This window comes from Emiliania huxleyi (assembly GCF_000372725.1).
Source record: "Emiliania huxleyi CCMP1516 unplaced genomic scaffold EMIHUscaffold_39, whole genome shotgun sequence".
Classification (NCBI taxonomy): domain Eukaryota; phylum Haptophyta; order Isochrysidales; family Noelaerhabdaceae; genus Emiliania; species Emiliania huxleyi.
Genome location: NW_005199045.1, coordinates 83,940 through 212,784, shown reverse-complemented (window position 1 = coordinate 212,784; position 128,845 = coordinate 83,940). Strand labels below are relative to the sequence as shown.

Genomic DNA, 128,845 nt, shown 5'->3' with positions numbered 1-128,845 from the left:
GTCACGCGATGCGACTCATTTGTTGACGCAGTTTGCGGCTACTTTTTCTGGTAGCAGCAATTGGAGAAACGCGCGCATCTCTACTAAAGTAGAACAAAAAAGTAGTCTCTTAGCATACTGTTCGTACCTCATGCATGACGTAAGCTGCGAGGATGCTGTAGCCTTCACTTTCTGCGTGCCTGAGCTGGAAAGATTCACGGATGCACCCCGGTCGAAACAAACAGTTTTGGCTGTTTTTCGGCGGAAAAGACGTTTTGGGGGGGGCACAATGTTCGTGATTCGGTTTACGGAACACAAAGTTTTTGTCGCCCGATCCCGGATCCCGTTCCTTCGCCCTGACCATGTGGACGCTGTCTCTCCTCCACCTTTCCCTTGGCCAAACAGGAGACTTCCTTGTCGAATCGAACCTCAGGAGGGACGCCGCGTCCCCGCGGTACGACATGAACTGCGTCAACTGTTCCGAGCTTTGCGCGTGGAGCGACCACCAGCCGGGGTGCAACGGCGCATACGCCACCGCAATGGGGATGAAAAGGGAAAGCTGGGCCGATGCTGAAGGCACAATGAAGGTGTATCCCGAGGGGAGCTATGCGTGTATCGCCTGCCGCTCCTGCAGGCAGACCCTTTACGGGCAGCCGAAGTTCTGGTGTACTCTCTAGAGCTCTCTCACACCCGCCGTCCTGTCCTCTCTCCACCGAGGCTTTCGTTGCCGACTCTCGGCGGTGCTGCTCTCACCCTGCTTGGTGCCGCTCCTTAGGAACTTCCTTGACGTCAACGACGCCACCGACAATGACTGGGATTCCTACCACACGATGGCAAAGGGCCTCGCGGGGTGCTACTATTCCGTCGTTTCGAAGTACGACTACGGCCTCGTCTGCGATGAAAACACGAGGACGCTCGACGACTGGCGGAATACGCACTCGTGCCCCTATACTGTCGACGGCTCCTACTACGAAGGCCCATATCGAGACTGGTCATACGAGTGCGCCAAAACTGCCCAAGCGTCAAACCCTCAGGAAACCAGGTGCAAAGGTACGCTCGCGGACTACGCGTTCGGCTGGAATCCGCATGGCCTCTGCCACGTCTTGCCAGGGCGCATCTTGCTCTCGACCCAGGAGTCCTGCGGGGGCAAAGACCCGAGGAGCAGCACCTGCGCAGGCGTGTGTGTATGTGACTCCTCACATTCTACTCACACACACACACTCACACACACACGCACACATGCACACACACACACACACATACACACAGACACACACACACACACACACCACACACACACACACACACACACACACACACACACACTGCGCAGGCATGTGTTCGGACCCGCGCCAGCAAGACCTGAACATGTGCGCCAACGAGAACCGGGGCATTTGCGAGGCCCTGATTCCGAAGACAGAGCTGAGGCTGGGCCCGGATTCGGATCAGTCTGAAGAGGAGCAGGCAGAGGTGTGCGGGCGATATGCTGTCAATACGGGCAGGTCGATTGAATTTTGTGTCCTTTACTACCCGTGGTGGGACAACTACCGTGCGCATTGCGGTCAATTTTATCTCGCGCACAGGACGTGGTCATACAAGTGGGGAAACGGAATAGCGATGGCGGGGAGAAACCCTCCCATCAAAGACGACGCGAAAAACCTACGCGAAGCATCATCGGGGGTGGAGCGGACCTCCGCTGATAAGGCGACTTTGAATGACTACTCGGTGAGAAATGCATGGGGTGCCACCGGAGTCCGCATGAGTTACAGCTGCCCGGGCTATCACAACGGAGTCAGCTATTTCGTAAATGACCGACGAGCTCTGCCCACAGTGACCGCGAACGCTGGACTGACAGATTGCCCTCTATTCACGCACAACCCAGAGGGGCCCTTTGCTCGCTTGCTCGACTCCCTGAGCGAGGAGCAACAGCCGCTCCAGAACTGCAACCTCGCTGCCTCCGCAAAGCCAACGCCAGGCTGCGCAAAAGGCTTTGACAAGCAGCACCTGTGGTGCACCAAGTATCCAGATTGCCAGGAGATCGATGTGAACGACGAGCAGTTTGGTGTCAGGTTCATACCAAAGTCCTTGAGCACTGTGAACGATGCTCTTGGTCAGCGCACAGGCCGCTCAGGGTTACATCGACCGTCGCCGGACACACCGACCATCGGCTGCGTTGGGGGCGAGACTGACACAAACTGGTGCTGGGGCGTCGCCCCTTGTCCCCAGAAAGAGCACGTCGGGGCGTCCACCGCGTATCCGAATCCGTTAATCTACCCGCCGATGCCGCCGTTCCCCTCGGACCCCCCTGCCCCCTTGCCCCCCCCCGCTCCCCCGACCCCCCCGGCTGCGACGGGCAAAGTAGCTCGCGACCCGTACGTGAACTTTGCGTTTGGAGGCTCTGCGGACTTTCGCGGCCGCCACGACGCGCTCTACAACTTCCTGTCCGCGCCCGGCTTGTCGGTCAACGTCAAGACAGAGGAGGCAATCTTCTTTGCGCATCACGGCATGCTGACGGTCAACGGGACCTTCTTGACGGAGGCGCATATCACGGCGCAGCTGTCCCCACAAAAGCTCGCCACTGTCTCGTTCTGGGCGTCCGAGCTCGATCCAACCAACTTTGGCTGGCGAGTCATCAACGGGACCTGCGTCGGTCGCCCCTTCCGCTTCGGCAACCGCGGCAAGAAGAACTGCTTCGGCCTCAAGATGGCGATGGACTACTCGAGCGCCACCTTTGAGCTGGGCAACTGGACGGTTACGGTGAAGGGCGTGCCGTCCTGCGACACCGGCCACGACTGCCTCATCAAGGGGCCGGCGCACCGGATCGACGTCGGGATCACCGCGCGCGGCGACGCACCGGCCCGCGACAGGCCGCACGGCATCATCGGCACGCGGCTCGCGCTGCCGTCGCCGGAATGAGGAGAGTGATGCCGCGCCTGACGCGCTCGTTTCCTGTAGGCCAATCCTTTGCCACGCCGTCTGTGGAACGCAACGGCAAGCACGACCACTACCCAATTGCGGGCGACTACACCACCTCCGCCCAGGCTGAAGGCGCCATCGAGGGCACGGCGTCGGAGTATGAGATGCCGAGCCGCCACGCGACCGGGTTTGTCTACTCGCGGTTCAAGGCGGCAAGGATCGAGCCCGACTCGGCAGGGTTTTCCGGGAGCATTGACGCGTCATCCATCGAGCGCGTCGACGACCCCCCCGCCGAGTCGGAGCCGCGCCGCCTCGCCGAGCACACGAGCAGCGCGTGATTGCGCATGAACCATGTGTGCCGACATGGCCACCGTTCAGCAGCAGGTCCAGCGCGCTCAGCAGCTTCTCCGCGCCAACCTCTCTGACAAGGGCTGTGGAAAAAGAAATGGACACCTTTAAGCACGAACCCTAAACGCTTTTTTCTTGCCCAGCGACGAGCATACGGGCGTTACGCAGTGACCCAAAATGTCCAGCTCAGAGGCACACCTCCGGAGGCAGGCCGCCGCGCGCCGGCGACACAGCTCCAGCTGTCGAGCTGACCCGCAAAAGTCCTCTCAGAGCGGGGAAACTGTGGACACATGCGTAAACAAAGGACGGACGTTGCGCGACACATGCGTGAACAAAAGATAGGACGTTGCGCACCGACGACAGGGTGCAAGGGCCTCTCTACTAGACCAGTACTCTCGCGACATGCACAGGGCCTCGACGGTCGACACGGCTCTCGTCGAGCCGTGCGTGACAGCGACCGCGAGGCGTCGAGACTCGAAATCTACTCGAGGAGGCACGTGAAGTTGGCCTTGCGCGAGTACTTCGTGCCCTCGTCGCCGTTGACGATCAGGGCGTGGCGCGTGAGGCCAGACGTTGTCTGAGAGCGAGGTCACGAGCCGAAGCGCGCCGAGGTAGCCGAAAAGGGCAACTTCCTCCTTTGTCCATCCAGCGAGCGCGTTGAGTCCAGGCACACCAACGTTGCCGAGGACGTCGTTGACCCAGCCGCCGACCCCCTTAGGGATGGAAAAGTAGTACGGGAAGTTGCCGAGGCAGCCAAACGGGTCTTTGCCACTGTAGTGATCCTCGTAGCTTGCCATCTTGCAGTTGGCGATGGCCAGCTTGGGCGGGCAGGCCTTTGGGTGTTTGAGGAGCGACGTGCGCACATCGATCGCCTTGCAGGAGGGGAGGGAGGGGGGCGGGGGGAGGGGCGGGTGAAGTAGGGGTGAAGTAGGGGTGAAGTAGGGGGTGAAGTATAGGGGGCAGTCAGAGGCGCGCCCAGATGATGGGCAGCGTGATCCAGACCACGGTGAGGGTCACATCGTCCTGCGCCGTCGTCGTGCCCCAGAAGGGGTTGTTGAGCACCTTGAGGCCCTTGAGCGTGCACACGAGCGGCTGGCCGGCGCGCTGGCAGTAAGTCATGTACTGCATCAGGTACTCCCACGGCGAGATCTTGTCCCCCCCCAAGTTGGGCTTCGGCGGCCACGGCACGTTCCGCACGTCCTCGTAAGTCTTGGGTTCGGGGATCGACAGGTTGCGGAAGTCGTAGGTCTCCGGGTTGTTGTCGAGGATGTGGTTGAGGACGTACAGGGGACGGACAGCCTTGCCCTTCCGGAGTGCATTAGGCTGAAAGTCGGGCGGCTGCACGCCGAAGCAAGACGCGAGCGAGGAACCCATGAAAGCCGACCCTGGCTCGGGCTTGTCTGCGTACGGGTCGAAGGTCCACGTCCACGGGGCCCCGGACGGATGCCCGCCGCCCACGCAGCTGCTGGCATCCTTCATCCACGGGCCTTGCCCGTAGTTGTTGATCATCACAGCTGCCTAGACAGTCAGGGGAAGCAGGGGAGTGAGAAGCAGCATGTGCGAGCGAGAGACAGCCGGGAGGGCACTGGCCGCCTTTGAGACGCCCTGCGCGATGGTGCCGGCCAGACCGGTCGTCTCGAGCACGCCGCCGTCAGAGAAGAAGCAGCGCGTCGGCTCGCTGAGCGCTTCCGCGTTTGGCTTGGAGCGAGCCCACCTAAATCCCTAAATCCGGGCAACCAATTAGAAATGCGACCGCCGGGCCCCGGGCGGCGCGCGTCTCGTCGGCCACGTCCCTACCCCCAGGGAGGGCGAACCCAAACGGGGACGTGTTTTGGCAGTACATGCCCCTTTGCTCGGGCTGCTGCTGCGTGGCGCGAGACGAGCTCGCCGACGAGCGCTACTACTCGCAGTACCTCGACGACGACGCGCGGGATCTCGACGAGGCCCGTGGCGCCGCCGCGGCAGACCCGCCGCTCGAGCTGGCGCTCGGCGACTTTGCTCCGGTGCGAATCCTGGGCGTCGGCGCCCACGCGCGCGTCGTGCTCGTCCGAGCCCCGGGCGGCCAGTCATATGCGATGAAGCTGGCCAGCGACGACCCGACCGGCGCTCGGCGCGCGATTGTCGAGCGGCGCGTGCTGCAGCGGCTCCGCCACCCATTTGTCGCGCGGCTGCACTCGAGCGTCGCCACGCCGAGCTCGATCGCGCTGGTGCTCGAGTTTTATCCCGGTGGCGAGCTGTACGACCACCTGCGGCGCGAGGGCTTCTTCTCCCTCGCGCGCTCCTGCCTCTACACGGCCGAGGTGCTGCTCGCCGTGCAAGCGCTGCACGCCGCAGACGTGGCGTACCGCGACCTGAAGCCGGAGAACATCCTGCTCGACGCGCAGGGCCACGCGGTCGTCTCCGATTTCGGCCTCGCGCGCGAGGGCATCTCGCGCTTGCCGGACGGCGCGCGGTCGCTGTGCGGATCGCCCGCGTACATGGCGCCAGAGGTGCTGAGCGGCGCGGGGCACGGGACTGCAGTCGACTACTGGGCGCTCGGCACGCTGCTCTTCGAGATGCTGACGGGCGTGCCGCCCTTTTACCACCGCGACCCGCACCGCATGAGCCGCGCCATCCTGTACGACGAGCCAGCCTACCCGCGCCACCTCAAGTGGCCGGCGCGCGCGCTGCTCCGCACGCTGCTGCAGCGCGACCCCGCCCGGCGGGCAGGCTCGCCCGAGGCGGGCGGGCCCGCGAAGGTGCGGCGCGCGCGCTTCTTCCGCCGGCTCGACTTCGAGCGGGTGCTGCGGCGCGGCTACACTCCCGTCTTCGAGCCTCGCCCGGACGCGGAAGCCGCAGCGGGCGAGGGCGACCTCGACCTGCTCGACCTCGAGGAGCTGGTTGCGCGCCAGGCGGCGCAGGCGGGAGCCCTCTCGCCTCTGATGTGGCGAGGAGGAGGAGGGGCGGGCCGGTGGAGCGGGCCGCCACCGCGTACCGTAGAGGCAGAGGAGACGAACGAACAGACCAGAATTAGCTAGCGCCTTTCCCTGTTACCTGTTAGCTGTGTTCCCGCGTTCCCGCCTGCGCGGTTTCTGCTCTTTCTCTGTTTCGTTTATAATTACTTTATTCACGCGAAAGCTACACGGCTCACCTATGAAGAGTACACTGTACAGCGGCTCGTCCATATCCTCCAACGCTCCATCTACTGTACGTAGTACAGAAAAGCCCGCACACACAAACTGAAAGCACAATAAACAGGCTCACGCTCGGCTCGCGCCTCATCGGACATCGCTCATCGCGCCCCGCCGCCCCCAAGGGGAGGCCCGCAAGCCGTGTGCATGGGTGTGCGCGCGCGCCACCACAGCCACCACCCTCTCCACCTCCAACACACGAGACGCGCAGCAGACGTCGAGCCGCCCGCGGGGAGACGCACCGGCGTGCGGCGACCAAGTCCGGGGCTCCCGCCACAGAAGAGAGCGAGCTGGCGGGAGCCATCAAAGTCTTGCCCGTTGCCGTGCCGCGCTCAACCTTCATGTTTTTGATCTCGAGCAATCTCACTCACGCCGGCCAGGGCCCAGCCGGAAGGGGTCAGGCCCGATCGCGAGTACTCCGCCGCGGCCGCCTTGATGTCTTGCGGCGTCGCCTTCTTGCCGCAAGGGAGCACGAGTCGTGTGGGGTATTTGGCGCCCAACCGCAAGTCCCAACTCGCAACCATCTTGGCCCTCACGAGCGACGCCTCCTTCTCGGCGATGGATGCCAGAACTTCGGGTATGTCTTCGGCGGCGATCCAGTGGAGGGTGCGACGCCCACTCCCCACGTGCGCGCGCAAGGCGGCACCGATGTCGTCGCCGTCCATGGCGGCGCAATCCTCGGATTCGCCGGAAAGCCCGACGAGCGCGACAACGGCACCCGGGGAGATTATGTTGTGGAGCGGACTCGCCTCGCCGGTTGAGTGAACCACGGGTGGCCTCACGCCGTGCTCGAACTGGACATCCAACTCACCCGCTGGCAGCGGCGTCACCTTGAGCCGTGCACCCGCCATCGACCCGAGGTGTGACGCCACGCGCTGCCAACGCGTCGCCAGCGCGGCGGCGAGCGGAAACGTGGAGGCAGCGGTCGAAGCAGAAGTGCCGGTCGGTACCGCCTCAGCCGCACCCGCCGACTGACCGAGCTCCTCCGCCGCGGTAAGCCTGCTGCCATTGCTGCTCTTACGACTCGAGAAGGAAAGTGTCCGCCTCGAGAAGGAACGTTCCCGCCTCGGCACGGGCCACCCCTCGTCGGTGAGCACCTTCTTTGCCTCCTTCTTGCCCTCCGCATGGAGCCACGCGCCGGAGTCGTGAAGCCGGACGCGGCGTACCGCGCTGCGGCGGCTGAAGCTGAGCTGCTGGCCGAGCTGGCTAATTTCCTTCGCCAGCTGGGTCTTGAACGAGCACTGGCAGTTGATGCGACAGCACAGGGGGCAGAAGCCGAGGTCGCGAGCCGACGCCTCGCTCTTTGGAATGGAGCAGCGCAGGGAGGTGCCGGCGTGGCCCAAAGGAGGATGCGCGAGGAGGAGGAGGCCAGACGGCAAAGGCACCTCGACCAGCAGCGGAGGCACCCAGTCCTCTGGAACAAGGAAGCGCCACCAAACGCGATCCTCGGGAGCTACGCACGCGAAGCACGACGTCCTCTCAAACGGGGCGGGAACGCCGGCATAGCCCGCTGGATCATCCGCGGCTGCCTTGCTCTGAACCGCACCCTCAATCCACCCAATCTGTGCTTGTAGTACCCACAACCGGCTGTCATCCGTCGCGCCTTGAGGAAGAGAGGCAGAAGTGAGGGGGTTGCCGGCGGGCTCGTTGGCTGGAGCGGTGTCCATGCTTGTGCAGCAGCCGAAGCTTGCCGCGGCCCAAACCGGCGGGCGAAGACGGGCGAAGGCGGGTCAGTCGTTTCATCGCCCCGCCCCCCGTTGTGTTGTACGTACGAGCCAAACTCTTTAAAATCCCATCAGCGAGCCCTCGGGGCGCGCTCCGCGAAGAGAGGAGAGTTACTGATACAATGATCAATGTTTCACATGTCACATGAGAGCTTAGACACTTGAGCACTGGATAGGGTCGATTCCGCATGGTACGGGACCCCTAGAGAGAAGAGCGTTTGTTTGCAGACGTATCTATCTCGACTTGCACTTGCGTTTCAATAGAGCGTTAGAGCCCCACATGGACAAAGTGTAAGAAGCGGCGAGAACACTCAGGATTTTTAGTTTTATTGAGGACAAATAACTCCCCTCGCACATCTCGATGACGACACACTCAGCTTCGCGGTGTCCAAGCAGAGCTGCTTGTACTGCTCCACCGGCGCCTCTCGAGCAGGGTGAAAGCGCGATGGCCCACCAGACGCCGTCGAAGCCGAAGACCCTCCGACCCCTCAAGCAGAGTAGCCTGCCCGCTCGAGATCCGCCCTCGCCTTCGCCGCCATCGCCATCGCCGTGTCCCTCTCTCCGCCTTCTCCCTGCTCCGCCAGCTTCTCGAACTTCTCGAGGCGCGTCTGCAGCCGCGCGATCTCCTGTTGCTGCGAGTCGCCCCGTTTGCCGAGCAGCGCGCGCGCCGCCTTGAGCAGATCGCCGTCCATCCCCGCCGCCGTCGCCTCGTTGACCGCACGCGCGAGGTTGAACAAGTCCGCCTTGCCACCCACCTGCGCACGGCGCAGCGCTTGCGAGAGCATGGCCCCCTTGACGCGCGCCACCGCCTCAACCTCCATCTCCGCGAGCTTGCTGCGGGCCGCACCCACCTTCGCCGCGTCGACGCCGGCGGCCGCCGCACTCTCAATGGCGCCCCTGAGGCTCTTTAGACGGAGCGCGTCCGTCGACTGCGACCCTCCGCCGAGCACCTGTGCAACGGCCTGCTGCAGTGCGGAGCTCAGCTCCGCGTCCGCCACGCGGAGGGGAGATGCCGCCGCCGCCGCCGCCGCCGCCGCCGCCGCCTGCTCCGCCGCCGCCTGCTCCGCCGCCGCCTGCTCCGCCGCCGCCCGCCCTTGCGCCTGCGCCGCTGCCTGCGCCTGCGCCTGCGCCGCCGTCGCCCCGGCCGCAACCTCGGACGCAGCCGCTCTCGCGCTCCGCGCCGCACGCGCCACCTGATCCCGCTGCGCCACCGCGGCGGCGGCGGCGGCGGCGGCCTTCGCCTTTGCCGGCTCGATCTTGACATCGACGGAGTACTTCTTCTTTGCGAGCAGCGCGCACGCCTCGCGCATCGCCTCGCCCACCACGCCGATGCTCGCCGCGTCCTCAACGAAGTGGACGAGCTTCATCTCCTCCGACCGACCGCCGATCTGCGCGCGCCGGAGCGCCATCTGCAGCTTGACCTCCTCCGCTTCGAGAAAGGCGACCAAGCTGAGGTCAGTCAAGAGCGTGCGCGCCTCGCGCAGTGCAACCTCGCCCAGCCCGGCTGCCGCGGCCGCCTCGACCGCCTCAGCGAGCGGCTTGATGCTCTTGATGCTCGCGCCCTCCACCGCCCGGCTGAGGTTAAGCCGCGCCTTTTCACGAGGCGAGAGGCGGTCCTCGGCGGCGGCGCGTTCTTGCGCTGCCTGCGCAGCAGCCCGCCGCCTCGCGTCCGCCTCAAGCTGCCTCGCACGCGCCTCCTGCATCGAGCGCTCCATCGCCTCGAGAGGGTTGGTCGCCCATTGAAAGAGGGTCGTGAGCACGTCGGTTGTGGGTGGCGGCCTGTTCTGTGGCACCGGAGGTGATGAGACGGCCGGAGCTGGTTTGCGAGCATCCGCCGCTGCAGCCGCCGCCGCCGCTCTCTCAAACGAGAGCAGCTCCTTCCGCAGTGGCGCCAGCGACAATGCACTGACACCCACCTCTTCAAGCGAAGCGATTGCCGACTTGATGCTCGCGATGCGCGTTGTCGTCGACTCTCCGCTGTTGACGCCCATCGAGATGCCGCAGCGGGGGAGGCGGTATGCAAACGAGACGCCCGTCGCAAGCGTGAGAAGCATGAGCATTTCACTTAATGACACCAGCCAGCCGGTGCCAATGAGGTGCTCTTCGGTAATTGCGTGCGAATTCTCTTTTTCATCAAACCCGCAATCTAGGTCGGGGCTCACTGGTTTCGGCCCCGAACGGCGAAATTCTTGCTACTGACTGCCCACAAAACAAACAAAAATTCCCTGCCCACCCCTCACGCACACGCGGGCACACGGAGAGCGCTCATGGGCTCATGCTTTGGTGGTGACTGTGGTGTGGTGGTGGTGTGGGTGGGTGGGTGGTTGGGTGGTTGGGTGGGTGGGGGGGGGGGGTTGTGTCCGCTCCTGTCCAGATCCGAGCTAGGCCCAGCCGCTCTCGCAAGGTACGCCATTCTCGTTCAAGGGCGTGAAGAAGATGCGTGTGCCGACCGCCGCGAGATCCCAAAATTTGGCGCTCGATGTGATGCCGTCGGTCGGCACCATAGTAAAGGCGCCATCGGTCGCCTCAAATACGCCCTCGTTGGGAGAGAGAGAGAGAGAGAAATCGTTGGTGGGAGAGAAGTAAAGAGTGGACGTTGCCTCGCAGGCAACAACCCCCCTGCATGCTTGTTGTTGCTGTTCCCATTGCTTACCGGGACTACGGAAAAGGCGTCAATTGTGGTGTCGAGGACGCCCACGTTGGCCTCCCCCAAGAGGAGTGAAGTAGACGGTGGTCCCGAGAGCTGCGGCCGCAGAGTATTTAAACCCACCGTTCAGGCCTGTCATGTCAGGATTATCGGCCATGGAGCTGGTCACTGGTTCGTCGCGTCTTTCCGAAAAAGAAAGAAAGAAAACAGACAACCCAAGGGAGGGATGGGAAGACGGCACGCCGCCACCACACAGGGATTTTAAGGAGAGGAGTGTGGTGCTAGCCGTCGCCCACCCTATCCCTTGGTCGTCTGCCTCTTTCTATCTCCCTTCGCAGTCCCTCACCGATTCTCGCTGCAACCTTTATGCCACCTCGCGGTCGTCCCACTCTCGTCGTTCTCCCTCCTGTCGCTTCCTCCTCTGTCGCGTCGTTCTCGTCTGCCTCGTCCTGCGACGCCGCCGCCGCCTGCCGCTCCCTTGCTCTCGCGGCTTCTCTCTCCTTTCGTCGCAGCTCTGCTCACCTCGCGGTATATTTTGGCCCCTCGAGTTTATCGAGCTCTCCTCGCGCAAGGACGACTCTTCTTACGCCCACTCCGATCATTTGCCGCCCAGTCATATCGTTGCTCAGGTCCACTCTCTCTTCGAACACTTGCACCTCCACCGATGATGTTGGCGCTGGGGCCCCCTTCGGGTGCATCGTTACATCTGACGACGGGATAACCTCCACTGGTGTTTCGTCTTCCTCGGAGTCTTCTTCCCCGGCTTCCTCCCGTTCAGCTCTACGCTCATTTCGTTCAGCGTGGCTCACCCTCCATGCCGTGAACAGGCGCTTTATCCATCCTATATTCTTCTCTCTCTCCTCTGCCCGTGCCTTGGTCTTGTCGTTGTTCGCACCCATGTCTGTATGGCGATCGAGGCTGCCTTCCCCACTACCTGTAGTTCACTCGTCACCTCTCCTGCGAGCTCCCCTCTCTTTCTTTCTGGTATGGAGTCCGTGAGTGCGGGCAGCGTGCAGGCAATCACGGGCGCTATTTTGTCGTACTCCTCTTCGGCGAGCGCTCCGAATCTAGAGCCCATTGCCTTTAAGGAGGCTGCCCTCGCTTGTCTCAGGAATGCGGCTGTGTCTTTTGAGTCAGGCGCCGCCCGTTCGACTCTTGCTGTCGCCCTCGCTGTGTGTTTGTCGAGCTTCCGCATGAAGTGACGCGCCTCTTCCTTATTTCCAGCGCAGCTGCCGCTCAGTATGTGCGCCAACGACGCCTGTGGTGGCTCACTGTCTTCTTGTTTCCAGTCGTCCCAGTCTCAGTTCTCCGAGTCTCCTCCTTGCCTCGCGCGCCTCTTTTGTGGCCTCATCCCTAGCCGCTTTGCACGCTCTGCATCCCCAGAACGCACTTCTCGTGGCGGGGCCCCTCATTCCTCGTTTCTTTTCCCCCTCTAGAATACGCCTGTGGTGTGCCCCGTGTGGCACCCCGACCTGTTGTCTCACCCTGGCCCCCAAGATCGTTTTGGTCGTCACATTGTGATCCCCGACGTCGTCAAATGTCGCCCGCCTGTCCTTTCCCCCGTTCTCGTCTGGTATGTGGTAATCTCATCTTATTGTCCCATCGATGTTTGAGGCTGGCTACAGCCACTTCGCTCCACAACCGTCCCGCCACCCCTGCCGTGTGCGATCCCGGCCTCACCGTCTTTCGATATTGCTCGCACACCCACTCGTGCGCGCTCTTACACATGTGCCCGTACGTCCGTCGGTCCACTATCTCCCTCTTCTCTGTGTCCTCTGCCGCCTCCCTTCGCACCGTGTACATGCATGGCCGCGTTCGCACCGCGTCCCGCACCGCTTTCGAGGCGTCCTCCGTGTCGTTATTTCCGAGGTGTGCTGTCGCTACTGCGTCGGCGTATGCGTTGCAGGCTATTCCCACATGCGATGGCACCCACACAAAGACCACCGCCTCTAGCTTCGATCTATAGTACGCAATCGCCTCTAGGAGACCGCCTCTCTCCCAGTCTCTCAGGCCTTCTGGCATCCCTTTGCGATGCGCATTCTCAATCTGCTGCAGCGCAGGTTTGCAGTCGCATAGTACTAGGCACCGTCGCGCCTGCGCGTCGCTCGCGCTCGCCATTTTGCGAAGAGGTATGCGAGTATCGCGTACATCTCCGCGTCTATCACCTCCCACGTGTTCGGCAGCTTTCCTCCCCACATTCCCGCCCCAAACGCTGTCCGTATCTCCCCTTCTTCACAGGGTCCGATTCCGTTGGGATCCTTTACCTGTGCGTCTCCCGGGACGCTCTTTCCGAATCGTGTCGGTCCTTCGAACACGCCGTACGCCACCGGCACGTACTTTCCATCCTCCGCCATTTTGTCTTCATGGTCCTTTCCTCCGTCCGTCGCCGCAAAGTGTGTGAACTGGTGTGAGACGTGCAGTGCGAGGCATGTCTGCGCTACTTTCACGTTCAGGGCTCGTTCCCTTCCCCGACCGCAGCGGCTCGCTGTCTTTTCCCATCTTAATTCGCTTTCCTTTGCTGTCCGTCAGCTCTCCCCCCGTCTCAAATTCGTCGTATCGGAGCAAGAAGCGCGTTAAGGGGTCCTCCTGTAGCTCCCCTACTCTGATCGCGCTCGCTCCGTATCCGTATCCCACGAACAGCTCGTAGCCTTCTTTCTGCAAGTTAATGTGTCTCTGAGGCGCCCCTTCTGGGAACAACGTCTCATCCGCCCCGAGGCTCCCCTCCTGTCGCTCCCTCTCCTGTCTCTCCATCATCTTTCTCACCGCGTCCTTCGTGATCTTATTTTGCTCGGGTATCTCCTCCTCCCATGTCGCGTTCGTATCGAGGCCCGGGGTCCCCTCTAGCTTTATCACTCGATTGTCCCCGTCTTCTCTCGACCCCAGGTGCGTGCCGCTGTCTTGCGCCGGTTTCTTCCCTCCGAGGTAGAGCGTCCTGGCCTTCCCCTCCACTCGGATGTCCGTCCTGGTTCGCCCTTCTTCGAACGTGTGTTCTGTCATGTTGGGTCCGCTTGTGCACACCCCGTTTACCTCCCCGCTGTATTCAACGAATCGATCGAGCACATCGCTCCACGACGGATCATTACTCTTTCCATCGCATGTCTCTAGTGCTCTGTCTCCTTGTGCTGCCTCCGGCCCGTGTCCTGCGCTCCCTAGCCGACTGCGCTGCTCTAGCCACTCTCGGAAGGACGCCGCGTCTTTCCGATGCTACGACATCTTTGTTTTCTTTCTTTCTTTCTAGCACGCGCCAGTTCGCACCTGTGTCGAGCCTGTCTGCTGTGAGAGAGACTTGTGTTGTTTAAATTCTTTCTTTCTGGTGCCCTGCGGAAGGACACCCGCATCGCACCCCTCCACACCTTTGCAGCTCGCTCTCCGTCGCTCTCTAATTATGCTCTCCACGATCGCCACGTGCGCCCTCCCGCCCACACCCTGCCCTCGCCACACCCTCCCTCCCTCCTCTCCGCCCTTGGGCCTGGTCGCAAGCGGCAGCACCTGCCGGTGGTGGCGGCGGCGACGGCGGCGACGCTCGCTCACTCCTCCAGCCGCCGTGCCCGAGCGCAGGCCCTTTGCGCTCAACGCCGGCATGCCGATGGCCAACGCCGGCCGCGTCGTCTCGCCCGTCATGAAGGCCAACATCGTCCTCGCCGACAAGGAGGCCGAGGCCCGCATCATGGCCATCGTCGACGCCGAGCCAGGCAAGACAAAGTCGGCTGCCATGTGCAGCCGTATGGCGGCGGAGAACCTCGACCGCATCCGCGACGAGGAGGTGTTTGCCCGCTCCCACTCTCCGCCTCGCGCCGCCTCGCGCCGCCTAGCAAAGCTCCGTGCCGCCCGCTCCCCGTCCCTCAGCTCGGCTGCGCGGCGATGGGCCCGCCCTTCACGATGCCGACTGGCCTCGGCTGGGACACGTCGACCGAGCCCAAGAACCAGGAGGACATGGTCGCCCTCGCCAAGCGCCTCAACCCGGTGGTTGGCTTCTGGGACCCGCTCGGCATCGTCGGCGACGACACTTCGCCGGAGACCATCGGCTGGTTCCGGCACGCCGAGATCAAGCACGGCCGCGTGGCGATGGCGGGCTTCGTCGGCTACTGCGTCCACTCCAACGGCATCACCTTCCCGTGGAACATCCAGGCGCCCCTCCCGTGGACCTCGATCACGTCGGACCTGCCGGCCATCGCCTTCAAGGACATCACCGCCGCCGGCTCGCCGGGCGACATGTGGGACGCCCTCCCGACGGCCGCAAAGCTGCAGATCATCCTCGTGGTCGGCTTCCTCGAGATGCACGGCGAGAACTCGCTCGCGCTCGAGGCGGACGGGCAGAAGCACTACGTGCGCGGCGGCAAGCCGGGCTACTACCCCTCGTTCAAGGGCCGCTACCCGCACCCGGTCCCCCTCGACCTCTGGGACCCCTTCGGCTTCACCAAGAACATGTCGCCCGAGCGCAAGGAGAAGGCGCTGCTCGCCGAGGTCAACAACGGCCGCCTCGCGATGATCGGCATCTTCGGCTTCATCTCGGCATCCAAGGGCCTCATCGTCCCCGGCCTCGACTCGCTCGGCCTCGCCCGGTACGGCGGCGAGTACATGGCGCCCTTCACCGCCGCCGACTCGGCCCTGCCCTACGTCGCCGACATGGTCAAGCAGATCGGCAACCTCGGGTACGCGCTCTAGGGCGCGCTCTAGGACGCCTCCTGTCGCCGCTGTGTCGCGCATGGGAAGTGGGAGGGGTATCTCAGTAGCGCCGGAGTTCGGCCCCGTGCGCGCTGCCGCCACTTTCCCCTCGCATCGCGTGTGCGGCGGCCGACCGCGGTGAGAGTACCGGTCCGCCCTTGCGTTTTACGCGAAAAGAAGAGAGACATCATGTGGGGTCGGGCTGGGATCTGCTGCACTCCAGGCTCCATCTCGGTAGAGGGTGCGCAGCGTCCTAATCTAAAATCTGAGGATTCAGGATTCAGGCATCGCTTCAGTGAGGCCAAAGTGAGTTTATGGATGTGTGAGAACGGTACGGGACACGAGGAGGCACGCGGATCGTCTCGTCGGTGACTCTGCTGCACGCCGTTTCAGAATTTTTCTCAGCGTGAGCGAGACGTCTAAGAGTGCCACCGTCGGGTAGGACGGGTCGACCCGGAGTATCAGAGTAGCCGTCGTGGTCGCGGCGAGCAGCGCCGGCCACTCCGGCGCTGCGTCGGCAACGTGGGAGCATGTCCACCGCCACTTCGCGGTCGCAGCGCTGTTGTCGCCCAAAACGCCGCTACGTACCTTTTCGGGCAAACCATCGAGCTGTGTGTCGATTTCGACTTGACGGCGGCATGAAGGCATCACGTCTCCATGCCGCCGTCAAGTTGGAGCCAGTCTGCGGCGACCACAGCGCTCAGAAAGGTACATAGCCAGCTTTTCAGAGTCAAGCGATTGCGCGAAATCCCACACTGGTGGATTTTGGGGCGCTGCGCACCCCCTAATCTCGGAGCCTGGACCCTGGTCTCCCTCCGGCTCCGGCCTCCGCCGCCCACCGCCCTCCCGCCTCCGCGCACGCTCCAGCTCCACTCTGCATGTCAGTATACAGTAACTCTGACACTCTGGTGACTGGTCTCTCTGCTGTGGGCATGTACGATGATCGATGTACGAGTACGTAATTTCGACCGCCGAAAAGTCTCGCCCACTCGCGCTCCACACACCACACGCTCTCCAGACTCCACTCTCCACCGACCACCGCGCACCGGCAAACCTGTGTCACCCGAAATCCATATTGTCACTCTTATGGTTTTTTTTGCAAATTTGCGAAGTGCGGCTTCGGTGTGCATTTTTGCGGCTTCGGTGTGCATTTTTGCGGCTTCGGTGTGCATTTTTGCGGCTTCTTGGAGCACTTGGAGTGCAGTTATCAACCTCACATCCAGGGCCGGGGAGCTCAGAAGCGCACCCAGCGGGCCGGATGATCGGGATCGGGTTACGGGCTAGAGAGCCCTAGCCCCGGGGGTGCGCGTTCGCAGGGCCATAACACGGGTCTCCGAGGGTTAGCCCCGCGTACCGGGTTTCCCCTTAACTGCAGGACGCCCCCTCTACTCGGAGCTACTGATCCGAGAATACGCACCATCCCCACGCGATCCCTTACTCGAAGATAATACGAGAATACGCAGCTGCGAGGCACCTATATAGAAAGTGGTGCACTAACCCCGAGAAACCCTTCGGGTCACTCCTCATCGCAAACCCTGTCAGCAGTCCTCCTCCGGGAATGTACGTAAGAGCCACATACATTGAAAAACAGGATGCTAAATTTCGGCGGCTAAAAAGCAAAGGACGGGCACTTTTGATCGGCAAAGCAAAGTTGGAGTAACGGCGACCGCGTTCGCAATGAAGTCGAGCAGCTTTACTTACTAGGGCACATCGGATGCCCACATGCATTACCATTAGCCATCACAATAATCAATAGTATGTTGTATGTACGGCTCTCTACACAGACCTCAGACGGGGGGCCGACCCCGAGTCTGCACACACCCAGTCTCCGAGGCAGACCGAGGGCCCCACGAGGGCGAGGCAGCGCGCAGCGGCCAGCGCAAGGGACCCCCCCCCCCCCCCCACACACGCCCCAGCGTGCAGACGCCGAACAGCGCCCAGCGATCGTGTCCCGGAGACGGAATGCGGTTGTAGTTTAGCAAAAAGGAGCTCGGCTCCCTCGGGTTGGCCCTGCTCTCACGGCGAGACGCGCTGGAGGAGAGATTCCGCCTTGGTAATCTCGCCCTCGGACACGCCGGCCACGCGCGCCCTCTCAATCGCGCCCTTCAGCTCGGAGACCTAAAGGGGGGGGCGGGTATCCGGGGGAAGACAGGGAGAGAGAGAGAGAAAAGAGGCGGAGGCAAAGACAGAGGGAGCCGTGGTGAGCGCCGCCTGCGACGGCGCGAGGCTTCCGCCGCGGTTGAGGTACCGCTGCAAATTGTCGAACGCCTCTGTCCGCTCCTGCTGAGATGAACCGCGAGAGATTAGCCGAGGTTGGTCGAGGTTTGCAAATAGATCAGAGAGGCGGTCCGCTCCTTCTTGGACCGCACGAGCGCTGCTTGCTCCTTGGCGACGCGCGCCGCCTGGGCGAGAGGGGGGGGGGGGGGGGGCCTTGACAATGCGGGGGGCAAGAAATAGTGCAAGCAGTGCGAACCTCGTTGACGATCCTCGAAATCTCGTCGGCGAGCTCGCGCTGCGCGGCGCTGTCGTACTGCCGGTCCGGGTGCCACTGGACCTATGCACTCGGGTGGTCGGGACGTCACTGGGGAAAGAACGGGACAACTCTCGGAGAGCCGAGCGAGGGGAGTCCCCCCCCCCCCCCCCCTCAAGCTCGGCGCGGGGTTCCTCGCCTGCAAACCGCGCAGAAAACGCTTCCGATCCGCCGCGGGCATCGACATCGACCGACGCACCGACTCACGCACCGCCGCTATCTCAGCGGCGATCTTCTCCGCAGCCTTCCTCTCCGCCTCGGCCCTCTCCGCAGCCGCCCTCTCTGCCTCCGCCCGAGCCGCCGCCTCCGCCGCCAGCCGCGCTGCCTGCGCCCTCGCCGCCTCCGCTCGCGCCCTCTCCTCCTCCTCCACCGCCGCCGCAACCGCCGCCGCCCGATCCACCTCGGCGCGGTTCACGCCTGCAGCGCGCGCTCCGTCAACCGCGGCGAGCAGGCTCCTCAGCTCGCCCGCTGTGCCGCCTCCCCCTTGGTCGAACCGCCACAGCGCCGCGCTCAGCGCGGCGCTCGCCGCGGCCCGGCCGGCCGCCGCCTGGGAGGCAAGCGCCACGAGCCCCTCAAGCCGAGAGGAGGATCCATCGAGGTCCAGCTGAGGGCGCGCATTCTAGCCTCTCTCCTAGTGTGCGGTCTGGCCAATCTCCTACTCGTCTTCTCGCGGCGAGAAGTCTCTTGTGGCCGCCGCCTCGCGCGCCGCCTCCCGCGCCGCCGCCTCTGCCGCCGCCGCCCCGGCCCTAGACAATGCCTCCGTGGCGACAGACTCGGCGCGCGCCACATCCTCGGCCGCCACACCCGCCGCCCGCGCGCGCGCGATGGCCGACTGCAGCCGCTGCAGCTCGACCGCCGAGCCTTCGCCCCGCAAGGCGACGGCGCTCACCGCGGCGGTCAGCTCCGCGATGCTCGCCGCCCGCTGCTGCGCCGCCTATCCCAACAAGCCGTGATGGTGGGGGGGGCAGAGCGGAGTGGGAGAAGGGCGGAGATGAGGGGAGCAACGGTAAGGGGGTCGGAGGAGAGAGCCAGGAGAGAGATACATACACAGAAAGAGAGAGCGAGCTGTCTCTGGAGAGCGGTGAAGCACCTGTCGCGCCGCCGCCGCCTTTGACTCCTCGCTGCGCCGCGAAACCATCTTGGCGAGGGCGTCCCACGGCGACTCTGGGAGGCCCGCACCCAGCGGGGAAGAGGGCGCCGCTGGCGCCGCCGGCGCCACTGGTGCTGGTGCAGCAGGCCGCGCTGCGGCTGGAGCCGCGTCTCTGTCCACCTCGCGCCGCAGAGCCGCGAGCCGCTCGCGCAGAGGCGAGAGCCTCCCGGGCGCAACGCCGTCTGCTTCGAGGCTGGCCACCAGCGCCTCGAGCTCGCCCAGCTTTGCGCGCTTTGCATCCGCCGGCGACGCGCCGGCGCCAGAGCGGGGAACCGGAGCGGCGGGAGAAGGGGAGGCGCCTGAGGCGGTGCCCGCCGCTGCCGCCGCAGCGGCTTCATCCGCCGCGGTGGGCTCCACGTCGCCAGCGACGATGGCATCGAATCGCGCCTGGAGGTGGCATCGAGAGGGGGCTGGTTGGCAGGTGAGGCGAGCGCGTGTGGAGTGGTCGATGCCGCCGTCTGAAGCTGAACCTGCTGCCTGAGGCGGGCAGCCACGGCCGCGTCCAGGTCCTCTCCTCTCCACGTTTTGACCGCCCCGGGCTTGCGCGCCACTGGCGGACGAAGGCTGAACGGATCGTCGCGCTTCGCTTCCTCTTGCGGCGGCGGCGGCGGCGGGCGTTTCGCCGCTGCCGCATTTTCTCGGGCGCCGGCCGCGCCGTCCGCCTTTTGTATCGCGACGAGCGACTGCATCGCCGCCTATGCTGAGGAACGGGCGTCAGGTGGAGACGTATTTCATGACCCGAGTATGGCTGAACGCGCCAGGGCGTGGGCGAGAGGGTCAGAGGCGTCCGAGCAGATGCTCTGCACGCGGCCGCCGGTGCCGAGTACGAAGGAGCAAACTGGCGACGCCGGTAGGTCGAGCGAGCGCTTAGCGAGGCTGTTTGGGTCGTCCACAAACCGGACTTTACCAAACTCGCCGCTTGAGGCCGGCGAAGCGCCACGCGGGCTCCGAACGGCGACAACCTCGACATCGAGCCCGGCCACGGCGTCGGCAACGCGAGCCAGTGCGCGCAACTCGGCGTCGCACCGCTCGTCGCTCTCTATGAAGGCCACCACGGCACCGACTCGGTCGCTGTCCCACGGCAGCCGGTCGAGCTGCGCAAACCTACATCCGCAGAGCAGTGATGGCTTCTTCAGAGCATCCGGCGCGGAATCAGAGCGAGACAAGGGGCGAAGGCTGGCAGCATCTAGTGCGCAAACTCGAGGAGTGGAAACTCGTCGCCGACGGAGAGCGACAGCACAGGCGAAGCAGCCCTTGCAGCTCGCCTTCCTGGGAGGCGCTTTTGTGGCGTGATGAGGGACGAGAACAAAATGATGCCGCCGAACATCAGCATGAGGGGTCGGAAATCGCCAGCCTTCTTCGCTGGCACCAGGCCGGCACTCCAAAAAAAAAACTTTTGCCCGCAGGAAGGACTCGGCAGGCGTCGCCGCGCCGTCGCAGAACGAGGCCGAGGAGAGCGATGAGTGAGGTAGAGCCAGAGGAGAGCGATTAGGCAGAGAGAGCGCAGAGGACGACGGGGCAGGAGAGAGAACGACGAGAGTGGGACGACCGCGAGGTGGCATGAAGGTTGCTGCGAGAATTGGCGAGGGACTGCGAAGAGAGATACCCAAGCACCAAGGCGCAAGGGTGGGCGACGGCTAGCGGCACCACACTCCTCTCCGTAAAATTCCTGTGTGGTGGCGGCGTGCCGTCCTCCCATCCCTCCTTAGGTTGTTTGTTTTCTTCCTGTCTTTCCATTCGTGTATTATACGATGAGTATCAGGGGCTCGAGGGCGCGCAGCGCAGCTGGGCAGCTGCGCGGTGCCGGTGCCGGTGCGGCACCGCCATCGGGCCTGAAGCGCAGCTCGGCTATGGCGTCATAGACGGCTCGCCTCGGTGCACGCCCCCGGCGGCCACCACAGGGGGCCAGCACCATCGGCGGCCACCTCGAGCAGCCCTCCGTAAGACGTCGTATTGGAGGCGGCATCATGCGCCTCGCGGAGAGGCACGCAGCGGCACCGCGTCGCAAGCATCGCCCATAGTGCGTCGTTGAACGGCGCGAAGAAGGCCTGCAGCTGCGCGCGCGTGCGATTGAGCATGTATCGCAGCTGCCCCGAGGTGCCCCTCGGGCGCGAGCCGTTGCCGTAGCGCTGACGGCTGCCGTGGATGACGCGCTCTGCTGCGCCGGCGCGAAGTGACCGGCCGATGATGAACTCTGCCGTGCGCCGCAGCGCTGCGCTCGCGGTGGAGGGGGCGGAGCTCTCCGTGGCGACGTGCGCCTACGGAGCAAGCGTGGGCGCTCTCCGCCGTTGCGAGTCTGACGGTGGTGCTGCGGCGTTACGCCTCAAAGCGGAGCAAGAGCATCTGGCGGCAGTCGTAGGTGGCGAGCCAAGCCTCGAGGTACGCCACGTACAACGAGCGCGCCAGGACATCCTCGTACCCCCCCCCGACCGCGCGCGCGGTGCGCAGCGCAGAGTGCCAGTCTGGCGGGCCCGAGCTCCCCCTTGCCTGCGCCATCGACTGCGCCCGGCTGAGCTCACGCCGGACCCGGCGGTCGAACGCCTCGGCGGTCCTCATGGCGGGTGGATCTCTCCGGAACACGTAGGCAAACTGCGAGCGCGCGCGATCGGCAGGCTCGCGCAATATGGCGAGGAGCCTGGGCGCGGGGTGCGGCGGCGTTTGCTGCAGCGGCGGACGGCTGTCAAACAGGCCGTAGGCCTATACACGGGTCTCGGTCAGCGAGAGGTTACCGGGCGAGAAGAGGGCCCGACAAGGCACACTGGCGTGCCTGGCAGCTGGCAAACGTGCCTGGCAGCCCCGCCAGTCGCATGAGCAGCGGGTGCTTGTAGCCGAGGAAGACGTCGGCCGAGCAGTCTGTTGGGCGGCTTCGCAGCTGGAGCATGATCTTGCTCAGACCCGCCTCGGCGCGCCTGCACCTGACCAGGCCGCAGACAAGAGGACGGGCCAGATCACAGCGGGGCGAGAAATCTGTGTCTGTGGGTCTATGGGGATGCTGCCGCCGCACCACGCTCTGTCCACTTGCCGAGGCGAGTTGTCAACCGGCCAGAAGTGCACCTCCTTGGGACGTATGCTGAGAGGCTCGCCGAGAGCATGAAGCCAGGTGGACACGGTGGTGGTGCCCGCCTTCATGGCGCCGATGACGTAGAATCTAGGCACGCACCGAGTCTCGCCACCACGCGGCATCGGGCGGGCACGCGTAAGTTGTGGAAGGGACGCGCGAAGAAGTTGATTCGAGATCGAGAGATTGCACGTCAGTAAAATTTCACCTGTGCATTCCACTCCGCCCGCTCCCTCCCGCTTGGCGCCCATCCCGCCCTCCCCCCTCGCCCTCCGCCCCTGCCCCGGCTGGCCTGGGTGGCACCTCCTCCTCATCACGCGCCAAGTGGGAGGGAAGTGGACGGGGCCCTGAGCCGACCTAGCCGCCAAACGGAATGGGGCGCCCAACACGTGCCGGATTACTGTGCCTTCCCCGGGCACAGCCTTTCGGTTCGTGAAGGGTCGGTGCGTGTCGTGACCTCCTGGAACACCCGTACCCCCGCACCATCTCCGTCGCTTGGTTGCTTAACCTTGCCATCACCGGGAGCGGCCAGGGCTTCATAGACTCGGTCGAGAGACCCCAGATTGGCATCCATGCCTTTCTGGACAGGGTGGTAGCTATTGGACAGGGTGGCCCGCCACAAGGACCCCAGGAATTGCGACTCGCCGCTTTCCTCCACTGTGATTTTGTGTGAGCTCTGTGTCTTGATTTGAGAGAGAGATTTTTAGCAATACCAAACAACTCTAACACGCACACGTCATTTGGGGCCTGGAGCCCTGTTCACGCGCGCGCGAGACGTGCAGACAGGGTTGCCAGGTGAGAGCGAATGGCGCGGTTCACGCCTCGCACAACAGAGAGAGAGATGCGCTCTGCATGGTGGGACATAAAAGAGAGCGAGTACTTGGGCGAGTAGGCCGTGCGGTCAACGCTGCCGCGCGCGACTTTGCGCGCGAGGCGGCGCAGCTTGAGAACGGCGGTGGGCGAGAAGCCGCCGCCGAACGTCTCGTGGAGCAGCAGGTTGAAGTTGTTGCGCTTGACAAAGATCGCGTCGTGGTAGAAACCGCGATGCGCCTTGACGTAGCCGTGGCCGGTCTTGTGGGAGAAGGGTTGGCCGGGCTGCCCGCGCGCCTTGCAGCCCATGTTTAGGCGGCGGGCCTTCTCTTCGGTGTTGCCGAAGGCGTAGGAGTGGCCAACGGAGGCGGGCGTGCCGCCGCTCGAGGCGTTACCAACGCCCGCCGAGGAGGTCTTGAGGAGGGGCGTCCAGAGCTTGACTTCACACCTCATCGCATCCTTCTTTCTGTTCTTGATTTGCCAACAACAAACCTAAAAACAAAAACAAAAATTTTCCTTGTCCCCCTTCTTTTTAAATGTACGACTTTTAGCTTATTGGGAGAAAGGGGATAGTGCGCTGTGTTCTCTAGGCCCCTAAGGGCCCTACGCGCGGCGTGAATGTGGCTACGCCGTACTCGAGTTCCTTGGGCGGAAGTTTTTTCGCGCGCTCCACCTCGATCGCAGGGCGATTCACCATGCGACTGGGCGTTGGGACCCTCGTCTTCGCTCTGGCGTTCGGCTCCTGGCTCGCCTGCCTGCACCACGCGCCGACGGGCGGCGCCGGCCGCGTGCTGCGTGTGCTCGATCACACTGGGCGAGGGACGACGCCGCTGCCGCTGCCGCTGGCTGGGAGAGAGGCCGCTCCGCCGCCCTTCGACCTCGACAGCCCATCCGGGCTTCGCGCGACACTGACTCTAGTGGCGTCGCGAGGAGGGTGGTCCTCGGAGCGGCCCGGCATCGCGGACATCGTCCTGCTGACGAGCGACCGCCGCGGCGTCCGGCTCGCGGCGAACACAGCGCTCCAGCTCCGCCGGTTCGGCATTGCGCACACCCTCGTGCTAATGGGCGCCGAGGCGGACTGCGGGCACGCACAGGCGGAGTACATGTGGCTGGCGGCGGGCTGGAGCCGCGGGCTCCGCGGGTTCGGCCGGTACAAGGGCACCGGCTTCTCGCAGAGTGACGTGGACCTCTGGGCGCTCTGGTCCGCAAAGTGGCTGGTGCTCGCTCGGCTGGTCGAGCTGCGCGCCTCGGTGCTCGCGCTCGACACGGACATGCTGGTGCTCGCCGACCCGTACCCGCTGCTGCGGGTGCGGCGCCGCGATGAGACCGACACGCGAGCGGAGCCAGACCGAGCAGCGGGCCGCCGCACGCCTCACCGCGCATGCATGCCGCGGCTCAGGCGCCGCCGCTGTCCCGCTGCTCCCTCGTCCTCCCCGCGGAGGGCACCCGCGTCAACCTCGGCATCATGTACGTGCGCGGCGGCGGCCGGGCCGGCATGAGCGGCGTCGCGTCGGTGCTGTGGGACGTGGCGAGAGCGGCGTCGTCTCGGAGGAGCCAAGGGCGGGGGCGCTCCCGCCTCACCCGCCTTGAAACGGCGTGCAGGTGCGCCGGCTGCGGCTCTTCCTCGAGCAGGGCGACGAGTGGCTGCTCCGCGACGCGCGCAGCGGCCGCACCTCGTTGCAGGGCCTCTGGGACCAGGGCCTCTTCACCGACGCCATCCAGTCCGCCATCCTCGGCCGCCACCTCTACCCGTACACCTACCTGCAGAGCGACCCGCGGCACGTGGCGTGGAACCGGACCGGCGGCGGGCTCGAGTGGCCCGCCCCGGGACAGGACCGCGCGCCAAAGGCGGTGGCGCGCCTGCACAGGGTCCAATGGCGGATGCCCAGGGAGCGCGAGCAGGGCGACCCGGCCTGCAGCGGCAGCTGGCGGCGGCCGCGGTGGCTCGGCGACGCCCCCGCCGCCTTTCGACGCACCTGGTGCGAGGCCGCGCCGCGCTGCACCGCGCCCGCAGCCCAGGCGCCCAGCAAAAGGCCCTCGCCCCCTAGGCACAAGGCGGAGCCGCTGCTCTGGGGCCGGCTGCACGCCCTGGACCCCCTCGCAGGGCTGGGCCCCACCGCAACCAGCGGCGACGGCGCCCGGGCGGTGCAGCCGGGCTTCTTGACGCCGACCGACCGCTACCCGAGGCGAGGCGGCGGCAAGACCGCCTCGGAGGACGAGGACGGCGAGGTGGCCGCCGCGGCGCCGGCGTGGTTTGCCTGCTCGCCGCCCCACGCTGCCGTGACGGGCGGGTGGGCGGAGGCGCGTCGCGGCGGCGTCGCGTGCGCGCTCCTCCACCTCGTCGAGCTGCGCTCGCAGTTCGTCGCTTTCCGGTCGCTCGACACGCGCAAGGCCGCCGCCTCCTCCGTTCTCGCGTGGCGCCGCCTCCGTTCTCACTCCGCTGCGGCCGCGCAGGCGAACCGGCCGTACGTAATGGGCGTGTACGGCTACCTGCCAGTCGACGAGCCATCCCTTGCCGCGCCGTGGCCGCCCCCCGGCGAGCCGCTTCGGGCGGTGCGGCTGAGCGAGGCGCCGCCGCCCGAGAGTGGCCTCTGCGCGTGCCGTCTTGGGACCGCAGGCCGCGCGACCGCTCTAGGCGACGCTGCGAGCAACTGGCGCCCGCCGCGGCATCGGCTCGCTCCTCAACGCGCTCCAGCTGCTGCGCGCGGTGGCGGCAGCCACCAACCGCACTCCGGTCGTGCCGGCCGTCGGCTGCGACGCGCGCTGGATACAGACCTCCGCGGGCGCGCAGTTTGGCGTCGCCGACGACAGCGTCCTGGTGCGGTGGGAGGCGGACCTCTCCGCTCCTCGCTGCCACCTCGCGATGGGCGGCGCCGAGTGCTCCTGGCCGCACGTGTTGCCCGCTTGGTGGCCGAACGCGGCTCGCGCGCTCCCTCCCTCGCCAGACCGCGCCGCTGCTGCGAGCTTGCGCGCGCCGGTTGTGGCTGAGTACGGTGTGCCGGCTCGCGGCGGCTTCTCAGCTGGGCGAGTCGTCGCCCTGAGCGCGGTGCGATTGCGAGTAGGCACCGCGGCGACGGCGGTGCGCCGTCCCCCCCCCCCCCCCCCCCCTTTGCCCAAATGGCAATGCCGCCCCACCTTGCCGCTCACGCCTCTCTAGGTGGCCGACCCAGACCCCGCGACCGCGAGCTGCAACAACGGTTCCGCCGCGGAGCTGCGGCAGGGACTGGCGCTCGCGCTAGACGCGCCCGCCCTCGCCCCTCTCGCTGCGGAGCTGGCCACTGCGCCGCTGGTCGAGATCCAGCCGGATTACCGCGGCGCCGCGGCCTCCGTCGCCGCGTCTTGCTGGCCATCGGAAAACGCGGGTGCCGCCGCCTTCCGGGGGAAGCGCTGGAGGAGCGCCCGCCCGCCTCTCGCCCGCGGAGACCGCCGCTCGCTCGCGGAGGCTCCCGCGCAGCGGGACACGGCGGGCGATCGGGCGCGGGTCTGCACGATGCCGGCGTCCCTCTCGCTCTCGCCGGGCGGGGTGGAGGGACCCGCCGCCGAGCGCAGAGAGCAATCGCTCCGCGCGCGGTGCCCCGCGTTCTGGGCGGCGCGCGGGCACGACCGGCACGACCGGCTGGACCGCATGCACAGGCGGAGGCCGACGGTGGAGCCGTGCACCTGACGAGCGTCGTGTACGCAAAAGTGCGAGGGAGAGGGGCTTTAACCTGTATCCTTATGCGGCGTTCCCCGCACAAACTTTCAAAGGGGGGAGAAAGAGGGAGATTTACTTCAGCCCACAGCCGTCCTCTCCTGCACGCTGCGCACACCTGCAGGCTCAGAGGTTTCTGTGAGGATTTTGGGCGCTCCAAAGTCACGTGTGTGAGTTCGTGCGCTGTCGTACGTAGTTTGTACAATGCAGCCGGTCAGTCCAATAGGTTGTACAGCGTCGCTCTGCCGGACTCGCCACCCAGGTATGCGGGGTCGAGCGAGGCCCCAAACACGCCGGTCTCCTCCCCGAGCCGCAAACCCGCGGTCAAAGCGAGCGCGACCGCGGAGGCAGCGACGAGAGACTCGAGCCAGGGCGGCCTCCGTGACCTCTCGCCTGCTGCCCGCGCCTCCTCCTCGGCCCTGAGCGCGGCCTCAAAGGCTGCGGCAGCGCGGGCCGACTGGAGCGCGTCCTCGTCCGAGAGGAAGGAAGCGAGGTCCCGCCCGAAACGGCGCGCCTTCTCCCGAGAGAGCGCCGCCGCGGTTGGGTCCGGCTCCACCAGCGGCCGGGCGGTGGCGGCCTCCGCCTCCGCCGCCGACCCGTCGACCGCGACCCGCGCCGACATTGCCGACATGAGGAGAGCCCAGGCCGCTCCTGCGCTGGTCGTTCCCAGCGCAACCGAGGCCACCCGCGCCGTGTGCGCCCAGCAGTTGTTGCTGACCAGGTGGAGGTCGGCCGGCCGCTGCAGCGAGCACTCCTCCGCGGCGTCCGCGCTCGCCGCTGCGGAGCCGAGGACACACATGCCCCGAGCGTCGGCGGCGTACAGCCGCCGCCGCTCGCCCCTCACCGCTCTGAGGGAGAGGAGCCGTCTCAGCGTGGCCGCCTCCGTCGCGGCCTGAGGCACAAAGTCCCACCCGACGAGGCCGCCCTCGTCGCGGTCCATGAAGAGCGCCGAGTGCACGCGGAGCGCTCGCGGCCCGCCGATCAGCGGCGAAAGCTTGAGGTAGACGAGGCGGCCCGAGGGCGGCGGCGGCGACGCGGCGGCGGCGGCGGCGGCACAGAGCAGCAGGCGGAGTGTCTGCCTCGTGCGGGGCGGGGTGCGCGCCAAGGGGCCTTGCCTGCGTCGATGCATGGGTAAAAATTTACAACACAATTCCTCCAGTACCCGGTGTCGTGCGAGAAAAGAAAGAAAAGACACAGACCAAGGGAGGGATGGGAGGACGGCACGCGGCCACCAGGATGGACTTTTAAAGATTCGAGAGAGCTTTCAAGATATTTCGTGGAGTCTTTCCCCACGTCATCGACAGCACGGACGCGACAGTCGTGAGATCCTCCCGCAGACGTCCCGCAGGCGTGCCGACATCCACCCTCGTCGACAGGACCGTACCTAGGCAGGAGCTCATTGCTGCTCTTCACCCGCACAGCCTCGCTCTCACTTGGCTCAGCTCGTATCCACGCGGAGCTTTGAATCGCCTGCGTCGAACACCTCCCGGTAAAAGAGAATTTGGCTGCGCTCGGTTGACGTTCACACTTTCGTGAGGTGTGAGGAAAAGTCTACACCGGCCGCCGCTGCCTCCCAGCCCCGCTGAGCACTCCCACGTCGAGCAGGTTGTACTGTATTTGCTCACCGACCTGCTCGACCAAAATATCCATGGTTTTCGTTCTGCTTGTCGCTCTCCAGCTGCCCCTCGCCAACTTCGCGTCGGCGGCCGAGGCCGCAGTCGCGAGCTGCTTCACGCCGAGGCTGGCGCAGACGCTCGTCGCTTGCAACCCGAGCGTCGTCGGCGGGTGGCGCAAGCAGAGCGTCGTTGTGCTGGATGGTGTGCTCGGCCGGGAGGTGAGCAAGTAGCAGCGAGTGACACCGCCCCGTTTCCGCTAGCGCTCGGTGCATCCTTGCAGGCGTGCGAGCGGCTGCGCTCTGAAGCCGAGGCGATCCGGAGCCGAGGCCTGCTCGAGCGGGCCGAGTCGAGCGGCGACGTCATGGCGACGCAGGTGACGCCGGACGACGACAGCATGCGCCGCGCTGCCACGACGCTCACCGCGCTGCCGAGAGCGATCGCCCGTGCGGTGGGCCGTCGCATCAACGACGAGGTGAGGGGGCGCCAGGCGTCCGGCGAGGCCATGAGCTGCCTCGTCGAGGATGGCGCGCACACCAACAAGCTGGCGGTCGTCGAGACGGACGGAGGCGCCTACCTCAAGCACGTCGACAGCATCCTCGCCGGCGGCATGGACCCGCGGAAGCTCACGGCGATCTACTATTTGAACCCAAACTGGAGCGAGGCCCAGGGCGGACACCTCCGCGCCTGGGACGCAGTCGTCGTTGGCGGCGACGGCGGCGAAGCAGGCCCGCCGGCCGGCGGCGACGGTGCGGTGCGCGTCGCGCCTCGAGGAGACCGGCTGGTGCTCTTCTGGTGAGTTCTGCCCCCCCCTCTAGCCCTCGCACCGCACCCGCCTCTCCCGCCCACAATCCTCCCGCACCGGGCCTCAGGTCCGACGGCCTCGTCCACGACGTCGAGCCGCTGCGCATTGCGAGCGAGGCCGACCACCGCTGGGCCCTCACCACCTGGCACCTCGCCGCCGACCCAGCCGCCGATCGCTCGCTCGCGCAAGGACTGGACCCGTGGCTGGACGTGAGACACTTTGGAGCGCCGCTGACCAGCCTGACCGCGCCTGCCCGCCGCCTCGCAACCCGGAGCTTGGCCGACGCCTGTGGGAGGGCGCTGCAGGTGATGACCAGGAGGTAAACCCGACCACAAAAATCAAAAAAAGAAAGAAAGAAAACGCACACCCCAAGGGAGGGATGGGAGGACGGCACGCCGCCACCACACAGGGATTTTAAGGAGAGGGGTGTGGTGCGCTAGCCGTCGCCCACCCTAGGGAGTCCGCCTCTTCCTATCTCCGCTCTTCGCAGTCCTTCTCCATGTCCTCCTCTGATTCTCGCTTCAACCTTCGTGCCACCTCGCGGTCGCCCCCTTCTCGTCGTGGTCTCCCTTGTCGCTTCTTCCTCTGTCGCGTCGCTCTCCTCTGCCTCGTCCTGCGACGGCGCCGCCGCCTCAAAAATCAAAATCTCGATTTCCTCACTTGAAAACTTCTTTTTGCCCTCGCCGTCCTCGCAGGACTGGGAGTCGCTTAATAGGCGGCTCCCGTTGATGTCGTATAGCGGGCTACGAGAGTCGTGCCTGCGCAGACGCAGAGTCGCTAAGTGGGAAGTGCTGGGTAAGTGCCAGAGCCCCCCAGTGTGCCCGCGCTCCCAGATCCCAGTCGCCTCCCGTGCGGCGTGCGGTGCGCCCAGCGGAGCGGTCTGAAATTATTTTTATTCCCCCGCGCCTTCTATAAATTGAGTAGACTACATCGCCTGGTCGAAATAAATAAAATAAAGGAGACCTCTCCCGGACAGATGGGCGACGTCCGACGCACGAACCCGAAAAGAAAGAAAGAAAACGGACAGCCCAAGGGAGGGATGGGAGGACGGCACGCCGCCACCACACAGGGATTCTAAGGAGAGGGGTGTGGTGCTAGCCGTCGCCCACCCTCGGGCGTCTACCACTTCCTATCTCTCTTGGAGCACTTGGAGTGCAGTCATTCTCTTCGCAGTTTCTCACCAATTCTCGCAGCGACCTTCATGCTACCTCTCGTTCTTCCGACTTCCCACTCACTCTCCTCTCTCGTCCTCGTTCTCTCTCTCTCCTGCTGTTTCATCCTCTGGCTCATCGCTCTCCTCGGCCTCGTTCTGAGACGCCGCTGCCGTCTGCCTTGCTCTCGCTGCTTCTCTCGCCTTTCTGCGTAACTCCGCCCTCCTCGCGGCACGAACCCGAGGCAGAAAGAAAGAAAGAAAACAGATAACAAGGGAGGGATGGGAGAACCCGATAAATAAATAAATAAAACAGACATCCCAAGCTAGGGCTGGGTCGAGGACAGACACGTCCCCACCTTTGCAGGATTTTGCAAAAGCGAGGGGGGAGGGCGCATCGCGGCGCGGAGAGGGCTGGGCACGGGCACAGGGGGTCTCTCTCGCATAGGATACGCACTCGGCGGCACGAGGGCAGGGCTGGGCGTCCTATTTGTGCTCCCCTCCGTATCCCTCGCTCTTGGGCACTATTCCTCTGACCACTCATCAGAGGGGCTTCTAGGCGATCGGCCGCGCTCCGGGGCAGGGCTGGGTAGGATGGGCTCGGGCCACTCGCCCGTGCGGGTGTATCCCTGCATGAGCCGGATGGAGGCCTCGACTGTCCCTCGCGGCAGGCTCTCGAGCAGCTCGAGCAGCTCTCCCGCCGCCACCGCCGCGTCGTACTGCTCCTTCAGGCCGAGCGCGCCGCAGACCCTGCGGACCGCCTCCTGCTGCACCTCGTCCGATAGATCGGTGTCATAGCCGGAGGAGTCGGCGGAGGACGCCCGCTTGGCGGGCGGCGAGTCCGGTGAGGGAGAGCGCGACTGGCCCGAGGGCCCGCCGCCGCGCGCCGACAGCGCGTTCTTGTCGACGAGCCGGGGTCCAGCATTGGCGCGGCCGCTGGCACTGCGGCCCTTGCCGCGCTGCTGCTGCCCGCGCTTCCTTCCCGGATTAGGGACAGTGAAAGTGCAGCCGCGCCTGCACGCCGCCGCCGCCGGCGGCGGCGGCACGCGCGCGGCGGCGGCCGGGCCCGCAGGCGCGGCGGGCTGGCCTCCCGCGGTGGCACCCTGCGGGTGCAATGCGGCTGCGGCGGCGTACGTCATGTTGGTCGCCGGCTCCGCAGCTGGCGGCTCGGCGGCAGGGGCTGGCGGCGCCGCAGGGCTCGCGCTCGCGGGCGGCTCCGTGGCCTGCGCCTGCCGCTCATGGCGGACCGCGCGCTCGAGCTGTGAGTGCGGGTGGAGCTGCACAATGACGTCGCCGCTCTGCGTCGCGGTGAAGGAGACCGAGTACGGCGCGTCGCCGTCGTTCTTCTTCTCCGCGTAGACGAGCGCGTAGTCGCACACCTGTCGTTGGTGGTCAGTGAATATGCTCTCCGTGCAGCGCTCGGCGGCGCCGACGCGAGCAAATCTCCTTCCCATGAAGAGTCCGCTTAACTTGTGGTACCCGAGGCACAGCGCGCGGGGAATCAAAATTCTTTTATTTTTGCACGCGAGCACCGCTCGACCTCAACATGTTCGACGCGCGCAGCGTGCGGCGTGTGAGGCGCCTCTTTTACGGCGACGGCCGGTTCGAGCAGTCGCTGGACGTCTACGCTCCTGCCTCCGCCAACACGCCGCTGCCGCTCGTCATCCTCGTGGTGGGATCTGCGTGGCTCGGGCACCTCCGGCTCGTGTACGGGCCGACCAGCTGGTGGAACTCGTCCGGCCCGCGCACAGTTGCCAGCGCGGGCGCCGTCTGCGTGTGCATCCGCCACCGCGGTGCGTTCCCGCCGCCGCCTCCAGCCGCGGCCAGGGCGGGTGCCCTTCTTGGCAGCACTGCGGCGCGGCTGTCGTGGCTCGGCCTGCTGGCGCTGGCGCTGGCGCTCTCGCGAGGCGTCGCGGCGACCGTCGGCGGCGGCGGCCTGCTGCTGCTCCTGCTGAGAGCGTGGGACACCGCAGCGGTCGACTCCGCAACCATCGAGGAGATGGTTGACGACGTCGCGGCCGCACTGGCGCTCGTCTTGCGGGAGCGCGACGCGCTGCTCCCCGCCGCCGCCGACCTCTCCACCGGCTTCGGGCTGCTGTCCGACTCGGCGCCACGCCTTTCGGGCCGCACCTACTTTGGCGGCTACAGCTCCGGCGCCCACGTCGCCTCGAGCTTGCTGCTGCCGCGGCCCCCATCCGTGCGCGCCCGAGCGCGGCACGGGCTGCCACTGCCAGCGCAGCTGTGCGACTGCGTGCTCCACATCAGCGGCGTCTTTGGCGGAGGTGCGCCGGGGTATCCGAGGACCCTCGCCTCGGTCGTGTTTGGCGCTAGCGACGGGCCGGTTTTGCCCTCGCCCGCGCTTTCGGCGAGCCAGCTGCCGGCGATCCCGCAAGTCCACGTGCGCGCCCTGCCCCGCGCCTGTGCAGGTCCCTCCGCCCGGGAGACACCCGCCGCCCTCCGCGCCGTGCGTCGCAGGTCCGCTGCACCACCGAGGCCTTTGGCGCCCCGGTCGTCGAGAAGGCGATGCAGGCGGTGCTCGCCGCCTCGCCTTACGAGGAGGCGGTCCGGCTAGCGCGCATCCCGCTGCGCGTGCACCCCGTCAGCTCGAATCACTGGGGTATTCTGTCGTCCGCCGGGCTGCGCGATGCGATCGCGTGGGAGCTGGAACGCGAGGTTCCCAGCGCTCCGGACGGCAAGGCGGGGCACGACACGGCCGCGGCTGCCTTGGCTGTCGCGCCGCCGACGCCGCGGACACGACTCGAGTTGCGCCGGAGGCGCTGACAGGCCGTCTGGGGGGGCACACAGTCGCGCAGTGACAGTGGTCGCGGAGAGACGTATGTGCTGAGTGTTGTAAGAATATCCGAGCGATACACAAACCTCGCGCCCCGCGCTGAGCAGTCGGAGATCTCGCGTGCAGTGTGCAGCGAGATATAAAGAGGGCGGCCGCCGCGCAGGCGCAGGCCGCAGCCGGACGACGACGAGCGACATCCGTGATCCGACAATAGGGGGTGCGGTGCGTACCAAAATCGCAAACCCTGTCAGCAGTCCTCCTCCGGGAATGTACGTAAGAGCCACATACATTGAGAGAGAGACACAACCCCCTCTCTCTTTTCTCCCAGTAAGCTAAAAGTACGTATGCCTGGCCCTTGCTAGCGTGTGGAGATCTTCACCTCACCTCACCTCGCCCTAGGCCGCCCTTCTTCGCTTAAGCCAAAGGGCGAGGCGAGGCAGGCGGCGATGAGTTTGGCGCGCGCGTACGAGGCGGGATCGATGGCGCAGTGCGCGCGCGCCGCGCAGCTCGCGCGGGCAACGGAGAGGGGGCGCGCCGACCGCCAACGCTGCGCCATTGGGAGCTGAGGCGCGGGTTCACTTTTCGATGTTTCGCCTTCGGCCCGCGCAACCGTGGCGCACACGTGAGTAGGCAAGGAGAGTTGGAGTATTTTCTTACCGTTCTACTTCGCGGAGGCTGTCCAGATACTGGGATACTTCGCAGCAGGCCTCGAATACTGGGATACTGTGAAAGATTTCCCTGTGAGATATGGCGCAGTAATAATACTTCAATACTCCGAGTTGGTACCGCAGATACTTCGATACTCGTGTTGACGCACCCGGTGAGTATCACAGTACTCGATCCACGCCGGCGAAGTATCCCAGTATCACAGAGCTAAATGCCAAGTAATAATACTGCAATACTGGGCGCTACTTGGTCCTCCAGCCCCGCCGAGTATCCCAGTATCCGCATCAGAGATGGCCAGTATCCAGCAGTATCCCGCAGTATCCTGCAGTATCCTGCAGTATCCCAGTATCCGGGGTCGGCCCTCGAGCGATGCATTGCACTGCGGCCGCAGTCGCACGTCCAGCAGCGGGATGCGAGGCAGCAGCTAGGTGGGGAGGGATTGAGCCAATTGAGCAGCGTGGGCAAGCGAAGACTGCCGTAAAGTGTGTGCCCGCGCCCTGCCGGCGCAATGGTGTAAACGCGTGTGCAAGGGCTGGCGGGGTGGGAAGGCGGCAACGGAACGAGGTGGGCGAAGACGGCTGAGGCGCCAGTGCTGGAACTGAGGGAGAGTGTCGTGGCAGTGCACTGGTGCTGGTGCTGTGTGGAGAGGAAGACCCATATCGGGGAGGCGTCACGGCCAACATTGAGCGCAGCAAGGTGGTCACGTCCTGCGGCGCACGCACAGGAATCATAGTATATCACACAGCAGCTGTGCCGTAAAAGGGTCCCAGAGCTATCTCGGTGGCTAGGGGCGCTGGATTGGCTGGGCGCGTCAGCTCCCACAAGCGCACTGCATGCGATATCAACGTTGTGATGCAGCGTCAGCCTTGGCAATAGAAGCTTGGCGCCGGCACGCAGGAGCACCAGCGTCTGCAGCGCTTGAATGGCGTGTGCAAACTTTTGCATCTCAGGCGGCCGGGCGTCGCGGCGCCCTCTCGCAAGTGCTGTGACCCAGGGAGGGCGCGTGAAAGTGATAGAACGGTCGAAAAGTTCGAGCGTCATTCATGTCGCCGAAGTTCCTCCTCCCGCCAACCCCAACCAGCCCCGCACGACCCCAATCGGCCGCACACCGCCACACAGCAGGCTCTGGTCACCGACACAACTCTTTGCTTGGCGCCGGACCGTCTCGAGTGAACCCACCGGTGTGGGCGCCGCCGCTGAGCATCACGGCAAACGGGTGACGGACCTACACATAAACTGAATCACCTCGGCCGACCATGCCGCTGCGGCCGACGATGTCGGATGCTCTCGAGCACTCTCCAGCGCCGGGCGCGGTCCTGACACAGCCGGCCGTGCTTCACCGCCGCTGTTCAGCTCGGATCGATCCTTCTCATGCCCAGCAATCGCCGCCTCAGCATCCTCCTCTTCCGATTCTCGTTGCTCTTCTTGAGCGCAATCTTCAAGCCAAACAGTTCTCACAAATAGCCTCAAGCTCAAACAAACGCATGTCACAGAAGCCTGTGTATGCTGGTCCTCTTTGAACGATCCGCGCGTGAGGTAGCATAGGGCCTTGTTGGCAGCAGCCAGCTTGTTGCGCTGCTTCGTTGCGATGAGCTGATTGGGATCGCAGAAGTGCATGCCAAGCACCGCCACGATCTTGAAGCAGAACACATCGCAACCGCATCGTCCGCACTGCCATCGGCATGCCGCGCCCGCCGCTTCGCCGCAGCCGCCTTAAGGCACGCATAGCGGCAGCACATGGTACGGTGCGCGTACTTGAGCAGGAGTTGCGCGCCGCAAGTAGCGCACTGGCCCTGGGACAAGGCGATATGGCGTCGTGCGCGGCATACGTTGGTCGGGACGCGTCCAGGTATTTTTCGGGTAAACCTGGACTTTTGCAGGTCTTAGGTATATTGTTGGCAAATCAAGACACAGAGCTGGACTTTTGCAGGTAATACTTGGCTATCGCACTGTTGACGTACCGGCGGCTAAGGCCGAGTAGCCGGTGTTCACAGAGCTCTGTGAACACCGGCGAGAGATTTTTCTCTCGACGTTTCTTCTGCGAAGAAACGTTCAAAACACTCGGTGTCGAAACACCTCTCCGACGCGCTCGACTATAGTCTGCGGGATAAAGCACACAGTTGGGGGGGAAACTAGATTTGGGTAGGTGAGCCGCAAACCAGCATGGTGTACATTTTGAGTTTATAGTAGGACCGTGCACCCGATACCCTATTTATTTGCGGTATCTTACATCTGATTCGATAGCTCGTCCTGCGTGCTGAGCCCCGTCTTTGCCTTGTCCAGAAAAGCAAGCACGGCTGGTGCCACGAGCGGTGAATCCCTGAACGCTGCGTGACCCGCCCCTGGGCAGATGAGCAGCTCGCTGCCGCTCCCTGGCAACGAACTCAAGCTATGATACAACTGGAGGCTGTGGTCCAACCGAATGAACGGGTCGCGGTCACCTGCGACCACGAGCGTCATCACGGTGGCCGCCGTAGCCAAATCTGAAGGATCCCACTGTGGCTCGTGCTGCCACATTGCCGTCAGGGCCTTGCCCGGCCCCGCCGCCCACGCGTCATCGTCTGCAATCGGGCTGCCCTGCCGGAACTGCGCCCACAGGTGCTCTCCGAGAAAACTTGGGCCACGGCAGCGCTGCCGACCCGACGGTGCCCGTCCTGTCCCCCACCCCCTCGGCAAGCCCATTCGTATGGAAGTGGCTGCCAATGCAGCACACAGCGGCAATGCTGACCCCGTCGCTCCTTCCTTGCGACACGCCCTGCTTCATGGCGGCTGCCAGCGCTATGATGCCCCCATAAGAAAAGCCGACCAAGGCGACAGGTCCAGCCGGGAAACCCGCTTCCCTGTGTGCAGCGGCGACCACTTCCATGACGTCGTCGGCAAACAGATCCGGTGAGAATTTGTGCGGCAGATCGCCAGGTGCGCTCCTTCCTTGCCCGCGGCAATCCAGGGCAAGCACCGGGTGGTGGGGCGACAGCGCCGGGACCAGTGAGGTCTCAAATGATCGGGCAGTTCCACCACCACCGTGGATAAGAACGACAGGCATGCCCTCGCTCGAGCCGCCCTCCACGTGGAGCTCGTAGTAGAGCGCGGCGCCGCCCGAGCACGCTGCGACACGCATCCGACTGCGTTCAGGCGACGGAGCACACATGAACTCAGCTCCCCTAGACTCGCAACTCCACGTTTGGCTGCCATCAAAGTTGACTTCATTCCTTAGCGCTCGTCATACGTGAAGGTTGCGCCTGCAAGGCGGAAAAGGAAGTCATTATTGGAGCAGTAGCTGAAAAGACGTACCACGAAAAGGGTGAGAGCTTGTGCAGGGTGCAGCAGAAAGACGTTAAAGAATATGTCACAGAGAGCGCACACACAGCCCACACGCGCGCACGGTTGGAGCACTTGATCGTGAAGCAGGACAAGAGAGTGGTAGAGAGACTGGCACTGGGCTGCTGCCCGCTGCCCGGCTGCCACCCTGCCACTCAAAAAAGACATCCCGAGTAAGCGCATAACCCGGTTGCATAGACGTCACTCTTGGGCCGCGCACCCCCCCCCCCCCTAGCGCCAAGGACACAACATCACGACCAGGCAATGTAGCGCGCGTGACTGAGGTTAGAGCAGGCTACGCGCCTCCTGAGGTGTACCGTTGGAGCACACTTGGAGTGCGGTCATTAGTCTCAGGGGGCCGGGGAGGTAAGAAGCGCATCCAGCGGGCCGGATGATCGGGATCGGGCTACGAGCAAAAGAGCCCTGACCCTGGGGGGTGCGCGTTCGCAGGGAGGGGCCCGAAAAGAAAGTAAAGATGCGTCTCCGAGGGTTGGCCCCGTGTATGTACCGTGTAGCGTGTACCGGGATCCCTTCCTCCTGACTGCAGAACGCCCCCTCTACTCGGGGAGCCAGTGAACACGACAATGTACACCACGCCGCATACACACAAACATTTGCTTAGAAGCCCCCTGTCTTGTGGCTCCCCGGTGTGAACATCAACAACGCTGCTCGCAACATGCGTGTTGCGCACTCATTCATGACTGGTCTCAATGTCCCACCCACCTGCGCGCGGGCCTTCTAGGCCCGCGGGTAGTCTCCCCCCACCCATCCCCAGGCAGGGCCTGCCTCCAGGGCTCGCACCTCAACCTCTCACAGACCAGCGCACAGCGCCATACGACGTATTTTCTCTCAATAACACAATGAACACACCAGTGAGGGAGGGCGAGACGATCGAGGGGTCCCGTACCATGCGGAATCGCCCCTATCCAGTGCTCAAGTCTGTCTTGAATTCTCACAAGCCGCCGAGCCGCCGAGCCGCCGACCGCCATTTCTGGACATCGCCACGCCCGCCGCCGCAGTCGTCGACTTCTCTACCCGCGAGTGGAAGCTAGGCTTGGCTGGCGACGAGGCGCCTTCTCTCGAGCTCGCCGCGGCTGCCAGCTACGAACACCGGCTCGCCCGCTACCTGGAGTGGTACGCCAGCCTGGCCGAGCCGCCCGCGGTGGCCATCTGCTCTTGCAGGGCGCTCACCGATCCGGGCGGCGCGCTCGCCGTGGCCTTTGCGGCGCCCGGCATCCAGCATGTGCACGTCGCTTGCCAGGAGAACCTGGCCGTGCTGGCGAGCGGGCGCACGACGGCGCTGCTGCTCAACCTCGACGAGGACCGAACCACCGCCCTGCCCGTGTACAAGGGCTATCTCGTGGAGGAGGGTGTGCGTGGGGCGGCCGCCATCGACCTCGCCGCCGCAGCCGCGGTGCTCGCCGAGGCCATCGAGTGCTGTCCCATCGACACCCGCTATGACGTGGCGGGCGGCATCATCGTGGCGGGCAGCCATGAGCTCGACTGGGCGGCGCTTCACGCGACGCTGGGCCAGCGGCTCGGCCCGCTGCTGGGCGAGACCGCGGCGCCCACCGCCGAGGGGCGGGCGAGGAGGAGGTCCATCGCCACGCAGCTGCGCAAGCTCGACGTGCCGGACAGGCCCTGGTGCAGCGGCTGGGTCGGCGGCTCGATGCTCGGCACGATCGACGCGTTCCGCCGGATGCCCTTCGTCACGCGGGAGGTGCGCCGCCTGCGAGGCGCGCCACCGAGCGGCGCGGCTGCCTCCCAACCGCCGCGCCTCTCGCGGACCGTAGGAGTACGAGGCTGGCGCAATCGACTTGCAGGCCCTCGACAGGATCCCTCGCTTACGCGCCCAAGGGGCGTACTCCTTCTCCCTGCAGCGGGAGTGGCCGGCGGCCGCGCCGCGGCTATCGCCCGCATCGCTGCAGGCGGCCGAGGAGCGGAGGTCGGCCGCGGAGTGCTCGGAGCTGCCGGCGCTCTATGTCGGCCAGAGGGTGCAGGCGGCGCACCAGCCGGGGACGATCGAGGCCGAGAACGTCGACGGCAGCTTCGTCGTGGCGTTCGACGACGGGCAGCACGCGGTCAACGTGCCGCCCTCCGCCCTCAAGGCGCTGGAGCCCGCCGCGGGGCGGCGCGAGGAGCTGCCGCAGTGGGCCGCCGACGAGGCTGCCGCGCTCGGGCCGGGCGCTCGGGTGCGTTGCAACTTCTGGGGCATGGAGAAGGCGAGCCAAAAGTACCGCCACTTCCCGGGGACGATCCGCGCGGTGAACGCGGGCGGCTCCTACCACGTCGAGTTCGACAACGGCGACTACGCCAAGACGGCGCCCCGCTCCTCGATCAAACTGATTGAGGCGGCTCCGGGGCACAAGGCGCCGCAGAGCGCCCGGCGAGACATCTTTGCCGTCCCCGCTCGCGACAGGGCGCAAGTGTCCGCCGCGGCCCGAGATGCCGCCGCCGCCGCCGCTGCCGCCGCCGCCGCCGCCGACGCTGCAGCCGCCGCTCCCGCCACTCCCGCCGCGCGCGCCGCCGCTCCCGCCGCTGCGCGGGCCCGTCTCGCCGAGCTGCGGGAGCGGCGGTCGACGGCTACCGCGACCGCGACCGCCGCGACCGCCGCTGCCACCGCCACCGCCACCACCACCGCCTCCGCCTCCACCGCCGCCGCGGCCGCGGTCGCCGCAGAGGCGGCGAGGGCCGCCTTCAAGCGAGCGATGGCTTCGGGCGCAACGCAGGAGGAGGCAAGGGCGGTGGCGCGCGCCGAGGGGGCGGCAGCGTGGAAGGCGGCCGTGGCGACGGCCAAGGCCGCGACCGTAGCGGTGGCCGACCCAAAGAGCGCCGCGGAGGCGACTGCACCAGTTGCCGCCGAGGAGAGCTTGGGGCGAGCATGGGGTCTCTCCTTGCGGCGCGCAGCCGCGGCCACCAAAACCGCCGTCGTCACTGCGGCCGCCGCCGCCGCCACCGCCGCGAAGCCCGCACCGCCCCCGCCGCCCCCGCCGCCCCCGCCGCCCCCGCCGCCCCCGCCGCCCCCGCCGCCCCAGCCGCCCCAGCCGCCCCAGCCGGCCCAGCCGGCCGCTCCGACTCGAGCCGACACCAGCTGGAGGTCCTCTGGCGGGAAGGGGAGGGGCTCGCTCGGCGAGGAGAGTCAGGTCCTGTGCGACAACTTCCGGGTCGACATCCTGTCGGGCGCCACGGGCCTCTGCAAGTGCGGCCACCCCAAGGCGGCACACCCTGTGCTGGCGCCTCTCCCGGGAGAAGACCCCGCCGTGCCCTACGGGTCGTCTGCTGCCGACTCCTCTGCTCCCGCCGCTCTTGCCGCCGCTCCCGCCGCCCCTGCAACCGCCGCCGCCGCGAAGGCGCGAGATCCGAACAAGAAGCCGACCATCTGCGGGTCGCTGGTCCTGATTGACTCTGCCGAGGGGACGCTGCAGCTTCACTGGACACAGAACTGGCCGGTGCGACCGCCACCCCCGCTTGCGTCCTCCCTCCCCCTTCCCCCGTGCCGACTCTCTTCCGTGGCTGCTTCGGCTCTGGCTGCTTCGGCTCGCCCCCCGCTACGCGCCGATGCGTGCGCAGCTGTCCTCTCCTTGCCAACAGGTGGACGGCGCGCTCGCCTATTTCGAGACGGAGCGCTCGGTCCCAGCCTTCAAGCTCAGGCAGAATGCCGGCCGATCCGACATCATGAAGGGCGTCAGCGGGGCCGACTCGGACAAGTACTTCCAGGCGCTGCGTTTCCGTCAGCCCACCTCCCTAGCACGCCGCTGTCCCGCCCACGCCCCGTCGCGCTGCTTCCATCGCGGGTGCGCCGCCCCCCTTTCGTCGATGCATCGCACGCCGCTGCTCACAGGCGTGGCTGCAGTTCATCAAGATGGCGAAAGGTTGGGGTGGTGAGTATACGCACCTGGCAGACAGCGACGCCAAGCCGATCGCGCTCTACGCCATCGACGCCTCCATTCGAGTGAGGCGGATCGGGGTGGGCGAGGCGACCAGCTGGGAAGAGGCGATCTGCGTCGCGGCTGTGCCGAGGGACTCGAGCGCGTTCAAGGGGATCCGGGAGCTCTCCCTCGGGATGTTCAAGCAGAACGCGGGCAGTGCGGGCGGGTTTGCGCTCGACCTGGGGTGAGAGAGGGACGTTTTCTCTCCTTTAAATAAAGCAACGGGCAGAAGCTCACGAGATGCCATTATAGCGCCCGCGGGCCGATATCCGGCCCTCACTTTATTGGAATAATGGATTATCGTTGGACGTTGCGAGCCATGGCATCCCATGTGCCATGCCCATGCAGATCCAGATGCACGAGTCGGAGTCCCGCGGGGCCGGGGGGCGGAGAGTTCGCACCTCACCGGCTCCGCGCTCCACCCCTCCCCCCTCCTCGCCCTCAGCCTCCGCCCCCCCCGACCTCGCGCCCCCCTGCGCCGCACCCTCCACACCCGCTCCCCCCCCGCCCCGCGCGCCCCTGGCCCCCCTTCCTCCTGGCCCATGCCGGACGCGCGCCCGCGCGACGCTCGCCTGTTGACAGCGCGGCAGCTGTGTAAAGAAGACACCGCCTCCTTGGCGGTCTCGTCCGCGCCCGCGGTGAGGCTTGCCGCAATGGCCGTCGCCATGCGCATGCCCCGCGCCCAGCGGGCCCAGGCGCCGCTCCGCCCGCGAAGCAAGCGCCTCGATCGGCACTGTACACGTGGCGGGAAGCCCCTCCTACGGACGACAGTTGCCAGTTCCCCCCCCGCACAGAGAGCACAGTGCACAGAGGCATAACTTCGAACCTTTTCACAACACGGAAGTTGCATGAAGCAAATGCTTTTTAAATCAGGCTAAGATAGTCACGATCAAATTGAAGCGATCCTTATAGACTGCAAAAACAAAACGTGAAGCGGGCTCCAGGGGGCCCCAAAGAACGTGCGAGTGTCAGAGTGATCGGAGATGATGATTTTGTTGTGATTGGTGCATGTGCATGTGCATGTGCATGTGCATGCACATGTGCATGCACATGCGCATGTGCATGCATTAACACAAAACAAACTCTCTCTCTCTCTCATGTATCGCTAATTAAAACTCTCACTCAAAACAAATCTCTCCGTGTCTCTCTCTCGAACTGTGAGAATGGCAGCTCGGCAGGCTGGCTGAAGGCTGGTGGAGCCGGGACGTTGTATGACTTTGGCGACGATGATCGCGTGAGGCTTGGAATTGAGGAAAGAACACGAGCAAAAAAAACCCCAAGAGAGGGCAGGTGTATTTTGGCGGACCTCATCCTGAAATTCTGCAAAAACCTGGCCGGCCCCTGCGGTTTAGGCTGAACAAGCTTTTCCTCTCGCACCCCGTCTCTTTTCCTTTCCTTTTTTCTCTACAGCACCCTCTCTTTTCCTCTCTATTTTCCCGGGGAAACCATCAAATTTTCCGGGCTCTGAGCCGAGTCTGAGGCTGGTTTGGGCCCAGCCCAAAATCAGCCAAATCGGCAAAATACCGGGTATTTTGCGGGTATACCTGGAAAACCCCGGGTATACCTGGAAAATACCCTGCGATCGCCTGGGTATCGTGCCGATTTCCTCAATTTTGCCTCAGATTTTGCCCCAGACCAGCTCTCAGACTCAGGGAAACTCGCGAGTTTCCAGAATGGAGCACCAAACACCCTCTGACATTTCCCTGGAAATTTCCGGAAACGCAAAGTGCTGGGGCCCCTCTGTTTTCCTTTTTGTTTGCCGGAAAAGCTTGTGCAGGCCAACCTGCGGTGCCCCTACCTACCTACCTACCTACCTACCTTACTTATGGGAAACTAAAAAAGAAATCACCGATCGGTGAAGGTGGGGTACTATACCAACTAAAGTGATGGTTGGTGGTACTATCCTGCAACCACAGTCCTTCCTGTGACATGGCAGGCCACTCTCTGTTGTTGTCACTCTCAAGCCCTACAAGCACCAGATCAACGACTTGGGGAGGGTGGTTGACATCGTGATTTGCGCCGAAGATTTCTTTTTTTGAAAATTCCGGCGTGAAAACAGGGCAAACCCCGACGGGAGGGCCCAGACCTACCCTACCGACCCCGGAATTAGGTCCGAAAGCAAAAATAAAAACACAGGACATGGAAAACCGGCCTGGGAAGCAGTCGTGGGCAAGCAGACACAAAGCTGAGCGCCTAAGCCGGCGCAGCCGGCGGCGACCTAAAGCCGATGGCCTCATTCACTGATGCCGAGCTCAGCAATCTCTCGCTCAAGAGCGACGACCTACCGCGCCTCTCCAACGAGGACGACGAAGCGCTGCTCGAGGCCGCAATCGATGTCGCGCTCGGCACGCACGATCCACCTGCAGACTTCGCACCGGCGCAGTTCGGCGTGTCGCCAGACCTCTTCCACTCGCCCGAGGCGTCGCCCCTGCGCGCCACCACCGATGATCAGCAGTACACCTTTGCCGGTGGCGGCGGCTGCTGGGGTCCGCTGATTGGCTGTCCCGCCTCGCCGTGCACCGTCGGCTTTGTCAAGCCCGTCAACCCGGGGCACTTCAAGAACAAGTTTTGCCCAAATTGCCGCGCGCACGGGCTGCGGCTCCCGGCTGAGCGCGTGCGCGCACTGACGCCGGCGCTGGTGCAGCAGCTGAAGAATGCCAAGGGCGAAGGCCTGTGGACCAGCGACGCAGCACTCGGCCGCACCGCCTCCTTCCGGCTGTGCAACCACACCGCAAAGTGCTCGGGCCCGCCGCTGCTTGTGCTGCGCGACGCAGCGGCGGTGCCGCAGCTGCCGTTCGCCGACCTGCCGCCCTTCCTCATCGAGCAGGGCACGATCCTGCTGCGTGTATCCAAGGGCACGTTGGTCCCCAGCGGGCTGCTGCACCAAAAGGTGGAGCGGCCGCCGCCCGACGCGTCGCAGGCGTGGCGCGCGGGGCCGCTCTCGCCGGCGCAGGGCGCGAAGCGGCCGCGGCCACTGGAGGCTTACCCTTCGACCGGATCCGAGTCCGAATCCTTCATGAGCGACAGCAACGAGCAGAGCTCGCGGTGCGACATCGAGTTTTTGGGCGCCGTCGTGCAGACGCACGCGACAGTGCGGGCGGCGATCGACGCGCGGTGCGGGCTGGCCGGGGTGGAGCCGCCCATCTCGGCCGAGGTCGCCTCCACCGTCATCACAATGCTGCAGACCGCCGCCGACATGGTCGCCCGTAACAGCGTCCTCGGGCAGAGGACCGGAGGGGTTGTTTACCGCGGTGGGCGGCGCTCAACCCTTTCGCTTGACGCGCCACTCGCAGAGAGCGTCTCGGACGGCGACTCGGACGACAGCGTGGGAGAGCCGCAGGCCCGGCAGGGCGATGGTGCGCCGGCAACGAAGCCAGAGCCGGAGAGCGAGCCTCCCAAGCGGAGAGGCTTATGGGCTTGGCTGTGCATGTAGCCTCCACTCGCCGCGCCCGGCGAGTCGCTGCACAGTCCACAGACACGCAGAGAGCCTACATGTACATGTAGTATGCAGAGACGGAACTGCCCGGCAGTCGGGGGCGGCGCCGCGGGGGCGCAATGTATGCCAAGGGTTGCACGCGTAACTGCTGTGCCCGCGAGGCCGCGCGATGTTTTGTTCTCGGTATGAAAGAAAGTTTCGCCCAGAACGCTACAGCACAGAAAATCACGCGCACCAACTCCAAACAACAAAGTGTGAGTGTTAGAGTTGTTTGGTGTTGCTTAAAGAAAAATTCTTTTTCCGGGTCAACCCGTCATGCGGCAGGTGGCTTGCTTTGGCTCGCTGCCACCGCGGTGGCTCACCAAGGACTTTTCAACGTGCGGCGTCATCACCGCGCGGCGCGCAAGCCACGCCTCACCCCCGGGCAAAAGGAACGACCGCGCGCCGCCGCCGCCCGCCTCGCCGCGCCGCGCCGCGCCGCGCCGCGCCTCGCCTCGCCTTGCAGCAGCGCACGCGCACACGCACCCGCGCGCCCGCGCTCGCTCCGCGAGAGCGAAGCAACCCTCCAAGCGAGTTTCGAGCCGGGAGCCAAAAGGTCCCAGCTCGAACCGCGAACCGGTTCGACCACCGCCGCTGGCGGTTCTGCAAAGGCACTCAAGGGCAGTGCCTCATATAACGTGAAATAGTGCGAGCGCGCGAGATACTCACCCGACCCACCGTGCCCTCGCGAAAGAGATCTCGCGCCGCGCGCGCTCGCACACGCCGCCCGAGAGCACTCCCACCCCCGCCGCCCTCGCAAGCTCACAGGTTGATTTGAGGAGAAGCAGCTGGGGAGGTCAAAGCGGGAGAAGGCGGCACGGCGGCGGCGGCGCGGCCCCCCCCCATCCCCACGCCTCCGGGTCGTGCGTACCGCCTCCAGGCGTGAGTGTCCCCCCAGCGTCTGCTCCAGCAGTCGCTCCGGTAATCAGGCCGAGAGTACCAGGGAGGAGGGGAGAAGATCCCAGGGTGGGGAGAGGAGAAGAGCCCAGGGAGGGGGGAGGAGAAGAGCCCAAGGCGGCCTCCCTCTCCCTCCCCTCCCACCGGGCCTCCCTCTCCCTCTCCTCCCACCGGGCCTCCCTCTCCCCCTCCTCCCGCCAAGCACCGACAGTCTCGAGGGGCCAGCCGCTGGGGGAACCACCTCCTGAGAAGGGGGGGTGGACGTACGCCAGCGGCACGAGGGCTTCAGCCACACAACTACCATGGGAACGCGACCCACACAAAGCACCAAAGTTAGGCATATCCCCCGGCGCAGTGTCCCCCGCTATGTGTCGCCGTTCGTCGGTGCACGCTATCCTGTGCAGTCAGGGCAAGTGGGGGCGGGGCGGACAGCCCAGAGTCTATACCCTGGGATCTCTCCGCCCAGTCCGGGGGTGCGTCGAACCTTCCATCACCCTGCGGAGACGACTCGACGCCGCTGAGATCGGAGATCAAGCTCTGACAGGTCGCACGTCGCTCCTTTGACGCCGACGTGACTCACCCGTGCAGATCACATCAGCACACGGTCTCGACGCGCTCGGTACGACGCCTGCGACCCGTCTCGGGTCAGGTGGCACGACGCTCATCGCGCCTACCAGCGCTGCCGTACAGGTTGCCACGACGAGGTCGAGCACGCTTCTATACGCTCGCCGAGCCTTCCTTTCCATCCAATTAGGCAGCCTGGGAACGGTGGCGGTCAGAGGCAAAGCCTACGAGGGGTGGTGGAACCACATGTCACGGCTACTGCCGGCTTGACCCCACGATAGCCTCCGAAGGCTGACTTTGCGGCACCATCATCGGACGATGTCGACGAGTTGGGTCGCTCTCGCGGTAGCCAGATGACCTCTCTTCCTAGGTCCTAGGAGCACATCGGCCATGGCCGCAGGGAGCGCGGGGGAGGGCGCTGGAAGCAACACGGAGCTCCGTTGGAGACGTTTTCAAGATTAGCGCGTGTCAGAGTGAATCTCCGCTGAATGTGAAATGGCACTAGCCTCCCCATATTGTCTGAAGCGCCCCGCAAAACATGATAGCTGGGCTCATCAGTCCTCCTGTCGAGTCGCCTGGGCAAGAGCCCGACAACGACAGCTTGAGAGAGAGCCTGGCGCGCATAGAGATAGACCTTTTCGGTGCACAGTCTCGCTTTAATATCCCTTTGTCGACTCAGGAATGGCCCCGCGAAGGAGAACCTGACACGGCTCACGTGTGTGCGCCGCCGGCTATCCAGACAGCTAGGAGCTCGACACAATAGCCGCGTCGTACCGAGCGGACTCTGCCTCCATGCGCGCGTTCAGATTAGCGAGGTGCACCATCAGCTCGAGGGACCGCTGGAAAGAGGCCTGCGACTTGCGGAGCGAGGGCGGTGGCATCACCGAGAACCAACGCACGGGATCTCCTGCGGCGCTTGGCCGTTGAGAAGCGGCCCGAGTCGTCTCGGCCGCCTCGGCGCCGGCGTCGTTCACTAGGCTCGCAAATCGCGCGTCCTTGAGCGACTGAATGCCGGACGGCGCCATGCTGATCGGCGAGGAGAGCGAGCAGAGACGTGCGCCGCCGTCGGGACCCTCGACCACGAGACTATCGCCACACGTCATGCCGACGCCGTCGCCGCCGCTCAGCGCGCTGGCAATCTCGCTGCGCAGCTCCCCGGCGACGCCCAGCTGCTCCAGCTGCGCCTCGTGGGCTGCAGCCTGCTCGGCCGCACCGGCCGCACCGCCGCCAACAGTCGCTTTGCTGCACGACGGCGCTGCCGCACCGGGAGCGCGGCGCACGATGCGCAGCTCGACGCGGCCCGTGTCCGCATCCGCGACCTGAGCGACTCGTGCGGTCGCCTCAATCTCCTCTGGAAACTGCAGCGCGCCCACACTCGGAGTCCCTGTGTTGCGCGAGCGGGAGAGGTCGCGCCGAGCCTTTGCGAGTCCAAAGAACCCCTCGCGGAGCACGGTCTGCAGCTCGAGCTGGCTGGTCAGGAACTCCTCGTAGGCCTCGAGGTGCGCGATCAGCGCCGTGTCCTTTTGCTCCTGCTTTGCTGTCATGCCCCGTTCGCGGTCGGGTAAGCCCCGGCCACTCCGCTGTGAACACCGAGGGGCCTCGGTCTTGCGGAGCTGCCGGCCGCTCGAAGTCTGTTCACACCGAGTAGCTGTGACTGCGGCTATAGCAGACAGCGCCGTTCGTACCCGAGGACACAGAAAAAGAATTTACAACCAACTACTCGCACAACACTGGGGACGGGACAGAAGAATTTTATCAACCCTGAGCACGCGCACTGTGCGCGGCGATGCGCCCTCCCCCCTCGCTTTTGAGAGAGATTTTTAGAAGCCAACAAGAAATGTGTCACACAGAGTGATTTGGGCTCGGCAGCTTGTCGACTACCAGCCGGAGCCGGAGTCGGAACCGTAGCCGAGATGGTCTTCGAGGGTGTCGAATATGTCATTCGCCTCGCTAGTGGAGCGTGGAGGTCATTGCTGCGATGTCGTCATGCCCATCTTCTTCGCTTTTGCAAAATCCTGCAAAGGTGGGGACGTGTCTGTCCTCGACCCAGCCCTAGCTTGGGATGTCCGTTGTACTTATTTGTTTATGTACACTACAGAAAAAGAATTGATCGCATCAGCAAAAGAATGAGCGGATAATAGCGAGTAGCACACCTTTGCAACAATGATCAAATTGCAACAATATACCTACAGGCTACAGCAAGAAGAGAGAGAGTCTTCAAAAATCTCTCTCTCTCCCTACAGCACACCTCAAGGAGTCCCCAGAAACCCCGAGGAGTCACATGTACATGCACATGCACACACACAGTCCCTGTGTGATGCACGCCCTGCGAGCGGGGGGTGGGTGGGTGCGCGCTGTACTACCAGTACCTCTCTGTGTTCGTGCGTCGCCCATCTCTCATGGAGATGCTAGCCCATTTATTTCTTTATTACTGGCACCACAAGGTCCAAGAACCTTGGAATAGCTAAAACACAGGAAAGCGTAAAAAGGAATTGCAGGTGCGCGCCCGCGTCCGTTCAACCTGAAGAATGGCGGCGCAAGCAGCGGTTCAACCTGAAGAATGGCGGCGCAAGCAGCGACTGGGGCGGGCGTTGCAGCGGCAAGCAGGCCTCTGCTGGCGCTAGGCGTGATTGGGCCAGACGACCGCCGACGCAGGCAGGCTCACCGCGCGTGGACTGCCGATGCCCCCCGCCTCAGAATGATTGTGAGATTTGTCGTCTCAGCTCGCGACCGAGCCTTGCAGCCGTGGTGGGAGAGGGCTTAGATGCCATCAGGGATCGCGTCAGAGCATGCGGCACTGTCAAGCAGAGCGTGCATGCCGAACTGATTCTAGATATCGACCCTGACACATACAGACGTCCACAGCCTCTCTCTGCAGGAAGGCATCATAGCAGCAGAGGCTGACGTCGATCTGGTGGACTGCCTCGGCCAAGGCGGAGGGGCCGCCATCCCCCTCTCCCTCACCGATGGCTGGCTCCGCCTCGCCTATGAGCGCTACGATGCGGCTTTCATCGGCAAAGCGGATGACGACTCGGTTGTCAGCCTGGGCCCGACTGAGAGACGTGACGTCGGCGACCAGGCTGGGCACAGCTTCATCTTCCTCAGCCAAGTTTGTAGGCTGGCTCCACCGCGCTCTCGTCGCGGAGGAGCAGCGGGTCTCGCAGCCCCTCTCGCGACGACATGTCTACGCGGGGACCATGCAGTGGCGCGCTGGTCTCGTGAGTTTGTCGTTCGGCATGGCACGTGTCAGCGCGCCTGCCCTCATATTCGAGTAGGTACCACTGGCGCGCGGCCTCGAGCGCAGCAAGGATGGCATCCACTGGGAGAAGCCCTTTGACGCACACCTGACGCCCGCCAACATGTAGGGATAAGCTGGAATTCGTGCCTCGCGGGTGGGGCCAGGGCCCAGTCAACTCGCGACGCAACGCGGCGCGAGACGGCAGTGCGCTTTGCCCGCAGTGTTCGGCCCCGTTCGCCACCGCGTGCAACATCAGCCTCAGCCTCTCCCCACGCTGCGCCGGGCCCTTCCCCTTCGCAACCGGTCGGCTGATGCTACTTTCCTCGGCGCTCGCACGGTGGTATGCATCCTCCGACCATGTGCAGCAGGCGGTCCAAGGGGCGCTCAACTCGCGCCTCAATCGCAGCGGAACGGCAAGTCAGCCGCTTCCGCTTACGGCAGCGCGCCAGCGGGGGCTCTTTGTGCGCCCTCGAGTCGCTGACGACCTGCAGACTCGCCTGTTCGAGGACATCTTCCTCGGACATGAGATATGCTTCGGAAGCCTTCGCAAATTGACCCTCTTAGCCTTCCCGGCCGGAGTGATCGAAGACGTCCCATGCAACGGCCACGGTCGGTGGGGGTCGTCGGGCTGCCGCCACGCCCTCAGCACAAAGTTCAACTGGTCGTCGTCCGCCGGCTTGCCCTTTGTGCTTCACAATGTCAAAATGGCTTCCGAGCTTGCATTTGCGGCATCGCTCGTCGGCGCAGTCAAGGTGCCCACTCGCGCCGTGAGCACCGACTTAAACAACGCCAGCAGGCTGCCGGCCTTCAAAGTAGGTCGGCGAACAGAGAGCGGCGTGCAGTCGATTTCATCAGCCAGACGCGATCCCAGCAGCCACACCGGCATGTGGTAAGATAGTAGATGCATGACTCACGCTGGCCAGCAAGGTGAGCAGCACCACGTGCCGCAGACATGCGCCCTCATCGTCAACCGTCCTGCGACAGGTGAGGACTGGAGTTGGTGCGCAACTCCCTGGCCCTCGATGCCGCGGCGACTCGAGCGGCGACGAGGTCGAGGGCAAAGCGGTCGAGGCTCTCGAGCGAGCCGTCTTGGCCGAAAGCGGTGAGCGGGGATATGGAGATTTATCGTGTGGGCGCGCCGACCACCGTGCCGGCGTGCCGCGGATGAGACCCCAATCGCCCACGCGGCGAGGCACGCGGACGCCCCCACCCCTCCAGAGGGGCCGCGCTGGGCTGCTGCGGCTAGGGCGCTCGGGAAGGTGGTGAACGCGTGGAGGACGCGGGGGGCGCGCGATCCTTTCGCACTGTCAAATAAAAAATGGGGAATGCGGGGTTAGCGCTAGCGGTAGCCGGTAGGGAGGGACCCTAGATCGGCGGATTGTCGATTGAAAAGATCCCTCACAGCAAGAACGTGCAGCTACACCCTACACGAGGTGTACACGTGCAGCTGCACGCGAGCCACGAGGGCGGCGAGACGCGAGACGACAGAGGACAGTCGACACCTCCATGTACATGTGCGTGTCCCTAAACCCCATCTCGTCTCAGAATCTGCCCATTTTATTTATTTATTTAAAGTGCACGTCGCACGCGGCGCGGACTCGGAAGGCGCTTGCCGCGGGCCGAAAGTCTCGGCCGGGGCTCTCTCGCGCTCTCCCAGACCTCTCTACGCGGCGCGTTTGGCGCGGCGGGCGCCCCTCGAGATTGCGACGAAGCCCGTCTTGATCGGAGTGACCGACCGGCGCGCGCCGCAATTGTTGCACTGCATGAAGTAGAGCCGGTTGGACTTTTGCAGCCCCGTGTTTGGCGATTTGCAAGACGAGCACGAGACGTACTCCACCACGTACCGGCGGATGATCTGCTCGATGGCCTTGGGCGGGAACCGTCCCTTGATCACCATCCGGCTGGACGCGTCGATCGAGCCGGTGGTGCCTAGAAGGGCCAGCGGTCGAACGCTCTTGCTTAGACGGCGGGGCTGTCTGGAGGCGGCGGGCGAGGGAAGAGCAGGGCGGCAGGGCGTGGCGGCGTCTACGGAGCGCGCGCCCATCTCGGCGAGCATGAAGGCGAAGACGTGGTCCTGCGACCGGTTCAGCGTCTTGCAAATGTCGCCAAAGTTGATGATGACCTACGCGCGCGCGCGCTTGCTGTGAAGACCCGCCGGCGGCGAGAGGCGCTGGCCGGCAGCGCAGGGGTCACGGACCACGCGCTTCGAGCCTTCCCGCACCACCTGCGGCGGCTTCATGAGGAAGCGCTTGCGATCTCCGGCGAGCTCGGGGTTGTTGGCCACCAGCAGCGAGTACATCCGGTCGAGCAGCTCCTCGTACCTGTTCACATGTGAACCGGTGAAGACGGTGCAGCGAGGGCGGCGGCAGGATGGGGCCCCCCTCCGCACTTGTACTCGCGGTCCCGCGGGATGGAGACGAAGTCGCCCTCCTGGAGAGGGAGCGAGCAGTCGTCGAAGCCGGCCCTCGAGGAGGAGGGGCGGAGGGGGCGGGGGGCCGGGGGGGGGGGGGGGGTGCCTCCTCGTCGTCGTCACCGCCTGGGTCGTCATCGCTCTCGCCATCCTCCTCGCCCTCCCCCTCGCCCGGAGGGGAAGCCTCCTCCTTGGGCTTCTTCTTCTGCGCGGCCGCCGGGGACAACAGAGGGGAATGAGATATGGGCGCGGCAACCGGGGCCGACTTCTGCGGCGGCGGCGGGGCGGCGGTTGCGGCGGCGGCGGGGCGGCGGTGGCAGCAGCTGCAACGGCGCGGCAGCCAACGCGCCTTCTTCTTCTTGGTGAAATCCAGATCGTCGTCGTCGTCGTCCTCGTCCGCGGGAGGCGCCTCCTCCGCCTCCTTCGGCTTCTTCTTCTGCGCCGCAGGAGCGGGGCCGAGCTCAGAGTTTGCACGGGCCGGTGGGAACGGACCGCGGAGAGACGGCGCGCGCGCCTTCTTCTTCTTGGTGAAGTCCAGGTCATCGTCGTCGTCCTCGTCCGCCGGCGGCGGCGCGGGTGCCTCGGCCTCCTCCTCCTTGGGCTTCTTCTTCTGCGGGACGATACGCAACCACCAGCCACCAGTTCAGCACGCAGCGGTTTGCGGCTGCGGGAAGGAGCGGGCTGGCGGGGGCGGCGCGCCTTCTTCTTCTTCGAGAAGTCAAACTCGGCTTCGTCGTCGCTCCTGCGCAGATAGGATAGGCGCGTGGATTGAGGGAGGTGTTAGCGGGGAGTGGGTTCGGCACTCGGCTCACATCGCAGCGCTTGCGACCGCTCGCACGCGCTGGGCAGGAAGAATTCCTCAAGCGCCCCTCCGTACTTCGACGCGGCTGCTCGCGTAGAGGAGGTAGAGAGGGAGAGGTTGTATTGAGTAATGCGTCCTTCTTGCGGTACGACCGAAGAGAGACCCTCAGCCTCGCCGCCGCGGGTGCGGCGGCTAAGCCTGACATGCGTTGAGTGAGGGGAGGGAGGCGATGCACTTTGCCCCCCCCCAGACGACCGACATCACACACGACAGTCAGCAGCAGACATGCACATGACAGGCGGAGGGACAGGGAGATACCCGCAAGACGCACCCGGAGCATCCTCTCGGGTGGAATCAAACATCAGTACAGAACACAGTCGCCAGGGCGTGGTGGGCGGGAGGCGACTGAGAGGTGATGGCGAGGCGTGCGAGCGATGAAGGGCAGACACTCGATTGCGCCGACGGGCGCAAGTCTGCCGATATCTCATCCGATATCTCATCCAATATCTCGTTAGCTTCGACGCCTCGTGGTGTGAAGTAGATGATGTGGTACAGAGGCCTACGGCCTGCAGGGCGAGCGCCGCACGAAGCCCAGCACCACCCCTCAGCAGAGCTGGCGAGAATCCTGGCGGATTCGCGCTACCTCTGCAAAGGGCCCCTCCGTACTTCGACGCGGCTGCTCGCGTAGAGGAGGTAGAGAGGGAGAGGTTGTATTGAGTAATGCGTCCTTCTTGCGGTACGACCGAAGAGAGACCCTCAGCCTCGCCGCCGCGGGTGCGGCGGCTAAGCCTGACATGCGTTGAGTGAGGGGAGGGAGGCGATGCACTTTGCCCAACGCTCTCGGAGTAGAGTCTCCGTGCGAGCCCGGTACGGCTTCGGCGTGAAGCGCCGCCCCCCCACGCGAGTGCGGTCAGGCTCCCCTCAGTAGCAATCCACCTGCTTGTACTCGTCGACGGCGGCGGTGTAATCGACCGGCGTCGACGCAGCCCGCCTCGACCAGTCCACCGAGTGGCCGAGACACGTCCCGGCAATCTCTTCCAGCATCGCGCTGTGCCGTTCGCTGAGGATGACGGCGTTGAGCGCACCAAAGAACATTTGGATTCTCGTGCTGGTGGCGATCGATGCTGCACGGAACGCCGGCATCTCGTCTGCCACCTTGAGAACTTCAGCCGTGACAACGTGGCCTTCCTCTGCCTCCTTGCACTGTGGCAGCTTACGGAACATTTTCAGTGCCTCGTTGGCACCTGATATCTTGACCTGCGCCGAGGCGACCTCGTCACGGCGCTCTTCGTCGGCCTCGAGCATCTTGTTGGCCCGGAGGGTATCCAGCCATCCGGCCCAACCGGTAAAGATCCTGCCCAGCTGATTAGCGGAGAACAACTTGGTGTCTTGCAAGTGCTCCCTCTCGGCTTCCTGGGCGGCGGCGGTCTCCCCCGCTGTCACCGCCTGCCCCAGCAGCCCTTTGATGATCGGCCGTGCCAGCTCCGCGGCCTGCGCTGCCGTCGCGTCTGGGTGCATCACTTTGACGGTGAACTGCTTCGTCCCACCATCGACGACTCTGCCACCCACGCACACGATGATCTGCCCGCTTGTTATACTGTGCACCTGCGAATCGGCTCCAGCCGTGCCAGACAGCTTCTCAATGATGGCATCCGTGCTCACGGTGAGGGCCATGGCGACTGAGAGGTGATGGCGAGGCGTGCGAGCGATGAAGGGCAGACACTCGATTGCGCCGACGGGCGCAAGTCTGCCGATATCTCATCCGATATCTCATCCAATATCTCGTTAGCTTCGACGCCTCGTGGTGTGAAGTAGATGATGTGGTACAGAGGCCTACGGCCTGCAGGGCGAGCGCCGCACGAAGCCCAGCACCACCCCTCAGCAGAGCTGGCGAGAATCCTAGCGGATTCGCGCTACTTATAAAGCAAGCCTGTCTCACAGTACACTGGCACGACAAGGGCGCGGACTGGCGCGGACTGGCACACACACCGGCTCACCACCGGAGCCGCAGGAAGAATTCTACTCCCCCTGGGCTTGTCTGTTTTCTTTCTTTCCCCCCTATCCCTCGTTTGGGTGTTCTCTGTTTCCTTTCTTTTTAGCACACTGGCACGAGATGAAGAAACGCAGCAACGATATATGAAATATGTCTAATTGCTGTGTGGTGCACGCCCTCCGAGCGGGGCGGGGTCTGCCCGTCGGGTTGTCGCCCATCCCTAATACGAGCGTCATCTTGTAGTGAACAGGCCGAGTTCGCGGTTTGAGCGCCCAGCGCAGACCGACCGACCGCAGGGGGGGTCCGGTCGACGGCCGCGGAGGACCGCAGACCGGAGGGGGGGTCCGGTCGGTCGGAGCGCAGACCGGGGGGGGGGGGGGTCGGTCGGGTTGGCTCGAGGGTCACACCGCACACGCTCGCCGCAGCTGTGAATAAATTAGTATCTCGAAATACTAGAGACACCAAGCGACCTCTCCCCCCGTCTAATCACTCCTCGTCGTCCGAGTGGCTGAGCTCGAGACGCTCTACAGGATTGGGTCGGAACACGAGCTCGTCCATGTCCACACTCTGGTCGTCGTCGTCGTCCATGATTAGCTTCGCCGGCGACACACTGTACCCGTTGACGAGCCGCTTGAGCGCGGCCAGCACCTCCTTGGCAAGTCATCGTAGTCATCAGAAGGGACGATGCGCGCGTACTGTGGAGAACTGGAGCGCTGCCAGAGCTTGTACAAAGCAACGGCAAGCAGGACCAGGCCTGCGACTGCGTAGATGCTCCACATATATGTGTGCGGTCGGGCTTGCTCGGGCCTCGGCGAAGAGTCTCCTTGGCGCTTGGCTGCGTGACTGGTTTTCATAGTGAAAATCGGCGATTTCGAAGCGCCCGTGGCGGTTCGCGAGAAGGAGGGCGGCGCTGTCTCTCAAGATGGAAGCAGGAAGCTTCCATCCCGGCGGTGGTTCGAATCCACATGAGCCGAAGGTGAGGGGGAAGGTTTGCCTGAGATCTGAAGCTCACCCATTGAGGAAGTGAGGAACTGCTCGGCTCACCCCGATCATGCCGAACAAGCTCCTCTTGTAGCTCGATCGGTCACGCCCACATCGCCGTCGGGGAGAGGGGGGACTGCTTCGGCAGCGTGCACCTCGATCCTGCACCGTGTTTGTTATGACCCCCCCCAATGAACACACCAGTGAGGGAAGGCGAGACGATCGAGGGGTCCCGTACCATGCGGAATCGACCCTATCCAGTGCTCAAGTGCTCAGAAGGAGGGAGAACGTTTGTTTGAGGGGGCTCACGGCAAGGACACCGACCGAGGGGGGGGTCGGTCGTCACACCTCCCGCCGCCGAGAGAGCGACCGACCGGAGGGGGGGGGTCCGGTCCACCTCGGGGGCAGACCACCGACCGGCGGGGGGGGTCCCCACGAACTAGGGGGGGTTGGTACAAAGTGACGCTCGTATAAAATGTTTCTCTATTTATAGGAGGCTGCCCGCGCCTGCCCCCGTGCCGCCCTGGGACCCTGTCGTGTGGGTGAATCCTGCCCAGCCCCCCTCCGGGTTGTCGCGATGCGGGATGCGCTCCCCGGCGCCCGGCTAGCCATCACACCGTTCTCAAGGTCCAGGCAGGTGGTCCAGCCGCTGGCGCTTCGGGTGACAAGCCGGTCAACCTTCCCCGAGCGGCCTGGTTGCAGGTCCTGCTCTCCGCGGCATGTCACGCCACAGAAGCCCGCCCCCCATCCCGGCTCGTTGTGCGGGGTGTCTCGACCCACATATTGGATGTGGGCCCTGGTCAGACCCGAGCCCGGGTGTGGGGTCGCCCACACCAGTACCCAGTCCGCCCTGAAGCCGCCCTTATCGTCGAGGAAATAGACCCAGACCGGCCCGCCTATCGTTTCGGGTGCCGCCACGTTCAGCTCGTCGAGGTCCGTGGCCCGCATCGACGCCAAGTCCTTGGGGTCGAGTGCCCCCCCCGACCAGCTATGCGCTGCACCACCCCCATCTCGGTCCCCATCACCGTGGACGTGTCCGTGGCCAGGATCAGCGTCGGTCGCTGGGGGGCTCGGCCGGGCGCCCGGTTCCTCATCATCTCCTCGAAGGCAACCGTGGTCCGGTACGCCGCCGCCACCTCGTCATTGTATCGGCTCAGTCGGGTCGTGTCGGCCGTCATCAGGACCTCTCCGTCCGACATCTCCACGGCTGCTTCTCCAGAGTCACCTACCGACGATCTCACCGGGAGGGCGAGGGAGGCCACCTCCCCTTCTTGTATCACGTGGCCCTTCCCACGGGACAGGCCTGGCACGGCTAGCATGACCGCGAGGTCCTCCCGCCATGTTTGTCCCAGCTTGGAGTCGGCTGCGAGTCCGCACCGCTTCATCCCTTCGGTGGTGTGTACATCGATAACAGCCTCGGTCCCGAATGACCTGGAGACGGCAATCTCATCAATCATGACCACCGCTCCACCACCCCCCGGCGTCGCTTGAGCCCATCTGATCGCCCGCAGCCTGCATCTCGTGGCCCGCAAGAGGCAGTTCCTCCGCCATAGGCGTATCACCTCGCCCCCGGGGCCTTCCCTAGCCGGGTTGAGGGCGGTCATTTCCCCCCCTGACTGTAGCTGCTGCCACTGTCTGGCATCTGCTGCCACCCATAGGACTCCGTCCACGATTGGGAGCAGGCCTGCTCTCACCAGCGTCTCGGACGGGGTAGGTCGGAGGGCGTGCTCTCCCGCTACCGCCTCCTGCGGCCCCACGCGGCCGGCCACGCATGCACCTAGGTTTGTTGCCCAGGCTGGGGCGAGCTTACCTCTCACCGGGTTTGGGTCAGCCCCATCGGTCATGGGCTTGATCTCCACAGGCTGGTCGTATCCAAGCGCCGCTGAGCTGACTCTCTGCAGGTCCCGGCGCAGCTCCTCCTCATTGCCATGGTCTCTCGGCAGCGGGACTATCACGACACCGTCATGCTGAAGGCTGATGACCGCACGCCCGTCGCGCACGCCCAGTTCCATTTGGCCGTCCTGGAGACCGCCTCCAGTTCCGAAACCACGTCCGATTTGAGCACGTGCGCGCCGGGTCGGTCGCCCCCCCAGGCGGGTTCACGTTCGTCTCGTGCAGGTTCCAGTACCCCACAGTCTCGTGCAAGTCCCTCAGCTGTTCGGCGAGCCATTGCGTACGGAGCGACTGTTGCCGGAATAGTTCCCGGACGTGGAAGGTCTCGCCCCCCCTTCTCTCCTCGGATCCGTCTCCCCCGCGCGGCTCCCCCTTTCTTCGGCAGCCACCAGCCTCCCCCCTGAACATGCAGACGAAACCAAGAGTGAAAAAAATAGCCAGCGCAGATCACAGAGTGCCATCAGCACGCGCCCGTTCGTCCCTCGGCCCCGCTCGCCACAGCGGCAGCCAAGCGCGCACCGCCGCGCCGAGGTCGGGCGCCCCTGTGAGGGCGCCGATGACGGCAAGGCCCTGCGCCCCGGCGCCGAGCACACTCGGGGCGGCGTCGAGCGAGATGCCACCGATTGCGACGAGCGGCACGTCGCCCGGGAGGAGCGCGCGCCAGTGGGCGACCCCGGCGAGGCCCTTTGGCTCCACCTCGCGCGACGGCGCCTCGCCCGCCGCGACGGCCGGCCCGGCGGCGGCCGGCCCGGCGGCGGCCGGCCCGGCGGCGGCGGCGACGACGCGCTTCGAGGTGGTCGCAAAGACCGGCCCCAAGGCGACGTAGGAGGGCCCGACTGCGAGGGCGGCGGCGAGCTCGGCGAAGGTGTGGGTCGAGACGCCGAGCCGCACCCCAGCATCGGAGAGGGCGCGCAGCTCCTCCATGCCCGCCTCGCTGTCGGTCAGCGCGGCGAGGTCCTCCTGCCTACGGCGCCGGGCGGCAACACCGCGGGTGAGGGCCTTGGGGCTCGCTCGGGGGGCAGCCTCCGCGAGGGCCCCCTCTCGCCCCAAGTGGACGCCGTACGCCCCCTCCGACACCGCGATGCGCCCATAGTCGTTGACCCACAGCCGCGCGCCCGCCGCCGCGCAAGCCGCCTGAGCGCCGCGCACCTCCGACGCCACCCGCGCGGCGCCGGCGCCCTTGATGCGGAGCTGCACGTCGCGCGCGCCGGCAGCGACGGCGGCGGCGACCGACTCCTTCGAGTCGAGCACGGGGTACAGGCCGCGCGCGGCGTCGCCGTCGCACCGCGCGAACCGCGGCGGTGCGGCTGCGGCGGCAGCCGAGCGGCTGAGCACCGGCATGGAGGAGGGCGACGAGGGCCAGCCGGTGTGGGCGACGGGCGCGGGGCCGGCGCCCACGGCGGCGGCGGAGGCCATGCCTTGCGTCACGTACGCCTTCGCCAGCACCACCGAGTCGACGAGCGGGTGGCCGTGCGCGAGCATCGCCGCGATCGCAGTCGAGAGGACGCACCCCGTCCCGTGGCATCCGCCGCCAGCAGCCTCGGTCGCTCCGACGCGCGCGCAGCTCAGCCTATTCGGCAGAGAGCGCGCTCGGCCGCCCGCGTCCAGCCGGCGAGCAGCCCGCCTCTGCGGCGAGCGCTCGCGCCACACGGGCGGAGCTCCGCCGTCGACGAGGACGTCCATCGCCGGAGGCGGCGATCTGCCGCCGCCGGCAGCGCCCTCCCCTTGGGCCGCAAAGTAGGCGGCGTGGCCGCCCTTGAGCAGCACGGCGCCGCAGCCGGCGCGGCGGCGCAGCTCCACCGCCGCCGCCTCGGCCTCGGCCGCCGTCGTGATGCGCCGCTCGAGCAGCGCCTCTGCCTCTGCCAGGTTTGGCGTGAGCAGCCGGCACCGCGGAAGGACCGATGAGCGCAACGCGGCGAGGCCCTCCTCGGAGAGCAGCCGGGCGCCACTCGACGAGACGAGGACGGGGTCACACACGACGGACGGCGACGCCGCGAACGGGCGGGCGGCATAGGCGCCGGCCGCCGCGCCCTCCGCCCCGCCCGCCTCTTCTGTCGCCGCCTCAGCCGCCGCGAGGAATGCGCCAACCTCGAGTACGCTCGCTTCACCGCCGAGCATGCCGATCTTGATCGCCCGCGGCGGGAGGTCGGCGGCGAGTGCATGAAGCGTAGCGCGCACCTGCAGGACGACGCGTCGCCACTGAGCGTTGGCGAGGGCCGGGTGGCGAGCGGTGTTGTTGCGCGGCGAGTTGGACCGAATCGCCGCTCGCCAGCTCGACGTGGCGCACACCGACCGAGTTCTGGGCCGTGAGTGCTGTCACGACGGTGCAGCCGTGGGCTCCGAGCGAGTGGCACGTCAGCAGGTCGGCCTAAGGGGCGGCGAGCTCCTGACGCGAGCGGTGAGAAGGGTGGGGGAGGAGTGAGTGCGGCGCACTTGCACGCCCGCGCCGCCGCCCGAGTCCGAGCCAGCGATGCTCCAGACGATCGGGCGTCCGACGTCTGCAGAGGTGCCAACGATTGCTGGAAGCGACAGCAGCGCGTACATCCTAGAGGCCGGAAGTGGTCGCCTGAGACGTACTTGCGAGAGGTGTCGCCGGCCGGCCGCTCGGACGGAGACGGGCCGCGCACCGCGCCCGCGATGCGCAGCGTGCCCTGCTCCCCGTCGCCGGCGCCCGCCGCCCGCCCGGCGAGGGTGGAGCACGGCAGCGCGCAGCTAAATAAATAACGTGGGCTAAATCGATGCCGATCCGGCCCGCTTGGTGCGCTTCTCAGCTCCCCGGCCCTGGATGTGAGGCTGATAACTGCACTCCAAGTGCTCCAAGTGCGGCGTTCACGATGCCAATCATCCGGCCCGCTGGGTGCGCTTCTTAGCTCCCCGGCCCTGGATGTGCGGTTACTGACTGCACTCCAAGTGCTCCAAGTGCTCCAAGTGCTCAGCGGAGCTGGGAAGAGGACCGCCGCAAGCGGCGTGGCGTGAGTCGGTTGTGCATCCCTCCGGGGGCCCCTCTGCGCCGGGGAGGCGTTGTTGGAGGCTAGGACGCAAGCGTCCGTCGCCCTTTTCAAACTCGGGGCCCACTCCGCTACGCTCCGACCCGAATTTGGAGGGCCTGAAAAGTTTAAGGTGTTGCTGCGCAAAAGGGTGGGGAGCCGCGGCGGCGCCGCAGGCGCGGGCGCGCAGTGGAAGCACGCTAGCCACACATATTCACGCAGAGAAGCTGACGGTCGGGGTCGTGACGGCTCGAGGGTGCGCACACTAGCGGCCGGACGCCTCACCCGCGGACGCCTCACCCGCACGCGCACCCTCCAACATCGCCGCCGAGCCCAACGCCCTGCCGTCAATCTCGACGAGCGCCGCACACCTGCGCGGACAGTGGGCAGACGTTGCCGCCTTGTGTCCTCGTGTGCCCGGAAAGCCTCGAGCCGGCGCGCACCGGTGGCAGCGCAGGATGAGGCGGCAGCAGTGGAGGGTTGGGGCGCATTTGAAGGCGCTGGCCCCGACGCGCCATTAACTGGGTCGGGGTGGTTCCTCACCCCTCTGGTTTCAGTCAAGCGGGAAGAGTCTGTGCAAGGGGGGCGGATGGGGCTGGCTGCGTCACCTTGGAGCCTGAGGGAGGGTGTAGAGGATGTAGAGTGTAGAGCGCTGTAGAGCTGTAGAGCTGGAGAGCGCTGTAGAGCTGTAGAGCTCTACATCCGCCGCGTGACGAGGCGCCTGCGTTGTAGAGCGATGTAGAGGCGCTCTACAACGTGAAATCTCTACACAAACTCTACATCATAAGCGGCGAACGACCCACGGTCGCTCTCCGACATGAGGCGCGTTGCACTTGCCAGTGCTGCCCTGGCCTTCTGTCTGCCCGCCCAATGGGTGGCAGGTGCCTCTGCTGCTATGGCATGCCTCACGGCTGCGACTGGCCGGCGCCTCGGCGCGTCAGCTCGGCTCGGCGTAGCGATAGTGGCCAGCGCAACTCGCCTGGACTCAACGCTCAGCCAGGAGCTCCCGCACGCGCTGGCGCGAGTCATGGCGCATGCAACGCGTCTGAATGCTCGCCTCGCCTCGCGCAAATGCGACCGTCCTCGCAGCCGACAGTCCACCGCCTGCTAAAGAAGCACAGCGACGAATGCGGCACCGGCGACACATGGCAGGCTGGTCATGACGCAGTTATAGGGTGTTGTGTGCCGTCAGAGGGACTCTCTGTGTGTCAGGGATAGTCAGGGCTGTCCATCAGAGCTTCACTAAGCTCGGAGACACCCCATTAGCGCGGCTCGACCTCTTTGAGTCACTGCCTTCCCGGCGGTTTGGCTGTAGAGCCTCTACAACAAACTCTACAACAAAATCGCGCTCTACATCGCTCTACAACGCAGGCGCCTCGTCACGCGGCGGATGTAGAGCTCTACAGCTCTACAGCGCTCCAGAGCGCTCTACATCTCTACAGCTCTACAGCGCTCTACACTCTACATCCTCTACACCCTCCCTCAGCTTGGAGCATGAAAGGTTCCTACAGTAAGGCTACTCGAGTACGCAGCACCTTGGCTTGGCCCCCGAGCGGGGAGGCGGTCGACGACGCGCAGCATGGCGGTGAGCGCAGCCTGACGACGCGTCTTGATGGACGGATCCTTCTGCCGGCTGACCAATTCCGCCCACCTCTTGACCGGCGGCTTCGTCACCAACATGCGCTCGAGAGGCGGAGCAGCGATCCAGTTCGGTAGCTATCTTGTCGCGCAGCGCATCGTCAAAAGGCAGGTTGTTACAGGCGTCGCGCGCGTCCCCGAGGTCACGCAGGAGGCTCTCCATATGTGTTGCAATAGCCCCCGGCTGTGGTTGCTGCAGTGCTCCCGTAAAACATATCTTGGCACCAGCTGAAGGCTTGCCCCCGTCCACGGCCCACATCACATGGTTTCTGCACGGTATTCGGATTTTGCTATTTGTTCGTGTGGGGGTGTATTGCAGATTTGTCAATGGTACCGCGTCTGCGACGCGGGCGCCTTGCGAGCAGAGCCCTTAGCCACCCTTTTATGTCTTGCGCGGAGATAAATAAAACGGAGAGGAGATGGGTAACAGCTCCCGATAGCACTGCGTTGGCGAGGGCCGGTAAGATACCCGAGTGATGGTTGGTGCTACCCTACTGTCCAAGCCTAACCACTCGCGCCGAAGGGAGTGTTGGGAAGATTCTGTGATTACGGCTGCGTGGTCGCTCGGTGGCCGTCGCGATCGGTCGTCCCGTGCCGGCCTCGGCCTCGCGGGGGTCGTCAGGAGTCAGCAGCAGCAGCCGCACGACACGGTACGCTAAGCCACTCTTTTTGGAAAGACGCAACAATACGGTATGCAGCCCCTTGGCGAGTGTGAAAAGGCGTCGTAGCCCTCCGGTCTACTATGAAGACCCGCAGGGCTGTGGCGGGGAGCGAAAAAATAGCAAGCGAGTGTACGTACGGTATGTGAGTCAGCAATCACATGAACATGCGGAACCTTGAGCTGAACCTTGGCTTCCACCCCTTCTTGGGTCTCACGCCGCCGCCTTGCTCTTCACCGCCTTCTCCATCAGGCCGAGCGCCGAGAAGCTCGTGATCACGTCGAGATTCGACGGCATCCTGCCCGCGCCGCCGCCGTCGGCGCCGCCCGCGCCGACGATGACGTTCTGCGGCATCTCGACCGTGAAGTCCTTCAGGTTGGAGTAGAGCGCCGTCGCCATGTCGCGCTGCGTCTCGGCCAGGAAGATCTCCTTGTTCTGCGCCTTGGCCTTGTACTTGGCCGCCAGCACCTCCGCCTCGGCCTTGCCCTTGGCGGCGATCGCGTCGGCTTGGAACCGGGCCGCGCTTGCGTTCGCCTTCTGGATGTCGAGCTCGGCGCGCGCGATCGCGAGCTCCTTCTCCTTTTGGATCACGGCGAGGTCCTGCAGCTTGCGCTGCTCGATCGTCTCGCGCTCCGCCACCTGCTTCGCGACGTCGACCTACGTAATCTCAAACGCCACACCTCAGGAGAGAATGGGCGCAGAGTGGAGCGTGTCTCCCCCGCGTCGTCGACGACCTCGCGCTGCATCTCGATCGTGCGCAGCTCCTTTTGGCGTTGGGCGTCCTGCACCGCGCGCGTGCGCTCGATCTCCTTCTTGAGCTGCTCGGTGTTCGCCTGCGCCTTGGACGTCTCCTGTTCCTGCACCGTCTTGATGCGCTCGGCGACGAGGCGCTTCTTGTCCATCAGCAGCCGGTCCAAATTGGGCTCGGGGCGCGGGTCGCCAATCAGCACTTGGGTGACGTCGATGCCGTACTGGGAGAGCGGGTTCTCGGCGCGCTGCGGCACGCCATTGTCCTGGAGAATGGGCACCGTCTTCCACACCAGCTGCTTGGCGCGCACGAGCTTGGGGCCCGGGCCGTCGGGGGAAGCCAAGCCGACGGGCGCGAGGTCGGTCTGCTCGATCTCGACCTGCCGGCGCTCGGTGAGGTAGATGCCATTCTGCAGCTGATCAGCGAGCTGGGTCTTGAACTGGTTCAGGCCGCCCTGGAAGAACTCCTCGCCGGTGTACTGCGTCGCCGTGATCACCGTCACGTTCGACGCGTTCCGCATCAGCAGCGACTTGACCAGGTTCGTCTCGGAGCGGAACTCGCGGTGCATCTTGCGCACGCCTTCCGGGTCGGCGGGCAGCTTGAAGCGGAAGGTGACGGGGATCATCCCGACGTACGTGTCGGCGAAGCGGGCGATGACGGCCTCGTCAGCCTCGAATGTCGACGTGATGACTTGCTTGTAGTCCGTCACCGTGGAGAAGAAGGGCACTATGTAGTGGATGCCTGGCTCTGTGTGCACGTCAAGCTGGCCGGTCAGATTGTTCTGGACGACGTACGTAACTCCGGCGTCCGTCATCAGCACCGCCCGCTTGGCCAGGTAGAGAGCGGAGGCGCCGACGACAGCCGCGGCGACGAGCGAGGCCGACGGCGCCGGAATGTCGGAGATGTTTGGGATGCTGCCGCCAAAGGAGGATGACGAGGAGCCGGACGAGAAGTTGCACCGGCCGCCGCGATAGCCACCGCCGAATGACGGCGCACCGGTCGAGAGGGCGCCAGCGCCGGCCCGAGTGGTCCGGCCGGAGGAGCCTGAGGTGGTTGAAATATTGCGTGGCGCCGACGTAGTGGCGCGGCGAAGCACGCCCGTAGATGCGAGTCGTGACGCCAGCGGAAGTAGCCGCGCGGCCGCGGGCAAAACAGCACGGCCGGCGGAGAGGCTGGGAAGGATCGACAATGACGACATGGGACGCGTCCGGACCTGTCTTGGCAGCCCTTCGGTCAGAAAACGTTTCTGAGCCCGCTGGTCAGCCCTCGAGTCATATTATTCACAAGGAGCGTAATTCTTTTCGAGGGTTTAAATTCTTTTTGATGGAATGGCTGGGTTCCAACTTTTTCCGGGGTATGGTATGGTAGCCTCGGCGGCCCAAAGGGGGAGGGGGGGGGGGCGTATGGTCCTGACCGCCCAAGACTAGCCCTACCATACCCCAAGCAGGTCTGCCAGAGGCGGGGGGGTATGGTCTTATGGGAAACTAAAAAAGAAATCACGGGATCGGTGAAGGTGGGGTACTATACCAACTAAACGGTGATGGTTGGTGCTACTATCCTGCAACCACAGTCCTTCCTGTGACATCGTGGCAGGCCACTCTCAAGCCCTACAAGCACCAGATCAACGACTTGGGGAGGGTGGTTGACATCGTGATTTCCGCGGAAGATTTCTTTTTCTGCTGTGACAATTCCGGCGTGAAAACAGGGAAAACCCCGACGGGAGGGCCCAGACCTACCCTACCTACCCCGGCATGAGGTCCGGCCAAGCAAAAATAATACACACCTGTGTGGAAGAGAAAGCGGATACAAAACAAGAACACAACGCACTCTCTCACATGACAAGCGATCCCACGACAGCGATTGTGGGGACTACATTATCGCACTTAACCCTTTTGCTTCATAGTGGTCATGGTGACCAAATCTCGATATATCTCCAGTCGTAGCGGGTGGAACTTTAAAACGGCTCGGTCAATTATTTAGCCATATATGAGAGGATCACGGCACAGTGTCGTTTGAGTCGACAGTAAATCTCCCACAGCCCACGTAAATCCGTCTTTTTCAGGCACCCGGAGCCCGCCGCGGCCGCTTCTACGCCGGCGAAGCACCATCAAGCTGCTGTACGGCCCCGGCATCGCCTCCCCTGGCTTAGCTCTCTCAGTCAGTCAAGATATTGTGCACATGGGTGGCCTCTACAATATACTCACTGACACTGAACCTCCCAGAGCTCGTCCCGGTCCGTCACGGCCATCCTCGTCCTCGGAGGGCCCCCGGCCGCCGCGGCGCGGTGCGGCGGCGTCACAAATCCGACCACAGAGCACCGGGACGCGGTCGGGCGATCTGAGGCCCAAGTAGGCGAATGCATTGCCCATCCAGGGCTATCACCTGGACCTATCAACAGGCGCCTGCGGCGCCGTGCTCAGGAGTTGGTTTTCACTCGCTCGAAATGTGTTCGTAAAAGGGTTAACCCTTTCGCGCCATAACGTTCCTGGAGAACAAATCTCGATATATCTCCAGTCGTAGCGGGTGGAACTTTAAAACGGCTCGGTCAATTATTTAGCCATATATGAGAGGATCACGGCACAGTGTCGTTTGAGTCGACAGTAAATCTCCCACAGCCCACGTAAATCCGTCTTTTTCAGGCACCCGGAGCCCTCCGCGGCCGCTTCTACGCCGGCGAAGCACCATCAAGCTGCTGTACGGCCCCGGCATCGCCTCCCCTGGCTTAGCTCTCAGTCAAAATATTGTGCACATGGTCGGTCTCTACAATATACTCACTGACACTGAACCTCCCAGAGCTCGTCCCGGTCCGTCACGGCCATCCTCGTCCTCCGGCGGGCCCCCGGCCGCGGCGCGGTGCGGCGGCGTCACAAATCCGACCACAGACAGAGCACCGGGACGCGGTCGGGCGATCTGAGGCCCAGGTAGGCGAATGCATTGCCCATCCAGGGCTATCACCTGGACCTATCAACAGGCGCCTGCGGCGCCGTTCTCAGGAGCTGCTGTTCACACGCTCGAAATGTGGGCCTGAAAGGGTTAAGGGAGGGGCAAAGAAGAAAATCGAACAACGCGGAAGCCGTTGCCGCGCCGAATGCCGTCGCTCGCGAGCCGTCTCGTGCCACCAGCCGCCACGATGGCGACCTGGCACTGCTGCAAGCTGCTGCAGTGTCCGCCGTGGCTCGGCATGGCTCTCGCGACGCTCGTCTACCTCTGCATGAAGGTCCTCCTTCGCTCTCGTGCTGCTGCGCCCGGCCGTGCACCCGCGCCCGCGGAGCCCGCCGCGCCGGCCGCGGCGCGCACCTTTGGGAACACTCCACTTTCGCAGCAGGCGCCCGCAGACGAGGCGCTCAAACGGCGTCAGGCCGCAGCGAAAAAGCTGGGCAATGTTCCGCTCTCGATGCAGTGATGCCGGAGTGGGCTCTTTGTACAGAAGGGCGTGCCCTTATTGGAGTCGTCGAGGAGTGGGGGGGGGGGGGGTGGACTCCTGCGCTGCGCCGGCCCGTACGTTGGCTCGCAGACTCTGTGCGCGGTGTGCAACCACAGTTCACGTGTAATTTCCCGCGGGGGAGTCATCTCTCTAGCTCTAGGATCGGCAAGGCATTTTGTGTATTGACGGTGTGTCTGTATTTTCACCGACACGCGAGCGACTCACTCCTGAGTCGGCTCAAGAAGCTTCCCCAGCCCCATGCGGCCCCCATGCTCCAGGACCCACCCGCACCCGCCGCCCTTGCACGGCTCCGCTAGGCGGAGCCAGCCGTCGCGCATCGCGTCCGCCTCGACGGTCGCGCCCTTGCGCGCGATTCCAAGCATCGGCGCCTCCGTGCTGGGCGCGGCGCGCAAGTAGACAAACGGCGCGTGGACGACGCGGTAGAGTCGAGGCTCGCCAGCGCCGATCGGGCGCTCTGCACTCGAGGTGGCGGCGGAGACCGCGGCGACGGGCGGGCCGGCGCCGCTCGCGGCCTTGGCGGCCGCCTCGCGCCGCTGCTCGTCGAGCGCGCGCGCGGCTTGCTCGGTGAAGATATCCTCCACCGCGCGCACGTTGCTCTGGTCCCAAAAGTTGCACATCAGCGTGACTGTGGGGGAGAGGGAGGCGGCGTAGTGCCACCACCCCTCGGGAAGCACGATCGTCTCGCCGGGGCTGAGCACGGTCGCCCACAGCTCCACGCCGGCGTGCTGCGGCGCCGCCCTCTGCGACGCGTCCAGGGGATCGAGCCGCGGCAGCCTCCCGCCGCCTCCCGGCCTCCGCGGGTGTATCCGCCTCCCCTCGCCCGGCGGCGCGGCGACGTACAGCTTGTGGCCTGCTCACAAGGGCGCGTGTGAGGCCGGCGCGGCCCACGGCCGCGGCGGTGCGGCGAAGCACGGCTCGTCGCCGTGCAGCTGTGAGAGCCACGCGTGGGCGCGGTGGTTGTCGGTATGCCTGTGGGAAATGTCTCGGACATGTCACGGGCGTGCGCCACCCTCGCCCCTTCTTGCGCCGCGTCGAGGGCGTGCATGCGCGTGATGGCGCCGCGGCAGCCGATGAAGACCTTGCACAGCTGCCGCACCTGTGGTCACGCCGTGAACGTGTCGTGGACGTGTCGTGGACGTGTTGCAGGCGTGCCCCCAGGGCAACCAGGTGGAAGCTGGCGTCGCTGCCGCGCCTCGCCCGTCACGCGCACTCGAGTCTAGGGAGCGTCTAGGGAGCGTCTAGGGAGCGTCTAGGGAGCGTCTAGGGAGGTGTCTGGGAAGGTGTCTGGGAAGGTGTCTGGGGAGGTGTCTGGGAAGGTGTCTGGGAAGGTGTCTAGGGAGGTGTCTGGGGAGGTGTCTGGGGAGGTGTCTGGGGAGGTGTCTGGGGAGGTGTCTGGGGAGGTGTCTAGGAAGCGCCTTGCCCGTCGCATACTCGAGCGAGTCGCCGCCTAGGCGGAATCGCTTGTGCATCGCCACGTAGGCCGCCTGCGGGTGGCAACGGCGGGAGGTGGCGGGAAGAGGCGTCAGCTGAGGGGTTAGGCGGAGGCGGAGGCGGAGGCGGAGGCGGAAACTGGGGAGTTGAAGAGCGTGGCGGGAGCGGCGGAAGGGGAGGAGGCGCAGCTGCCGTCGACAAGTTGGTGATGCTTCCCGGGATCTGATCGATCGACGCGTCCCACAAGCACGGGTGCGACTCGAACAAGTCCCATCCATTCATGTAGAGGAGAGGCAGCTCCTCCGGCGCAGTCTCCATCTCCTCGGCGTACCGCATATACCTACACGGCGACGGAGCCGATCTTCGGCGCCGTCTCCTTGCCCGCGGTCTCGCGCCGCGCCGCGTCTCACTCGCGCAGCGAGCACTCTGCTATGAGCGTCGAGTCGCCGCGGTCCTGTGGGGAGGCGGCGGGGAGGGTGAAGGGGAGGCCGCGGCGTGGCCGAAGAGGGCGGAGGAGAGAGGAGTCGTCCTCGTCGAAGATCGGCGCGCGCTGCTTGCAGAGGACCGCCTCATCGCCGTGCCGCTCGCCGAACCACCCCCAGCCCCACTCGCGCGGCGCCCATCCCGCTCGCGGTCCGGTCAGCACGAGAGGCGCCTTGCCGTCCCACGCACTCCCGTGAGGCGCCCGAGGCACGGGCAGCGCTCCGGGCAGCAGCGAGGCGCCAAAGTCGGCCTGCGAAGCTGCAGCCTCGAGTGCGGCCTAGAGGCGGGGGAGGCAGACGGCTCAACGCGTGAGCAGAGTCTCGCCGCATCGCACTGATTGGTGGGGAGAGACCCGGTGCGTACACGCCAGTGCTAGGATAGGAGGAGGCGCATCCCGCGGCTAGGGACGGCGGCCTCGCTGCCGAGCCGCGCCGCGAAGAAGCGCTCGAAGTGCGCCGCCTCCGACGGCCGCAGAGGCCCGCGCAGCCGCCGCACCCACCCGGACCAGCTCGAGGGCCCGGCAGCGCAAGCGGCGGCGGCGGCGGCGGCGGTGCGCGCCGCTTCGGCGTGGACGAGCGGTGACGTGATGGCGCGGAGCGGCGGCGGCATGGCAGGCAGCGTGAGCAGCTGCCGCAGCAGCGGAGTGGGCAGGCCGGCGCAGGCGGCGCCGTTGACTCGCACAACCTCAACCTCAAAGACGAGGGCCGATCCGGGCGGGATCGGGCCGGCGAGTTCGTCTCCGTACCCAAGGCGCGCGGGCACGTGGATGCGAGCCAGGTCGCCCAGCCCCAGCTGACACAGGCCGCGATCCATCCCCTCGACCACCCGGCCGCTTCCAACCTCGACGCGCATCGGCTCTCGCCGGCTGCACGGCTTGGAGCGCGACGAGTCCATGCAGCAGGCGGAGCGAGCGAGGAGGCAGGCGTAGTGGAGCTCGACCTCGTCCCCGCGGCTGATCGGTGCAGCACCACCCGAGTGAAGTATCTCCACCCAGAGCTCGCCGGATGACGGGAAGGACTCGACGGGAGCTGCGACAGTCTCTGACGTCTTGAGCGAGGCGACAGCCTTGAGCCTCGCCGGCGGTCGCCAGCACCCTGCGTGGCGGCCACAGGAGCGCGTCTGCAGCATTTTCGTGGCCCAGACTGAAACTAACCTCTTCCCGTGCTTGCTCATACAAAAAGAGAGAAACAAGCGCCCGCCAGTTTCTTTTCTCCCAGTAAGCTTAAAGTACGTACGTACAAAAACACAACCACGGACCCAAGACGCTTCGCTCATGCTTACAGTACCTGTGAATCACGCTGTGAAAACATTTTGGGGGGATTTTTTCGCCAGTCAATAGAGCATAAAAATACCTTTCAGACGGTACCTTTCTGTTTTTGTTGTCCTTTCTGTCCTTCAGAGTCGAAGAACTCGTCCGGTGGCTGGCCGCCAAAGTGGCTGGACGGCGCCGCGGCGCACACTGCTCACTGGTGAGCCGCGGAGCACACTGAGGGAGCTGTTCTCGGCGCAGCCGTTCGGCTCCCGCGGCCTGGGTGGTGGCAGTGGACCTTCGCCGGGCGAGCCTGGCTCTCGCTGCGCAGCGGCGCGACCTTCGGTGAGGCTGCCGATCGTCGAACTGGGCTTAGCTCTCAGTCAAGATATTGTGCATATGGTCGGTCTCTACAATATCTTGACTGAGCACAACCGATGAATCGGCAGCAGGGAGACAGGAAGGCTCGCGGTGTGAGTCGGCCACGCAGAGTCGCGAAACCTGCCTGGGAAAGAAGATAAGAAACGGCGCAAAGCTGCGTGTGCTGAGGGAGCATCTGTGGTGCTTCCTTTGGGAGGTGCGCACCTCCTGCGACTGGTGGAGGGCCGTGCCGCCGCGCGCCTGCTCCGTGGACAGGGCGGGGAGACGGCGCCGCAGCGCCACAGCGCCCGCTGCATGCCGGTGCAGCACTCTGCTGCTTGGTGGGCAGCCTCCTGGATCTGTGCGCGACGTTCGCGAGGCTGCAGTGTCGCTGTACTGCCTGCCGCGCTGCCGCGGCGAGTGGCGCGCGGCACGCGCGGCGCCGCGCGTGGCCAGGACAGCGCCAGAGAGCGCGCTCGATGGGCCAGCCTGCGCGGCGCGAGCGCCGCGCAAGCCTGGCACATCGTTTGCATGCTGCCGTCGATTCTCTGGTCGACGGCGGTAAATCTCGCGACTGTCGATCAAACCGGCGGGCTTCATTCGACGCCGTTTACGCGCGATCGGCTGGTTCCGGGGTTTCGCTTTTTCTTTTGCGAGGCGGAGGGGGGTAAATATTATTATTGGCTGGCACGGAAATCCCGAGAGGGTGGTGTTCGCTCCCGCCGTCAAACCTTCTTTCCTCTTCTCTTCCTCTCCCCCTCTCCGCCGCTCCCCTCCTCGCCGCGATAGGAAGGCGAAACACAGTCCGACCAACGACTGGGACACCAACGCGGTATGGATCGACGCGGGATGGGGGGGAGAGAGAGAAACGTACACACTGGAAAACAAATCTCTGACCTCCGGCTCGCCGTGGCGTCGGAGGACGCCACCGTCGCCTAGACTCCCTTGCGTCACTACGTGCCTCCCCGCCTGGCGTTTGTGCCCCGTTTGTGCCGCGTGCCGTGCCCCCGAGTTCATTTAAAAAAACAAATGTCTGTAAAAGTCCCAACGATGCGTCTGAGGAAGCTCTTCACTGGGTGGAAAGAGGCTCGGCCGGCCTTGAGGGAGTCGCAGAGGAGGGATAACGCAGGCAACGCAGGGACGGGCCAACAGCCAGTGGGACGAACGAGGGCCGCGACGGCGGCTCAAGCGGGAGGGAGCGGAGACGGTGGGCAGAGAGCGAAGTGGGTGAGACTGATGATGCTCCTTCGACTTAGGGAGCGGTTCAGATGCTGGGCGGGCTTCAGGCTGGTGCTCACGCGAAAAGGAATCGACGCGATGTACAAAGCATACAAAAGGGGAGAAGGAAGAGGAGAGACGCCGGTGAGGACGAAGCAGAAGCTAGCGCAGACGAGAGCAGGGCAGACCCGGGGACTGGGGAGCCGGAGCAGACGGCATCGGCCGCCGAGGGAACGTTGGGAAGAGGCACGAGGGGCGACCTCGACGACTATGGAGGACCCGTCGCCAGACGACGCAGGGCAGAAGACGGTGAGGCGGAGCAGACGCGCAGGGCGAGACGAGGGAGGGAGCAGGACTTTGCGGAGATCAGCAGGAGGATGTACGAAGAGGGACCTGTACGCGGGAGGCACGGCTGTCTGTTTACAGGCGCTGGTCGCCCGCGCGCGCGCCGGACCGGCTCCGGCACGTCCGGCGCTGGGCGGCGCGCGTCCACACTGCGCGAGCGCGTCGCGCAAAACGAGTGATGGCGGACGGTGGACGGCGGACGGCGGACGGCGGACGGCGGACGGCGGACGGTGGACGGCGGACGGCGGACGGCGGACGGCGGACGGCGGACGGCTGCGGCGAACGGCGACGGCTCGACTCGCGTTCGCTCCGCGAAGGTGCGACTGAGCCTGCCGCGCTCGATCTGGGAGCCACTCAGCGCCAGTTCGAGCGGCGGTCGGCTCGGCCACTGTGCGGGGCGACGCATGATAGAGCATGCTGGGCGCCGCGTCATGTACTACCGCTCCACGCCAAGGCGCGGGCGGCGGTGCTCGCCGGCGCTCGCGGCGCTTCGGTGCTCGGGCGCGCTCGCCATCGTGGTCGCTCAGGGCGGGTCGCACACGCACACGCACGCACGCACGCACACACACACACACACACACACGTACGCACGCACGCACACACACATGCATGCACAGACACACAGCCCCTTCCCCTTCCCCCTCAAGGACGAGGACATGCGTAGGCCGCACCTCTAGCGAAGCCCACAGAGTGAGAGACTCCTATCACCGCCCCTGCCACCCTCGGCGTGAGCCTCGGCCGCCCCTGTCAGTGTGCCCGTGATAGTGAGAGACTGCCAGTGAGAAGCCGGAGGAAGGTCGCTAGTCGAGAGAGATCGCCAGTGGAATAGGAGTCCACCGTGCTGCGAACCTGTCGCTGTCCCTTGTCAGGAGCAGGAGAACTAGGAGAGCGCAACCAGTAGGGGGCCCGCGCCTGCCCCCGTGCCGCCGGGTGCAACTTTGTCCTTCCTACCTATACGAGAGAGAGGGGGATCCCTGGGACTCTGTCGTGTGGGTGAACCCTACCCAGCCCCCCTCCGGGTTGTCGCGATGCGCTCCCCACTCCCGCTCCCCTGTGTCCCTGATCGTCCTTCCAAAATCCTGCTCGTGCAGGTGGGGGCCCTGTCCTCCTTCCATGCCTCGATTGGTTTTTTCTTGAGCTAGACTTTGATGTTAATAACAAGCGAAGGCACACACAACAGGACGCCAAACACACGACTGCACGCACCGCACCGCACCCCGCACCCCGCGCCCGCCGCCCCCCCGGGCCCGCCCTGCCCTGGGGTTTTTTCTTCGATCTCTGTCTACCAAGTGAGAGATGCCCGCGACCTCAACCGCGTCTTCGCAGCCGGAGGAAGCGCCACGTGAAGTGCCAGAGGGCATCTCCGAGGAGATCGGCAGCCTTCCCGAAGAGATCAGGCAAGCGGCTGCGCAAGGCAACGAGGCGGCGCTGCTGGCGTGGCTCAGCAGCGGCGGGCGGGTCAACGCGACTTGCGGGGAAGGCGCTGTGAGTGGCATCACTGCGCTGATGACGACCGCCGGCAACGGCCACGAGCGGCTGGTCGAGCTGCTGTTGCAGCACGGCGCGGAGGTCAACCTGCAGAGCAGCTACGGCGTCACCGCGCTGATGGACGCCGCTCACAAAGGCCACGAGCGGGTGGTCGAGCTGCTGCTGCGGCGCGGGACGGATGCCAACCTGCAGAACAGCAACGGCTACACCGCGCTGGTGTTTGCCGCTGGCAAAGGCTACGAGCAGATTACTCGGCTGCTTCTCCAGGCCAGGGCGGCGGTCAACCAAGCCCAACACGACGGCGCCACGCCGCTGTTCATGGCGTGCTACCAGGGCCACCTCGAGTGTGTCCGGCTGCTTCTCGAGGCCAGCGCGGCGGTCAACCAAGCCGACGAGGACGGCGCCACGCCGCTGACCATCGCGTGCCACAACGGTGAGGTCGAGATCGTCCGGCTGCTCCTCGAGACTGGCGCGGCGGTCAACCAAGCCTGCAACAATGGCGTCACGCCGCTGTTCGCCGCGTGCGAGCACAGCAACCTCGAGTGCGCCCGGCTGCTGCGCGACGCTGGCGCGGCGGTCAACCAAGCCAGGGCCGACGGTTGTACACCGCTGTTCTTCGCGAGCCAGGAGGGCCACCTCGAGTGCGCCCGGCTGCTTCTCGAGGCTGGCGCGGCCGTCAACCAAGCCCAGCAGGACGGCGCCACGCCGCTGTTCGCTGCGTGCCACCAGGGCCACCTCGACGTCGCCAAACTCCTCTCCTCCTACGGCGCCTCCCGCGCTGCTACGCCCTTCGGCACGCCCGAGGAGGCTGCAACCGAAGGAGGCCACGCCGACCTCGCCGCCTGGCTGGTCGCCAGCCGCGGCTGGACGCCGCTCCAGCACCTCGAGGCGTCCCCGAGACTAGCGGCCGAAGGCGTGAGCGCGCTGTCCTCACGCCCATTGCCCCTCTTCCGCAGGCGCTCACCGTCGACCGGGTGCGGGCGCTGCTGCGCGGCGGCGCGGACCCGCTCGCCGGCGAGCCTTCCGCCCTCGAGCGGGCGCGCGTCCTCTGCTCGTGGAGCGAGTCGGATCCGACCGCTGCGGCAGTCGGTTCCACAGTCAAGATCCGCTCTCTCGTCTCGCGGCCCTCGATGAACGGCAAGGTCGGCGTCGTCGTCTCCGCGAGCGTTTCGACGGGCCGCTTCGGCGTGCGCGTGGCGGGCGAGGCCAAGGCACTCGCACTGAGGCGCGCACTGCAATGGTCTCTCCCCGGCTCGCCGGATCCTCTCTTTGAACACCCCAAGCCTCTGCCCTCCCCCAGGCCGGCCAACCTACAGCCAGCGGCCGAGGCGGTGGAGGTGGGCAGGCTGGTCCTCAAGGCAGAGGAGTGGTCGCCGCGGTCGCACGAGCTCTTCCCAACAGCGGCTCGCAAGCGGGCGGTCGAGGTGATGCGGCTGGGCTACCTGATCGCTTGGGACGAGGAGCGCTTCGATAGCCGCGAGGGAGCGGCTCCAGAGCTGGCGGACATCTGGCGCGGCTTTGTGCTGCCAAGGGTGGTGGGGCGATGAACCGATAGCTCACGACCCGAGAACGGAGCCGCGGAGCGCAGAGCCGAGCCCGACGTGCGACGAGCCGCGGGCGAGCCGAGCCCCCGGAGTCAGCCGAGCCGCGAGCCCCCGCGAGAGGCGAGAGCGACGTGTTCCCGAGTCCCGTCCTCCCCGCGGACCTCGTGTGTTCCCGCCACGAGGGGACGCATCCAAAGTTGAGTCCTCTAGCTAGCCCAAGGTCGGTCGCGGAGAATAAATAAATAAAACGGACACCTCTTACTAGGAGATGGGTAAAAAGGAACAGGTCCCCGCCCTGCGGTCTTTGTGCAGGGTTCTTTGTGGGTGTGGTCGGCGACTAGCCGGGGTCGTCCTCCCGATGGGGGACTAGCACTAGCCGTCTTCCACATGGTCCCTCGGGTCCCTGCTGCTCCTAATCTCGTCGTACATCCTCCTGCTGATCTCAGCAACATCCTGCTCCCTCCCTCGTCTCGCCCTGCGCGTCTGCTCCGCCTCCCCGTCGTCTGCCCTGCTTCGTCTGGTGACGGGTCCTCCATAGTCGGTCGAGGTCGCCGCCCTCCTCGTGCCTCTTCCCAACGTTTCCTCGGTCGCGGAGAGTCGTGTCAAGGAGAATAAATAAATAAATAAAACGGTCAAACTCTGAGACGAGATGGGATTTAGGGACATGTGTCCCCGCCCTGCACGATCTTGGTGTGAGGGGACACGGAGTCATAGGAGAGGAGATGAGAGTGGAGATGTAATGTGCGGGATCAGGCCCGAGCGCCCTAGAGCCTAGTGTCGCCGAAAGGCGAAACCGAAAAGCTGGTACCCGGGTAGCTCCCTTTTTCGTAACAGGAACATTTTTTCTCTCATACATGGACATCTCTACCCAACATCGGAAGATCCTTGGACTGTAGTGTGTAGTAGATCGCGTAGATGCCTTTTTAGACTTTTAGACATTAGAGATATCTCAAACGTGGCAAATCTCCTGCCAAGACGCAAGAGCAGCGCAGTAGATTGAAGAACTGGTGGAGGCAAATCTTCTCCGGTGTAGATGCTCGAGAGGGGCCAGGTGGTTCCTCAGAGTAGCGCGAGCGCAGACGGGCACGGCGATCAGCAAAGTGGCCCAGGCGGCACCCGACTCCAAGGATACGCTGAAGACGCTGAGGATAGCGCATGTCGCTGCGCTGAAGGGCTCACGCTATAGGGTGCTGGATGAGGACGGGTACGATGCGCTAGCCCCTGCAGTCGGGGAGGTGTTGCCAGCACTGGTAGATGACCTCTCGGAGAAGAGCCGGAGGGACCTTGGCGCCGGGGTCACGAGGAACTTGCAAGTCGTGGCCGAGGCGGCGACGGGAGCGGTGCAGAGGTGGATCCAGCTCAATGATGAGGCTACGGCGCGCATAATGAAGAGAGAGGAACACATCGAGTGGCTGAGGAAGCTCTTCGCTGGGTGGAAGGAGGCCCGGCCAGCCTTGAGGGAGTCGCGGAGGAGGAGGGATAATGGAGGCAACGCAGGGACGGGCCAACAGCCTGTGGGACGAACGAGGGCCGCGACGGCGGCTCAAGCGGGAGGGAGCGGAGACAGTGCACAGTGGGCAGCGCGTGAAGTGGGTGAGACTGATAATGCTCCTTCGACTTAGGGAGCGGTTCAGCTGGGCGGGCTTCAGGGTGGTGCTCACGCGAAAAGGAATCGACGCGATGTACAAAGCATCCAAGGGCCTAGAAATCGCGCCTGCCTCTCCCTTTTCTCCCAGTAAGCTAAAAGTACGTACAAGAAGAGGAGAAAGAAGAGGACGGACACCGGTGATGACAAAACAGAAGCTAGCGCAGACGAGACTCGAGAGCAGGGCAGACCCGGGGACGGGGGAGCCGGAGCAGACGGCATCGGCCGCCGAGGGAACGTTGGGAAGAGGCACGAGGGGCGGCCTCGACCGACTATGGAGGACCAATCGCCAGACGACGCAGGGCAGACGACGGGGAGGCGGAGCAAACGCGCAGGGCGAGACGAGGGAGGGAGCAGGACTTTGCGGAGATCAGCAGGAGGATGTACGAAGAGATTAGGAGCAGCAGGAACCCGAGGGACCATGTGGAAGACGGCTAGTGCTAGTCCCCCATCGGGAGGACGACCCCCCGGCTAGTCGCCGACCAGACCCACAAAGAACCCTGCACAAAGATCGCACGGGCGGGGACCTGTTCCTTTTTACCCATCTCACAGTAGAGGTGTCCGTTTTTATTTATTTATTTCGAGAGGAGTCTGAGATGTCGAGTTGGTGCGTGCAGTCGCTTGAGATCTTGCGACAGAGGTGGAGATTCTGACTTCGCGCCAAAGGCGCCTAGAGATCGTGTGGGCCGACTGGAGATTGCAAAATGGCGCGAAAAGAGGGTGGAGATCCTTTTGCATTGTGAATGAGTCCATAGCGCATCTCCTTGAAGGTTTGAGCCCCCCTCCTCCCCCGGGCCCCCGAATCGAGATTGGAGATTGGGAGATTGGAGATGGAGATCGGAGATCTGACTGAACTTCGGCCTAAGATGACGACGTTGGAGATTGGAGATTGAAGATGGAGATCGGAGATCTGACTGGATCCGGCCTAAGATGTAGCGACGCTGGAGATTGGAGAGTACTGGAGAGATGGAGATCGGAGCCCCCCCCAGCCCGTGGTGTCTCAACGTTTTTGGTTTGTTTCTAGGTAAAGGTTCTGTGCGCGGACGGCCCGGGGAGCCTGCGGCGCCATTTTAATCTGCGCTCCTCTTCATGGCCTGCGGCGCCTGGCTTGAGCTTGGAAGTGTAAACGAGTCCGCCAGGGCGGTCTGCGAGTAATGGACATCTCTACGCAAGACCAGTAGATCGTTGGGGTAGAGATAGTAGATTAAGACTGGAGATCCTAGCGGATCTCTCACACGGACACGCCCAAGTCTCGCCAGTAGATCCCTCCAGTCCGGTTCCCCATTCAAGACTAAAGATCGAAGATTGAGATTGTGGATTGCAGATCGCTGAGCAGCAACACGGGCCAAAATGTGGAGATAGGAGATGGAGAATGCAGATTGTAGATCCTAGCGCCCAGCCATCCGCCCCAGATGTGAGATCGAAGATTGAAAATGGAGGTCGTAGATTGCTGCCGGCGGCGACAGTGGCCAAGTAGAAGATTGGAGATTGGAGATGAGAGATGGTCAGTGTGAATGAATCCATAGCGCATCTCCTTGAAGGTTTGAGCCCCCCTCCTCCCCCGGGTCCCCGAATCGAGATTGGAGATTGGAGATTGGAGATGGAGATCGGAGATCTGACTGAATCCGGCCTAAGATGACGACGTTGGAGATTGGAGATTGAAGATGGAGATCGGAGATCTGACTGGATCCCCGGCCTAAGATGACGACGCTGTGGATTAGAGAGTATTGGAGATGGGGAGATCGGAGCCCACCCAACCCCAGCGGCGTTGATAGATGTTTTATAGATTTTTGTTTTTTCCTGTGGTCTGTGCGCGGACTCGTTTACACTTCCAAGCTCAAGCCTCCATCGCCGACGGGGAGAGGGGGGACGACACTGCCTCGGCAGCGTGCACCTAGATCCTGCACCGTGTTTGTTATGACCCCCCCCAATGAACACACCAGTGAGGGAGGGCGAGACGATCGAGGGGTCCCGTACCATGCGGAATCGACCCTATCCAGTGCTCAAGTGCTCAAGCTCAAGCCAGGCGCCGCAGGCCATGAAGAGGAGCGCAGATTAAAATGGCGCCGGAGGCTCCCCGCACCCCGGGCCGTCCGCGCACAGAACCTTTATCTAAAATAAAACAAAAAACGATGAGACACCACTAGGGACTTGGGGAGCTCTCCGATCTCCATCTCTCCAGTACTCTCCAATCTCCAGCGTCGCTACATCTTAGGCCGGATCCAGTCAGATCTCCGATCTCCATCTTCAATCTCCAATCTCCAACGTCGTCATCTTAGGCCGGATTCAGTCAGATCTCCGATCTCCATCTCCAATCTCCAATCCCCAATCTCGATTCGGGGGCCCGGGGGAGGAGGGGGGCTCAAACCTTCAAGGAGATGCGCTATGGATTCATTCACAATGCAAAAGGATCTCCACCCTCTTTTCGCGCCATTTTGCAATCTCCAGTCGGCCCACACGATCTCTAGGCGCCTTTGGCGCGAAGTCAGAAAATCTCCACCTCTGTCGCAAGATCTCAAGCGACTGCACGCACCAACTCGAGATCTCAGACTCCTCTCGAGCATCTACACCGGAGAAGATTTGCCTCCACCAGTTCTTCAATCTACTGCTGCTCTTGGCAGGAGATTTGCCACTTAAGAGATCTCTAAAAGGCATCTACGATCTACAGTCCAAAAGGATCTTCCGATGTTGCGTAGAGATGTCCATGTATGCGGTCTGCAAACACACACGGAGCGCGCTGCGCGGCGCGCGCGGTCTACGCCGACCTGGGGGCGGTATCGTGGTTCACGCTGCCAACTCGGCAAACAAGTGTTTACCACGCGCACAGAGTGTGTATAAATGAAATCACGGGCCTAACGTTGCTCAGAGGTACATGTGTAGAGGTAAAGGGCCCACGGCTGCCCAGAGGTAAAGGTAAGAGGGCCGCAGGCCCTCAGAGGTAGAGGTAACCTAGACCCCTCCTACCCGGCCCTCCGGGCCGAACATACTTCCAGTCGCAAAAAAACAATCTCGCTCGCTTCTCGGACGCTCTATCACTACAGCTAACACGTTCGATTTCATGGTGACAGCGGGATGAATTCATCCCGCTGTCAAGGCGTAGCGGCCGGAGTCAAGCCAACGACCCCTCGAGCCAACGACTGGCAAACATGGAGCCCGCCGGGCGGGGTGCTTCCGTTTTTTGCGCATGGCCGCATGATGATTCAGCGGTAGATCTGCGGTAGATTGATTACGGTATTTGCATCGGAACGGCACCACGGTGAACCCCCCCAGGCCCATCGTGCACGAGGTGTGCGCTCAAAGCTGACCTGTGTGTGTGAGGAGCCGAGGAGAGCAGCCCGAACGGTCAGCCGTATATTTGCATGATGCCGTCGTTGGCCATCGACTCCGCTAGGTATCCGCGAGCGGAGGCCCCCGGCCGGCCCGGAGCGAGGCCCGGCGCGGACTCCTTGATGGGGGCGGTTGGTGTGATGATGGCGCGCCCCTTTTGCCGCCGCATAGCGGCCTTGGATGGGTTGGAGACTTCGACGTCCTGCATGATCCCGTCCCGCGCCATCGCCTGCTCAAAGTAGCCGCGGCAGGAAGCACCGGCCCTGCCCGGAGGCAGTCCTGGCGCACTCTCCTTGATCGGAGCGGTCGGGGTAATGACGCCCCGGGTAATGACACCAGCCGACGCGGCGGCTGCGGCTGTCATGGCCGTAGGGGGCTCCGAGGTTGTGCCCCACGACGGCGTGTCGAGCCGAGCCAGCCAGGCCGCTTTCGCAGCGGCCTCATCCATCCGAATGCCGCGCAATGAGGAGGTGCGGGCAGCAGTCCATCGCGAGGTTCCCGAAAGGGGGGCGATGCCCACGGTCAAGAGCGCTCCGGCCAACATTCCTCGGCCTTGTCAGGTCTTCGCAGCGAGGCGTCGAATATATTTTTTATTTTCTGCTAAGAAAAGAAGGAGCAGGGTTGAGAAGAAGAAGAAGAAGAAGAAGAAGAAGAAGAAGAAGAAGAAGAAGAAGAAGAAGGAAGAAGGAAGAAGAAGGATTCTCTTTTTGTCGGCGAGATCCTGGCTGACGCTAGGGTGCCCAGAGGACCCAAAAAAAGAAAAGAAAACAGAAATGGGCCACCCCCGATCGCAGCACTTCGTGTTGGAGAGTCGAGATATTGAGATTGTGACTAGGAGGGAGGGACGCTGGGGATTCTCAAAGGTATACCCTTGCAATGGCCGGATCCAGCCTTGAAAGTACGAGATCGCGCGCGCTTCGCGCGCTGCACCGCCTGTTCTCCGCGGCTGACGGTGACGACGCGTGCCGTGTACCAGCAGAGTTGGGCGCGCGCGGCGCGCCGGCGCCCGCGAGGGAAGGCGCGGGTGCAGCGGCCGCCGGCGGCCGTACCGCCCGCCAGCCGGCGCAGCAGCGGCCAGCGCAGCGGCCGCCGGCGCAGCAGCCAGAGCAGCCGGTGCGCGCCTTGCGAGGCGAGTACTGCCGTCCGGCAGCCTTGAGGCGGCCGGGCGGCAGTACTCGTTCGAACTTTGCGAGCCGTGCGCGCGCCGAGGCGCCCGCGGCGCGCGCCCGCCCGGCTGCCAGTAGGAGGCGGCGCAATATGGCCTATAGTACAGCCCTTGAGGAGGAAGAAGAGGCTGGCTGGCAGTGCTGTATGCCGCCGAGGGGCAGTTTTGGGGTGCTGTCACGGGCCCAGGGGGCTGCAGAAGGTGTCCGCAGCCGGGACAACCCGCCCCCCCAGCCAAGGCCGGTCGAAGCCCACTTGGTCACAGCCATGAGGAGTCCTCTTGGTGCTCCTGGCGGCCGTTGGAATGGCGAGCGCGCGCCGATGGGGGGGGGGGGTCTTGCTTGCTCCACACCGAGCGCCATCGGTCCGGACCGGCGTGACCACCGAGGGTCGGCTTGCACAAGGTCTGTGCCGCGGGCGCTCGGCGCCAAGTGCAGTGTCACGCTCGTGCTCGCGCGTGACAAACCGGGGAACCCTCGTTTCCTATGTACTCGGTCCCCCAACGGAAGAGGCCTCGCTCCTAATGGAACACTCCAACATCAGATTTGCCTCGTGCGTCCCTTTTTGAGGCGGAAAGCTATTTTCTTTTGGGTCCTGTGGGCACCCGACGTGACGCGGGCACGCGGCACGCGGGCCCAGTCGTCGAGGAGGTGACTTGGAACCACCAGTCGAACCACCAAGAATTGGCTAGGGCCTGCAGAAGCTGACAAGCAGCGTATCTCAGTCGTTCTTCACACGGCCATAGGTAGGTAGGTACGGCCATCGTGAGGTCTTCGCAGCTTGTCGCGAGGCTTCGAATATTTTTATTAGTTCTAAGAAGAAAGAAAAGAAACAAAGAAGGAGGGCGGCGGCTCGTGGGCGGAGCTGCAGCCCGGGAGGGGCACCACTCTCAGCCTCGCGCGCCGCTACTCTCAGCCTCGCCGCCGGCGCCACCGCCGCGCCGCCGCTGCTACACGCGCTGGTGAGGCGGACACACACTCGAGAATAAAGAGAACCGTCCTCATCAGCTGGTCGGCCGCCATGTGGGCCTCCGGGCCTGCTGCGGCGGCGCGGCCGGTCGAGGCCGGGCTCGGTCCGGCCCGCGACGGCTGGCCGCCGACGAGCGCGCTCGCGCTGCTCGTCAAGATGGCGGCGGTGGCGATTGCGGCGACAAAAGTTCAGGCGTACAGCGCTCAGGCGTCTGTCGTCTTTCGTCGCATTTCGCACACCCGCGCGCTCCGCGAGGGCATGAGCCTTCCGCGATTCGATCCCGCAGCCAAAAGCTGCTCGCTCGAACCGCGGCCGACTCTGCCATCGCGGCCGCAGCTGTTGAGCTCTTCGCAGAAGACTGGTGCCTCATATGCTGCCTCCCTGCGGATGATTCGGAAAGAAAGCGGGATCACCCGAGAGCAGCTGAGCCTGCCTCTGGCCTCGCCTCCCTCTCCTTCAGGCATTCGTGGCATCCTATGGGTCGTCCAGAGTATCGACCTCTGGCTTGTCAGCCGCCCCACCGAGGGCACCATGAAGTACAGCGATCGCCATCTCGCTGGCCTCTTCGCAGGCCCCCCGACCGCGTCGAACTCATCGGCGCGGGCTCTCTCGAGGCTACGGGACCGGCCCCAGCTTCGGCTGAGGCCTAACAAGCTGCCGAGCCCAAATCACTGTGAGAGTCGTGATTTCTTGTTGGTCTTTAAAAATCTCTCTCTCTCACACACTCGCCCTACCGATCGCAGATACGGTTTTTGTCGGCGAGATCCTGGCTGACGCGGGCACGCGGCACGCGGGCCCAGTCCTCGAGGAGGTGACTTGGAATCACCAGTCGAACCACCAAGAATTGGCTAGGGCCTGCAGAAGCTGACAAGCAGCGTATCTCAACGAGGTACTATGAGTCCAGATGTGAATAGATTCCTCAACTCTATTGCAATATTGGTGCGCGGCGGTGCTATCGCCCCGACGCCCAGAGGTCCCTTTCAGCATGCCCTGGCCTGTACGACGGCCGGCGGCGGTGCTATCGCCATCGCACTCACCTCTCACCTCGGACGTGCTGCATTGGCTCCTCCTCCTGCTCGTCCTCGTGTCTGGCTGGCTGTGGATTCAGCGCGAGCGTCTGCGGAGAGCGTGGATGTGGCGGGGCTTGCGCGACGTGCAGTCGGTGCTCCAGACGCTGGCGGAGCCCGTCATCGTGATGCGCTCGCACACCATCGTGTCGGTCAACAAGGCCGCGCTCGACGCGTTTGGGTACTCCTCCCGCCGCGAGCTGGAGGGGCGGCCGGTGACGGTCCTGATGCAGCGGCACGACGCCGCGCTGCACGGGTCGTACGTCCGGCGGTATGAGACTACCGGCGAGAAGCGGATAATCGGCAAGCCTCGCGTGGTGACGGGGCGGCGGCGCGACGGCTCGGAGGTTGCGCTGATGCTCTCCGTCTCCGCCTGCGCGACACCGGGCGAGTACATCGGCATCCTCTACCGCCAGCAGGAGGCGGAGGCGCGCAAGGCGGCCGAGGCGGAGCCGCTCTAGTCGGGCGGTGGAGGGACTGATATGATGAAATGGCTCATCATGACTCATCAAGTCACCAGGCGAAGCTGCTCCAGTCCGAGCTCGCGCGGCTCAAGATGCAAGTGCGAGCGGGCGGGTCGCTGTCTCCACGCCACGTCAGCCCGGTGCGGCGCGGCGCAAGGCTGCTCGGCAGGATGTGAGCTGCATCTCTTCACGCCTCCGGCCGTGATCAGGTGCGGCGCGGCGCAAGGCTGCTCGAGGCGCGGACGGGCGCTGGTGCGGAGAGTCATGAGCTACTGAGCCAATGAGTCGTGATTAACCAACAGGCGTGGACGGGCGCGTGGCGCGGCGCCGAGAATGCGGGCGCCGAGGCGGTCGAAGCGGCGGCCGTCTAGCCCTCCAGAGAGGAGCGGCGAGTCCACTCATCGCTGATGAGTTCTCCATTACGAGTAGGCGGTCTCGCCGGCGGTGCGGAGAGACTGCATCGCGCTGTCCCTGTTGGAGGAGGAGGAGGAGGCGGGTCGCGTCCGTTGCGTGTGCCGCTGGCTGCACCAGCCGGGCGACTTGGGCGAGCCGGTCGGGCAGCTGTCCGTTGGCAGCCACGCTTTTGTCAAGGCGCTCGGAGAGCCCTTCCTGCGAGTGAGCCCGGTCAGTTTTCCCTTTGGCGGTGCGGGAGGCCACCCGATGCTCGCCAGCGAGGAGGCGGTGCTCTACGCTGGCGAGCTGGAGGTGGGTGAGCAGGGGGAGGTGGTCCGGTGGAACAACTGCTCGGGCACCTACAAGGCTGCAGACGCGATGTGCTTCCAGACGGGGCTTCCGCTGGACAAGTTCTGGGCTCTGGTGCCTGGCGGGCCGCCGGGCGCCGCGGAGCCGGGCCGGCATTGGGTCTCTGCCGGAGGGGTGGTGATGCGGCGCGTGCTGCGGCTCGACGATGCGGAGTACGAAGCGGTGCGCGAGCGCTGGCAGGCGCACGTGGGGCGGCTCTGCAGGAGGGACTCCGAGGCGGCGGCGTGTCGCGCCCTCCTCGAGCAGGCCTCCGAGGAGCGCGTGGAGGCGGTGGGGCAGTACGGCTACCTGACGCGCGTCGGCGAGGGCGACGGCCCCGACGGCGGCGTTGCGACGCAGCGAATGCCTTCCGACACTTTGGCGGCGGTGGCGATAGGGCGCAGCAAGAGTAGAGGGAGGATGTGGCGGTGATCTGTGGACTTTTTTATGTGCACATTGTGGCGGTGCGAATTTTCAAAATATGCGACCGGTCCTCCCGCGCCGCGCGCGGCCTCCCCCGTAGCCCGTTTTGATCATACCTTCATACGGTTACGGGTTGGGGGGGGGGGGGGGGGGTCGATCCGCGTGCTGGGCCGCCCAGAACATGCGAAGAAGAAACAAAGCGCTACCGCCAAGCTTCGCTCCCCCCCATGTGGACAAACACACGGCGAGGGCGACAGCAAAAGTCGAACGGGCGGCGCCTGAATCAAAAGACACGGCGACATCCTTGAGACGAGGGAGAGCAACCTCCTTAAAGGCAATGCCAATGGGGTCTAAGATTTGGAGCGCTCGCCGAAGAGGAGTACGACAAAATAGCGCCCGTGATTGCCTGCACGCTGCCACAGCACTGACAGACTCCATACCCGAAAGAAAGAGAGGGGAGCTTGCAGGAGAGGTGAGGGAACTACAGGTAGTGGGGAAGGCAGCTTCGATTTGCCATACAGACATGGGTGCGAAACAACGACAAGACCAAGGCACGGGCAGAGGAGCGAGAGAAGAATATAGGATGGATAAAGCGCCTGTTCACGGCATGGAGGGTGAGTCACGATGAACGTAATGAACGTAGAGCCGAACGGGAGGAAGCCGGGCGGAAGACGACTCCGAGGAGGACGAAACACCAGTGGTAATCCCGCCGTCAGCTGTCACGATATACCCGAAGGGAACCCCAGTGCCAACACCGACCGTTGTGCGTTGAGGTTCAAGTGCTCGAAACGAGAGTGAACCTGAGCAACGACATGACTTGGTTCTCGAGGTTCTCGAGGTGGATATCCTTTGGCCGCGTTGGGTGACATGACTTGGAGGCAAATGAAGAATTTAAACAAAATAAGTCTCTCTCACAGCAGACAGGCTCGACACAGGTGCGAACTGGCGCGTGCTAGTACTATCACAGGCACACCACCGGAGCCGCCTACCAGCGACTCCGTTAAGAGCGGCAATGGAGAAATGATGCATTGGCCCCAGAAATTGAATATTCTTACTGTATCTTCTGCCTTGCCTCCGACGCTAGAGACAGTCACCACGGATACATACGTCCGTGGGAGTGCCCCCCTCCCCCACCTGCCCTGCTTACACAGGATAGCATGCCCCGAGAACGGCGACATTTGGCGGGGGGAACCAGGGAAGGAGGTTCGGGTTAGTCTTTCTTTTTGTCCTCTCGGGGGAATGTTCTCTCGGCGCCCATGGCCTTCTGAGGTTTCGTACTAATGACGTCCTTCTTGGCACTTCGGGCGTCGGTGTGTGCGTATCTGTGTGTCTAATTCCCCCGGTATGCGATTATATAGGTTTCGAACAGCGACCTCCCTCTCACTCGCAGCGATTTCTTGCTGGATACCTTTCCGCAAGCGGAAGGTCGCCAGTTCGAAACCTGCTTGACCCTTATATTTTTTCTCACCTGAGCGGGCTCAATTTTGCTCTGGGTGCCTCCTACGAATTCGAACCCACGTTTTTCGGCCAGGCGGCCGGTGCGTTGGTCGTTCTCGTCATGGGATTTAGGCTGTATATGCTTTTCCTCTCGCACCCCGTCTGTTTTCCTTTCCTTTTTTTCTCTACAGCACCCTCTCTTTCCTCTCTATTTTCCCGAGAAAACTCCGTGGAAATCGTCCATTTTTCGGCTCTGAGCCGAGAGTCTGAGGCTGTTTTGGTCCCAAAATCAGCAAAATTGGCAAAATACCGGGTATTTTGCGGGTATACCTGGAAAACCCCGGGTATACCTGAAAATACCCAGGTATTTTGCCGGTTTCCTCGGTTTCGCCTCAGATTTTGCCCCAGACCAGCTCTCAGACTCAGTCAGTCAGGGAAACTCGCGAGTTTCCCGAGGGAAACTCGAGAGAAACAGAATGGAGCACCAAACACCCTCTGTTTTCCCTGGAAATTTCCGGAAACGCAAAGTGCTGGGGCCCCTCTGTTTTCCTTTTTGTTTGCCGGAAAAGTATATACAGGCCAACATGGGATTGCATTGGCCTCAGAAGAGTCGTCCTTGCGCGAGGAGCGCTCGATAAACTCGAGGGGCCAAATTATGATTTTTATTAACCAACAAGAAATCACGACTCTTCAAATTATGCCGCGAGGAGGGCGGAGTTACGCAGAGAGCGAGAGGAGCAGCGAGAGCAACAAACAAACACAAACAAAAAAGGCAGACGGCAGCGGCGTCTCAGAACGAGGCCGAGGAGAGCGATGAGTCAGAGGATGAAACAGCAGGAGAGAGAGAGAACGAGGACGAGAGTGGGAAGAACGAGAGGTGGCATGAAGCGACAATGAAGGTCGCTGCGAGAATTGGTGAGAAACGCCGGTGGGGTCTAACAAGACGCCGTAGCGAGCTGCCAATGGTGGCCGCTGCCTCGGGCAGTGGCCACGGTAGCCGACCCAGGGCTCCTACGCGGCTACAGCCGTGCGCGACCGCTGCCGCTGGCACCGGTCGCGAGGACTCTGGCTCGGCATGCGCGCCACCGGCCGGTGGGCCGCGCTCCGCAGGACGACGCCTAGATGCAAAAGGCATCCCGTGCACGCTTCAGCAGAGCTCGGCCGGCCGGCCGCCGCGATGGGGCGGCGAGCACCTGGAGGCCCCTCCTGGCGCTGCTGCCTCAGCTCGACCGCCGGGCGCGCCGCGAGGCGAGCAGCAGCGAGGCGAGCAGCAGCGAGGCGAGCAGGAGGGGGGCGAGCAGGAGGGGGGCGGGCAGCCGCGAGGCGACCTGCTGCGAGGCGACGTCTGCCGCCGCGCTGGCTACCCGCTTCCTCGCCAGCCCATTCTCTCTCTCGAGGAGGAGCTGTGCGAGGCGCTTGGCGTCAGTCTGGACGACGCCGACGTGGTTGTCCTCCGGGAGGCCCTTCGGCGGGGGTGCGGAACCAGAGTGAGATGCGGCGGGCGGGGCCGCGAGGCGGCGGCGAGTGGCAGAGCGTCATGCGATGCGGCGGCTGCCAGGGCTGCGCCCACCCGCGACTCAGGTCCGGGTTTGACCTGGGCGCGCAGTGTGCTTCGTCTCCCTGGGGCAACCCTTTCCCCCTTCGCGATCCCCGCGACTCGTTTGGGCGCAGGGAGTGCGTCCGCGAGTTTGCTGCGCGCCTTCGGGCCAGCCCTGCTTTTGTCGAGCGCGTCCGGCGGGAGCTCGCGGGCTTCTTTCTCGCCTGCTGTTGCTCCTCTTGCTCGGACCCCTCGAAGCGCCGACTTTGCCACGGGCACATCCTCTTCTAACTCGCTAACTGCTCGGCCTACGACCTCCACGCCTTCCTCTCGCCGGATGCCTCCGCCCTCCCCGAGCACGAGGCGCGGGCTCCTGCCTCCACCGAAGATGCGGCGGACGGGACGGTGGCGGCGGAGGCAGGCGGCGCGCCGCCTGCGGCGCGGGCCCTCGGGCCAGAGGTGAGGCCGCCCCCTGCGCCAGAGGGCGTGTGGTCGGGTGATGGCCACCCTCCTGCCCTCCTCTCGCGCCTCCCGCCGGCCCCGCCCCCGCCTTCGCCCTCAGGTTCGCAGCACCCTGAGGGAGCGAGGCGGCGAACCAGCTGAGCAACAAACTTTCGCACGCTCAGCACCTGGACGAGGTCACATGGACCACCAAGAACTGGCACGGGCTGCAGATGCAGCGCTTGTCTGTCGTCCTCCACACCGCCGTGGCGTGGCAGACGGTGAACGAGCTAGCGTGCGGGGAGAGCGGCATTGTGCACGGTGCGGAATGCATTGCCGTTCTTAACGGAGTCGCTTAGGCGGCTCCGGTGGTGAGCCGGTGTGTGTGCCAGTCCGCGCCAGTCCGCGCCCTTGTCGTGCCACTCTAGATGCACACTCTAGAATTCTTTCTTTTCCCCCCATGTGGCTGATTCCTGCGGCGCTGTCGGCCTCTGCGACGACGACGAGGCCACTCGTTGCCACGCCGAGGGCCGGCCGCGCTCGCCCAGCAGCCTGCAGCGCCGACGTAGATGAAGCCAAATTCCGCCACAACCGCCGTTCCGTTGATCGTTTGCAGCTCGCTGTGCTCGTCTCTGTGCCAGCCGCGTGGGGTACCTTCGCGCCTGCCGTCAAACTCGCCAACGCGGCCTCGCCGGTGCCCTTTCCGGCCGTCCTCTTCTCCGCCGGCCAATACGTGGTCGCCTCCTCGCTGCTGCTCGCCGCCACTGCTCTCGTGCCACCGGCCGCGCCAGCCTCGCCCGCGCCGACTCCGCCGCCGCGCTTCGCCTGGGCGGCCGGGGCGGAGCTGGGCGGGTACCTCTTCATCGGCAACCTGCTGCAGGTCTCCGGCCTCGCGACTGTGCCCGCCGACCGCGGCTCCTTCCTGGTGCAGACCACCACGCTGATGGTGCCACTGCTGCAGGCCCTCTCGCAGGGCGGGCTTGGGTCCGTCTCCGCGAAGACGTGGACCGCGTGCGCGTTGGCCTTTGTCGGCGTCCTCTGCATGAGCGCGTCGGACGGCGGCGGCGGCGGCGGCCTGTCGATAGGTGGCGCTGCCAGCCGACCCGCGGGGTGCTCAGGACACGTCCGTGACACGTCCACGTGACGCATCCCCGTAGCATTCGGGCCGGGCGACGTGCTGGTCCTCTCCTCCGCCGTCCTCTACTCGCTCCACGTGCTCCGCCTCTCCGGTGCGCCGCACGCACCGCACGCAAACGTTTGTCTCGCGCTCGTTGCCTCCTCCGTTCCCCCTCTCCCTCCAACACGCGCCCTCCGCTCCGCCCCTCTCGCGCAGCGCTCGCGCCTGCGGTGCCTCCGCTGCGGCTGGCCGTCGCGAAGGCTGGCGCCGAGACCGTCTACGCTGCGCTGGCCGTCTGCGCGCTCATGACCGCCCTGCCCAACTCGCCGCCGGCGATCGAGGCGGGGCCGCCGCTGTGTCGGGCCGCCACCGCCCGGCGCAGTGCGGACGGCGTCACTTCACGCCGGGTCGCGCTGGGGTGTAGGTGGCCCGATTCGTCGAGGCGCTCGGCACGATGGGGGACGGCGCAAAGGCGCGACGCCTTGCCGCCTACCGCCCTCCCCGCCTTCCCTGCCGCCCCCTGCCGTCCCCGCCGCTTTCTGCTAGACTGCTCGACCGGCGCCTCCGTCACCCCGCGCTCCGATCATCCCCGCTCCTCCCCCTCCCGCCCCCGTCGCCGCCGCTTACGCCGCCGCCGCGTTTGCGTCGCCGCCGCTTGCGTCACCGCCGCTTTCCGCCCCCTCCGAGGCGACCCTCGCGGCCTCCGCGGCCTGGTGCGGCGCCGTGACGGTGGCCTACACCATCTGGGCGCAGTCCTTTGGGCAGAGCTCGGGGATGAGCGCGACGCAGGCGGGCCCCCGCTCCCTCCGCCCTCCCCTCGCAGCCTGGGCGCGCGCCCCTCGCACTCGCCCACCGCCACCGGATCCGTGCGCCGCCAGGCCAACCTCATCTACACGACGCAGCCGCTCTGGTCGGTGCTCTTCGCCGCGCTGCTCGTCTCGGAGGTGCCCACCAGCAGCGAGGCGCTCGGCGGCGCGGTGATCGCCGCCGCCCTCTGGCTGGCCGCTTCGGATGAGGCGGCGCAGGCCGGGTCGGCGCACGCGGAGGACGAGGCGAGCAAGGCAGTGTGAGGGCGACCGGGGACTGAAGGAATTTAGTGAGCCGAACTGTTTTATATAGTGTCCGTCGTCGTGCGCGCGGCGCCCGCAGAAAGCAAGTGAAAGAAAACAAAGACAGGGATGGGAGGAGGACAGGGTCATCCTCCCCACCTCGCTCCTCTCGGTCCTCGCACCTGGACCCTCTGGGCCGGCGCGGGGGCCCCAGAGGGTGTCCATGCGGGGGGGAGATGGGGTCCCATGGCCCGCCGCAGGCGCCGATTTAGACGGATTGTTTTTTTTTCGCGGTTTTTTACTTGTTTTCATGGGAATTCGGCGTACTTGCGGCCATGCTATCACGCCTTGCGACAGCCTGTCGGCGCAGCTGACCGTGCCATGATGCACAATTGATCACCTGCATAGCTCGCGGCCTTAGTATCAAGCATTCAGTGACGACCTGATCGTACGGCCAGTAGGAAGGTGTCCTTCCATCGTGTGCACGCTTCTGGCGCAATGCGCGTCACCTCGGATTGGCTGCTGGCACTCTCGAGGCTATGCCTACACAGCCTCGCGCGCATGGGCAGTCAAGAGGGACCATGCACCTTCTCAGGACAGCGCCGGTGCCTCTCTCTTGGACCGGCAAACTTGGTGGTATCGTGTCACCAATGTGGGACCAGTGCGGCATCGCGCCATCGACAGCTCTGAACTGCGCCTCACCACTGACCGGGAAGGCCGCCAAGTGGGCCAGCACAGGTCGCACATTGTGGCAGCAGTCAGCAGTGCATGGCTGATAGCTAGAGCAGCAGCGTCAGGGTCGCAGGGTCGGATCGTGTCAAGCCTCTCGCCCGGCCGGCCGCGTGCAGACGTCGGCCTGTCTGCTGTCTGGAGTGATCTGTCGGCGGTCAGTACGACCGATCAGGTCGGAGTTTTCTGATGGTTGGAGGGTCTATCTGTATGTACTCCTCGAGATCTCTCCAAATCTGCCCTCTGATTAACCGTACTTAATCGGGAAGTCGGTGCTCATAGAGACTCATAGAGCCGGAGCCCCGTTTCCGCACTGCGGCGCGGCGCACGGTGCCTCCGGGGGCCCCCGCCTCCCCCCAGAGGTGCGACCCGCCCTGAGCGACCACGATGGCGAGCGCGCCCGAGCACCGAAGCGCCGCGAGCGCCGGCGAGCACCGCCGCCCGCGCCTTGGCCCAGAGCCTGGACCTCGAGACCTGGACCTGCGAGTGCGACCTGGCACCTCTGCTACTTTATGCTGAGGGAGGGGGTGTAGACTGTAGAGGATGTAGAGTGTAGAGCGCTGTAGAGCTGTAGAGATGTAGAGCGCTCTGGAGCGCTGTAGAGCTGTAGAGCTCTACATCCGCCGCGTGACGATGCGGTGCGTTGTAGAGCGATGTAGAGCGCGATTTTGCTGTAGAGTTTGTTGTAGAGGCTCTACAGCCAACCCGCCGGGAATCCAGGGCAGCACTGGCATGCCTCTTCTGGTTCTGGTTTACTCGTCCCCAGTGAGCAGTGTCCCGTCCCCTCTCGGTCTCCGCGCTACACGGTGCACAGCAATGTGAGCGTCTCCTCACTGCACGCACAGGAGCGGACGCGCTCGCCTCCCATACCTATTCTTGTATTAAGACTGGCGAGACATGTTGCGCATTCAGTCCGCGCCTGTAACAAAAGAAAACAGAGACCCACCAAAAAAACGCAAACCGCAAACCGCGAGGGATGGGAGGAGGGGACAGGGTCCCCACCTGCACGAGCAGGATTTTGGAAGGCCGCGCCTGTAGTCTAGAGCTTGGTTAATTCTTTTTTCCGGGTTGAAACCAATGCCCGTGAGTACTTGATCGTCAGAGTCATGCCGCCGCACCTGCGGGCAAGGGGCAGGCCGCGGCTGGGCGCGGCGCCAGGTTTTGCGAGGGAGAGGAGGAGGCGCGCACTCGAGCTCGAAGCTGCGGGATGCGCGGCAGCTGGTGTCCGTCTTGGTCCAGCCGCGCATGTCGCACGAAACAGCTAAGGTAGGATCGCGCCCCATCGCGCGGCCCATCTTTGCGCTCGCAGCGGAGAGAGCGTCCTTGCGCGCGGCGGCGTCTGGCGCGCAAAGGCCTGCACGTAGGTCGGGGTTCGAGCGCAGGAAGGAGGGCAAGGTGCCGCGGCACCACGGTCGGGGGGGTGGCGCGATCTCGGCGCCCGCGAAGACTGCGTGGACATGTTCCTAGTCAGTCTTCGCGCCCTCTCCTAAACCCACAAGGATCGACTATCCAACTTATCCATATGTCGGCAACCCTTCTCGACACCCCTGCAACTGAAACCCAAACGCGTTCTGCCAACTTTGGCAACTAATTTTGAGAATTGCTTGAATCCAACCTTTGCAACACTTCATCATTCCTGCTTCCAGCATTCCTCGTGCGCTTTGTTTTGTTCTTTGTGAATCAATCAATCTTTGTGTTCGGCTCTTTTCTCTCTTCAACTTCAGCGAAGGAGGAGGAGGAGCCATTTTTCCTTTCCTCCGTGGGGCAAGCACAGAAAAAGCTGCAACAGCACCGGTATGGCGAGATACAGCTGGCCGAGCAAGTAGGGGTCCCGTACCATGCGGAACCGACCCTATCCAGTGCTCAAGTGCTCGAGCAATACCGGTTGCTATCTTGCGGCCCCGGGGGCGCCAAATCTCGGGCGACTGGTGGTGAGAATGGGGTGAGTCTGAGCATCTACGGTGACATGCGTTGCCCCTGGAACGATGCTTTGGTACAAACCTTCTCTGACTCGCTCCTCAAACGTGGGCTTGGCAAAAGCCAGAAGTTCATGGCCGGCATTTCGTTCGCTATGGATACCAAAGGCCAACGCGTGTGCCTTCTCGCCGATTCGGGCGGCGAGACAAAACTACCGCAGCATGACGCTCTCATGCAGGCCGGGAAGGACATCGAGCGCGCGCATGGCGTGAAATGCATGGTCCTGTCAGCCCAAGCTGGACTGTGCATTGATGTGTTCGAAACGTGGGAAAAGGACGGCATCAACCAGTACGATTGCTTTTGCGTCGAAATGAAGCTTGTCGCGTGGTTCCAAAGCCTGCGCAAGATCGATCGTGATTTTCGTGTCCTCTCGACGTTTGCCTGCCCGATCGGGTTCCGGGGGAAGGACATGCCGTACACACCGTCTCCTGCCATCGACGGACCTCTCGGGGTGTTTTCGCGCTGCGCTGTGGCTTGCCCCGGGTGCCAGCTCTTCGCCCCGATCGTCAACAAGCTTGGCTTCTATGCGAACCCCGATGCGCGTCATGCGCCTGTCCTCGGCGACCGCAAGACCGACCCTCAATGCACACCGCGCAAGCAGTCGCTGTGTGTGCCCTGCCTCGGCCCACACTCCGCCCCGGCGAAATAGATCATTAACGTATACACTCTCTGTGGCGATCTCGTGGTATTGCAATACGTGGACCGTGTCGGTGTTTTTTTTCGAGATGGCAATGCTCCTTTTTACACTCGTCACATGAGCTCTCTCCGCAACCCGAGAAGAAATTTCTTTTCCTGGACAAAGATGGTCCGCTCGCTTGCTATCCTGCTATTTGCCTGCCTGCTTCCAATCGCGTCCGCATTTGCGCCCGCGCTCTTTGCTCAGGTGTAGAGGATGAAGAGTGTAGAGCGCTGTAGAGATGTAGAGATGTAGAGCGCTCTGGAGCGCTGTAGAGCTGTAGAGCTCTACATCCGCCGCGGGACGATGTGAGTCCGATGTAGAGCGATGTAGAGGCGCTCTACAACGTGAAATCGATGCGTTTTGCATGGCTGAGCCCCCCTCCTCCTCCCCCGCGCCCACTCCCCCCCCCTTCCCCCCCCCCCCCCCCCCCACTCCCCCCTCCCCGCGCCCACCCCCCTGCCCTCGCCCGCCACGCGCCCCGTCCGAGCCCTCTCCGCCCTCGCACAGGTGAAGAAAAGGGGGAAATCTAATCAGATGGAAGCAGGAAGCTTCCATCCCGGCCGTGGTTCGAATCCACATGAGCCGATGGGTGAAAGGGAAGACCCGCCCGAGGTCTGAAGCTCACCCATTGAGGAAGTGAGGAACTGCTCGGCCCACCCTGATCCTGCTGAACAAGCTCCTCTTGTAGCTCGATCGGTCACACCGCCATCGCCGTCGGGGAGAGGGGGGACGACACTGCCTCGGCAGCGTGCACCTCGATCCTGTACCGTGTTTGTTATGACCCCCCCCAATGAACACACCAGTGAGGGAGGGCGAGACGATCGAGGGGTCCCGTACCATGCGGAACCGACCCTATCCAGTGCTCAAGTGCTCAACGTGAAATCTCTACAACAAACTCTACATCATAAGCCGCGAACGAGGCACGGTCGCTCTCCGACATGAGGCGCGTTGCACTTGCCAGTGCTGCCCTGGCCTTCTGTCTGCCCGCCCAATGGGTGGCAGGTGCCTCTGCTGCTGTGGCATGCCTCACGGCTGCGACTGGCCGGCGCCTCGGCGCGTCAGCTCGGCTCGGCGTAGCGATCGTGGCCAGCGCAACTCGCCTGGACTCAACGCTCAGCCAGGAGCTCCCGCACGCGCTGGCGCGAGTCATGGCGCATGCAACGCGTCTGAATGCTCGCCTCGCCTCGCGCAAATGCGACCGTCCTCGCAGCCGACAGTCCACCGCCTGCTAAAGAAGCACAGCGACGAATGCGGCACCGGCGACATGGCAGGCTGGTCATGACGCAGTTATAGGGTGTTGTGTGCCGTCAGAGTGACTCTCTGTGTGTCAGGGATAGTCAGGGCCGTCCATCAGAGCTCCAGTAAGCTTGGAGACACCCCATTAGCGCGGCTCGACCTCTTTGAGTTACTGCCTTCCCGGCGCGGTTTGGCTGTAGAGCCTCTACAACAAACTCTACAGCAAAATCGCGCTCTACATCGCTCTACATCGGACTCACATCGTCCCGCGCCGGATGTAGAGCTCTACAGCTCTACAGCGCTCCAGAGTGCTCTACATCTCTACAGCTCTACAGCGCTCTTGAGCACTTGAGCACTGGATAGGGTCGATTCCGCATGGTACGGGACCCCTCGACACTCTACATCCTCTACACCCTCCCTCAGGTTGTACAGTGGGTTGCGGGCATTAAGAAAACAGGATTTCCCGGCACGCCGCCGTTTCTAAGCCTTTCCACACCCCTCACCCGCCCCACGCCGTGGTTTCTTAGCTCTCAAGGTAGGTCAAAGGTCAGAGCCGGCCGCCCCCTACATGTTGTAGTTAGAGCGCCTCTACATCGCTCTATAACGCACCCGCATCGTCACGCGGCGGATGTAGAGCTCTACAGCTCTACAGCGCTCCAGAGCGCTCTACATCTCTACAGCTCTACAGCGCTCTACACTCTACATCCTCTACACCCTCCCTCCCTCAGCTGCTATGCACCCGCACGACTAGGATTCCTAGCCGCACGAACTTGGAGCATTTGGAGTCATCAGCCGCACATCCAGGGCCGGGGGGCTAAGAAGCACACCCAGCGGGCCAGATGATTGGGATCGGAAGAAATAAAGCAAGAAAACAGACAACCCAAGGGAGGGATGGGAGGACGGCACGCCGCCACCACACAGGGATTTTAAGGAGAGGAGTGTGGTGCTAGCCGTCGCCCACCCTAACCCTTGGTCGTCTGCCTCTTTCTATCTCCCTTCGCAGTCCCTCGCCGATTCTCGCTGGGATCGGCTGGGGAAGAATTCTCCAATCCGGGTTGCGCGCGAAGGTGGAGCCCGGCTTCTCACGCACTGTGGCGTTGCGCACAGCCGCTCTCGAAAGGATGGCGGAAGGCCCCTCCTCCGAGCCCAGCGAGGCGGAGAAGGCGGGCGTGCGAGCTCAGCTGCGCGGAACCCTGGACAAGCTCAACGAAAACCGCTCCAACCTGACCCAGACCAACAGCCGCGGCCTGTGCGAGGTGCAGAAGCAGACCAACGAGATCTGGGGCAAGACGAAGACGGATGCGCGCAGCGCAGCGCTCGACGCGGCGGTGCTGCACCAGGTGTCGGTGCTGGGCGCGGAGCAGGCGGGCAACCTCGAGAAGAAGAGCGAGGGCTTCATCCGCAACCTCCGCCAAAAGTACGGGGTGGGCGCGAGCGTCGACGGAGAGCGCTCGCGCATCCACTGGTGGCCGCTGCACCCGCGCCCACCTCCTCCACCAGCCGCTCCGCTTTCCCCCTCCTCCTGCCCCAGCTCTCTCCACACCTTTCCCGCTCCTGCCTCCGCTCAACACCAAAAAACACCACCTGTCCCTGTACCTGTCGCCCACCCGCCGCCCGCCCGCCGCCCATCCCCAGGGAGCGACTTGGGCAAGCCATCGGGGAGGCGGCGATCTACGCGCACGTCCCCGCCGTCACCTTCCTGCTCGGCGATTTTGTGGCGCAGGCGCCCAAGCCACGGCAGGAGCGGAAGCGCAAGGAGCGAGCGCCTGTCGAGGAGGTTCAGACGGTGCCTGCGCTCGAGCGGAAGGGGGGGGGGGGGGGGGGGAGGCCGCGGCCGGGTCGAGGCCTCGGGACGGGCTGGCGCGCGTAGGCGAAGCACGTCGACGTGAAGGAGTTGCAGGAGGGGGCGGAGAGCAAGGCGCAGACCGCGCGCATGCACACGCTCAAGACGGCGGCCGCTCGGGATCAAGCGGCCGGTCCTCGGCCAAGGCTCATCCGTGACGCGTCGGGGACTCGATAGGCCATCCGCGAGCACGCCAAGGCGTCTGCCGACGGGCGCGCCAGACCCCCCCCCCCCCCCTCCTACCCTCGCCACACCTCCGCCCCGATCCAATCCCTTGCCTCCCTGCCACCGCCGCCACCGCCGCCCGCCGCCCGCCCCGTCTCCCCGGGAGGTCGCCCATGGGCGACGTGACTGCAGACAGCCCCCCACCCCCTTCCCTCCCCTTCCGTCCTTGCCCGCAGGCGCGTCCCTCTCTTCCGCATGCTGCTCAACCCAAACTCCTTCTCGCAGACCGTCGAAAACTTCTTCGACCTGGTGCGTGACCCCCCCCGCCTCCCCCTCCCTCCCCCTCCCCGCCCCGCCTCCTACCTCCGCGCCTCCGACCTCGCCGTCACCTCGCTGCCCATCTGCGAGTGCGCGGCCGCCGCGACCCACCCTCCCGCAACCCCTACTCCGTCTCCGTGCGCCCGCCCCAGGCCTTTCTCGTCAAGGACGGGTGGATGGAGATTGGCCCCGACGACGAGGGAAGCGCCGCCCGCCGCCGCCGCGTCCTCCCAGCCCTGCCGCGGCCGTCTCTCCACGCTCGCCCTTCCGTGTGGACAGGTGGCGCGTACGTTGCCCCAGCAGCTCCACCCACGGACGATGGCCGCCCCAAGGCGAGCCTTCTCCCCCTCACTCTCGCCCTAACGAGGGCCCGTCCCCGCCGCCGCGTCTGGGTCGGAGCACGAATACGGAGCTCCCCGCACCGTCGCACCCCCCCCCCCCCACACACACACACACACAGGCGCCAAGCAAACAAAACATCCTCACGCTCGACCACCCCACGTGGCTCAAGCTGTGCAAGCGCTGGTGCGAGGGCGGGACCCTGCTCCCGCCTCGCTGAGGCGCGCCCGAGGCCTCACCAGCGAGGTGTCGCTGCGGCGGTTTGCGTGAGCCACGCGCAGCGCCAACACATGCAGCCCGCCGGCTGGGCAGGGAGCTTGTACGAGGCTGTCGCCCCTCCTTGCTCGTACGAATGCCAGCAGCCGCTGTCTATTGCCAGGCGCACCCGAGCAGTTTCCCTGAGACGGGTCTCACCATTTGTGGTGCGCATTTCGTGGCTTCTGGCTTTGCGGACCCGAGAGTACACTGCACATTGCTTTAATTGCTTCTCGCCACAGTAATTAAAGCAATGCGCAATGGGGAAGCGCACCACTCTCAGCGCTCGCTCACGCCCCGCGAGACATCTGTGACAATGGTCAACCATCAATCAATGCACAATGCACACATTATCGGGGCGAGCAGGCTGCGCAAAACCAATCGCTCTCCGGGATGGCGGCGAGCGGCGGCGAGAGGCAGCCGAGGTGGAAGCCCTTGTTGCAGCCGTCGCAGAGAAGCATCCTCTCGGCGTCGCGCGGACTGCCGCACACCTCACACTCCTTGCCCACGATGGTGAGCACGTCCGCAGCGCTCACCATCGACGTCCCGCCGGCCCCGTTTGCCGTCGGCCAGCAAGCAGCCCCGCGCCGGACTCCGTGGAGGGGGCAGTGCCGCTCGTGCCGCGGGCGCGAGCAGCGGGCGCACGGAGAGGCGGCGGCGGCGTCGGGCGAGGAGAGCACGAGGCAGTCACGCACATCCTCCGGGTGCAGCAGGTTGTGCTGCCTGAGGACCTCGAGGTGGGAGCGGAATGGGGCGGCGAGGCCGCGGAGCTCGGCGGCGTGCTGGACCGCGAAGGCACGGCAGAGGGCGGGCAGGCACCGGTCGCCCACCAGCCGGCTGCGCTCCGACCGCTGCACCGCCCCGTTCCACAGATCCATAAAGGCAGCCTCCGCCTCACCGACGCCGCGGCGGCTGCGGATGCGGTCAGCCGCCTGCTCGAGCTGCCACGCGCCCGCCTCGTGCCGCCACGACGGCGGCACGGGGTCCGCCTCCACCGGCCCCTCGCGCAGCGGCACGCCCCACTCGAGCGGGTGGTAGAAGCGCGCGAGGCCGCTCGGCAAGCGCTGCTGCGGCGGCGGCGGCGAGACTGGCCGCTCAGCGGCGACGGGCCGCTGCTGCTTCTTGCGCTCGCGTTGCTCCCGCTTCGATGCCTTGATGGCCGCCGCCTCGCCCCGCAGCAGCTGCTGCGCCGCCTTTTCATTGTACGGCAGCTTGATGTTGTGCTCGCGGCGGCGTCCGAGCGAGGCCGCGTTGGAGCAGGGCCCGGCGTGGAAGTCGGGCAGCGTGCAGCCCGGAGTGCCGCACAGCCGGACGCCGTCGCCGCTGCAGCGCTTCGCCATGAAGGGAGGGGTGTGATGCGCTAGCCGTCGCCCAACCTTGGGCGTCCGCCTCTTCCTCTGCATAGCTCGCGGCGTTAGTATCAAGCATTCAGTGACGACCTGATCCTACGGTCAGAGGGTCAGTAGGAGGGTGTCCTTCCATCGTGTGCACGCTTCTGGCGCAATGCGCGTCGCCTCGCTCGGATTGGCTGCTGGCACTCTCGAGGCTATGCCTACACAGCCTCGCGCGCATGGGCAGTCAAGAGGACCACGCACCTTCTCAGGACAGCGCCGGTGCCTCTCTCTTGGACCGGCAAACTTGGTAGTCTCGTGTCACCAATGTGGGACCAGTGCGGCATCGCGCCATCGACAGCTCTGAACTGCGCCTCACCACTGACCGGGGAAGGCCGCCAAGTGGGCCAGCACCGGTCGCACATTGTGGCAGCAGTCAGCAGTGCATGTCTGATAGCTAGAGCAGCAGCGTCAGGGTCGAAGGGTCGGATCTGTCAAGCCTCTCGCCCGGCCGGCCGCGTGCAGACGTCGGCCCCTGTCTGCTGTCTGGAGTGATCTGTCGGCGGTCAGTACGACCGATCAGGTCGGAGTTTTCTGATGGTTGGAGGGTCTATCTGTATGTACTCCTCGAGATCTCTCCAAATCTGCCCTCTGTTAGACCGGGTTAGATCGGGAAGTCGGTGCTAGCTGAGACTAGCGGAGCCGGAGCCCCGTTTCCGCACTGCTGCGCGGCGCACGGTGCCTCCGGGGGCCCCCGCGCCACCCCAGAGAGTCTCTCGCCGATTCTCGCTGCAACCTTTCATGCCACCTCGCGGTCGTCCCACTCTCGTCGTTCTCTCCCTTGTCGCTTGTAGCCTTGTTCCTCTGTCGCGTCGCTCTCCTCTGCCTCGTTCTGCGACGCCGCCGCCGCCTGCCGATCCCTGTGTTAGTGCCAGTGCGCGCCAGTCCCGTGCCCAGTGTAAATAAATAAACAAAGAGTTGGACAAATACCAAATTCCAAATCGCAAACATAGAAACCCAAACACAGGCGGCGAAATAAATAAATAAAACGGACACACCAAACAATGCAGCACGCCGATCTTCTCCATGGAAGTGGCAAAGAGGTTCGCCGCGTCCAGAGCGGTCAGAAGCCGCGACCAGAATGCCCCATTGAAAAGCACATTGAGAACGTGGTTCCCATCGAGGAGGGTGCCTGTCTGCTGGTCCACGCTGAACCGGCACCGCGGCAGGAAGGCGCCCTTGGCGTCACTCTGCCCCAGGGTGTAGTTGGTCACTGCTCCTGCATTGTCGTACACCGTGGTCCAACTCAGACAAGGCGTGTGGTCCTTTACGTGCTGAGCCCCTGGAGCGAGAACGAGCGCTGCATCACTGGTGATCTGAACTTCGTCAACGACGACGACGATGGGCGCTTGCGCAGCTGGCGGGGCCTGCTGCTGCGCCATCTTCACTGCGTCCTCTCCTCTCCTCCCACCTCACAGAAAACTGCGGCCGCCAGCGACAGAGCGTCTCGCTGGCGGACGGCGAGAGGAACACAAAGGGACGTCCGGACGTCCATCCACTGGGATGAGATAACTGGAGATCTAAGGTCGAATCTCCCGATTCCACAGCCGCCCACAGGAGCGCCGCCTCAACACGGGGTCTCGGCTCTATCGAGCCATGCTAGCTCCAGCCGCAGCCCCACCCGGCCGCCCGAGGGTGTTCCCGCAGGCAGAGAAGACCAATCCTGGGGGAAGTAACCATCTCGTTCCTACAGTTGTATATTCGACGTTCTTGCTCATATGCGTTTCCGGGTTCCGATTCGTTTCCGATTCGTTTCCAGTTCCCCGTCCCTGACGAAATCTTTGCGCTCTCCTTTTTACATACATAATTTGGCGATTATATCCATAAGGGATTTCATCCCTTTTTGGTTTGGAGATCCGTGGATTGCGATTGGTTTCGGTTTTGGGTAAAACGTATACAGCTGACGCGATGCGGCCTCTGCCTAGCTTCCTGCTTCTATGCGCGAGCTACGGCGGGACCGCTATCGAGTACAAATCGCTCATCCAAGAGCTCCATCCATGTACATCCACACCCCATCGAGGCCCAACTACACAACTTGTGTACACGTGAGAGAAGGCGAGCCCCTCCTCCGCGCACTCGCCCATGCCAGATGCCATTCAAACGCGCGACTCGCCGGCGAATGCACATGCCTATGAGCCTTACCCCCTACGCCAGCGGCGCTACAAGCCGGCGCGGGCGGGGCTACGGGCGGGGGGCGCTGACAGCGAGCAACTGGCGCGAGAGCATGGCGACCACCTCTGCAGTGAGCGGCTTTGGCAAGCACCGGTCAAAGCCATAGTCGCGGCACGCGTCGACGTCGGGGTCGGCCGAGATGGCCACCACCCACGGGGGGCGGGCAGCTGCAGACCGGACGTGCTCGCGGTACCAAGAGGCGACGGCGTAGCCCGACATGCCCGGGAGCTGCAGGTCGAGCAGGACCAGCACGTACCTCGGCGGCAGCAGCGCGAGCTGCGTCATGGCGGACTCGCCTAAGGGGAGGGCGGTGGGGGGATTGCGGTGGTGAGAGGGAGATGTGAAGAGATGGTGGTGAGTGAGAGAGAAAGGGAGCTGGCACGGCATTCGCCCGGCGTCCCAGCAGCGCCTCTCCGGTGATCCCGGTGATCTCGGGTGATCTCGGGTGATCTCGGGTGATCTCGGGTGATCTCGCCGTCCATGTGCGCGTCGACGCAAAAGCCGAGCCGCTCGAGGAGCTGCTGCCTGTTGGGCGTGCCGCTGGGCCGGTCAGACGACGCCCCCCCGCAGGGGCCAGGCAACGCACGGGCCGAGCACATGGCTGCAAGGGCAATCTGGCAGTCCTCGACAATCAGAATGCGCGGGCGCGGCGGCGGCAGCGCGAACGCGGCGGCGGCGCAAGCGCAAGGCGCGCTCGGGCCGCCGACCGCGCCGCCGCTGCCCTCCCCGTCGCCCCGCCGCGGTCCTCCGAGCGGAGAGCCGACGACGCCGGGGATGAGGGGCGCCACGGCGTCGCCGAGCGTGGGCATCCACTTCTGGAGCGTGTGCCTGTGAGGGCGGCGGGCGCATGCTCTCATGGCGAGATGAGGTGACACGATGCGACGCGAGGAGCCTCGTGGCGCTGCTTGCGGCGGCGGAGCACACCGCAGCGACTGCAGCGTCACCGGCTTGCAGAGCGCGTCGTGCATGCCAGAGGCGGGCAGGTCGAGCTGGGAGGCGTTCGAGGAGCAGGCGATGAAGACGGTTTGCGACATGCGCGCCTGCCGCTCCGAGGGCGCACTCGAGGGCGCACTCGCGCGCGAGCCGATGTGCTCCGCGTACGCCCTCGCCAGCTCGACGCCGGAGAGGCCGGGAAGCCGCAGGTCGACCAGGACGATCTCAAAGACGGTGGTGCTGCGGGCAGGCGGGGCGTGGTCTCGACGGCGGGGCGTGGTCTCGGCGGGAGGGCGGGGCGGGCATGGCAGGTGGCAGGTCGGGGCGCACGAGCAGAGCGCCCACGCGTCCTCTGCAGAGACGGCATGAGTCAGCACGAAGCCGAGGCGCGGGAGGCCGAGGCTGTCTGCCGACTTTCCGATCTGGTCAAAGTGCGACTTGAGGCACAAGAATGAGAAGCTGTCGTCCTCCACGATCAGCACACGGATCGCCCGCGAGGGCTCGTCGCGGCTCGACGCGTGCGTGCTCTTCTCGTCAATCGCCGCCCTCATCGTTGGTGCGACGGGCCTGGGCTCATCATCAATTGACGGCTGGCTAGTTTCCTATAGAAAAAACCATTCGCGCGGTTGATAATTGCACTCGAAGTGCTCCAAGTGCCGACGAGCAGATGGCCGTTCAGCGAAAAACTCTCATATGCCAGGTCTGCGGCAGGGGCCAGGGTGATTCGGCGAGACCGACACTTCTTCGCGAACCAAACGCACCGCGACGTGGTGAGGGCTTTCCTCCCGAGGGTGAGACCGGGGCCGGACCATCACCCATCAGCAGAGCGGGCGAGAAAAGCGGAAGCTGTTCGCGCCACATTTTTTGACCAGCTGGAAGTACTTCTTTTCCGCCCGAGGGTAGGCGACGGCTAGCACCACACTCCTCTCCTTGAAATCCCTGTGTGGTGGCGGCGTGCCGTCCTCCCATCCCTCCCTTGGGCTGTCTGTTTTCTTTCTTTCTTTTTTGGATACTTGAGCACTTGAGCACTGGATAGGGTCGATTCCGCATGGTACGGGACCCCTCGATCGTCTCGCCCTCCCTCACTGGTGTGTTCATTGGGGGGGGGTCCTAACAAACACGGTACAGGATCGAGGTGCACGCTGCCGAAGCAGTGTCGTCCCCCCTCTCCCCGACGGCGATGGCGGTGTGACCGATCGAGCTACAAGAGGAGCTTGTTCAGCAGGATCCGGGGGGGTCAGATGCACTACCTCACTGGGCCTGAGACCACCGAGACAACACCCGTCACCGTCTCGGATTTGCGTGGGGTCGAACCACTCACATTGCTCATTGGGTATCGCCACGCATTTCGCCAACCCGCTAAATCCCGCAAGAGTTCTCTTGCACCGGGAAGCGCAGAAAGGCTGCCAACCTCCTCTCCCATCTGGCGCTTGCGTCGGGCAGCGTGGGCGCGGCATCCGTGACGGATGCGGGCCCTTCTCTCGCGGGATCGCTGGGAGCCGCTCGGCTCCCCACGCGCCGCCGAGCTGCAATGGCAGGTTCTGATTTTTACTTTTCAGGTCCCCGCGGGAAGCCCCGCGCATAGGACAACAACGTCTGTCCCACACAGACACAGACGCGCACATACATCCTGCTCGGGCACACCCCACAGTGTAGTGGTGTGTGTGAGTACACAAGTACTAGCAGAGTGCACACCTGCCTTGGCGGGTGAGGGTCGTAAGAATCAAAGCCTCTTGGTGCCAAACGTGCTCGAGCGCGCCGAAGAGAGACGATCTACGCTCGAGGGAGTTAGCGAAAGTCGCACGGGCAGAGGGGAGACCGAGGCCTCCGGCAGTCCGCACCGCCTCGCGAAAGGGAAGCAACTCAACTCCAGATTGGACTTGGGTGCGCCGAGCGCCGGCGCGTAGGTCGCGACCGACGCGCAGCGCGGGCACGTCGCGAGCACAGGAGCGCCGCGGGTGCCGTGCCACTAACCTGGTTGTGCCGGGCAGGGCAGTGCTTGAACGACCACATCGCTGGCGCGATCCGCCGTGGAGACTGTGCGCCATCCATCAGCCGCTGAATGGCTGTACGGGCTGTTCGAGCCGACAGAACAACGACAACTGAATGCGGAAACTGAATGCTCGGCGCCAATGCTCTGATCTGTGTAGCGCCTGCGCGTGCCGCCCTGCACAGCGGCCCCGGACCTTTGCGGTCCACAGCGCTACCGGCCATGGCGATTGAATCATGGCGCGACTGGCTCCATGGCAGCACGTTGAAGCAGAGCAGGTGGGGACGAGGACGCGCGGAAGGACGCGTCGCCTCTCTGCTGTGAATAGAGGGAGAGTGCTGCAGCGTTGGAGCCGTAGCTCGGCGCCTCGCCCTCAGCAGAGCGGGCGAGAAAAGCTGAAGCTGTTCGCGCCACATTTTTTGACCAGCTCGAAGTACTTCTTTTCCGCCCGAGGGTAGGCGACGGCTAGCACCACGCGCCGACCCAGCTCCGAGCACGCTCGCTCGCCGCTGGGCGGCGCGCGTCCACACTGCATCGGCAAAACGCGACGCAGGAGCTCGCTCGCGCTGCTGCTGCTCTACACTACCGCTCCACGCCAAGGCGCGGGCGGCGGTGCTCGCCGGCGCTCGCGGCGCTTCGGTGCTCGGGCGCGCTCACCATCGTGGTCGTTAGGGGCGGCTCGCACAGCGCGCGCGCGCACACACACACACACACACATGCACAGACACACAGCCCCTTCCCCTTCCGCTTCCCCCTCTAGACCGCAAGGGCGAGGACACGCGTAGGCCGCACCTCTAGCGAAGCCCACAGAGTGGGAGACTCCTATCACCGCCCCTGCCACCCTCGGCGTGAGGCTTGGCCGCCTCCGTCAGTGTGCCCGCGATAGTGAGAGACTGCCAGTGAGAAGCCGGAGGGAGCGGAAGGTCGCTAGTCGAGAGAGATCACCAGTGGAATAGGGAGTCCACCGTGCTGCGAACCTGTCGCTGTCCCTTGTCAGGAGCAGGAGAACTAGGAGAACGCAACCAGTAGGGGGCCCGCGCCTGCCCCCGCCCGTGCCGCCGGGTGCAACTTTGTCCTTCCTATATATACAATCCCTGGGACCCTGTCGTGTGGGTGAACCCTGCCCAGCCCCCCTCCGTGTCGCGATGCGCTCCCCGCTCCCGTTCCCCTGTGTCCCTGATCGTCCTTCCAAGATCCTGCTCGTGCAGGCGGGGACCCGCGTCCTTCTCTCACACCGGGGAGGAGGGTATTTTCACGTCGCGTGGGCTGAACGTCGCGCGCATTGGGGCGCGACGATGTCGGAGGCCGACGACACGGACGTTCTGTCGACGCTAAGTTTCACCATCTCGCTGCTCAAGGTCTCCCTCTCGGTGGGGCGCGTCGTGCCCGGCGGCCTGCCCGGCTGCGCGTGGCCGCTGCTCAAGGCGATGTTTTCCGCGAGCGCCGCGGGCGACGCGAGCGGCTTCTTCTGCCTCACGCAGGAGAAGGACGAGCTGACGCTGATGATGGACCAGCGCTGCCGCGCGGCCTTCGACGAGGCGGGAAGCGTCGCCACCGTCGAGTACGCGCCCTCGCGCTGGCGCGCGTTTGAGCTGCGGCTCGGCTCTCTGGGGGGAGAGGTGCCGGGCCTGGTGTGCTTCCTGGCGACGCTGATGGCGGAGGGCAGCATCTCGATCCTCAACCTGTCGTCGCACGACCGCGACTTTGTCCTCGTGCAGGAAGGCGACGTGGCCGCCGCCACGCGCCTCATCTGCGAGGGGATGCAGGAGGACGCGGTCGGGCTCAAGGAGAAGATTAGCCAGCGCGCGATGGTGCGCCGGTCGGGCTGCTCGAGCGACTCGCTCTGGCGCGGCGTGCGGGGCGCGTCGGGCGACCTCGCCGAGGAACTGCGCGCCCTACGCCAGACTGCGCTCGACGGCGCCTTTGAGTCGATGGCCGGCAGAGGCAGCACAGACGCCGACGCACCCGCCGCCGCCTTCTCCTCGCCGGCGGCGTCGAGGCCGGCGTCGACCCCGCCGCCGCCCGTGCCGCTGCCCGCGCAGGGAGAGCAGGCGGGCGCGGAGGGCGGCCTCGCGGGGCGAGCGGCGGGGAGCGGCGAGCTTGGCTGCGCGGAGGGGTGCGCGGAGGGGTGCGCGGAGCAGGGCTGCGCGGAGCGGTGCGATGAGGGGCGCTCGCGGCTGCGGCGGCTGCGCATCACAAACGACGGCGGTGCGAGCGCAGACGACGACGACGACGGCGCCGACCTCTACATCCGAGTGCTTCCCACTAAGCTGGCGCTCGTGCGACTCGCCCCGGCGATGCTGCAGGCGACCCCTACCCTTCCCTCCTCTCTTCTCCTCTCCGCTCCTCTCCGCTCCTCTCCTCTCCGCTCCTCTCCTCTCCTCTCCTCTCCTCTCCTCTCCTCTCCTCTCCTCTCCTCCCTCTCCTCTCGCCGCTGCTTGAATCCCTCGCCCCCCCCCCGCCCACCCGCCACCTCTCCCCTCACCTCTCCCCCGCCCCCTCCCTCGCTGCCGCAGGCGTCGACCCACACTCTGGTCCACCGCCTCCTGTTCGGAGGCAGTGAGGGCGGCAGCGCGCTCTGGTCGTACGCGCACATTGACGACGACATCTCGCTCATGGTGGAGGAGGAGGCCCTCGACGACTTCCCGGAGGGTGTGTGCCGCCGCCCGCCGCCGCCGCCCGCCACCCCGCCCGCCTCCCCGCCCGCCCCCCCGCCCGCCGCCACGCCCGCCGCCACGCCCGCCGCCTGCATGCAACAAGGCCGCGGCCCAGCGTTCACTGCCCGCCGACGCGCCACTCCTTAGGCGCCATCGTCGGCTCCTACGCGCAATGGCGGCCGCTGCGGCTCTGTGGCAAGGCGTTCGGCTTCGACGCGACGGGCGTCGTCTGCGCCATGTATGCCCCGTACGAGCAGGGGCTGCCGCTGCTCAACATATCGACGCAGCCGCCCCCCGCCTCTGCCGCACTGTCGGCGGTGGGGCGCGGCCCCGCCTCACGATTGGCGTGGTGTGAGCAGGTACTCGACAAACATCTCGCTGATAGAGGAGGAGGACCTCAGCCGTGCAATCGCCTCCTTTGATTTGCCCGTCCTCCGACCAAGCGAAGACGAGGACGACGCCGGCAGCGGACTCAGCGATGGCGGAGAGGCTTGACTATTGTAGCTTTCCGGCTGTGCGGGTAAGCCTATCTCGGTATCTGCGGTGCAACGACACCACCGAACACTAGCCAGGGTGACATTTACATATGTGCATCGTCATGATGTTGTACACATCGAGAGGGCTTCGTGTGTGTTGTGATCTGTGATCTGTGAGGGTCCGCCCGCAGGCCCGCATCGCGCATGCAGGCGTGTTGCTTCCAGCGCCCTCCCCCGCGCTCCCTCGATGATCCTAAGAAGAGTTGTCATCTGGCTACCGCCTACCGCGAGTCAGAGCGACCCATACCACCCAACTCGTCGACACACCTACATCGTCCGATGATGGATACCCATCACTGAGCCGACGATGCTATGGGTAGCCCCAGGGTGGCGCCCACCCCCATACCCTCAGGCATTTGCCTGCGCCCTGGCCGCGCAACGCCGCACACGCGCGCGCACGCCCGCGCACGCCGCGCACGCGCGCGCACGCCCGCGCACGTGCGCGCACGCGGCACTACGCGGCACTACGCAGCACTACGCGCCCGCCCGCGCACGTGCGCGCACGCCCGCGACGTGCGCGCACGCCCGCGCACGCCCGCGCGCACGCCGCACTACGCGGCACTGCCCAGGTTCCCTCACGCTCAGATTCCCTCACGCTCAGATTCCCTCACGCTCAGATTCCGTGCAAGGGGGTGCCGAGGAGTATGCCGCAGGCCGGGATGGAGTGAGATCTTGCGCGGCAGGGCGTGGGCTAGCGCGTGAGGGCGCAGGCAAGTGCCCGAGGGTATGGGGGTGGGCGCCGCCCTGGGGCTACCCGTAGCATTGTCCGCTCAGTGATGGGTATCCGATGGTGGGCCGCAAAGTCAGCCTCCGGAGGCTATCGTTGCGTCGAGCCGGCAGTATTCCTATTTGGGCTCAACCCTCCTTTTCACCGGCGAAAGGAGGTCATGCTCTGCCTTTTCTCCCTGGCCGCCTCCCTCTCGATCCGCGAGGTCGAGACTGAGCACGAGGATAGCGGCGCACGAGGTTAGCGTCTGCTGGGGAAAGTCGAATCATTTTTTGCATCACACAACCGCGGCGCTTCCTATTTGGGCTCAACCCTCCTCCTACCCACCGAAAAGGAGGTCATGCTCTGCCTTTTCGCCCTCTCCCTCTCCCTCTCGAGCCGCGAGGTCGAGACCGCCCACACTGAGAGCGGCGCACGGCTAGCCGCCGCCGCAAAGGCTGTCTACGAGACGCACAAGACGGCAACCGCAAAGTGCGGAGAGGCGGCGGTACCGGTTCTGAAGCAGACGATCCAGGTCTGCGCGAGCCACCCGCGCCACTTGCCAGCCGTCTCGTGAGAGGCGCACTGGCCCCCGTCCGCGCCGACTGCCTCCCAAACTGCGGCAGGACCTCTTCCCGTCTCCCTCTCCGCCGCCGCCGCCCTTCACCGCGGGCGGGTTCGGGCTCGACATGCTCAACGCGGCGCTGATGGGCGACGCCTCCAAGGGTAGCAAGACGCTGGACGGCGCCGCCAAGGTGGGGATGGGCTACGGCATGGGCAAGGCGCGGCGAGAGACGCCTCCCCGCCCCTCTCGCTGAGAGAGAGAGAGTGTGTGTGTATGTGTGTGTGTGTGTGTGTCCTGCGGCCGCAGCGCCGGGAGGGCCAACCGGGAGGGCCCACACGGGGCACACGTGATCATGGGGAGCTGCCTGTCTCGAATAGGCCGAGTCGGGCAACAGCGTCTACCATCAGGCGGCGGCGGCGGCGGGCCACAAGATCATGGGACCGTCGCCGCCGCCCGCAATGCCGAGCGGAGCAGCATACCAGGCGAGAGCTGCTCACAACGCACAGCACACACCACACGTGCACCACACCACAACGCTGCTCACGAAACACACACACACACACACACACACTTGCAACCGGTACGCTGTGGAGGGCTCCTGCCTGTCTGAGGGGGTGGTCGAGGGGGGTGGCATGACGTGGTCTGGACTGCCCCACCCCCTCGCGGTGCTCACCTACCCCCCACACCACCTAACCCTAACCCTAACCCCACACTCCGGCGTTCCTTGCGCGTGGCCCGCCGCGTGCCTGTGCGTCGGATCATCCGCCATCCCACCCGCCCCCGCCCCCACTGACAGGCTCTTTGCGACGCGGCACTGGCCGAATCAAAGACGGCACGGGAGGAGTACGAGGCCGCGGTGCGCGCTCTCGCTCTCTTCCCTCTGCCTCTCTTCCCCCACGTGTCGCTGTGTGCCCCCCTCTCGTTCCCCTCTCTCGCCCTTTACCGCGACCCTCCACCCCCACACTCGCACCTCCGGCCGCACCTTGCTATGCATCTTGCACGCACCTCACACGCACAAGTCGTTCAGACGGCTAGGGCACGTCCACAGGTAGGTAGCCAGTGGGAGCACACTGGCCCAGCCGCCTCACCCCATCTTTGGCGCCATCATCAGCGGCGACACCCCGCCACACTTTACCCGCACACGCGACACCCCCTGGCCTCGCGACGCCCGTCACACACACACACACACACACACACACACACACACACCCCGGCGCCCTGTGGCGCCCTCAGCCCGCTCGCGCCGCCCCTCCTCCCTCGTCGTACGGATCCTCATCACGCCCCGCTGGCCCCTCTGCCGCTCCACCCTGCCGCCTCTCTCCGCATGCCACGTCACGCGCCCCCGCGCCTGCCCTCACGCCCGCAGGCGAAGGACCACGCCGGCGACACGGCCGCGCTCGTGCAGGCGCCCCCCCCCCCCCCCTCCACACACACACACACACACACACACACACACACACACACACACACACACACACACACACACACACACCACCACCACCACCACCACCCACCACACGGTCGTTCATTACGCAAACCGCCCTGCACCGCCCCACCAGCCGCCCCACCAACCGCCCCACCAACCGCACCGCCACGCACCGCCACGCACCGCCCAGCCGCCACCTCGACCCCCCCACACGATCCACCCCCCTACCCTGCCCCGCAGGCGAAGCTCGGCCTGAGCTTGGCGGCCGAGCCGGCGGCGAGGGCGCGGGCGCCGCCCGAAAAGGGGGCAGACTTGGTAGATGTGGTCCAGAGTCGGCCGGCACGCGCACGCACACACACACACACACACACACACACACACACACACACACACGAGCACACTGGGGTGCGTGAGTGTCTGTGTGTGGAGAAGCTGACCTGACCCGACCCGACCCGACCCGACCCGACCTGACCTGATCCGCTAGGCGGTCGAGGACGCCGAGGCGGCGCACGAGGAGAGCGGCGCGCGCCTCGCCGCGGCCGCCGTCAAGCTCTACGAGACGCACAAGAAGGCCACGCCAGTCGCACAGTCAAACCATACACGCACGACGCACGCACAGGGGCTCAGCCCGGGCCTTGCGCTGTCAATGCCGTGGGGGGGCGCGGGGCTCTCCTGTCTTTGGACATGGCTGTGTCCAGGCTCAGAGGAGCTGGGCTGTGTCCCCCCCCCCCCCCCACCCACACCATGTGCCCCACCGTGCGGAAACGCTCACCCTCGCCTTCCCCTTACCCAGGCCACCGAGGCTGCCGCAGACGCTGCCGTCCCCGTCGTCAAGGACGCGTTCCAGGCGCGTGCTCGCAGCCCGCCGCCGCAACCAGCCCTCCCCCTCGGCCCTCTCCCCCCCAGGCCCTCCCGCCACCCTCTCCGCCGCCACCCTCTCCGCCGCCACCCTCTCCGCCGCCACCCTCTCCGCCGCCACCCTCTCCGCCGCCACCCTCTCCGCCGCCACCCTCTGCTCTACACCGCAGCCGTCGCCAGAGGACCTCTCCCCGCCGCCCGCTCCCTCGGCCCCGACGCCACGCCACGTCCTCGCCGCCGCCGCCGCCACCGCACCGTCCGTCCGTCACCGCACCCGCCTCTCCCACCAGCCATTACACCACCATCACCACCCGGAGGGCAACACACCACCGAGGGCCCACCCCCCGTGCCGCGGCTCCTCCACGCCCCGCGACGCCCCCCTCACCCGCCCCGATCACCACACTCGCCGTCGCGCCCCTTAGCACTCCTCTCGCGCACGCTCTGCAGGACCTCTTCCCGTCTCCCTCTCCGCCGCCGCCGCCCTTCACCGCGGGCGGGTTCGGGCTCGACATGCTCAACGCGGCGCTGATGGGCGACGCCTCCAAGGGTAGCAAGACGCTGGGCGGCGCCGCCAAGGTGGGGATGGGCTACGGCATGGGCAAGGCGCGGCGAGAGACGCCTCCCCGCCCCTCTCGCTGAGAGAGAGAGAGAGTGTGTGTGTGTGTGTGTCCTGCGGCCGCAGCGCCGGGAGGGCCAACCGGGAGGGCGCACACGGGGCACACGTGATCATGGGGAGCTGCCTGTCTCGAATAGGCCGAGTCGGGCAACAGCGTCTACCATCAGGCGGCGGCGGCGGCGGGCCACAAGATCATGGGACCGTCGCCGCCGCCCGCAATGCCGAGCGGAGCAGCGATGAAGGCGAGGTTCGAGGCTGCAGCAGCGGAGGCGAAGGCGGCGCGGGAGGAGTACGAGGCCGCGGTGCGCTCACCCTTCCTCCCCCATACCACCACCACACACAAGTGCACACGCACCGCGCCGCGTCGCGCCGCACACACACCGCACCGACACACACCCTCCCCCACGACACTTTCGGGTCTGAGCTCCTCCCGCGCTGTGCGCGCTGCCTCGCAGGCGAAAGAGCACGCCGCCACGACGGCTGCCCTCGTCCAGGCGAAGGCGGGCCTGGCGCTTGCCGCAGAGCCCGCCGCCGCGTCTCGGCGCTCCCTCCGGCCGGCTGGCTTGGCTGCGCTGGCCGCCGCCGCGCTCGCCGTCGCCCTGTCGCGCCGCCGGCGACCGTCTCTCTCGGCCCACGCCACGTCCCGCCCTTCGGGGTGCGATCTCACTCTCGCCGCCCGCGGCCTCCTCTCTTAGGCGTCCGAACAAGGGTCGCGCCGCGGAGGAGGAGGTCTCCAAGGTTGCGCTGGTGTGACCCTGCGTCGCATGGCGGGGGCTTGCTCAGATGGTGTGAGAGTGGACAGGCGGCTCGAGCCGCGGGGGCAACTACTCGCCTCCCAGGAAGCAAATGGCGTCCGACCGAGCCGGGTGTGAGAGGGTGAGAGGTGGGTGGCCTTGCCACAGGGCCTTCCTTGCACGCTCGGGTGTGGAGTTCGAGAGATGCCTTCACAGCCCTCCGGGGGCAGGGAGCCACGGCACACAGTTTTGGTCTTCTCGGCGCAAACGTGGGGCTAGAGGGGCGGAGGAGGTAGGTGCAATAGTGATTTGGGGGATTCGTTGGGGAGTTTCGCCTTTCGGCGTGAGTTGGTGAGTAGTTGAGAGGGGGGGGGGGGGCGCGGGGGGGTCGAGAGTGCGGTGGATCTGGATGTCTTGTGACTGGCAGGGAGGTGGGAGAAAGCAAAAACAGAGCAATAAAAAGAATACCTCCCCCGGTGTTTATACCGGTAGCGGTACCACTAATTGACGCTATTCTGACTGGGTTGTAACAAAGTTTGAACCACACGCACGGCGCGAGGCCTTGCGCCCCATGCGGTACGGGGCCGTGAAACCCATCGCCTGGGGGTGCTAGGACACCGAGAGACATGATCCAGAAGTGCCAGGCACACCCACAGTGGTCAACACGAGAACGCCGAAATCGTGACCTCGGAACCGGGGAACGCGGTCACGGCAAATCTGACTAATCTGTAACAACCGTTAATACGGATGGCTCACGCTGGCGCATGGCCTCGCCGCTGCTACCCTCCCGACCTCAGGTGAGCAGACAAGATCCCCTGAGCTGCCGGCGCTCTCTGATCGCCCGGATCGCAACTGCCGTGGCAAAACTGCGAGCTCCCGAGGACGTCTGGCGCCGTGGCGCCGAGTGCGTCTGGCACCGGGCACGGAAGCTCGCACTCGGCCGCACGCGATAGTGCTGCCGCGAGAGCGCCTGCCAGGTACGACATGTCTCGTGTAGACTCCTCCTGGGTCATGGTCGGTCATATGCAGGACGGCCAGAGTCGCCCACATCGCCTACGCGGTCCCGAGTGTGGTCAGGCTGATACACCACGACTCAACGGTTGAGTGCGGCCAGCGCACACAAAAGTCGTCGACTGCGGCCTGGCGCGGTGATCATAGGTGCTGGAGACCAGGCAGTATGAGCCTGTAACTGGGCACGCATGAACTCGGTACCTACATTCGCAGAGGCCCGGCAAGGATGGCATTGGGGCGCCGGCGGCATGGCGGGAGAGGGCGCGGAGGCACTCGGCTGAGGCGGGGCTGCCGGCGGCCTATTTGTGGAGACAGGTGCGGCTGGCGTCGAGGCGCTCGGCGGACGCGCACTCGAAGGGTGCGGCGCCGTCGCCGAGGATGGCGTACAGCGCAGCGTTGTAGGCGTCGACGTGCGTGCCGCTGGTGGTGCACTCGAGGGCCGCCTCGGCGACGCTGGCGGCGCGCTGGAGGCGGGCCTGGTAGCGCGTCGCAGGCATGCTCGGCGGCGGCGACGGCGTGCTGGGGGCGGGCGAAGTTGGCGGCAACACGCGCCACTTGCGCGTCGTGTTAAGTGAAGTCGTGCGGGTAGCACTTGTTCGGCTCGATGTCGTACGTGACGTCCCACAGCCGCCTGCCGCCTGTGTCGTTGATGCCGCTGACGGTGGCGGCGTGTTCGCTCGAGGTTAGCGCCGGGGCACGGTCTCGCCAGACGACAGCGATTCGCGTTCCCACGGGGAGGTCTGGTGGCCGCGCGGGGCGACACGAGGCGGCGGTCGCGCGGGAGATGGCGTCGTGAGCTGCACGCTGGCGGGGGGCGTCTGCGTGCCGACGTCGGTGACGGCGGCTCCGGAAGGCATGCCACGGCGGAGGAGTTGTAGCTCGTCGAGCGGCGTGACGTGGCGGACACGGGCGGTGCCGCCGTTGTCCTTGCGCACCAGATAGACGGAGCCGTCGGTGTCCGGGGCGACGCCGCAGAACATGCCCTCGGTGGCGCGGGGCTTCTCGAGGCTGCCCTTCGGCCCGCGCGACTCCTTCTCTTCGTGGTACATGACGCGTGTGCCAAAGAGGTAGGGCTGTCGGTCCTTGTTGATGATCAGGATCTTGCGAAAGTAGCGCTGGTACCGCGACTCGTTCTGGCCGGCGCACGGCCTGAAGTTCAGCAGGTACTGCGCGTAGCAGCGCGCAGGAAGGAGGAACGAGGTGCCCTTGTAGCACCGCTGGAGCATGCTCTCTGACCATCAGCGTGCGGCTCACCGCCGCTACCATGTGACGGCGGAGTTGACGGCTCCGACGGTCGTAGCGCTAGCGGCGTGGCTGAGGGCGGCGGCGTGGAGGCGCCCGAGGGCGCGGCGCGGCTGGTCTCATGGGTCTAGACCATCTACAGATGGGAGGTAGAATGTCTACCTACCGCACAAACCCTAACTTAACCCTAGCTCGGTGCTAACCCTACCGTAACCCGAGCACCTCTTCCTCCGGGAACCCTAACCCTAACCGCACCCCACCTCGGCTGACCCTACCTGGCCATCCCTCCGCCGTTCCGAGCAGTGCTTGCACTAGCGTAACTTGGCTCGCCGGAGGCGATCGCATGTGGCGGCGGCGATGAGAGAGAAACTCCGCCCCCTCCCCCGCCCTCTCCGCGGGATAAGTGGCAATTTTGCCCCGAATGGGTGTTGTTTTTGCCCAAACACATTCATATCCATTCTCTTGCATTCTTATCCATTCTTCACATGCACATGCATTCGCAGTCGCGTGTCAGCATTCAGCAAGATTCATCGTCATTCAAGACGTTGACACTCATACAGCACCATTCGCCTAACATTCAGTGCTTGTGTACATTCACCCCTACATGCATTCATGGTAGTGTGTATTCACGTCGAGCCTGACCAAGGTCGAGAAGAGGCTTTTCCAGACCGCCAAGCGTTTCGGGACAACTAGCTCGGGGGTGATGAAGGCGGCGCAAGAGAATGCTGTCAAGGCTGGCAGTGTCATCCTCGACGGGGGTGGAGTCGAAGGCGGCCGCCCCGCCGCATCGCACACACAGCGTCAGCACAGCTGTGCGCCCTCAACACATTCATCAGTATTCCCTTCTATTTCACTCAAGTCTTTGCTCTACGCGACCATTGGCATGCATTCGATTGCATACACAAGACGGCTGCATTCACAACACATTCGAGCCATTCAAGCCATTCACTCTAGCTGTCATTCAGACGAGGGTCATCCAGACGCATTCAGGGACGAATGTGTTAGAATATACAAGAATGCGACCAACAAGAATGTGCGTGTATGCACGCTACAGGAATAGGGTTGAATGTGATTAAATGGAGGTTCTCCCTGAATGTGTCCCGGCCGAATGCCATGAATGTTCGGCCTGAATGTTCCGTGACCAAATGGCCCGTGATGCCCTCATCGCATGACGTAGAATGCGGAAAAAATGTGAATGTGTCTCGCTCTGTATGTGCCATTTTCGCCGCAGAATAGTGCCGAATAGCGTTGAATGGACTTGAATATACTGAATATGTGTGAATGTGTTTGGGCAAAAACAACACCCATTCGGGGCAAGAAGGCCACCACACCCGCGGGCCTCTCCGCCCCCTCCGACTCCCGCGATTCGGTGAGGCATGTCCATGCCGCGCACCCCACCTGCGTGTGGCCTCGCTGCCAGCATGCGCACGCCATGCCGAGCGGAAACAGACGCTGTGGCAGCAGACGCCGTGCCGACGGGAATCAGACGCCGCGGCCTCTCTAGATGCCGGCGAGCGCCTAGACGGCGAGAAGAGCCGCGACTCAGAGGAAGGGGGGGGGGGGGGCGAGCCTGCCCCGCGGGCTGCCGGAGGGAGGAGAGAGGAGAGGAGGGAGGAGAGGAAGGAGGAGAGGAGGGAGGAGAGGAGGGAGGGAGAGGAGAGGAGGAGAGAGGAGGAGGGAGGAGCGGAGAGAGGTGGGAGGAGGGAGAGGAGAGCAAAGAGGAGGGAGGAGGCATCAGAGGAGAGAGGGGGCAGGAGGGAGGAGAGCGGAGAGTACTCCCCCATCGACTGCCGCGCCTGCTCCTCCAGCGCTCGAATCCATTTACGCAGCTGAACCTAGTTGGAGGGCTCATTGCACGCGTTAGCAACTTTCCAGAAGTGACTGAAGCGCGGAGACGGGGGCAAGTGGGCAACTGCGGGGCGGGGTCGGGGGTCACCGGCTGCACTTCTGGGAACTCACGGCAGACTGGCTTGATGCGATGTTCCCGAGGCCTAGCCAGGGCCAGCTTCACTAGCTTGAACTTGAACTGCAGCGTGTGCGTGATGCGACGGCGGCGCTGCGGCTGCGGCTCCACCTGTGGCCGCTGCGCCTGAACCTCGGCCGCCACGTTCTTCATGCCGCCCTGTTCGCGACGCCGCTTGGTCGTGGTTTGCCGATGCGCCTCCATTCCAGGCCGATTGCCTTGGAGACCAGGCGAAGCACGGTGCCACGGTGCCCAGAGGCGAAGCGTAGCGTGAGCGGCCACTGTTGCTTGGGAAGGTGGAAGTGGGCCGATGTCGGTCACGCCGGGCTGGGTTGAGCCAACCACGAGGCCCTCTCCGCCGCGATCCCCAGCCGCACCATGCTCTCCGGTCATGGGGCCACCAACACCCTCGGACCAACACACTGTGTTTCCTCTCGGAGATTCTCGGGACCGCCCCCCGACGCCGTCACCGAGATGTTCATCCCGGATAAACCTCCCGCGCCTGGCATCCGGCACTGTTTTCTTTCTTTCTTTGGCATCCGGCATCCCGGAAAACCTCCCGCGCCTGTAGATTCGCCGAGCTCATACCTGTGCTGGTCAAACCCTGCGACCGACCAGCTCGACCTCGGCGATGTCCCCCCCTCACTCACCCTGCTGAATGCGACCTTTGACTGCAGAGGGTGGTTGATGCTGGCAACTCTCGAGTTTCCCTGACTGAGTCTGTGAATGAGCTTGCCTGCGGCGAGGGCGGTCGAGCAAGTGCACGAAGCTTAGTCGGCCGGCCTCGCCGTCCTCGCGGGAGTCGCTTAGGCGGCTCCCGTGGTGTACCTGTGTTAGTGCCTGTGCGCGCCAGTCCCGTGCCCAGTCTTGTGCGAGGGAGCTTTGTTGTAAAATTCTTTTGCAAAATGCTTTTTGCTACGCTTGAAAAACACGAGTCTCTCTTCTACGCTTTTTGATCGCTCCTCGCTTCATTGCTGTCGCCTCGCCCTCGCGTCTCCGCCCGTGGGAGTTATAAACAAATAGAGCAGTCGTCTCCAGGAGAGATGGGCGACGCACGAACACAGAGGCACAGTGCGCACCCCGCCCCGCTCGCAGGGCGTGCATCACACAGGCAGGTGTATTCTTTTTTTGCTTGGCCGTACGTCATGCCGGGGTAGGTAGGGTAGGTCTGGGCCCTCCCGTCGGGTTTTTCCCTCTCTTCACGCTGGAATTTTCACAGCAGAAAAAGAAATTTTCCGCGAAAATCACGATGTCAACCTTCCCCAAATGGGTGATCTGGTGCTTGTAGGCCTTGAGAGTGGCCTGCCATGTCACAGGAAGGACTGTGGTTGCAGGAGAGTACCACCAACCATCACTTTAGTTGGTATGGTACCCCACCTTCACCCATCGAGTGATTTCTTTTTTAGTTTCCCATAAGTAAGGTAGGTAGGTAGGTAGGTAGGTAGGTAGGGGCAAGGGCCGTCCAGGTTTTTGCAGAATTTCAGCATGACGTACGGCCAAGCAAAAAAAGAATACACCTGGGACAGGTGGATCTCTGTGCATGCGCAACTTAGCTAGCGCACCACACCCCTCTCCTTAAAATCCCTGTGTGGTGGCGGCGTGCCGTCCTCCCATCCCTCCCTTGGGCCGTGTGTTTTCTTTCTTTTTAACGTACCGTACGCACGTCAAGAAAGAAAAGAAAAAGAAGAAAGAAAACAGATACGCCAAACGAGGGATGGGACGAGGACAGGGTCCCCACCTGCACGAGCAGGATTTACGTACACACGTCAATCAAAGAGATATATTTCCCATTTCGTGCACAAAGAGCACAAAGGTGGCACCCTCGGACCAGCTGAAGCTCTCGACTCGTCGACCGAACTCTGGACGATGCCGACCTCAAACCACCAGCGCCAGGAACGACGTGCCGCGGCTCGCCGCGCATCTGTTGCGACCGACGACGTGCCCGACGCCGTCCCGCGGCCGCAAGGAAGAGGCCCGCGCAACCACTTCTGGGACCCGCGGCCGCCGGGCGTGTGGCGGCACAACGAGTCGAACGAACCGTACCAGAGCAGAGCGGCGCGTCTCGCGAGCGCCCGCAGCCGCCACGCCGCCGCCGTCCGCGGCCGACGGTGGTCGCGAATCAACGCGGCGCGGTGCACCGCTGCGCCTGTCCTTGCGCGCCGCTGGACGTCGGCCGAGAAGACCGCTTCCCTCTGGGGACCCGGCTCCGCGAAGATCGCGCGCGCGTCGTGAGTGGCGGCGCGCGCGCGATCTCTGTTCCCGGGCACGCCGGTCGCAGTGGCATGGGATCCCAGGCTCAAAAGCGCTCAACAGCGAGCTGCTCCTCCTCCTGCCGCCGCTCCGCTCACCGAGACAACTCGGTGCCGCCGTTCTCGCCGCCGCCGCCGCCGCTGCCGCCTCCGCCGCCTCCGCCGCCTCCGCCGCCGCCGCCGCCGCCTCGCGCCTTGCCTCCGTCACCGCCGCCCTCCATCTCGCAGCGGCGCGTCCCTCTGATGGCGCGGGCTCCTCGCTCGTTGGCGCCTCGCGCCCTCGCCGCCGCCCCCCCTCTCGCCGCCGCTCCGCTCGTGGCCGCCCCATCCCCTGTCAATCCCGCCGCCTCCCCTGTCAATCCCCCGCACCACCGCCGCCACCGCCTCGCGCGTTTAGCGGGCCTTTAAGCTTAGCCTTAGGAATCCTAAATAGTAAAATAGGAGGACAGCCTATAAAGAAAAGAAACGCAATGCATTCCAAGTGCTCACAAAAAAGGCCCGCGCGTGCTGCGCGGGCCCGGCGAGCGACTAGCGAGCCAACCTGCTAGTACTAATAGCGTAGTAGGACTTGAATGTGCACGCTTCTTTCTTTCTTTGCTTCTTGCACGCGCGCGGGGCGGCCGCCGCTGCCGCCGCTCCCGCGAAGCTTCGTGCTCCGCGCGCACAGCCCCTCCTTCTACTCCGGCCGGCGCGGCTGGCGCATCGTGCAGCAGCGCGTGCCGGCTCGCCTCTCCGAATTGCGCGTCGTCAGCGAGGAGAGCAGTGGTGGCCGCTGCGGCGGCGAGGATGGCGGTAGCGGCGGCAGTAGCGGCAGCGGCAGAGTCGACGGCGCTCCGCGTGTGATCGTGACGACACGCAACATGAGGAGGCTTGAGGTGCCAGGCGCGGTTTTGCGCTGCAGAACGGCTGCTGCGGCCGCACAGGGCAGTTGCGCCGCCGCCGCCGCAGCAGCAGCAGCTGGCGGCGCAGCGACGTGCTCTGGAGGCGGCTTGTGGATCGACGGCGAGGAGGTAGCATGCGCGGCCGACGCAGCCGAGGGGGAGGAGGAGGGGGAGGAGGAGGGGCGCGTGGAGTTGTGCTCGCTCTCGCCCGGCGAGAAGTGGCGCGTGTGCGGCGCGCAGAGCTGGCAAGTGGCCGAGCGTTCGCTAGTGTCGGCGGGTCCCGCGCGACAAGCGATGCAGGCGCCGTTTGCGGTGGTCGCCGGATCTCAGAGCGGGGCGGGCGCGGAGGGGGAAAGAGGGCGGGGCGGCGGCGGAGGCGGCGCGAGCGACGACAGGGACGGCAGCGGCGTGACTGCGGCCTCGCTAACTCGAGCTGGCAGTCTTCTTTGCCAACCTGCATGTGCAGACGAGTGACGCGTCACCGGCGGTGGTGCTCGACACGGACGTCGAGCACGCCCTCGCGGATGCGCTCGCGGATGCGCTCGAGGACGCGGACGGGGCTGCGGGCGCGGATGCGGGCGCGGATGCGGGCGCGGATGCGGGCGCAGTTGCGGGCGCGGCGGCGGACGCGGCTGCGGGCAGGGTGGAGAGCGGGGTGGCGGGCGGGGCTCATCTTCCGAATCTGGTTCTGATCGGCGGGCCGCGGCACAACGCGGCGACGAGGAGGCTGGCGGCGTTCTGGCGGCGGGTCGGGCACGCTGCGTCGTGGAGCGAGGGGGGGGCGCTGCGGCTGGGCGCGTGTGAGTACGGCGGAGCTTCGGTCGGCGCCGTCCTACTCGGGCCGACGCCAGGCGGCGGGCTGGCGCTCGTCGTGGATGGCTCGGACTTGCGCGGCTTGCGCGACGCCATCGCGCTTGGAGAGCCCACCATCCCGCCGATGGCGCGCTCCGTCCAGTCGCGCACACGGCCTAGCACGGGCGGCAGGCCCACGCGCGACGCATGCAGCGCGGGGCGGTTTCGCGAATAGACACGCGAGGCACGGCAGCACTCACGGACCGCGCCCCCTCCCACAGGTGCGCTCGCCCTTCACCATTGGTGCCTGACTACGCCGTGACCGGCCCACGCTTCGCCGCAGAGGGACACGGCGGCTTGCTGGCGGCTGGCTGGTTCGGCAATGTTTGGGAGCTCTCGAACGCATCGTCCTATTCGCAGCGGTGCTTTTGAGCGCGCCACCCGCAGCTGCCGCCGCCGCCGCCTCCCTCCGTGCTCCGACGTGATATCATGTTTGTGCCTTGTCTTACCACATGTCGACAGAGGCACAGTGATCCAATCTTGTGAAATGTCCTGCGGTCTCTTTATAGAGGCTGCGCTGCACAAGCACGGGCGGGAGGGGCTCCTCCTGCCGACTCGCTTTCTTCTACTCCCTACTATCATCTCGTTCCCGTCCTACCAGAGAAAGAGCGAGGGTCGGAGCGCTCTCTCTCTCTCTCTACCAAACAGCAAAAATCGCGATACCCCCGGTAAAGCCGCGTAGTCGCGGTTAACCGCTGGTTAGGTCTTCTGGCTCCGATCGGACGGCTCCACCGCCCAGCATCTGAGACCTCTACCCCTACTACCCAACCAACCCTTCTGGTCTCGAGATTCTCTGAGGTACGGCTTTGAGGAGTGGAACCGCACGTAGACGGAGCTAATGGAGGCAAATGTACACACAAACCCGGAAGGAGCTCTCTCATCTAGTGCGTCGACTGATCTCTCTCTCTCCGCTAGTCCCCAAGATGGCCAAAAACACAAAAAAATGCTGGGCTGGGCTGCCGCCTGCCCGCCCGCCCGCGCCCGCCCGCCCGCGCCCGCGCAGCGAAAGCCCGGGTCCCCGAAAAGATGCGCGTGCCGGAGTGAGAGGCCATCTCCTCACCACATTCCCCGCGCCGTGTTGCCTTCTTGGCCGTCACGACATCTCGGCGGCCTCCTCGACCATCGGAAGGGGGGTGGAGGTCACTGGAACCGCGGTGGTCATTTGCGTCATCGCATAGAGTTCGTTCATGTTCATGTTTACGATCTTGACCGCCCTGACCTGTAGGGAAAATGGGGTATTAAGGGGGGGGGTCTAGAGAGAACTTGGGAAGAGGGACTTTGGTCTGCCTTCGTCCCGTTGGAGAGCCACTGTCCAGAGCCTCTGCGCCCGCGCGTTGATGGTGCGGGCGCCACCATCGGCTTCCTGGGAGCATGGATGGATGGCGGGGGCTGCGGGGGTGGCGGGGGTGGCGGGGGTGGCGGGCATGGCGGGCATGGCGGGGATGGCGGGGATGGCGGGGACGGCGGGGACAGGAGTGGGATGAATGCGCACCCCATGCGAAGTTCGGGCGCAAAGGTAGTCGACAGAGTCCAGCCGGTCGGAATCTGAAGTGCGGGATTTTGGGCTGAGACAGAGTGGGATTCGAGAGGGGGCGGTCGCTCTCCTTCCGCGCCTGCGATGGGGGTGGCCCCTGCGCGATTTCTTGAATTGGCACCGGTGATCCCCGTGGCAGTCGCACACAAAACGGGAGTATCTCTTGCCCCTTCTTGAGCCAGTACAGGACGCTTACCTCGTCACCCGCCTGGCTCGGAACAGATGGGCTGAGCTGGGACTCGGCTCGCAGCGGTGAGCAGCAGTGGGCAGTGGGCAGTGGGCGGCGGGGTGGGCCTCCATGGGTGTATCCCTCCGCACGCGGTGGTGAGCCCGAAAAACTGTTACATGTCGAGTTACATCGGAAATGCCTCCAGCGGGCGGGGTGACGTGGAGAATCTTGGCATATGCGCGTTTGTATCCCTCTGCAGCCTCCCTCCCAGAATATTCGCCGGAGATACAGGTCGTACGTATGCTTGCTTGCTGGGGGCGGCCAGGACAGCTCGGAATGCGTATGCGAGCGAGGAGAGAGAGAGAGGGGGGGGGGGGGGACGGAGGAAGGAGGGAGAGAGCTGGAGGGAGGGAGAGAGAGGATCAGTCAGTCAGAGAGAGAGAGAGGAAGTGGTAGACTACCTGGAAAGAGGGAGGGACGTCCGAAATTCGCACAATGGCTAGTCCCACGCCAGCCACATGACGCCCACCGCCGCCGCGTTGGGCGGCGCGCGCCGACGCCGACCATCACCACCGACCGACGGCTCGCACGGCCATGCGGTGAGCAAAAATTTGGGTCGCTGCGCGCCTGCCGGATGCTCTGCGACGTCTGGACGCTCGCCAGAAACGCCAGGAAGCTTGCCTTCCACCCCTGGGCCCGAGGGCGAACGACACAGTGGTCGGCAGCCTCTGCGACCGGCTCCGATCGGCTCCTCGACCTGATCGCCTGCGACGAGCCAGCATGGCTCGTCGCTCGACGGCAGCCTGCTCAGTATGCTCTCGGCATTCTGTACAGCCTCGCCAGGCTCTCTGTGACGGCCTGCAGGGCCGGCGCGGACCGCCTCCCCTCCAAGCTCAGTACCTACCTCTTCGAAGCCGAGTGCAAAAGGCGGGGACGACGTCGATGGCGGGCTTATTTGCGCGTTTTTTATGGGGTTCTCGCCGCATTCAATCCGCATTGAACGTACGTTGAAATTTCCATTAACACTTATAACTACCGTCCATGGCCACAGGCGGCGTAAGCCATCTGCTCCAGGTGCTTTTTGCACTGTTTTGCCCATGTCCACAGGCGGCGTAAGCCATCTGCTCCAGGTGCTTTTTGCACTGTTTTGCCCATGTCCACAGGCGGCGTAAGCCATCTGCTCCAGGTGCTTTTTGGACTGTTTTGCTCATGGAGCAAGTGGCTAAAGCCACCTGCATTTTGTGCAAAAAGCTGCAAAGGACTCGTGGAGGCACGTGGCGCTTTCCGCGTGTGTCTCGTGCAAAATCCGGCATTTTGTGGCTTTCAGGTGGCACGACGCGATTCAGGTGGCGTGGAGCCTCCTACCTGGGCCCATCTATGCCCCCACCACCACCTCCCTCCCCCCTTCTCTCCCTCAGATCTCGTCCTTCTCCTCCTCCCCGCAATCTTCTACCCCCCCACGACTCGGAACACGAATGAGACAGTGTCTTAACAGGACCAGCGGGTCCTTCAGCCACCAAAGTGAGATCACCCGAGAGCAGCGGAGTCTGCCTCTGGCCTCGCCTCCCTCTCCTTCAGAACGACAGCGGACCGGCGAGCCGGAAGGCCAAGACCGGAGGGCCCCGGGTGAGGCCTGGAGTCGACTGTCAGAGGAGAGGAGAGACGAGCTGACTCGGCCTCTGCGGAGTGGAGTCGGGGCATACGGGCTCATCGGGCGGGGGTAGACCCGTCGCGGCGACAGCCAGACCACCGTGAACTACGACAAAGGGGGCCACGCCTCCCCGAGATCGATGAGGAGTCGGTGGAAGGAAGGGGGGGGCGAGCCGAGTACGATAGATAGAGAGGCCGCGGGTGCGGGCGCGATTCGTCGATCGGGGAGGGGAGGCGACATAACCCAATGCCGCCGCCCTCGCCCGGGGAGAGAGACCCCACCCGGGCCGTCGACTCCCTCCGTCCGGGCCAGTGGGGCTAGCTAAGTAAGCCGACGAAGGGGGAGCGGAGAGGCCGCCTCCGAAGAAGAGACATCAAAAACGAATGCAGAGGCAGTGGGGCGACGCCCGGAAAACGAGCAAGAGACCGAACCAGACCGAAGATCACCCTGACGGGCGGGGGACTCAGAGGCCCTCACGGGTGTCAACTAACCAGGGTGCCTTCGCCGTGCATTGCCTCGCACTTTCCGTCGCCTGTCCTGCTCCTGCCGGAGCTCGCGCACATCCATACAGTGCGACAACAAACACGTATGTGCACAGCGATGCGACTCATGGCCACTCTCCTCCTCGTGACTCCCGTTGCTGGCTGGCTGGGCGCTCCGCTCACGGCGCTCCGCTCACGGGCGGCCGCCGCCTCCGGCCACCGCCGCAGTCACCCTGTGCTGGCCGAATTGGATGGCGCCGAGGTCCTCGGCGCCGCCGCCCTCGCCGCTGCCAACGTCGGTGGGGCCTCCGTGCTGCTGAAGCGCATGCGCGACGAGGACCGCAAGCCTGCTCTCGCGTCTGGCCGTGTCGAGGCGGTGGAGGATCGAGGGACGGACGACGGGTCGGACGAGGGCGTCGACGCTGCCGTGATCGTCGTGGGTGCCGGCGCCGCCGGGATCGGCTTCGCCATCACGCTCACCAAGACCTTCGGCCTCGACCCCTCCCGCGTCCTGCTGGTCGAGAAAGGCGACGGCGTCGGCACCTCCTTTCGGCAGTGGCCGGAGGAGATGCGCTTCATCTCGCCCTCTTTCAACTCGGAGGGGTGGACCAACTCGTTTGACCTCAACTCGGTCGCGCGCGCGGCTCCTCGGTCACACACTCGAAGCTTCCCGGAACCTTGTCGGAGCGTTCCTGTAGGTGGCGCACGGCTCCTCGCCCGCCTACGAGCTCCACGCCCAGCACCCGTCGGGCTCGCAGTGCGCCCGACCCGCGGCCCTCTCTCGGCCGGCTGCTGCTGGCGGCTCCCTCAGCCCCACCCTCCCCTATCCCACGGTACCCGAACCCACCCTCCCCTACCCCACGGTACCCGAACCCACCCTCCCCTACCCCACGGTACCCGAACCCACCCTCCCCTACCCCACGGTACCCGCCGTCTCGTCCGCTTGTGGCAGGTACGCAGACTACCTCTAACCCTAACCCTAACCCTAACCCTAACCCTAACCCTAACCGCTTGTGGCAGGTACGCAGACTACCTGGACGACCTCTGCGGGATCGTGCAGCTGAAGAAGCGTGTCAAGCGGCGCTGCGAGGTGCTGCGGGTCGAGAAGGGCCCCGACGGGGCCTTCGACGTGCGCGTGCGCAGCCGCAAGGCCGACGGTGCGGAGAGAGAGGAGACGCTGCGGTCGCGGTATATCGTCTGGGCGGCGGGCGAGCTCGAGTACCGCGCGAGAGGCGGACCTGTCGAGGACACGTCCGTGACATGTCCGCGACGTGCCTACAGGCGAGTTCCAGTACCCGCGCGAAGGCGGAGACTGCGTGGGCGGGGCGGAGCTCTGCCTGCACAATTCGCGGGTGCGCTTGCCGGCGGACGGGAAGGGAGGCGAGGGTGACACAACGACTGAACGACTCGCTACAGGTGAGCTCGTGGGCGAGCTTGGACGGCGACGAGCGGGTGGTCATCGGCGGGTACGAGAGCGGCGTGGACGCGGCCGTCAACCTCGCAAAGGCGGGCAAGCAGGCGACCGTCCTCGCCTCGACCGCCACGTGGAACGTGCAGACGGTGGACCCGTCCTCCGAGCTGGCGCAGTACACCGCCGGCCGACTGCGCGAGGTGTGAGCAGCGCCTCTTCACAGCTGTGGCCGTGAATAGGCGCCGTACACCGCCGGCCGACTGCGCGAGGTGTGAGCAGCGCCTCTTCACAGCTGTGGCCGTGAATAGGCGCCGTACACCGCCGGCCGATTGCGCGAGGTGTGAGCAGCGCCTCTTCACAGCTGTGGCCGTGAATAGGCGCCGTACACCGCCGACCGACTGCGCGAGGTGACCGCCGAGGGCTTCTCCCCGAGCCCAAAGCTGTTGGCGCGCGCTCTGCGTCGAGAAGGCGGAGGTGTGTGAGTAGCGCCTCTTCACAGCCGTAGCCGTGAACAGGCCCCCCTCCGCGTCCAGCGGGTGGAGAGGGCACCCGAGGGCGGCTTCAACGTCGTCGCCGCTTGGAAGGCCGCCGCCGCCACCGCCGCCCCGACCATTCGACTCCTGCATTCCTGTGCTCTCTCTCGTTCTTAGGCCGCCGACAACTAGCCGCCGACAACTAGCCGCCGACACGCAGCTGCCGCCGCTGCCGGGCTATCAGTAGCACTCATCCATGTGCTGCTGGTGTCAGGCTGCCGACAACCCGCTGCCGCTGCCGGACGGGCTGCGGAAGCCTTTTGTCACGCGCGCCGAGAGCACGGCGCGCTGGCTCGCCGAGCAGGAGTCCGCATCTCGGCTGTATCTCGGCTGTATCGCGGCGGGGTTGATAGCGTGGTGGCGGCCGGGCGCGGCTGCGCTGGTGGCGTGGGGGGTTGCTGCAGCGTTGGGACAATCGGTGGGGGAGAGGGATGAGCTCAGCTCTATCTCGGCTGTATCTCGGCTATACTTCCGCTGGCTCGCCGAGCAGGAGGGAGGCGACGCCGCCCCCTTCGCCTCGCTGGGCACGATCACGCCGCCCGGCGCGCAGAGGAGCGAGGTGGTGGCGTGGCACGCGAGCCTCCTCCCTGAGCCTTGCCGGAGCCTTGCTCCAGGCGCCGAGGGGAGCGAGGTTGTGGTGCACACGGCTCAGCCGCCCGTGCTCTGCACCGGCTTCGAGGGTTCCGTCGCGTCGGTCGCGCGCAACCTCTTCGCGTTTGCGGACGAGGCGGACGAGGCGAAGAAGAGAGAGAGAGGAAGAGGAGAGGGGGAGAGAGAGTGGGAGGAGAGAGAGAGAGAGAGAGAGAGAGAGAGAGAGAGAGAGAGAGAGAGAGAGAGAGAGAGAGAGAGAGAGAGAGAGAGAGAGAGAGAGAGAGAGAGAGAGAGAGAGAGAGAGAGAGAGAGAGAGAGAGAGAGAGAGGACACACAGACACGCGAACCAAACACCCTGGCGAGAAGGGCTCTGCGCGTGGCGTCACGGCCAAGTCACACGTCCCACTCCTCTTAACAGGCGAAGGGGTGCCTCTGCGGCGCTGCGATGCTGACGGATGACGACGAGTCGACGGCGGTCCCCGGCGTCTTCCTTGTCGGTCCGTCGGTGAGCCACGGCGACCTCTCTTTCTGCTTCGTCTACAAGTGAGAGACGCCCATGAGACCACTCCCAAGACACAGACTCTGCCGAGACCCACTGCCGAGACACGATACCCCCTCTCCTTCTGCGCCCTCTGCAAACGAGGCCCACCTCGCCGCCGCTCTCCCTCTCACGTCCCGCCGCCCCCTCTTACCACCGCCGCCGCCTCCCTGTCCGCGCGCAGCCGCCCCTTCTTCCGCGGTGTCGCACACTGCGGGCCGACTCTCTTGCACACTTGTCTTAGGTTCCGCCAGCGCTTTGGCATCGTCGCCGACAAGATCTGCCGCGGGCTTGGCCGTGACACGGCGGCGGCGGTCGCAGAGTGCCGGAAGACAAACATGTACCTCGACGACCTGTCGTGCTGCGTGGGCTCGTGCGGCACCTGCTGATACGAGTGGGTGGGCGACACGTTGTGAGCTCGGCACATAACTATACGACAGAGACGCATCTGCACCAATGAACGGACGCGCCGGGGGGGGGGGGGGGGGGACTGCCTGTACGTTTTTGTGTGTTTTCCACCCGGCGCTCTTTCGTGCCTGTGTGGGGAAAACTTTGGGTGGTTTTTTAGAGCTCTGGGTGCTGCCTCGGTCTGGGCACTGGGGGGACGACCTGCGACCATCGGGTCCTTCAGCCACCAAAGTGAGATCACCCGAGAGCAGCTGAGTCTGCCTCTGGCCTCGCCTCCCTCTCCTTCAGGCATTCGTGGCATCCTATGGGTCGTCCAGAGTATCGACCTCTGGCTTGTCAGCCGGTCACTTGATGACACCAACGAAGTACAGCAATCGCCGTCTGCATCTCGCTTCTCGCTAGCCTTTCCGGAATGTAAGCGCACTATGGCTGTGCTGTCTCCTAAAAAATATGTATGTATTTTAGGGGACGGCTCGATTGGACGGAGGGTGGACGCGTCCAGGGGGGGTCTAGGGGGGATCACGGCACTGGGATTTTGCATCTCGGCTGCATCCAATGGCGATGGGCTGGCCTCACGGTCACGTCGGCGAGGACAGCGACGGCGTCGTTGGTGGAGCGCAGGGGCGAGGGCGTCGACCGACGGGCGGCGCGCCAGGAGCCCCTCGCTGGCGCGGTAGCGGGTAGGTCACGGAACGACGGGTCGAGCCCCTCCGCCAATTGAGGCGGCGGTCGAGACGGTGAGCGGCTGACGTCCTCGCGGGCGTGGCGGAGTACGGCCGACACTACGTGCTGCGGCAGCCCGCGGCGAGCCTCTCCTCTCCTTAGAGGAAGAGACGTGGAGGCAGGTGACGCTCGGCGCCGGCAGCGCGGCCCCCATCACGCGGGAAGTCGTGCGAATCACACTTCCTCGTTTCCCAAATGGCATCCGCGATGTCATACGCAGCAAGAGCGTAGCAAGCGGCATTCTCATCTTGGGCCAAAACGGTGGAAGCGTGGGCGAAAGCAAGGCCCACGAA

The 128,845-nt window shown here is 64.8% G+C and overlaps 27 protein-coding genes across 27 annotated transcripts; 14 read left to right on the top strand and 13 right to left on the bottom strand.

Annotated features, from left to right (window-relative positions):
- Positions 1-5,228: 5,228 nt before the first annotated feature.
- On the top strand, positions 5,229-6,059 carry EMIHUDRAFT_43598 (hypothetical protein; the record flags this gene model as incomplete). The annotated part of the gene is made up of 1 exon (XM_005771155.1): positions 5,229-6,059. A coding segment is annotated over one exon (831 nt), but the record flags the coding sequence as incomplete, so codon positions are not given.
- An 8,604-nt stretch (positions 6,060-14,663) lies between these two features.
- Positions 14,664-15,449, top strand: Lhcf22 (light harvesting protein; the record flags this gene model as incomplete). The annotated part of the gene is made up of 1 exon (XM_005771154.1): positions 14,664-15,449. The coding sequence occupies one exon, from the start codon at positions 14,664-14,666 to the stop codon at positions 15,447-15,449; it is 786 nt and encodes a 261-aa protein (XP_005771211.1).
- Positions 15,450-20,750: 5,301 nt separating this feature from the next.
- On the bottom strand, positions 20,751-22,403 carry EMIHUDRAFT_355537 (hypothetical protein). The gene is made up of 3 exons (XM_005771153.1): positions 22,283-22,403; positions 21,489-22,207; positions 20,751-21,423 (listed from the first exon to the last, which is right to left on the bottom strand). The coding sequence occupies exon 3, from the start codon at positions 21,205-21,207 to the stop codon at positions 20,986-20,988; it is 222 nt and encodes a 73-aa protein (XP_005771210.1). The 5' UTR covers positions 21,208-21,423; positions 21,489-22,207; positions 22,283-22,403; the 3' UTR covers positions 20,751-20,985.
- A 1,289-nt stretch (positions 22,404-23,692) lies between these two features.
- On the top strand, positions 23,693-24,965 carry EMIHUDRAFT_451208 (hypothetical protein; the record flags this gene model as incomplete). The annotated part of the gene is made up of 3 exons (XM_005771152.1): positions 23,693-24,304; positions 24,397-24,525; positions 24,600-24,965. Coding segments are annotated over 3 exons (1,107 nt in total), but the record flags the coding sequence as incomplete, so codon positions are not given.
- A 1,937-nt stretch (positions 24,966-26,902) lies between these two features.
- Positions 26,903-28,088, bottom strand: EMIHUDRAFT_209348 (hypothetical protein; the record flags this gene model as incomplete). The annotated part of the gene is made up of 2 exons (XM_005771151.1): positions 26,903-27,682; positions 27,996-28,088. 2 exons carry the CDS (start codon positions 28,086-28,088, stop codon positions 26,903-26,905), a joined length of 873 nt encoding a protein of 290 aa, XP_005771208.1.
- Positions 28,089-28,336: 248 nt separating this feature from the next.
- On the top strand, positions 28,337-29,429 carry EMIHUDRAFT_209347 (hypothetical protein; the record flags this gene model as incomplete). The annotated part of the gene is made up of 3 exons (XM_005771150.1): positions 28,337-28,522; positions 28,585-29,096; positions 29,174-29,429. 3 exons carry the CDS (start codon positions 28,337-28,339, stop codon positions 29,427-29,429), a joined length of 954 nt encoding a protein of 317 aa, XP_005771207.1.
- Positions 29,430-30,742: 1,313 nt separating this feature from the next.
- Positions 30,743-31,710, bottom strand: EMIHUDRAFT_209346 (hypothetical protein; the record flags this gene model as incomplete). The annotated part of the gene is made up of 3 exons (XM_005771149.1): positions 30,743-30,788; positions 30,866-31,234; positions 31,391-31,710. 3 exons carry the CDS (start codon positions 31,708-31,710, stop codon positions 30,743-30,745), a joined length of 735 nt encoding a protein of 244 aa, XP_005771206.1.
- Positions 31,711-36,577: 4,867 nt separating this feature from the next.
- EMIHUDRAFT_464071 (hypothetical protein) lies at positions 36,578-41,195 on the top strand (the record flags this gene model as incomplete). The annotated part of the gene is made up of 5 exons (XM_005771148.1): positions 36,578-36,602; positions 38,051-38,751; positions 38,825-40,480; positions 40,623-40,748; positions 40,873-41,195. The coding sequence occupies 5 exons, from the start codon at positions 36,578-36,580 to the stop codon at positions 41,146-41,148; spliced, it is 2,784 nt and encodes a 927-aa protein (XP_005771205.1). The 3' UTR covers positions 41,149-41,195.
- Positions 41,196-44,742: 3,547 nt separating this feature from the next.
- On the bottom strand, positions 44,743-45,351 carry EMIHUDRAFT_355535 (hypothetical protein; the record flags this gene model as incomplete). The annotated part of the gene is made up of 1 exon (XM_005771147.1): positions 44,743-45,351. A coding segment is annotated over one exon (185 nt), but the record flags the coding sequence as incomplete, so codon positions are not given.
- Positions 45,352-46,639: 1,288 nt separating this feature from the next.
- EMIHUDRAFT_102280 (hypothetical protein) lies at positions 46,640-47,440 on the bottom strand (the record flags this gene model as incomplete). The annotated part of the gene is made up of 1 exon (XM_005771146.1): positions 46,640-47,440. The coding sequence occupies one exon, from the start codon at positions 47,438-47,440 to the stop codon at positions 46,640-46,642; it is 801 nt and encodes a 266-aa protein (XP_005771203.1).
- A 3,245-nt stretch (positions 47,441-50,685) lies between these two features.
- EMIHUDRAFT_355533 (hypothetical protein) lies at positions 50,686-52,385 on the bottom strand. Its single transcript, XM_005771145.1, has 8 exons — positions 52,357-52,385; positions 52,059-52,286; positions 51,894-51,980; positions 51,651-51,749; positions 51,524-51,564; positions 51,332-51,455; positions 51,175-51,256; positions 50,686-51,063 (listed from the first exon to the last, which is right to left on the bottom strand). Exons 6-8 carry the CDS (start codon positions 51,431-51,433, stop codon positions 50,798-50,800), a joined length of 450 nt encoding a protein of 149 aa, XP_005771202.1. The 5' UTR covers positions 51,434-51,455; positions 51,524-51,564; positions 51,651-51,749; positions 51,894-51,980; positions 52,059-52,286; positions 52,357-52,385; the 3' UTR covers positions 50,686-50,797.
- Positions 52,386-54,825: 2,440 nt separating this feature from the next.
- EMIHUDRAFT_102278 (hypothetical protein) lies at positions 54,826-59,757 on the bottom strand (the record flags this gene model as incomplete). The annotated part of the gene is made up of 6 exons (XM_005771144.1): positions 54,826-54,990; positions 56,346-56,545; positions 57,131-57,341; positions 57,733-59,391; positions 59,468-59,581; positions 59,647-59,757. The coding sequence occupies 6 exons, from the start codon at positions 59,755-59,757 to the stop codon at positions 54,826-54,828; spliced, it is 2,460 nt and encodes an 819-aa protein (XP_005771201.1).
- Positions 59,758-60,473: 716 nt separating this feature from the next.
- On the bottom strand, positions 60,474-62,099 carry EMIHUDRAFT_355530 (hypothetical protein; the record flags this gene model as incomplete). Its single annotated transcript, XM_005771143.1, has 2 exons — positions 61,736-62,099; positions 60,474-60,571 (listed from the first exon to the last, which is right to left on the bottom strand). Coding segments are annotated over exons 1-2 (364 nt in total), but the record flags the coding sequence as incomplete, so codon positions are not given.
- Positions 62,100-62,489: 390 nt separating this feature from the next.
- On the bottom strand, positions 62,490-64,452 carry EMIHUDRAFT_436140 (hypothetical protein). Its single transcript, XM_005771142.1, has 2 exons — positions 63,232-64,452; positions 62,490-63,154 (listed from the first exon to the last, which is right to left on the bottom strand). Exons 1-2 carry the CDS (start codon positions 64,441-64,443, stop codon positions 62,711-62,713), a joined length of 1,656 nt encoding a protein of 551 aa, XP_005771199.1. The 5' UTR covers positions 64,444-64,452; the 3' UTR covers positions 62,490-62,710.
- A 2,400-nt stretch (positions 64,453-66,852) lies between these two features.
- On the bottom strand, positions 66,853-69,758 carry EMIHUDRAFT_355527 (hypothetical protein). Its single transcript, XM_005771141.1, has 7 exons — positions 69,019-69,758; positions 68,651-68,881; positions 68,532-68,575; positions 68,106-68,461; positions 67,734-67,786; positions 67,613-67,659; positions 66,853-67,540 (listed from the first exon to the last, which is right to left on the bottom strand). The coding sequence occupies exons 4-7, from the start codon at positions 68,157-68,159 to the stop codon at positions 66,891-66,893; spliced, it is 804 nt and encodes a 267-aa protein (XP_005771198.1). The 5' UTR covers positions 68,160-68,461; positions 68,532-68,575; positions 68,651-68,881; positions 69,019-69,758; the 3' UTR covers positions 66,853-66,890.
- A 4,636-nt stretch (positions 69,759-74,394) lies between these two features.
- On the top strand, positions 74,395-74,811 carry EMIHUDRAFT_310696 (hypothetical protein; the record flags this gene model as incomplete). Its single annotated transcript, XM_005771140.1, has 2 exons — positions 74,395-74,504; positions 74,565-74,811. 2 exons carry the CDS (start codon positions 74,395-74,397, stop codon positions 74,809-74,811), a joined length of 357 nt encoding a protein of 118 aa, XP_005771197.1.
- Positions 74,812-79,365: 4,554 nt separating this feature from the next.
- Positions 79,366-80,332, bottom strand: EMIHUDRAFT_436135 (hypothetical protein). Its single transcript, XM_005771139.1, has one exon. The coding sequence runs from the start codon at positions 80,322-80,324 to the stop codon at positions 79,797-79,799; it is 528 nt and encodes a 175-aa protein (XP_005771196.1). The 5' UTR covers positions 80,325-80,332; the 3' UTR covers positions 79,366-79,796.
- Positions 80,333-81,964: 1,632 nt separating this feature from the next.
- EMIHUDRAFT_209326 (hypothetical protein) lies at positions 81,965-82,563 on the top strand (the record flags this gene model as incomplete). Its single annotated transcript, XM_005771138.1, has 3 exons — positions 81,965-82,274; positions 82,374-82,449; positions 82,485-82,563. The coding sequence occupies 3 exons, from the start codon at positions 81,965-81,967 to the stop codon at positions 82,561-82,563; spliced, it is 465 nt and encodes a 154-aa protein (XP_005771195.1).
- A 335-nt stretch (positions 82,564-82,898) lies between these two features.
- Positions 82,899-83,441, top strand: EMIHUDRAFT_209325 (hypothetical protein; the record flags this gene model as incomplete). Its single annotated transcript, XM_005771137.1, has 1 exon — positions 82,899-83,441. The coding sequence occupies one exon, from the start codon at positions 82,899-82,901 to the stop codon at positions 83,439-83,441; it is 543 nt and encodes a 180-aa protein (XP_005771194.1).
- A 5,042-nt stretch (positions 83,442-88,483) lies between these two features.
- Positions 88,484-90,210, top strand: EMIHUDRAFT_209322 (hypothetical protein; the record flags this gene model as incomplete). Its single annotated transcript, XM_005771136.1, has 4 exons — positions 88,484-89,108; positions 89,181-89,252; positions 89,357-89,547; positions 90,019-90,210. 4 exons carry the CDS (start codon positions 88,484-88,486, stop codon positions 90,208-90,210), a joined length of 1,080 nt encoding a protein of 359 aa, XP_005771193.1.
- A 5,688-nt stretch (positions 90,211-95,898) lies between these two features.
- On the top strand, positions 95,899-97,968 carry EMIHUDRAFT_355518 (hypothetical protein). Its single transcript, XM_005771135.1, has 8 exons — positions 95,899-96,275; positions 96,446-96,596; positions 96,681-96,761; positions 96,831-96,865; positions 97,055-97,127; positions 97,289-97,337; positions 97,416-97,468; positions 97,597-97,968. Exons 1-8 carry the CDS (start codon positions 95,932-95,934, stop codon positions 97,693-97,695), a joined length of 885 nt encoding a protein of 294 aa, XP_005771192.1. The 5' UTR covers positions 95,899-95,931; the 3' UTR covers positions 97,696-97,968.
- Positions 97,969-98,080: 112 nt separating this feature from the next.
- EMIHUDRAFT_102271 (hypothetical protein) lies at positions 98,081-100,503 on the bottom strand (the record flags this gene model as incomplete). The annotated part of the gene is made up of 2 exons (XM_005771134.1): positions 98,081-99,169; positions 100,120-100,503. 2 exons carry the CDS (start codon positions 100,501-100,503, stop codon positions 98,081-98,083), a joined length of 1,473 nt encoding a protein of 490 aa, XP_005771191.1.
- A 214-nt stretch (positions 100,504-100,717) lies between these two features.
- Positions 100,718-101,010, top strand: EMIHUDRAFT_209316 (hypothetical protein; the record flags this gene model as incomplete). The annotated part of the gene is made up of 2 exons (XM_005771133.1): positions 100,718-100,851; positions 100,950-101,010. 2 exons carry the CDS (start codon positions 100,718-100,720, stop codon positions 101,008-101,010), a joined length of 195 nt encoding a protein of 64 aa, XP_005771190.1.
- On the bottom strand, positions 101,001-102,777 carry EMIHUDRAFT_451202 (putative two component response regulator; the record flags this gene model as incomplete). Its single annotated transcript, XM_005771132.1, has 5 exons — positions 101,001-101,589; positions 101,769-101,818; positions 101,891-102,121; positions 102,218-102,466; positions 102,557-102,777. 5 exons carry the CDS (start codon positions 102,775-102,777, stop codon positions 101,303-101,305), a joined length of 1,038 nt encoding a protein of 345 aa, XP_005771189.1. The 3' UTR covers positions 101,001-101,302.
- A 2,734-nt stretch (positions 102,778-105,511) lies between these two features.
- EMIHUDRAFT_464065 (hypothetical protein) lies at positions 105,512-107,624 on the top strand (the record flags this gene model as incomplete). The annotated part of the gene is made up of 4 exons (XM_005771131.1): positions 105,512-106,495; positions 106,733-106,868; positions 107,021-107,156; positions 107,233-107,624. The coding sequence occupies 4 exons, from the start codon at positions 105,512-105,514 to the stop codon at positions 107,366-107,368; spliced, it is 1,392 nt and encodes a 463-aa protein (XP_005771188.1). The 3' UTR covers positions 107,369-107,624.
- An 820-nt stretch (positions 107,625-108,444) lies between these two features.
- Positions 108,445-112,771, top strand: EMIHUDRAFT_451200 (hypothetical protein). The gene is made up of 13 exons (XM_005771130.1): positions 108,445-108,650; positions 108,742-108,897; positions 109,058-109,075; positions 109,129-109,162; positions 109,477-109,536; positions 110,047-110,085; positions 110,347-110,412; positions 110,591-110,677; positions 110,900-110,953; positions 111,412-111,567; positions 111,718-111,882; positions 112,036-112,193; positions 112,276-112,771. The coding sequence occupies exons 4-13, from the start codon at positions 109,139-109,141 to the stop codon at positions 112,331-112,333; spliced, it is 867 nt and encodes a 288-aa protein (XP_005771187.1). The 5' UTR covers positions 108,445-108,650; positions 108,742-108,897; positions 109,058-109,075; positions 109,129-109,138; the 3' UTR covers positions 112,334-112,771.
- Positions 112,772-124,466: 11,695 nt separating this feature from the next.
- On the top strand, positions 124,467-127,810 carry EMIHUDRAFT_102266 (hypothetical protein; the record flags this gene model as incomplete). Its single annotated transcript, XM_005771129.1, has 11 exons — positions 124,467-124,979; positions 125,047-125,105; positions 125,369-125,505; positions 125,630-125,700; positions 125,765-125,959; positions 125,999-126,028; positions 126,068-126,097; positions 126,137-126,233; positions 126,907-126,986; positions 127,302-127,426; positions 127,666-127,810. The coding sequence occupies 11 exons, from the start codon at positions 124,467-124,469 to the stop codon at positions 127,808-127,810; spliced, it is 1,482 nt and encodes a 493-aa protein (XP_005771186.1).
- Between the last annotated feature and the right edge of the window lie 1,035 nt (positions 127,811-128,845).

Coding starts and splice junctions, on each gene's coding strand:
- EMIHUDRAFT_355537 (XM_005771153.1), bottom strand. CDS start 21,207: ATGCTCAATCGCACGCGCGCGCAGCTGCAGGCCTTCTTCGCGCCGTTC.
- EMIHUDRAFT_355533 (XM_005771145.1), bottom strand. CDS start 51,433: ATGTACTCGCTGCTGGTGGCCAACAACCCCGAGCTCGCCGGAGATCGC. Junction 51,257..51,331: donor GGGAAGGCTCGAAGCGCGTG/GTCCGTGACCCC, acceptor GCGCGCGCGTAG/GTCATCATCAACTTTGGCGA. Junction 51,064..51,174: donor CTTCATGCTCGCCGAGATGG/GCGCGCGCTCCG, acceptor TGGCCCTTCTAG/GCACCACCGGCTCGATCGAC.
- EMIHUDRAFT_436140 (XM_005771142.1), bottom strand. CDS start 64,443: ATGTCGTCATTGTCGATCCTTCCCAGCCTCTCCGCCGGCCGTGCTGTT. Junction 63,155..63,231: donor CGATCGAGATGCAGCGCGAG/GTCGTCGACGAC, acceptor GAGATTACGTAG/GTCGACGTCGCGAAGCAGGT.
- EMIHUDRAFT_355527 (XM_005771141.1), bottom strand. CDS start 68,159: ATGCACAAGCGATTCCGCCTAGGCGGCGACTCGCTCGAGTATGCGACG. Junction 67,660..67,733: donor CGCGGCGCCATCACGCGCAT/GCACGCCCTCGA, acceptor CATTTCCCACAG/GCATACCGACAACCACCGCG. Junction 67,541..67,612: donor GTGGCTCTCACAGCTGCACG/GCGACGAGCCGT, acceptor CCTTGTGAGCAG/GCCACAAGCTGTACGTCGCC.
- EMIHUDRAFT_436135 (XM_005771139.1), bottom strand. CDS start 80,324: ATGTTGGCCGGAGCGCTCTTGACCGTGGGCATCGCCCCCCTTTCGGGA.
- EMIHUDRAFT_355518 (XM_005771135.1), top strand. CDS start 95,932: ATGGCGGAAGGCCCCTCCTCCGAGCCCAGCGAGGCGGAGAAGGCGGGC. Junction 96,762..96,830: donor GCATGCACACGCTCAAGACG/GCGGCCGCTCGG, acceptor GGGACTCGATAG/GCCATCCGCGAGCACGCCAA. Junction 97,469..97,596: donor CGGACGATGGCCGCCCCAAG/GCGAGCCTTCTC, acceptor ACACACACACAG/GCGCCAAGCAAACAAAACAT.
- EMIHUDRAFT_451200 (XM_005771130.1), top strand. CDS start 109,139: ATGCCGAGCGGAGCAGCATACCAG. Junction 110,086..110,346: donor ACACGGCCGCGCTCGTGCAG/GCGCCCCCCCCC, acceptor CCTGCCCCGCAG/GCGAAGCTCGGCCTGAGCTT. Junction 110,954..111,411: donor TCGTCAAGGACGCGTTCCAG/GCGCGTGCTCGC, acceptor CACGCTCTGCAG/GACCTCTTCCCGTCTCCCTC.